This window comes from Eublepharis macularius, chromosome 8 (assembly GCF_028583425.1).
Source record: "Eublepharis macularius isolate TG4126 chromosome 8, MPM_Emac_v1.0, whole genome shotgun sequence".
Lineage (NCBI taxonomy): Eukaryota > Metazoa > Chordata > Lepidosauria > Squamata > Eublepharidae > Eublepharis > Eublepharis macularius.
Window position 1 is genome coordinate 141,658,614 of NC_072797.1, and position 143,857 is coordinate 141,802,470.

Genomic DNA, 143,857 nt, shown 5'->3' on the forward strand with positions numbered 1-143,857 from the left:
AGCAGAGGAGGAACGCAAGTTAAAGAAACCCAAGACTTTAAACCAAAAACCACAGAAGAGTGAGAAGTGGACTTAACGGGAACTGCAGAGACAATAAAACATTCCCTACGCCGGAGAAAGCTGCACAAAACTCTTCTGGAAAAGAGACGTGTCCCGCTTAAGGGCAAGGGGGGGGGGATTTGTAATGATTCCAAGTAAATGTGTGCCTGTGTCTTTAAATGCTTGGTTTGAGCTAGGTGAAGAGTGAGGGGGTGAGAGAGGGATGAGTGAGGGATATGATTGGCTCATGACTGAGAGGGTGGGCGGAGTGAAGGCAGTTTGAGATGGAGAGTGGAGAGAGAAAAGTGTCAGTCAGAGGAAGGCAGGCTGGCTGTGTGCTGCTGCCTGAGTATACTGAAGTGTTTATGAGAGAAATATGACCTGTGTGGAACCTGAACTGAGCCTGTTTGTGAAAGGACACTCAGTCAGGGAAAGGGAGGCCGGCTGTGTGCTGCCTATATTTGAAGTATTTGTGAGAGGACTATTGAGTCTAGTGAAGGAGGCTAGCTGTGTGTGAAGCCTTAGAAGAGATCTGTGTGAATGAGTTTATAGGAAGTAACTTTAAGAACTAAGAACTACTTTTATGAAACCAATACGCTTCTTGAAAAATAAACATTTGTTTTGTTTTGTTATATCCCAGTGTAGCTGTCATTGCTATATCCCATTCATATCCTCAGGGCCACATAGAACCACGAAGGAGCCTGACGCTTAAACACGTTCCGAAAGGGGAAATTTGAATAAAATATTTTGGAATAATATATTCCTGGTGGCAGCAAACTACCCAGAGGGTGTAAGGGGAAGATTTAAAAAAAAATCTACCCCAAAGAAAGTACCGGTCATAACAGATGGTCTTGGTGTTTGCCGGGCCGTGGGCAGAAGGTCAGGATGGGGTCCAGATTCACTACCATCCCAGTGCTTCCACCCACCCACCCCATCCCTCCTGGGTCCAAGCAAGGGGCAGCCCTCACGCATGAGGTGGGCGGGAGCCACTGCTGCCAATAGATGCCCAACTGCCCCAATCTCAAGTGGGGTGGCAGCAGGAGACTGCTCTTCTCGAACACACGAAGCCGCCTTGTGCTGAATCACAGCGCCCCTCAAAGCCCTCATTCTCTACTCCAACGGGGACGGGCTCTCCACAGCTTCAGGTGGAGGCAATTCACATCACCTCTTAACTGCGCCTGTTTAATTGAAGATGTCGGGGACTGATGTTGAGAACGTCCATCTCTCATCCAAGCCCTGAGGAGGATGCAGGGAACACCCGTCAGATACTTCTTCATGTTTCAGAAGCCACAGAGCAATTCTGAAAGCCCCTCTAGGCAATGAACATGGTTGATCCAGATAAGGTAAAAAAAACCCTTGAAGGTGCATCATACCGTTCTGCCTTATGACTTCAAGAGAAACGCATGAAGAAATGGGGGAAACTCGTTCCACACGCACACAGACACACCAAGACACACAACGATGAGGTGTATTTTTATTTGGAACATAATAATGACATTCGATTTATATACCACCCACTGAGAGCAGTTTACAAAGTATGCTGTTATTAGTATTAGCAGCGTTATTATTTGGAGAAGGCTGGGAATTGTTTGTCTCTTAAACACCAGGAAAAATTGCCTGAAGGTGGCTTCTCAGTGATGTTCGGCACCTTGAAAACCACCAAAAACGCATTCTTTTGGAATATAACTGAGGAATGTTGACCAAACCCTAAAAGGGAAGGTGTCGCCTCCCATCATGACAACCTGCAGCACCAGACAGATTCGTAGGGAAAGGTGAAGTATACTAATTAATATTACTAATATGCAGTCAATATTGGGAGTGGGTAAAAGGATTCAGGCACAGAGGACACTGGGCTGAGGTGCTGGTCTCTCTCTGCCCAGGCTGGAGATAATTCTCCCCACAGCAGCAGAATTTGAAGGAGGCAGGTGTGGGTCAAAGGCTCCAGGCACAGAGGATGCTGGGTTGAGATGCTGGTCTCTCTCTGCCCAGGCTGGAGATAATTCTCCTCATGGCAGCGCAGTTTGAAGGAGGCAGGTGTGGGTCAAGGGCTCCAGGCACCGAAGACGCTGGGCTGAGATGCTGGTCTCTCTCTGCCCAGGCTGGAGATAATTCTCCCCACAGCAGCAGAATTTGAAGGAGGCAGGTGTGGGTCAAAGGCTCCAGGCACAGAGGATGCTGGGTTGAGATGCTGGTCTCTCTCTGCCCAGGCTGGAGATAATTCTCCCCATGGCAGCGCAGTTTGAAGGAGGCAGGTGTGGGTCAAGGGCTCCAGGCACAGAGGACAATGGGCTGAGATGCTGGTCTCTCTCTGCCCAGGCTGGAGATAATTCTCCTCATGGCAGCGCAGTTTGAAGGAGGCAGGTGTGGGTCAAGGGCTCCAGGCACCGAAGACGCTGGGCTGAGATGCTGGTCTCTCTCTGCCCAGGCTGGAGATAATTCTCCCTATGGTAGCGCAGTTTGATGGAGACAGGTGTGGGTCAAGGACTCCAGGCACAGAGGACGCTGGGTTGAGATGCTGGTCTTTCTCTGCCCAGGCTGCAGCTAATTCGCTGAACGGCAACGCAGTTTGAAGGAGGCAGGTGTGGGTCAAGGGCTCCAGGCACAGAGGACGCTGAGTTGAGATGCTGATCTCTCTCTGCCCAGGCTGGAGATAATTCTCCCCACAGCAGCAGAATATGAAGGAGGCAGGTGTGGGTCAAGGGCTCCAGGCACAGAGGACGCTGAGTTGAGATGCTGGTCTCTCTCTGCCCAGGCTGGAGATAATTCTCCCCATGCTGCGCAGTTTGAAGGAGGCAGATGTTGGTAAACTGCCTTAAGCTCCGAGGAGGCTGGGCAGAGATGGAGGTTGCTGCCTGCCCAGGCTGGAAATGGTTCTCCTACGGCCACCTCTCTGATGGAGCCCGACGGAGGGTGCCGAGGAGGGAAGGCAGAGGTGAGTAGCTGGTATTTCTCAGGACAGGAGTGAGGAAGCTCTCCCGATGCCTCCCAGAGGAGCTCCCTTTCGAGTGCTTGTGGCACTTGAAATGGCTTCTCTGTGCATCCTGCGTGGCCTACGAAAAACAATCCAGAAAGGGAAGTTTTTAGTCCTCTGGTCCCACCTTCTGCATGCCACATTCCTTCAGGGAACCACGCTCCTGCGAAGATGCCTGCAGTCAGAGGAAATGGTGCCAGAGCAGGGGCCAGTCTAGGAATGAGTGAGGGACTCCCCCCCCCACACACAACTGGTCTGTCAGGCTCAGCCCCAGGCGGCCTTGGTTCATCCAGGTCAGCGTTGTCTGGAGTAACTGGCCGGCAGGGGTGGGGTCCTTGAGAAGACTGGCTTCCGGAGGTCTTTCAGGAGGAAATCTGGGCTGGAACCCGGGGCAGCCATCATGGCTCTTTCCTCCTCCTCTCACCCCATCACAGTAAGTCAGTGAGGCAGAACACAGGAGAGGTGGTGTGACGGGTTGGAGGGAGTCGTTTTTCTCCAGTCGTGTTGGCAACCCTCCTCTGCATCCTAGCCCCAGCTTTGCATGCAGAGGCCGGGATCACTCTCGGGATCTCCCCTCGAAAGGAGCAGGCGGTGTGAAGCCCTCCCTGCCTCCCCCCCTCGCCTGAGCCCCTGCAGAGCCCCTGCCAGGGAGGGCCCAGACCGAGAGGCCAGCTTCTTCCTTCCTTCCCGCCTCCCAGCGGGAGAAAACAAAGAGCCGCCGCTCAGGGCGCCAGGCAGCGCCAGGAGACCCCTTCCACACGGTCATGCTACCCTGAGGACCATTTTTCTGACAGTAAACAAAGCCGATCCATCTTTGGCCTGGGCAGGGCTGTGGTGTCAAGGGTCGGTTTCAGCCATCGGGCCGAAGTGAGGGAAGGGGGCTCCCGTGGACCAAGGAAAAGGTCCAGAGAGGGCCTTGCTGTGGAGCAGCACTCCTTTGGGCTCATTCCCTGCTTCTCAGGAGGGGGCCGTCTTCATAACCCCCACCCACCCATTCTGCTGGGAAATGGCCTCACCTGCTGGTTAGAGGAGGAGCCGGAGTTCAGGGGGGACGTCGGTGCCCTTGCGGTAATCGTAGGCAACGAGTGCAAGCCCCGCCCTGAGTTCTCTTTCCTGTCGATGTGAACCCAAAAGACCCCCAATCATCCCAATTCTTTTTTTCCCTCGCTTCGGGAGGGGTCTGCTTCCACCGACCCCCAAGGCCCCTCGCCAGGTTGACCCCCTTGCTCACCTCCTCCTCCTCGTTCAGAACTGCCTGGGCCTGGCCGAGGAGGGAGAGGACCACGAAAGCGGCTCCCTCCCTCACCCAGTCCGGGCCCAGGCAGACAATGAAGTCCCAGCAGGCCAGGAGGCATTGAGAGAGCTGCTCCTCACTCAGGCAGGCCTGGAAGTGCTGAAAAGAGAAGTCCCCCTCAGTGGCGGCTCTCTCCCGGACACGAGGGAAGCTGCCCTGATGCCTGACCCTGTGGAGCCCCCCACAACCCCGGGTTCTGCCCCCCACCTCTGTCCAGCCCCCTTTCAACAGAGAATCCAGAAGCTCCGCCTCTCATCCTGCTACGCTCTTAAGGGCAAGGTAAAAGGATGGCCACGTGCCCTTGAAATGTGAGTCAGTGTGCAGAGGGTGAGTCCTAACTACAAGCATGGAGAGGCCAGTGTCTCTTTGCACCTCTGGCAGCCCGTGGCTGCCCTGCTTTCTGAAAGGGAGGGGAATAAGGACACCCTCCGCCCGAGACCCTCCCTTCTCAAGAGAGCTTGCTGGGTGAAAGAGCCCTGCCAGCACTGCCAGAACCCCCTCCTTCCTTACCTTTCCCATGCAGATGGCATTCTGGTACTGGCACTTCCAGGCCTGCCCGTCCTCTGCCTTCCACCTCAGGCGGCAGCCCCTCCCTCCAAGTCCTGGCAGGAAGAAAGCACATGTTCAGGCTCGGCTGCCCTGACCGGCACAGCTTCCCCTCTTTCTCCTCCAGGGCTCTCTCTCTGTTTCCCCCCCCCCCAGCCCCTGTCCTCCCAGCCCCCCTTTCTCCCTGACCCCCTCCTGAATAGCTGCGGCAGTGCTCTGTGGCAAGAATCGAGAAACGAGGCACAGATGAGGGAAAGGCCAGGGCTCTGTGTGTGTGTGTGTGAGTGTGTGTGTGTGTGCACGAACGTCCCGCTTCTGTGTGTGCTCAAGGGGTGGGGTCTTGGGAAGAAGCACGTTGGAGAGGGGCTGGATTCGGCTTCAGTGGATGAAAAGAGTCACGTTTTCGGAAGATGCATTCTTTCAGAAGGGGCATGAAGTCCATGGTTACGAAGGGAAACTGCAAGCATAGTTGGTGGAGCGATCTCAAAGGCTGGCTGGCCTCCTTCATCCCTGTCGACTTACCCTTCTGGCCCAGCAAGGTGTTGTAGAGCTGGCCCACGGACTCCCTGGCTTGCTCCCGAATCCCTGGTTCGGGATCCACCAGGGAGAGAGCCAGTGGGGCCAGAAGGTGGCCGATGTTGGGCTCGAAAAAGTCCTAGAGGGAGGGGAAAGAAGAGGCGTCTTTTGCTAATCCACAAAGAACCCTGAGCTTGACTCTGAGGCCCCCCTGGTGGGCCTTTGAGGGTCTGAATGGGGCCCCCAATCTTAGCCCTGAGCACAGCCGTCCTGTCCTGTCAAGGCTGTCCAGGGACAAGGCAGCGGCCTCTGCTCTCTGTATTTGCTGCTCTGCAGCTGTTTTTGCTGCCTCTCATTTGGGACCCAGAATACGGGGGAGAGGGGGGAGACAGGAGCGCTCGTGCAGCTGGAGCAGCCCTGCTCGAGGCTACGGTGGGCGGACTGCCAGCTGCGTAGAGGTTGGCTGGTTTGTCCAATGTACAGAGCAAAAGAATAAATGGACACAAATCTGACATTAGAAATGGAAACGTCCAGAAACCAGTGGGAGAACACTTCAATCTACCAGGACATTCCATCAAAGACTTAAAGGTCGCTGTGGTTCAACAGAAACCTTTCAAAAACAAAATCCAACGGGAGGCTGCTGAACTGGAATTCATATGCAAATTTGACTCTGTCAAGCTGGGACTGAATAGGGACTATGAATGGTTATCACATTATCACAGGTAACAGATTTCCTTTACAGAGGTGGGGTCTGGGGGAGCCCAGTGTCACCTGGTGTGGGCTTTCGGGAACCACAGATCTCTTTGTCAGATGCATCTGGCAAGGAGAGCTGTGGTTATCGAAGGCTAATACTGCATTGGAATTGGATGGTCTAGCTGTTTGGCTGCTACAAACTAACAGGGCAAATTCCTTTGAAGCCAACTGATCCACGCACCAAAAGGAGATGTTTACATATACTAGCAAAGGAATGTTTTGATTGCACCCCCCTTCCCCCCCCTAATTGCCTCTTCTCTCTCCCCTTCTCTCCCTCCTCTTCTATATTTGACCAGTCTCTGTACCATGCATCTGACGAAGAGAACTTGATTCTCGAAAGCTTATGCTACAATAAAATTGGTTAGTCTTAAAGGTGCTACTGGACTCTTTTTGGTTTGACTGGGCAGTTTGTTTTGCCTACATATAAAAGGGAACGCTGTCACTGGATCAAATACACCACCTTTAAAGTGTTGCAATTAGAAAAGCTATTCAATGTTTGTGCTTTTAAGGATGTTGATCCCTGCATTTTCATGACTAGTGGGCAAACCTTACCTATACCGCAGGCATCATGTACCTCTGGCAAATGTCCAGTTTCTTATCGGAACACTGTTAAATTCAGATCTAATTAACATATCTTTGATGTTTTTAGTCCTACAATATGCAATTTCCGGAGGATTACTACAGCCAGGAGTAGCTTCCCCTAAGCTCCCGTATTTAAGAATAGTCCTTTGAATAGCAGGAGCAAGCGGTGTATAATCCAGCACGCACAAAATCCTTGACTCGGACGGCTTTTTGCTACTCCTTAAAAGCTGGTCCTTAGGGTATTGTTCTGCCCGCTGCCGTGCATCGCTCACCACATGGGTAGGACAGCCTCTCTGGTGGAAATCCTTCCCAAGTTGTCTACTCTTGTTTCCCAAAATCCATTAATTTAGTGGAGTTCCTTTACAGCCACAAAAATTGACCCAATGGTATATTATTTCTAATATGATTTGGATGGAAGGATCAGTAATGAAGGTAGGAATTGCAGTCCGTGCTTTTCTTAAAGGGGCGGACCGCCAATCGGTTATTCTGATCTCAGTATAAGGTCACATCCAAAAAATTAATTTCTTGAGTACTGAACTGCCAACTAAATCTTATGTTAGAGTCAACTTCATCCATCCAGCAGCACAGATACTCCGCATCATCGATATTATCACAAATAATCAGAAGATCATCAATATAGCGACAAAACGCTATAATGTGAGCAAAATCAGGGTTGGTAGCAGGGTTGAAAACCCTTATCAAACTTAAAATAGTTACCATGGATGTTTCATCACTTTATACCAGTATTCCTCATGAGGAGGCACAGTTAGTGGTGGAGGAAACTTTAAATTTACATTCCAGAAAAAAAAACCTACCCACTTTTTGGTGTCCCTGGTTGAACTCATTAGAAAAAAAACTACTTTTTGTTGTGGGGGGAATGAAATGGGAGGAAGGAGCATTTCTGTCCTCATGGCCTGACTAAATGTCCTATTTCAATGTATCAATGTATAGCACAGCATTCTCCTTTCAGTCCTTCAGCATTGCATAGCATTCTTTCAAAACTGACCCAACGTTGGACACACAGTCATAAATGACAGTGAGTGGGGAAAGCAGATGAAAACCAGCAAGATAAAAGATAAGAGACGATCGGGAATTAAAGGAGGGGAAGGAAAATGTATTTCAGACAGAGACCACAAAACCTGCAAGATCTTCAGAGGCTCACGGCGGCTAATGCCAGCGCTTCTGCTTCTCTTCGATATGCTTGCTCTGTTAATAGCTACCCTATCCAGGCACTTCTTCCTAAGGTTCCTCAGGGCCAAGCTAGAAGTGAGGAATTACATTTGAATGGCAAGTGAACAGACTCACATGTACTCCTCCCTGTTCACTTGCGCTCCACTTGCACTCCACTCGATCAGGTGCACTACACTCGATCATGTAATGCTGTCTTTTGGTTAAAAGGCAGCATTACCTGCCCAAGGAAGATTTCTTTGTTTAGTTAGAGTAAGATCTGACATGAAAGTAGAATGTGTGACCATAGCGATTAGATGGTTATAATAATGAATCCCCAGGATGTGAGAAATCTAGAACCATGGTTGTTTCTCCTTTTATGCCATATTGGGCCCCTGTCCTAACACTTTATCACATTAGCTCCCCAACATAAAATACAGAGGAGTTAGCCGTGTTAGTCTGTAGTAGCAAAATAGAAAAGACTCCAGTAGCACCTTTAAGACTAACCAACTTTACTGTAGCATAAGCTTTCGAGAACCACAATTCTCTTCATCAGATGTATCTAACATAAAACACAGTTTTTAAATTGTTAGGAAGTGTGTGAAATGACTGTGTCCCTCCATTATTATCCACAGGGAAAACCTGTTAATTTTCTTTCCTTTTCAAGCAAGAGAGAGAGAGAAGTGGTCTAATGCCATAGACTCTGCCCGCCAAAGCAGCCATTTTCTCCAGGGGAACTGATCTCTGTCGTGTGGAGATTCTGGGAGATCTCCAGGCCCTACCTGGAATATGGGAAGCCTGTGAGAGTGTGAGACTGGCCCAAGGTCACCCGGCAAGGTTTCACAGCAGAGTGAGGATTCGAACCGGGGTCTCCTGGATCCTGTTCACACACTTTAAGTACTACACTACTCTGGCTTCAAATAATATATTAAAGCTTAGATACTGAATTAGCAACATGCTTAATACTAGACGAGAAACGAAGCACACCAAACAGAAACAATAGAGCTGAGCATGATGGCTGACACACATGACGCATTTTCAGAGCCTAAACAAGGAGAAAGGGATAAAGAACCCAGCGTCAGATGTTCAACCGGACCAAACAAAGGAACTCCATCAATAAGGCTTTTGAATTTTTGTTTTAGCAGCTATGCTTATAATCCTTAAGATCCTCCAGAGGAGCAGGTGTTTCAGAAAGGCCCAGATAGTCTTTACCTTCTCTTGGATCCATTCCATCCACCCTCTACCCATTGGCCTCAATATAATCTGCTGTCACAGTATCCGTACACACAGTGAACTACCAAAGTCTCCTGTCACTCACCACCCCTGGCTCTTCCTCACTTGTATCGGCTCCTGTGCTTCTCTCTCCTTAAGTACATGGGTTTTCAATGCTTCCATTGTCACACACGAGGACTTGAGTTTCAGGGTTTTTCCTCTCTCACACTATTCTGTGCCAGAACTTAAGTGCTTTTTCATTATTTATCTCCATGAATATCTCTTAATCTCTCTTTGCTGTGACATGGATGTGTTCCTCTTTCAGAATCCATCTCAGATGCCACTAAAACACCAACATGGAGACATTAAGTCTTGCCCAAGAGCTCCTCTTTCCTGAAAAACCTGGATGGTTTTTATCTCTTCGCTGCCCGTAATCCTTACATATCCTTCCCTTCCAGCTCTGCCTCAAAAGAACCTCCAGATCAAATGTTTGCTTTCATTTGTAGGAGGGGTTTTCTGCACCTCATTACCGGCAAAAAAGGGTTGCATAAAATTCATTCAAATACAAAGAACCTTACAGATTCATCAGAACTGGGACGATTCTTATTCCTGTTGCTTTCACCTCTAATTTGTTTTTGCTTTTCTTTGGGGAGAATCAAACCTGTGATTGTCTTTACAACATTCTCTGTTACTTCACACCAAATTTCCCATTCAATGTATGTGATTTTTGTGTGACACGACATCCAAGAAATAAATTAATTGAGAACACCCTGGAAAGAAAATGGGTAGAACAACAAGGTTCACTGTGACATCATACCACAAAGGACACATTTATACTTCCCTGAGCTTTGGGCACATCCTACAGCTTCCTTCGTTTTTAATTCCGTGGTGGCTTTTCATATTACACAGCAACAAACCTGTGTTAGCCATGCTGTGGCCAATCCCAGCTTTTTTGTACACGTTTCTTTATGCTGTTGATTATTGCATCTACATTAAGTATTCATTTAGATGAAGTAACATGAGAACCTGCTCTCACAAACTGACGTTATCACCCCTTACCTGCTAAGATTTCTGGGTGGTGAACATGGTTCTCCCTCCTCCAGTTTGCCCTTACAACAGCCCTGCAAGGTAGGTAAGGCTAAGAATGACTTGATCAAGGTCATCCAGCAGACATCATGGCAATTTCAGCCTGGGTCTCCTCAGAGGTCCAGTCCAGCATTCTGCCACTACATCACACTTGCATGTCCTTGAGATGAAGGGATGCTGTGTGGACTGCAGTTTTTAGCTTTGGTTGTTTTTTTTTTTAAAATGTGGGTCTCTTTACTGTGTGTGTGTTTATGCCATCAAGTCACAAGTCAACTTATGCAAACTCCAGCAAGGGGCTTTCAAGGTGACTGAGAAGCAGAGGTGGTTTGCCAGGGCCTTCCTTGGCAGCCGCTGACCCTGCTTAGTTTCCAAGATCTGATGAGATCGGGGTCTGCCATGCTGCTCTCTCTCCCTTCCTTTACTTGGGGAGCAGGAAAAAACCTCCATGCAGGCATCATTCCCCCATTCAGTGAGATGCGTTCTTATTCCTACCTTTGCCTTCCAGACTTCTGGCCAAGTGCAAACCCTCAGGGTCTGTGGGCAGCCATTTGAGCTAGCTTTGCCAACTCTGGCTTGAGAGATTCCTGGAGATTTTGAAGTTGGTGTCCAAGGAGGGTACAATTTGGGCTGGGGAGGCAGCTCAGCAGGGATAAGATGTTATAATGTTCGCCCTCCAAAGCAACCATTTTCTCCAGGGGAGCTGACAGCTGCTATAGCACAGTGGTTAAGTGGTTTGGCTGTGAATCAGCACTCTACTGGTTCGAATCCCACTACTGCCATGGGCTCAGTAGGTGGCCTTGTGTCAGCCACTCCTCTCAGCCTCAGCTCTCCAGCTGCAATGTGGGGATAATAATAATACTAACTTGTTCACTGCTCTGTGTGAGGCACTGATCTGTCCAGAAGAGCGGTAAGCACAGCTGTTATAGTCTGGAGATCAGCAGTAATTCCAGGAGAACTCCAGACCCTACCTGGGTAACTGGATAATTTGAGCATCTGGCATTCCATGTTAAGTGTATTAAAATTTTGTTTTAATTATATATAAATTATTTGGTGAACTAAACAACTTAAAAACAGCAGGTGACATGTATTTATATTTTTACTGTTTCTCATAGAGTTACATTTTCTCCTCCACACCAGCGTGTATTCGAACCTCTCTCTGTCCCATAGTTTTTCTGGCCACAGGTCTGCCACAGCCACTTTGGAACTATCCTGAGCAAAAAACATGAACTGAACAAGAAACCTCCTAATCAGCAATATGACAAAAAGAGCGATGGCTCAAGGAGGTGAAACAAAAACGTAACATATATCAGTTTCAATATATTAATCAAATCAGGATATTCATACAATGCAACAAACAGTAGTCTGTGCACAATGAAAGTCCGTATATAAACTCAAATGCAATGAAAGTCCATATATAAACTCTAACACACAATATTTTTTTCTCGTTTGCAGATTTGCAGAATGCCTCGAAGTCGACGCCACCAAGTGCCCGGCATCTTCCAAGCAGAGCTGCTAGTAGGTTCTTGCTGTGCAATATTCCAGGCTGCACCCGGGGGGCTCACAAGAGTGGGCTACGAGCCTGCCGGCTATACATTTTTAGCTCGTTTCGATAAGTCTTCTTTCGGCCCCAATTTCTACAATTAATAATACTGATTTTAAACTCTATAATAAAGATCAAATTGCAACGGACTTACTGTCTCCTTCATTAATCATAGAATCATAGAATCATAGAGTTGGAGGGGCCCTACAGACCATCTAGTCCAACCCCCTGCCCAGTGCAGGGTCAGCCTAACGCATCTCTGACAAGTAGTCATCCAGCCTCTTCTTGAAAACTGCCAGTGAAGGGGAGCTCACCACCTCCCTAGGCAGCTGATTCCACTTTTGAACTACTCTGACCGTGAAAAAGTTTTTCCCAATATCCAGCCAGTACCTTTGTGCATGTAATTTAAGCCCATTGCTTCGGGTCCTACCCTCTGCTGCCAACTGGAACAGCTCTTTGCCCTCCTCCAAATGACAGCCTTTCAAATACTTAAAAGAGAGCAATCATGTCCCCCCTCAACCTCCTCTTCTCCAAACTAAACATTCCCAAGGCCCTCAGCCTTACCTCATAGGGCTCAGTCTCCAAACCCCTGATCATTCTCGTTGCTCTCCTCTGCATGCTCTCGATTTTGTCCACATCCTTTTTGAAGTGAGGCCTCCAGAACTGCACTCAATACGCCAGGTGTGGCCTGACCAAGGCAGTATAGAGAGGGGCTATGACCTCCTGTGATTTCGACACTATGGCCCCTTTGATACAACCCAAGATTGAATTGGCCTTTTTTGCCACCGCATCACACTGACTGCTCATATTTAGTTTACACTCTTACCCCAAGATCCCTTTCACATATACTACTGCCCAGAAGTGTATCCCCCATCCAGTATAGGTGCTTCCCATTTTTATGGCCCAGATGTAATACTGTGCACTTGTCTTTGTTGAATTGCATCCTATTCACAGCTGCCCACTTCTCCAGAGTATTCAGGTCTTGTTGAATTTTAATTCTATCTTCTTGGGTGTTTGCTACCGCTCCCAATTTGGTATCATCAGCAAATTTAATGAGCAGCCCTTCCACTCCTTCATCCAGATCATTGATAAAAATATTGAAAAGTACCGGGCCCAAAACCGAGCCCTGCAGCACCCCGCTGGACACCTCCCTCCAATCTGATGAAATGCCAACATTATTACAGCGTTCGTCCAGGTTGTGAGATTCCACCCAAAATAGGTTATAGTCAGTTCATTAGTCAGTTCAGACTTAAAGCTCCAATCAATAAAAAAGCACTTGCCACAGGGCCACTTTGCGGGTGGCCACTGTAATGTGTGATCATTAAGTACAGATCTGAAAACCTTTAAGCACCCTCAAACTGGTCGCCCCCTCTATTCTAAGAATTTTTTGACATGCTCTGCTTCCAATGTGGTGTATATTTTTGAATGCTCTTGCACTTTAATTTACATTGGAAGCGCTACATGTCCTTTCTGTACGCGGATACAGGAACACCTCTCTAAAATCCGTACTAAAAATAGAGAGGCTCCTTTAACACATCATTTTGAATCACATCATAGCCACAAACGGGAATTTAAGTTCTCTGTGTTAGAGGTTATTAATCAGTCTGACAACATTAACAAGATCCTATTACAAACAGAAGTCCTATGGATCTTTAGGATGAATAGTCTTACCCATAATGGATTTAATAATGAAACTGATTTTTCGGCATTTTTGTAATCACTGACTGTCTACTGTAATTTCTTATGAAGTTGGAAATTTCTTAGGTAGTTGGAGAATTAGTGACTGGACGGTATTCTTCTCTATGATATGTATTTTGATGAATGTATTTTCCATTATGTCATGTTATTGAGTGTATGGTTCTATAGTATTCTTTAACCTCCTCCTAAATGAGTGATATGGTCCCCTTAACTGGATGCATATGGTTAATGAGGTTGCTGTTAAATAATTTCTAGCCAAAGGATGCACACCCCTCTCCGATAATTGACTGAGGACGAATGCTGTAATAATGCAGGATTAATGAAGGAGACAGTAAGCCCATTGCAATTTGATCTTTATTATAGAGTCTAAAATCAGTATTATTAATTGCAGAAATTGGGGCCGGAAGAAGACTTATCGAAACGAGCTAAAAATGTATAGCCGGCAGGCTCGTAGCCCACTCTTGTGAGCCCTCCAGGTGCAGCCTGGAATATTGCACAGCAAGAACCTACTAGCAGCTCTGCTTGGAAGATGCCGGGCACTTGGCGGCGTTGACTTCGAGGCATTCTGCAAATCTGCAAACGAGAAAAAAATATTGTGTGTTAGAGTTTATAAACGGACTTTCATTGTGTTTGAGTTCATATACGGACTTTCATTGTGCACGGACTACTGTTTGTTGCATTGTATGAATTTCCTGATTTGATTAATATATTGAAACTGATATATGTTACGTTTTTGTTTCACCTCCTTGAGCCATCGCTCTTTTTGTCATATTACGAAAAACATGAACGATAAGGAAGGAAGGAGAGGGATGTTGGTTAAGCTTCCATTCCGAAACCAGAGCAGAGCGCCAAACTGGCACACACAATACAGCCTTGCAAGATGTTGCCATCTATGTAAATGACAATCTGAGATAGATGTGACAATCAGAGCCATCGAAAATCCTTTAGTAAAGACCCAGATTAAGTGCCCTTCTCTCATTCTTCTCCCTTTCCAGCTGATTACACGTGCAGGCTAGGATGCATCTTATTAGAGATGGAAAGCCGGAAGAAATAATGCTCCACTAAGTAGAGGCAGCAAGGGAACAGTTCAAGGTCAAATGAGACAATAAAACAAAAAGCGAGTGGCAGCTTATGTCAGATATGCATGCAAGCATATCTGCCGTGAAGGTGTTTTGCATCTGATGCTGATCCTCTGAGAATATGCTAAGTGTATGTTGAATTCTGTGCTGCTAGTGCTGATATATGAGTCTGTATCATGCCTTTCACAGCTAGACTTGTAGCTATTTTTCTTACCTCACAGGTGGCCGCTCTCACTTCCTGAGCAGACAGAGAATGGCCTTGGAGGCCAAGTGAAGCCTGAGAGCTAAAAATGACTTCATTCTCTCTTTTCTTTCCAGGCTCCTCACGCTTCCCCCTCCCTGGCTCCTTCTAACCATCCCTATCCTAAAAGGCGGGAACTTTCCCTATAACTAGCCTGACCCTTCATACCTACGTCACTTCTGCCCATGGTGTAGTCAAGTGTGCACAGAACTGATAGATCCTGAATAAAGCAACTTTAACTCAGACACTGGAGTGTTTGATGTGAAGTACTATTTGGGTCTAACTGCCAGAACCTGACAGCTTAAAGACTGTAATTTATTTCATTTATACCCCACCTTTTCCCCCAGTGGTGGCCCAAAGCAGCTGCCATTGCCCTCCTCACCTCCATTTCATCCTCAAAACAAACCTGTGAGGTAAGTATGGTTGCCCACTAATGGCAGGCAATTTGGAGTGGGGGAGATTGGGGGAGGAAAGCTGCATTGTCACTTTCAGCAAATACCCAGACGTGACATCACATCACCGGTGTGCCATTAATGCGACACTCTAGGATTTGGACAAAACTCTACGGTTATGGTTTTATTATACAGTTTTGACTAAATCCTAGAGCACAGCATCAGCAGCATGCTGGTGATATGACATCACTTCCAGTATTCACTGGAAGTGACATTGCACCGTAAGTGCAGTGATGTTTTTTTTTATTCAGAGTTTTATATTAAAAAAAAAAAGTCCAACTACAAAAGAAATCACATAAAATAGCAACTAACAACAAAAACAAGAAAAGGGAAAAAGGAATACAACAGAACAAACAAACAAAACAAGGAACAAATTAAACTCCATGAATTAAAAGGCTGGCTTCCAATTTTCTCCATGACAAAAACAAATACAAAATTAATTTTTTAAACTCTTATGTTACAAAAAAGGCTCTTTCCCCCCACAAATCATCAAATCACTATTATCTAATCAATACAAAAAGTCTATAAGGGGTTTTGATTCAACAATGAACAACCTTATTGTCTTTTTTCTAATCAACATAGCAAGTTTTGCCATCTTTGCAAATTCCAACACTTTTATCAACTATTCCTCTATTGTAGGCAGTGTTGGACTCTTCCAGTTTTGTAAGCTCAGTGGCGTTTTTAAAACCTTTTTCCTCCCGCCAGTCCTCAGCAGGCTGGAGGACAACAGAGAGGGAGGTCAAAAGTTTGTCTTGGTGTCCCTCAAGGTAGGTTAAGCGAGGAGAAAGTGACTCGCCTGAGGCCACCCAGCAAGTTCCCAGGGCAGGGCGGGGATTCCAACCTGCGTCCTCCTGATCGACCCTCTAACCACCACACTCCATTGGCTGTCACTAGAAAAAAACATTTATTTCAATATGCACTTGAACTCATCATACAGATTTGTGATGGGAAACTGTACTGGGCAATTGTCCTTGAGTGCTTTTGCTGTATGTGTATCAAACTCCCACAAGGACAGCAACAGGGAGAAGAAAGTTCTTAGCTCATTCCAGTGGGAACCAATATGGTGCGGGAGAGTATCCAGTTAGGATCTAGATCTTTTTTGTATACAATATGTATTAAATAGCTAATCACAAGCTCATAACCAAATCTATTTTACAATTTATTTACAAATTACAGGGTGTTTTTTTTAAAACGAATAATCAGGTATAGCATAGCAAAGAATACATACAGGTGGATTCCATCTTGGAATTTGGAGTTCCAATACATGAAAAAGATAAGAGCCAAATTTGTACAATAACAGCTTAAAAGCAGCATGCATCAGAAGTTAGAAATCAAAACATTGCAAGATGCTAAATATTAAAGTATACTGTAAAAAGTATAAAGTATATATAGCAAGTTTATTAAAAACCCTAAATCCAATTCCAACTTTAGATTGGATACACATAGAGCAGAGTTTTGTTTATCCAAAAACTTGCATGTAATATTTTGGAATAATCCAAAGGAAAGACCAAACTCTATTGCTGATAATGTTTTACTTTTAAATTCACGTCGAATAGTTGGTGTAACAAGAGGCTTTTTCACGTCGAATAGTTGGTGTAACAAGAGGCTTTTTGCAAGAAAGGGAAATTCCCCAACAGAATCACATCGAGTGGCTGTTCTTTGTACATTCCTCAGGGAACCTAGTGGGGGTCACCTGGCACATGCCCGGGTCTCTCTCTCTCTCTCTCTCTCTCTCTCTCTCTCTCTCTCTCTCTCTCTCTCTCTCACTCACACACACACACACACACACACACACACACACACACACACACACATCAGTTTTCTCTTGTTTGGCAGTTGCATTTGTGCAGCCGCATTGGGGGGTGGGATCCAGGGATCCATTCCACACAACAGAGCAGCACACATAGTGTGGTGCTTAGGATGTGTTCTGTAATGGGAGGGGGGGTGAGATGAAGGCAGGTGACAAAGCCAGCCAAGACATAAGCCAGTTCCATGGGCCCCAGCCTCACACCAACCCCCAGTGCCAGTCGTATTGCCAGACTGAGCCAGGCACCCAATGGGAGGGCTGGGGCCAGGGATACAGGGAGTGGGTGTGGCACCCCCAGCACCCCTGGCGTCAGTCCCAGGGAAGCCTGGCTGTTGACATCATTTCCACAAGTATGCTTCAAATGTTTGAGAGTCTAGGGACACTTGATGCGTTACAAAGTCCTTGTGTTAGTTGAGTGTCAACACTATGATTTTACATCAGCCATTGAATGGGAGTTTGTTCCTTCCCCACTTTCCCTTCTCCCCTCACAACCACCAGCAGATGCAGCGCCATTTCCCGTTTCCTCAACCCCACTCCCCCACCCCCAGTAGAGCGACCATTGGCTCCATTGCAAAAATTACATGCTGCCAGCCACGGATGGAATGTGATTTCCCAACTGAGCCAGCAGTATCACCATGGGGCGGTTTGAGGAGACAAAACCAGCGTGGGAGTGGAAGCTGAAGCCCCTTCTACCAGGCCACATGTTGCGCTCATGAGAAGAAAAGGGTACAAATGAGTCTGGGGTGTGCAAAACTCCCATGGAGTGCCTTGCAACAAACATGAGGGCTTTGTAGCATGTGCAACTGCTGCCTCACCTGAGACCTGGGCTTTAATGGGGCATTTCGCTCAATAATGTCAGAATGAGCCGCTCTATCCTCCATCAAAAAGAGTCCAGTAGCACCTTTAAGACTAACCAATTTTATTGTAGCATAAGCTTTCGAGAATCACGATTTTGATTTTGCTACTACAGACTAACTCCTCTGGATCTATCCTCCATGGCGCAGGAACAAGGAGGAAGTGCTCCCCCTGTTTGGGAAGGACGCCAGTTCATTATGTAAAAGAGTGCGCTTATCCCAGTCTTCTAATCTGATATGTAGAAGCAGCCAACATCCAGGCCCTCCTTCCTGGCACCCCTCCCAGCCTTGCCGGTCTTTCATATAAGCTGAATCTTCTCTTCGAGAGGAAACCTGCTTGACAGGGGAACCCTTCCGAGGGCAGAGTAAGGAGGAAAGGGAGTCCCCCCTGCAGTTAGGATGCTGAGCCACTCGTGTCTGAAAAGCCTTCTCTTCCTCATGTCCACCTGGGGCCTTTGTTCGAGCCATTCCTCACCTCGTCCGCTTCGTTTCTCCGCCTTTCTGGACCCCACACAGCAGATCCACCTGCGATGGGACCATGATTCAAAGGAACTGATGACCTTTGAGCTTGAAGTCCAGTCCACAGGATGGGTGGCGTTTGGCTTCACCACTCATGGACAGCTGCCCGGGGGAGACGTCGTGATTGGTGGAGTCCTTCCCGATGGCAACATGTATTTCTCAGTGAGTTGCAAACACACTTAGCTTTTCACATGCTGGGGCAGGAAGAAGGACTCTTGTAATTTCAAGTGAAGTTACAAATGACCTTAGGAGCAATTGTTTCCCCAGCCCACTTATAACAGGATTGGATCTTCCACTGTTAGTCCCTTCTCAGTTGTGTACAACTCCTACCACATGTGACATTGTGCATCCAATGATTTAATATCTGGGGCCATGCTCACATATTCACTACATTAAATGTTACATGTTGTTGAAGTTGCTCCAGTCAATATATTTATTCATCATTTAAGACATTTTTTAACCTAACTTTGTCCTGTGACGGTGAAAATCCCTTATGGATTTGGCAATGCTCCCTTTCTAAGCATGCTCAGATCACCTGTGTGTGCTCAGTGACAGCCTGTGGGGGCTGTGGCCCTTGCTGTGCTACCTCAACATGGGAAGAGAAGAAGCCCTGTTAGAGGGGGAAGTGAAAACAAAGGTGTCTGCCCAGGGGTGGATGCGCCGTTTACACCACCAGGGAGAATCCTGGTGGGCCACTTCCGTAAGACCCCCACCTTCGGTAAGACAGCCACAGAGGGGTAGTACAGTAGCACCTGCCTCTGCCCTAATGGCCTGGAACTGCCAGCAAGGCAGGCCCTTCCTTCACCTTGCCAAGCTAGGAGTGGGGTGTCTGGCCAGAAGGAGCATGGTAGGGCCCAGTTTTGTTCTGCTGGATCAAACATGCCTGAGCCACAAGGTAGAGAAGGGGCATGGCAGCGCCTGGCTTCACCCTGGGATGGTCAGGAACTGGTGCAGCTGGTGAGAAGGACCACATAAACGCCTCCCCCTTTCTCTTCAGCCGGCTCTTGGTTCCTCCATTAGTGAGGAGTGCGTGGGGGGCGGAAGGGGCTATTGCCCGGTCTCCCCCTCTGTTGTAGTCTCCCAAACACCCCTCCTTGTTCTGCATAACTTTTTAATATACCTTTTTAATATACCTTGTCAGCTTGTGGAAAAATTTAAGAGGCTGTGGTGACTATTGCAATGCAGGTTTGCAAAATGTTTCAGGGATGCCTTTCCTCATGTTGCATGGCACCTGAGGTGCACATTTCTCACTTGGTTTCTTCCCTTGCTCGGTCGTTTGGTGCCAGTGTGAATTAGCAAACTGCTGACCTAATTAAAAAGCAGGAGGTGGGATTGAAAAGACTGTGAGCCAAGTTCCACACACAGGATATGGCTCTTTCCCACATGATGCTTCCCACGGCAGCTCTGCAATGCTGCTCCTGAGGTGTGTAAGGGGGTGGGGGTGGGGCTGCACTGGGAGAGGAAATCATGAGAACCATTTGCACTCGAGCACTAACTGAAGGGCCCTTCCCCTTGCAAACAGAGTGTATGGATCCAACCCATTGTGCTGGCAGCGATGGGCAGACTGCCTCTGTGACGGCTCAGTGATATTGCAGCCAAGTGGTGTGCGTGCACAAACCAGCCTGTGGAGGCACATCTGCACAGCTCTGAATGGGAGAATGCCTTCATTGGGCTAGCCAAGCAAAATTCTCATTTTATAAGTAACAATAAAAGTGTAGATGGCTGGCGAAGGCAATGGCAAACCACCCCGTAAAAAGTCTGCCAAGAAAACATTGTGATGCGCCGTCTCCGCCATGGGTCAGTAATGACTCGGTGCTTGCACAGGGGACTACCTTTACTTTTACCTTTAAGTAACAATACAAGTTACTGCTTGGGAAAGGAAGGAGTTTATAATGTTTCTGTATAGATTTGGTGAGCATTTTCCTTGCTTCAGATCATCTGCTTTCACATATATATATATGCCAAATTTTGCTTCACGCTTCTCTGAGAAACCTGAGGGAGGAAAGCCAATGCTATTAATTCCTGCGATAATTATCAAGGGAGATCTCCAGGCCCCACTTGGAGGTAGGCAAAGCCTGGAGAGAAAGGAACTGTTGTCAGTAAAGCAAAGTCAGGCGTTTTTCTTTCTTTTTTATTGATAATAATTTTTATTTTATTAATAAGATTAAAAGCCCAGTAAAGGGGCAGAGAAAGGAAACATTTAAGAAAGAGGAACAGAAAGAGCAAAAAAGGAGAAAAAGAAAGAAATGAAAATTAAAGAAAAAAACAAAGAAAATGATACATATTTCATTTTTCGTTTTCCTCTACAACACCTATTATATCTTTACTTGTAGTTTTAATACCTCTAAAATTGATCTTCTCAATACTGCCCCCTTTCTATTTATTTTTCCCAGGTTTATCTTCTTAGAAATCAAATCCACAAACCATCAATTCATTTTTTTTCTCGTCTCATGCAGAAAGTCAATAAGGGGTTTCCAATTAACCATGCAAGTAGACAGTGTTTTATCTCTAAATCAGCTGTAAGTTTAGCCATCATTACATTACAGTTTAGCCAAACTTACAGCCATCAGCTGTAAGTTTAGCCATAACTCCATCATTTTCACAATCCAGTCATCCATTGAAGGCAATACTGTACTTTCCCATTTTTGCGCATATAAAAGCCTAGCCGCCCTTGTCATATATAGAAATAGAATACCATTTTGTTTTATTTATTTATTTTTGTCATTTATTTATGTCATTTGTATTTCGCAACTGTTTGTCTATTAGGCCCAACAAAAAGGCTTCTGATTTAAATTGTATATTGATCTTCAAAATTTTCTGTATTATCATATGAATTTGTGACCAAATTTTTTTTGCTTTAAGACAAGTCTACCAAAGATGATAAAATGTTCCTTCATGTTGCTCACATTTCCAACATACCTTTACTCATTTTTGCTAGTTTATCAGGAGACATATACCACCAATACATCATTTTGTAAAAAAAATTCTTTTAGTGTGGAGCTCAAAGTGAATTTAAGCCCCTTTGCTCACATGTTTTCCTACTGGCCCATGTGTATATTATACCCAAAATTTTGGCCCATTTCACCATACAGTATTTCACACATTCTTCTTCCATTTCAAATTTCAACAAAAGTTTGTACATTTTGGCAATAATGTGTTCATCATTTGTACAAATCTCTTTTTCAAACTCTGTTTTATCGTAATCAAAGCCCTATAATTTTTTATCTGATTTAAACCTTTCTAGCAATTGTGCATAGAAGAACCATTGACATTTATAGCCTTTAGCTATGAGATCTTCCCTTGTCTTCAATTTATAGTCTCCTTGTGAGAACTCAATTCTCCATACGTCAACCATCTCTGTTTGGTTATCATTTTCACTTCTATAGAAAGCTTCCTGTGTTGAGATCCCAAGCGGTGTCTTCTGTGATAGTTTATATTTGTTCCAAATTCTCAAGATGGCTCTCCTAATATAATGTTTTTTGAAGTCTACATTGACCTTTACTTTATCATACCACAAATAAGCATGCCATCCAAATCTCAGGTCATGACCTTCCAAAGTCAAGAGCCTATCGTTTCTCAGAAGCATCCATTCCTTCATTCACATTAGTCACGACGAGGCAGCAAAATACAACTTCAAGTCCGGTAGACCTAAACCACTTTTTTCCTTTGCATCTTGTAAAATTTTGTATTTAACTTCTTTTTCCCCCTTGCCATATAAATGTTGATATATCCTTTTGCCACTGTTTAAATGGTACTTCTGAAATTAAAACAGGTATTGTGTAGAACAAAAACAGTATCCTAGGTAAAACCTTCATCTTAATAACTGATATTATCCCCAACAAGGACAACTGTACTTTATCCCATCTTAACATATCCTTTTTAATTTCTTTCCATGTCTTAACAGTTATTTTGAAATAACATACAATTCATCCCCGTCAACGTGATACCTAAATATTTTACCTTTTTTTCAACCTTGTGACTTGTTATTCTCATGAGTTCTTCCTGGCTTTTAGTATCCATATTTTTCATTAACTTTTTTTTCTGTTCATTTATTTTGAAATCTGCCAGAGTACCAAATTCTGTCAACTTCTCCATCAAAGTTTCAATTCCCTCTAGTGGATCTTCAAAGATTAAAACTAAATCATCTGCAAATGCTCTTAATTTATACGACTCTTTTTAATTGTTTATGCCTCTTATTCTTTCCTCCTGTCTAATGTCTCTATTCAAAACCTCCAACACCAAAATAAAAAGAAGTGGTGAGTGGTAATGGACATCCTTGATGTGTTCCTTTTTTATATCTCACATGGTTTTGTTAATTCTCCATTAACAATAATTTTAGCGGTCTGTGAAGTGTAAACTGATTTCACCCATTTTATAAAATTCTCCCCAAAAATTCATCTTTTCCAACACTTGGAACAGAAAAATCCAGTTCAGATTGTCAAAGGCCTTCTCCGCATCCAAGAAAATTAGAGCTGTTTGTTTTTCGTTATGTTTATCCAAGTATTCCACTATATCCAGTACAGTTCTGACATTGTCTTTCAACTGTCTTTGGGGCAAAAAACCACTTTGATCTTCATGAATTTGCAGTCATTATTCAACAATGATATAAGTCTATAATGTGTCAAATCTTGCTCTTCTTTGCATATCAGTGTAATGTTAGCAACTTTCCAAGTCTCCGGCATCTTTCCTCCCAACAAAATCAAATTCATTGTATTTTGCAAAGGTACTAAAATCTCATCTTCAAAGCATTTCTAATACCGGCCTAATAGTCCATCAGGAGGACCTGGTGACTTCCCAGTTTTCATCTTTTTAATTGCTTCCGCCACTTCTTGAATTGTTATTGGGCTGTTCATCGTTGTTTTTCTGTAATTTTAAGTGGCTTCTGTTTTGTTAAATAATCATTCAGTTTCTTTGAAGAAATAGCCTGCCTTCTATATAAATTTGAATAATACATTTAAAAAGTCTTTTGAAAGGCCCCGTTTTCTGTTAACATACTATTCGCATCTTGCAATTTTAAAATCATTCTCTCTCTCTCTCTCTCCTTTCTCAGTTTATATGTCAACCACCTTCCCAGTTTATTAGCAAATTCAAAGTTTCTCTGCTTAGCAATGTTCAATTTTTTCTCAAAGTCCCTTATTGTTAATATTGAGAGCTGTTGCTGTTAGCATTTTATCTCTTGTTGCACCTTGACATTCCCAGGCACCTTTTAAAATTCTCCTTCCTTTAAAAAAAATTTCTTGCAGAATATCTTGCATTTTTTCCTGCTTTTGGGGGGGGGGGGTGAGGGTGACCTGGCTGCGACATCTGTCACCCCGTTGATCGCCAGGGTTGATTCAGCTGGCCCTGCTTTTCCCCCTTCAGTTCTGAATTATGATGTCTGAAATGGTCTCTTACAAATGCTTTACTTGCACCTCAAACCATTCTTAAATCTATACCCTTATTCAAATTTAATTCAAAAAATTTCAGCCTTTTAAAACAATCCTCTACAGTTGCTTCTTTCTGTATTAAAGAGTCACTTAATTGCCACCTAAATGTATTAAATTTGGTTCTATAACTTACACTTACAGGATTATGGTCAGGAAAAGACTTTGGCAATATCTCCACTTTACCAATTTTGGTCACCAGGTTTTCTATAGTTTTTCTTTCTTTCTTTCTGAGAACTAGAATTATTTTTTTAAAATAGCAGCGCACTTTGGGTGAAGACGACAGAGTTTGGCAACAGAGCTCACCCCTCCCAGGCCTGCCAAAGTCCACGGGCTCTCTTCCCCCACCCTGCCTCTAGCTCTGGAGTTGCTCTAGGCTCCTGCCCAGGCCTCATAGATTTCAAGTATTACGGTTCAGTGTTACAGAAACTTGCTTCCACTTCCACAGGGCCTGGTGAAGAGGGAACGCTTTGTGTGTGAAGTGCCATTAAGTTGCAGCTGACTTATGGCGACCCCTCATGGGGCTTTCAAGGCAAGAGATGGACAGCGATGGTTTGCCATCGCCTGCCTCTGCATAATGACCCTGGACTTCCTGGGTGGTCTCCCATCCAAGTACTAACCGGGACTGACCCTGATTAGCTTCTGAGATCTGACAGAATCAGGCTAGCTGGGCCATCTAGGATCATCCAAGTGAAAGCTTGAGGCCACAAATATAATCCAAAATCTTTGTGGCAGATCCTCCTGTATGGAGCTGGAAGGTTTTTCATTAAATTTTCAGCACAGCTGCACCTACACAAATCACAAACTTAGCTTTACACAGAACCCTAGCCACATTTCCTCGACAATGAAGTTAATGCCACTTCCTTCCATGAAAGTAAGCATTTTGTTTGCAGCCTTGCAGCCTGTTTTGTGCATGTTTATTCTAAATCACACTGAGTTCCAAATATGCTGTCAAGTACATATCCATAGGGCTGCAGCCCAAGCTTTGGAGCGCCATAGGAGGGAGTCCGTGAGGGTGTCCAACTGGCCAATTTCCCACTAGTATGACCAGCTTTGTCCCCTTCTAGCTGGTGGCCAGACAAGGCTTTTTTCTTATGATGGGAGAAGCCAGCTTTTAATTAATTGTATTGTCGACGGCTTTCACGGCCGGAGAACAATGGTTGTAGGAACTACAATGCCAAGACCACAGCAATACAGCCCAGAAAACCCACAACAACCATTTTAACTAATTCTTTGTTGTCCTGAAAACTGGAAGAACTCCTCTGTTCCTTCTCTGAAGCCCTGCTGTGGGCGCCTCGGCTTTCTGAGGCTAAGACAGGCGGCAACTCAAGAAAAAGCCTTCTGGGTTCTGGTGCCAATTATGGACTGCCCTTCCCAGGGATATTTATCTGTCCCCTTCTATCACTGTCATCTACCAGTGGGTGAAGACTTCTTTGTTTGGTTTGGGGTTCCCTCTGTTATCCTTCTTTCCGCCTTACTTTTTCATTTGTTGTCTTATGTTTTATGGATGCATTTTCACTCTATTTTTAATGGGGTTTAATGTGTTTTTATGATGCTGTTTTCATTGTTAGCCACTTTGTGGCTCTGATGGGGCAAAAAGTGGGATATAAATGTTGTAAATACACTTGGCTTGTTTCGGTCAAGATCAGAGAATCCCCTTCCATCACCCAAAGTCGTCCAGTTTGTTCTGATCACAAGGGACATGAGAGGGGGATTTCTGCAAAGCCTTCACCTCTGCTACTGGCTCAGGTGCCCCTCCCCTTCCCCTCCCTCCCCCCTCAGCCTTGCAGCACATGGACCCCAACTCTGGGTGGGTGGGTGGGCTTTGGGCAGGCCCCACCCCTTCCAAGAGCTGCCAGATCTAGAGTGGTTCCATTTTATTCTGCAAAGAAGGTGAGATCAAGAGAGAAGGACTGAGCCAAAACCATGCAGTGAGCTTCATTGCTGAGCAGAGATCTGAACTCAGATCTTCCCTTATCTAAATGCCTCATTTTATCCACACTGGCAATTTTTATCTTCTGGCTTTTCTGAGGAGCTTCTTGCTATTTCCCTTAGGACTGGCACATTGTGGACGAGCACACCATTGTGGAGGACGAAAGCCAGGACTACAAGTTGCTGTCAATGAACCAAGATGAGACTTCCACCACCATCACATTCCAGCGCTATTTTCAAACCTGTGATGCTCATGACCAGCCCATCACGGTAAGATCATGCTCAGGGCCAGGGCTCATTTCGAGGGGGAATGTGCAGGAACGCAGTTCCAGCAGTTCCCCCCAGAGAGGTCACGTCAGGTGGACCCGCCCACCTGACTCTCGGTCATTTTGTGACTGTTTCGGCCTGGATTCAGACCGAAACAGCCCATATCAGGCCTCTGACCGATGGTGCATCACTCTCCCGCTCATCAGCGGCCCGATCCTGACCATTTTAGGCCCCTTTTCAGCCATTTCCAGCCCCTTTTTGCCATTTTGGGCCCAATTTCAGCTCTGAATGGTCAGGATTAGGTCCAAAACAGATGTCAGGGGGTGTGGCATATGCAAATCAGTTATGCTAATGACACAATTCCTGTGATGTCGAGGGGTGTGTCATATGCTAATGAGTTATGCTAATGAGCTCTGTTAATGCGTTCCTCCAGCTCTTTTTCTACGAAAAGACCCCTGCTCAGGGCACAAACAAGGGGGCACCTCCAACTAAATTGAAGCATCACAGTTGAGTTGGAGCACAGCCCAAATAAGCGTCTTCAGTGTGCTTTGCTCCTCTGTTGGACTGTAGACAAATTTTTATTTTTTTTAAAAAAATTGGCCACAAAGGTCAAAATTGAAGCATGTGCTTAGCTCCTCCCACCAGAACCAATGAGACTGAAGTGCTGAAAAGGGCTCAATATTTATTGCTTGGGTACATTTTCATCCTGATCTTCAACCAAAGGGCTACCCAAAGTGGCTCATTCATAAAAAACAATGAAAATAAAAATACAATAGAAGATATAGAAAAATATATGCAAAAGGATATATACAAAAGGAAAGGGGCCAACCATAAATATCATTGCCATAAGCTTTTGACTGGATTGGGCTCCAGTGGGAGCATTACTGTTTCCCCCGCCTGGCTCCAAACCGATCCAGGCCATTTCGGCCCGGATCTGGGCCCAAAAGGCCCAAAATGGCCACTTTTGGCCATTTCGGGACATTTTCTGTGGGACTGGGGCAGAAACAGCCAAGTTTGGGTTGGTGCCACGTGGGAGAAGCCTCCCCCTCCTGGCACCAACCCAGTCCTGGCCATTTCAGCCCCGATCCAGGCCAAAATGGGCCCAAACTGGCCATTTTTGGCCATTTTGGCTTCATTCCTGCTGGGATCAGGGCCAGAATGGCTGGGATTGGGTCAGTGTCGGGTGGGGGAACCCTCCCTTGCCTGGCACTGACCTGGTCCTGGTTGTTTCAGCCCTGATCCGGGCCCAAACGGGGCCCAAATGGCCATTTGGGGCCATTTGGGGCCCATTTCGGCCGAGATCAGGACCAAAACTGCCAGGATTGGGTTGGTGCCCGGCGGGGGTTCCTGCCCCTTCCCAGCACTGACCCAGTCTGGGCTGTTTTGGGCCCGATCTAGGCAATGGGCCTGTTTCAGCCTGGATTGGGGGCCTGATCAGGCCACTGCCAGGTGGGGGAACACTCCCCTGTCCAGCAGCAGCCAAATCCCGGCCATTTCTGCACAGTCATGGGGTGTGGCGTATGCTAATGAGTTATGCCAATGAGTTCCTGCAGCTCTTTTTCTACGCAACGACCCCTGGAGAAATCCCTCGATCTGTGCCTGATTTAGGTATTTCCAGCCTTGCTCCCAGCAGCAGCCAAGAAGGGACACGATGCAGGGAAGAGGAGGGCGGACGTGCTTGGAGGGGCATGCTGTCCGCTTGAGCGTGCAAGGGCCTTGCCGGGCACCATTGATACGAGTGGGCTCCTGGCCTGTGAAGATGCTGGAAGCCCAAACTGGGGAGGTTGGGGGCAATGGCATGGTGAGAGGGACCCTGTTCTCACCGAAAAATTTCATTGGATTGGAAAAACTTGCCAAAATCTCCCACTCAGTAAGGTTTAATATGTAAGGGTTAATACTGAGGCAATAACTTGGCAGTGGCGGGCAAGGCGGGGCCCCCGGCCCTGAGTGGTTTGATGGGGAGGGTAATTCTCTTGGCTATAGAAAAATCTCACAGGTGACTTTCTCCAAGCAAGATAAGTGGCTGCAGATTCCTCTCCACAACATTTGTCCAGGGCAGATGAAAAAAGATCGAGTCGTCTCTGATCCCTCCCGATCAGTTGCTGGAGGAAGGTTTAATGCTTTGGATTTTGCTGGGGTGGTCAATGGTCACCTCCCCCCCCCCCACACCCCTTATTTGTACTACAGATACCCAAACTGTGTCTAGAAGGTTCGGTTTGTTGCCTCCCGGGGAATTGGTTGTGCAGGCGGTGGCAAGAGGGAGCTGGCAGCGGCAATGGGCTCCTCATCCCTCTCAACAGCGCCAGCGAGCTTGGCTCCCTCTGGCTGCTGAGTGCATTTAGGGGAGCAAGGGGAGCTGGTGGGGGTGAGAGGAAGCCGAGTAGACGAGATGCCTAGAGAAAGAACCTCTGCCAGGAAGAAGAGGGAATCTCTCCCTCTTCTCCCTGGCAGAGGTTCTTTCTCATTACACTTCCTGTGGAACCTTATGGGAAACCCAAGCGTGTCCTCCATGCATCAGGCGTCTCGTCTGTTTTGGCCCCAGTGTAGCAAACTACACATCAAAGGGATAGTTTCAGACAGAGCACAGCGTCTTCCTTTGTCTCTCTCTCTCTCTTTCTCTCTCTCTCTAGAAAGCCCCCTCATTACCTGAGACCGGGAACAAAGGGCAGCTTACAGACCCTTTACTTCTTACATGTATGCCTGTTTTTATGTAGTTTGAACCCCGGGCCCAGTGGTGCTTCAGTCAGAGCTCAGGAGCCTCTATCCCAAAGAAAGGAGAGCCTGTCATGTCTGAGCCCCATCCATGCCAATTTTGATTCTGTTCTGCTGAACATAGTGTATCTAGCTATAGCTCAATATCACTTTGCGAGTGTCATAACTATTCTTTCTCAGGCTTTCACAGGTGTTTATCCGTCAGGCTGGAACAGCTTCCAGGGTTTATGACTTTGTGCTCCTTCTCAGATGGTGCTGTGTCTTGCCTCCTAGTAACTCATTGTGATATCACAAATATGTGAAATGTTCTCACACAATGAAAGCACCAAAGTATTGTTTACAGTTGGGAGGGGGGGAGAAAGGAGCAAACCAGAAGGGTAAAAGAGAAGCATCTCTCCCGTGATGCCATTCCTGTCAACTTCTACTCATGCTGCTTAGATGCCTGCCTTGCTTCTATGCAGCCCTATGGACTTGCATATAGAAATGTGATTTCTGAATAAAATCCGTTTGACTAAGTACTGGTGTCTTACTGCCAATGGGCCAGAGATCTGTCTGCTGCATCCTGTCCCCCACAGCCTGACAGAGCCCAAGAAAGCCCCTCTGGCTTGTATCTTCCCACTCTCCTCAGCCACGTTTGGAGACTTTTTCCAATAGAAGAGACTCTCTCCATTCAGAGGAAGGGTCCTTGGGCTGGAGGAAGGCTTTGTGCTTGGCTCAGTGCTGTAGTCTCTTTGTAAAGAGATTCCAGGGAAGATAAGTGTCTCAGTGTCACTGGTAGCTTGCACATTGTCATGGTCTGAATCCAGAGTGGTGTCTTGTTCTCTACCTTGGGGTGCAACAGAAACACGGCATTGCTTGGAGATCCAGAGGTACCACTACATTTAAGCATGCAGGCTAATTAATGTACGTGCTTCCTCTGTATTTGACTATGACATGATTTGGATGTTGCGAGTTCCAAATGTGGAAGATATCTGTACTTGGCCTTCTTTTGAGTTGCCAGTCAGCCTGCCTATTCAAGTAAATGTGACAATATTTTAGCTCTGGGTAGATTTTCTTTTTACCATCTCTCTGTGCAGGGTGACACACTACGAGTGATTTCCGGGTTTGGCCCAGACGACACAATTGATTTCTTCAAAGGAAAGCTGATCCACAAATCTCTGTTCTTAATGTTATATTTAAATGAAAACCAACTAAATACACCTAAAGAATATTACGTATATGATCTCAAACTAGATGATGTAAGTACCAAACTGCTAACAATGTAACTGAGGGTATTCCCGTCAATAGGAGATGCTCTGAGAAATTTTATTCAGCTTTGAGTTTGGCTTATTCATTACAATTTGTGGTTTTGTTCTGTCACATTTTTTATTTCACTTCATTTAACCCCCACTTCTCTCCCCAGCGGGGACCCAAAGTGGCTTGACTCAGCCTCCCCTTCTCCATTTTATCCTCACAAGAACCCTGTGAGGTGGGTTAGGCCAAGAGCATGTGACTGGCCCAAGGCCACCCAGCAAAATGCCATGACACAGAGCTAAACTACATGAGACAACTTACACAAGTTTGTGAAAGTGTTTGGAAGTATGTGCTCTACAACAAGCCCACGTCAATTTTTCTCCAAGCTGAGCACGTCCTGTAGCTTCAGTCTATGCATGTGCGCGTGTCTTTGGTCATCATAATCAATGAGTCGTCAGTGCAGAGTGCCGATTTTGGTCAGCATGCGCCTTCTCTTTGCACATGCTCAAATCTTCCTTGGCAGTACAGAGGAAATTTAGTAAAATATGGCCATTGTTTCCAATGAGAAATGTGATTGGGGGCTTTCTGGAGGCCTGGGGAGGCATTTTTGCACTGAATTTTACAAAATTTTCTGAGGACCTACTCCTAACTGTCCTCTAATTACTGCCAAAGTTTCATGAAGATCGGACTTCAAGGGGCATTTTATGCCCCCCGGCCACCTCCAATCTCCTTTATTCCCTATGGACAAAAATATGCGGACTCTCCAGGGAGGTGGGGATGGCATTTTGCAAAAGAAACCTACAGAATGTACAGGGGACATACTCCTGACTGTCCTCTAAGGACCCTAAGTCCCATGGATATTGGACACCACGGGGCATTATATGGTCCCAAAGAAGGTGCCCCCAAGCCACCTCCAATCTCCATTATTCCCTATGGGGAAAACTAGGGGAGCTAGCTAGAGGAGCTCTCTAGGGAGGTGGGGTGGCATTTTGCAAGCAACATCCACCAAATTTTCAGGGGACCTACTCCTACCTGTCCTCTGAATAACCCCCATGTTTTGGGGAGATTGGACCCTGGAGGGGCGTTTTATGGCCCTGCAAAGACGGTGACCCCAGCCACACCATTGGTTTCTTTTGTGTGGGAGGTAAATGACTCCCACTGCAGAAACACATGAATCATGGCTGCCATGGCCAGAGGCACACTCCTAATTACAATCCACACACTGGACAGCCCAACAGAACCAAAAAGAAGCCCCACCAAAATTCCAAGCAACCCCCCCACCCACCCCCGAGCAGACTGACCAGCCATTCACCATTGCTCCCTATGAAGACCAACATCACACCAGAGAATCACTCAAACCAAAATGAAGTGATGGAGGGGGGACAGTCTTGCAACTAGAAATACAGTTAAGCAAGTCTAGGCAAAGTATTCAACAACCCCCGCTTCCTACAACTTAACAATTTTCAGTCCGATTTACTTCAACAGAAAAAATGCAACACAGGCTTAAATCTATCACTGAAACCAATGACTAAAAGAACTCAGCTTGGCTGGATAGAGCCTTGAGCTTTTAAAATAAACATGCTATTCCATGTGCTACAAAACAGAATAGCAATAGCTAGACTTGGGAAGGGAAAAAGAAGTTCTTAAAAATAAGCATTTGCTGACTTCAAAATAGATCTAGAAAGATAAGCTGAACTATTGTTTAGTAGCCTTAAAATTACTCTTCTAATTTTCTGTTATTTATTTGAAGTGCTTCCCTTGCATTAGTTAGATGTGTGTGGGGGGGGGGGGTCCATTCCCTTGCTTCAGTTTGCTTCTAGTTGCCACACTGTCCCTTGCTGTGGGTAACAGTGACAGCTCAAGCAAGGAGTAGCCTCAGCGGTAACCATAACATAAGCTGAGAGATCTCTGTCTTTTGGTGCTACACCTCTGAAGATGCCAGCCACAGCTGCTGGCGAAACGTCAGGAACTACAATGCCAAGACCACGGCAATACAGCCCGGAAAACCCACAACAGCCATCATAACATAAGCGTTTGGCTACCAGCATAATAGCAAGGTGTGGCTGGGTATGACAGGTGATGCCAGACACCCGGCAGTTTGTTAATCTCATCTTCCCTTTCATCTCTCTACACTACCTTCCCGTAGAGAGATGAAATTGACAGAGCCTTCGGGGAGGCAAAGATGGGGGAAAAATAATAAATGGTCTAATAAAATGCCCTGCGCTGCTTAGGAGTTCAGTTCCCAGCAGCTACCACCTGTCTGTGAGGGTATAAGGGTTGAGGAACCCAACTCATGGGTGTGTGTCACATATTGGTTGGCCCTCAGTTTAGTCTTCGAACATCGCTAGAGTGTAAATTCAAACTTCCTCCTGCAAAGCTGTAAACTTGTACACAGATGCCTAGGGTGAAACGTGATTTCACCAGAACAACCTAATAGCTGTATTCCCCCATCACACTATGCCTTCATTTAATAGCTATTCAGCACAGTGAGGGCTTGCAATTAATGCAGAGATCACGCCCCTGAAGGAAATGGCAGTTTTGGAGGGCGGGGCCTATGGCATCATCCCTTGCTGAGACTCCTCCCCCTCCAAACACCTCTTTCCCCACGCTGCACCCCCAAACTCCGGGAATTTCCCAACTCTCCTTGCAAAGGTGCTCTGCCCTTGATCCTAGCCGTGTTCCATGGATCCATGAAGGCGGTGCCAGCCCGTGCTCTTCCCATTTATGTTGGGGTTTCTCAATGTTTAGTGTGTGCTTTGCCTTTGTTTCCTAGTTCCCCATTCCAGAGGATGATACCACGTATGCCTGTACTTTCATCCCATTTCCCAGAGTTAAGACAAAACATCACATCTACAAGGTCAGTTGCTTGATTGTGAAAGGGAAATGGGGAGCCTTGTGTCAGGGAGTTACCCCTTTGTCGCTAAGTGTGAGTTCGCTCAGTATGACACAGTTTGTGGTGTTAGAGACAGTGAACCAAGACAGGCAAAATAAAAGGTTTTTTTTTTAATTTTAAGAAATTCAAGAGAGTTAACACGCAAACACACACAAAAGCTGGTGTTACCCAGTCAAGCTTTGCAAGCATATAGATAAAATAGCAAATCCTAACTAAGACTGAGTCGGGCTATCTCAACTGAAACACTTGAACTAGCTGACTAATGATCCCACTGCTGGGCCTCACCAATAGAGTCCATAGCAGGGTAAGCTGCCGAACTGGAAGAAGGAGACTAAGGCAGTGGACGGACCCGTCCAGGTAACAGCATTCAAATCCAAGTAGCGGGAAGGAAAGCCACCCTCTTAGCTGGAAACAGTCACAGCTTAAAACAAATCCAGCCAATCAGGGCAATACACACCTTAACAATCCCTACCCTGAGAAACTTGTGAGAGGAAACAAGGCATGCCACCACACAAGTCCTGCCACAATCACGCAGGTGCAGGCAGTTGGCCTGCTGAACCCCCTCTCAAGCCAGTAAAGCTGACTTCACTCACAAGACAGCTCTTCAAGCAAACTCAGGGCAATACATTGTCTCAGGCTTAGGTTCCTTTCTTGACACTTTGCCTTTCGCCTCTCAGGACACACAGGTCATATTTTTATGTTTGTTGTATGCCAACGCTTAGGGGAGGGCGGGATAGAAATCTAATAAATTAAAAATCTAATAGAATAAAATAAAAATGTAGCAAATAAATGTTTTAAATAAATAATAATAAAATAAATAGGCTGTCCTCAGCCTCTGGAGATTTAGGGTTAAGGTTGGGTGGAGGGTTACAGGGAGGGGAAGCATTGATCCGTACTGCGACATCACTTCTGGACGTCATAATATCTAGGCAATCCCTAGAGTGGGGTTTGGGGGATTTCTAGAGAGTTGGGATGTCACTTCCACTTAAAGTTGACAGCTGACAGCTAGCACGTAGTGGGAGATGGGGGTCCGGGACATGGGGGGGCACCAGTGTCATGTGCAATGTGACATCACTTCTGGGGGAAACCTCTCTGCAAATGGGCAAGTGTGATGTTACGTGACTCTCTTTAATTGGTGGAATCTCTGTGGTAAAACCCTAGAGCAATCTGATCCCTGGAGCAGCGTGACGTCCCTTCCAGTTTTCCCTGGAAGTGATGTCACATCATGCACGATGCTAGAATTGTTTTGCTTCTGCCACAAGAAGGAGCAGCGGCAGGAAGAGAAGGTTGCCTATGGGTGGCCTCCTGCCATAGTAAGAGACCCAGCCAAGGGAAATCCACCAACGTTCTTTTTCTCCCTCACCCCCCTTCCCCGCCAGTCACCCCAGCACCAAGGGAGAGGAGGCAGCATGGTGGGAATCTGCCCGGGAGATCCAGGCAGATGGTGGTCCTCGTACACCCAGACATATATTCTCTGCATAATTAAACAGGACTGGCTTCACTTTAACTTTGAATCCATAGCAGTATGCAGACACACACAAAAGTTATAAGTACAATTTCGCCACTGGAGGGGAGGTGGCCATCTCTCCAATGTCTTCATCAACACCCAAAGGGACTCCATCATTCTGCAATGTTTTGGCCACAAAAGTGGTTTCACAGAATGATCTCTGGAGACGAGCTAAGATGAGCCGAGTGGCCAGTATAAGCAACAGAGCCGTCAGCAAATAATAATATATTTCCCCATAGAAATTATTGTACATAGTCAAATCTGATCAGCAGTGTAGTAATGCTATATTGCCCCATCTAGTATGTGATCCCTGATTAGCTGGGATAACTCAGAGAGGAAACGCTCTGCCCATTCCTGCTGACTGCTCCTATCAACCCAGGAATCCAAGCAACCTTGCTCTTCGTTTGTCTCTAGTTTGAGGCCGTAATCACACCTCGAAATGAAACCATGGTGCACCACATTCTGGTTTATGCCTGTGGCAACGCGAGCGTGCTGCCCGCCGGGGTTAGCGACTGCTACGGAGCAGATCCTGACTTTGCCCTTTGCTCCCAAATCGTCGTGGGCTGGGCTGTAGGAGGAGGGGTGAGTATGGGGGTTTTTCTTACCCCAGCAAATCCTTTCCTGCCTGCCACCAAACTATTTCTCTAGAGCTGAAAGCTTATCCTGGGCAGAGCTTTGGGTTGGCCAAATTCCAGCCATTGATTTCATATAATCTTCCAGGGAAGTGGGATTTGTTTCTTTATTTTCCTAAGAGGAAACTGAAGAAGGCAGGTATATTTTTGTCCTAATTGCATGTAGTTCTTTAGTCTTTGTTTTCGTGCTCGGCCCTTTTCAGTCACCCAGGCTGCAGTGCATGCTCTGGGCCACCCCTCTGAAATGAACGGGGGGAGCTCAAAAGCCCCCTCACATGAGCACATGATGCTGCTGTACACCGCGTCAGACCATGAGTCTATCAAGGTTAGCCATGTCTATGCGGACTGGCTTTCCAGGATCTCACCCCCCCCCCAGCTACCCCATTCCCTTAATAGGAGGTGCCAGGAACTCAAAGGGGGGCCTTCTGCAGGCCCGGCAGATGCTCTGCTCGTAAGCCGTAGCCGTATTGCAGCTACAGTCCGGATCGCTCTCTGCACAGCCATCCAGCCAGCTCGGAAGCCAAAGAACCAGACGGAACAGCCGTGGTGACTTCTCTCTTTTTCTCTCCTTCTTCCTCTTCTCCTTCTGCCCCACTAGGTCTACATGTTCCCAAATGAAACTGGCATTTCCATAGGTACGCCGAGAGATGCCCAGTGGATCCGGTTAGAAGTCCACTACAGCAATTTCAATTACATTTCAGGTGAGCAACACGGCATGAAAGTCTGATGAGGAAAGGTAGGCAGGGGATAAAGATGGGGAGAGAGGCAAGACCCCTTTGGCTCTCCTATTTCTCACTGAGGAAGAAAGCCAAGGTCTGGCAAGTACCACCTCACACTCTGGCGGGGGCCTGGCTTTATACGATGGGCTCACATGCTCCTTCATACAAAAGGTTTCTCATGGAGAAACCCATCAAGCGGAAAGCCTCACCACACAGCCCTTCTCTCTCACATATTTTTTTACTACACGCATGGAATTTTTTGGACAGGGAGCATTCTGTCAAGAACCCACGTGGAGGCCTGGCGGCACCGGAGCAGCATCGCCCCCTCCTCGCCACCTGTGCCAAAGCCCCTCCCTCTGGCCCAGAGCAGGGCTTGGATGCAGCCGGCTTTTTCACTCCCTCCACCTACTTCCCTTCTCATTACAGCACCTGTCTGCCCCACGTGGCTTTTGTCTATGCAGAGCCCATGATCCCAAGCCTGGCCTTTGGGGAGTTCAGAATGGATATCTTCCTTCCCTTTCATGAGTGGAAAAGCTGGTTGGCTCCAGCTCCAGAGGGGACGGGGTCTGTGCCTACCCTTGTCTTCCTCTTCCCACTGGTTCCAGTTCTTCATAGCTGGGATTGAGCAACCAGACGCTGCTGACACAGGTTGGACACTTGTCAGCTTCCCTCAAGTTTTGATGGGAAATTTGGCATCCTGATCTTGCAGCTTGGCTCTCCGACTGCCAACCGGGAATGGGGAAGCTGTCGTCCCCAGAGGCCTGGAACACAGGGCATATCACCGTGACTCTGAATCCTTTCCCCCTACAATTATCCATACACAATGCAAGCAAAGCAATTGCATTCACACAGTGCTGCAATATTTTTTTGTTCCGGATGGGTCTTGTCAGGCCTGATTCAGACACAGGCCTGCTCCTGAAAAGCGTCTGATTAGCTTTCCTCTGTCAGATCTTTAATCTCCTAGCAAGAGGTTCCCTGGGCAATGCCTTGGGCTCATTGTGGAGACAGAACGCAAGGAAGGACGGCTAGGGAATCTTTGCCTCCATACTGTCTTGTTTTAAAGCATAACTATGAACCTCTTTAACACCGACTAGCTCAAATAATAGGATTATTCCACATAGGAGAACAATGACACAATGTTTTACACAACAGTAAGCAGGATCACACAGTAAGGAGCCTCCTTCAAGGAAAAGCTAAGGCCCAATCTGAACTCCTGCAGTCATGGGCTTTCAGAACCGCTTCTTACAATAGCTAATTTCCCTGCAGGATAAGGTTCACAATCCTGTCTACAAAGTTATCTCTATCTGTACTCATATTTCCTCTAAAATCAAGTAAATGCTGTTTTAGCACATTCTTGCTACCTTTAACCATAACAAAGAAAATCACAAATAAATCAGTCCCCCCAAATTATCGAGCAATTAGCCTACTGGACATAGCCTCCAAATTGTACAGCAAATTTTTACTGTGCAAATTGGGGTACTGGGAGCAAGCAGGATTAAAGAACAGGGTTGGTACTCTTGATCATGCTTCCCCAGCTGGCTCAAGAGAGGATTAAGGGCCCCGCCAAGGCCATGTTGGCAACGTTTGTGGCTCTGACGGCTGCCCTCAGCTCAGTGGATTGGAACCAACTGTGAGCAAAACCAGCACCCATATCGTTAAACACCTATTGTTCCTGATTCAGGAATTTCACTCCAAAATATCTGCAAGAGTTAAAGCAGCCCCCACAGGTTCTTCTACAAAGGAAATCCCGATTACTCAGGGGGTCAAACACAGATGTGTTTTGGCCCCTTTGCTCTTTAATCTGTATCTTTAATCTGTATCTAAATGACCTACTTCCAAGTTTGTCAGGCCCTGAGTTCTTCCCTCCATATTTCCCTCCATATTTCAAGGGTCTGAAAATATCAGTTCTCCTATATGCAAATAACATAGTGCTGGTACCCTTAACTGGCATTCGTTTAAAGAGGATGCTGAATAAACTGGGCAATTTCTGTATGGGCAAGGCCCTAAACTCCAGCTTTGCCAAGAACAAAGTAATGGTTGTTGTTGTGGGTTTTCCGGGCTGTATTGCCGTGGTCTTGGCATTGTAGTTCCTGACGTCAGGAACTACAATGCCAAGACCACGGCAATACAGCCCGGAAAACCCACAACAACCATCGTTCTCCGGCCGTGAAAGCCTTCGACAATACAAAGTAATGGTCTTTAGGACGAACGTAAGAATTTTGATTAGCAGAGCAGAGTATTGCTCATTAGAACATAATAAGGACACACTCCCATGTTTAGCTCTAGAAAAATACTTTTACATATTAGAGTAAAAAGGTTACATTGGTGATAAAATAAAGAAGACTCAAGAGACACACTCTGGCATGCTAAGACTGGAGACTGAACAAAGAGCAATAAAACCGTAGTATATGTTTCTAGCTAATTGCCCCCCAATAAACTGGTTGCCCAATAGTGAATCCCAGATCTTCTTCATTAAGCATAAAGACTCACTTTAAGTGGTTGGGCTGCGAATCAGCACCCTGCTGGTTTGACCCCCCACTACCGCCATGAGCCTTGGGTGAGCTCCCCAGCTGGATTGTGGGGATAATAATAACACTGACTTGTTCACCACTCTGGGTGGTGGTGGTGGTGGTGGTGATGAAATGATCCTGTGCAAATAAGTTCACTAACTAGTGTAACGCCATCGTGACTAAGTGCAGACCGCTTGCTAAATCCCAACAAAGAGACCTTGACGATTTCAATGGTCAATAGATAAGGCAAACTCATTGGACAATGAAGAACCTTTACGTACCGAGGTGACGTTTAGGGAGACCCTCTCATGGAATGCCTGCTTGGCGATAACAGAAGCCTCAGGTTTGGGGTTGGGGGGGGGGGGGTTCTCTCCTTCCATGCCTCTTTCGAGGTTTTTAAAAAAATATATATTAAAAGTTTATAAACATCAACATACATTAAACAATAAACATAATAATAGTTAAACAATTATCAGTTTTGTTCACATTTTTCTATACAAATAAGTATTACAAATGAGTGCTTTAATAAACACAAAGTATAGTTAAAATAAATTGTAGATCCACTTCTTACAAATCTTATATCGCAAGAATGTTTTGATACATATGATTTGGCGCATGTAATTCTGTCCTATCTATATAATCCAAAAAAGGCCACCATTTTTCATAAAAGTGCATTGAAGGTGTAGAAATAGAGTGGTGTAAAGTATCTGTTATAACAAAAGCCTCAGTTTTGAGAACTACTGGGGCCATCTTTAAAATTTATACCTCGAAATGAGGATTTTTAGTGGAGCTGGCCTTGAAACTGTTCCCGTGTAAAGCCATCCCTGGACTTTTATATGGTGCAGATATCTGGGGTTGGGATGAATGTCTGATGTTGTTGGCTCTGGAACCAATCCAAAATGTTTTTTAAAGAGAATTCTAGCTCCACCTCGCAGCACTCCAGTGGCTTTAGTGCAGGCTAAATTCGGGTTCGGAGTTCATTTGCATTTGGCCTTGTTTAGAATCTTGAGAAAACAAAGGAATCTTTCCCATAGTCTGGTCTTAAGTAAAGCAATGCATTGCTGCATTCAGGCGCCATTTGCCCAGCTGTCTTTAACAATATTCCCCATTGTCATTCTCTGGAGGATGATTTTTGGGGTATCCCCTTGCCCGGTCTCGATATACAAAATGGGATCTTTAAGACTGGGGCTGTGTTGGACAGGAATACCACAAATAATGTTTACAGGTTTCTCATATATCTGAAGAAGGAAGCTTTGACTCTTGATAGCTCATATCTTGGAGATCTTGTTAGTCTTGAAGGTGCCAGTGGACTCTGATCCTGCAGGCTTCTCTCATGCATGTTTTGACTTCCAACTAAAACACCTCCTCTTTAAACTACTGTCATACGTGCTCTCCCTTGGCTTGGCATTCTTGCTTCTTGTGCCTGGGGCCCATGAGCTAGAGTTTTTTATTTACTGTCCGAGACCCGGCTCGGGGGCCTCGGACTCCGCGGACCCCCACCCCCCCGCGACAGCCACCACCACGCCCGGCCACCTACCTGGGGGTCGAGGAAGGCACGGGGAGGGGGCAGCCGAGGGGGCTCCAGGGGGCGGCGGGTGGCGGGGTTCTCCCTCGCCCGAGGCGCCGGCCGCTGCCGCCGCCGCGCCGCAGGCGGGGGCTCCGGGCCGGGCGCCGCCGGCCTCGGGGGCCCGGCGGGGCGGCGAACGGAGCGGCCCTCACCCTCCCGGGTCGCCGGCCGCCGCCGCGCTGCTCGCGGGCCCCTCGGTCCGGCCGCCAACGGCCCCTGCGGCGCCGCGGCGACTCCGGCGGCGGCCTGTGAACCGGCGCAGGGAAAGGGCCGGAGGCGAGCCGCGCCCGGCTGGGCCGAGCGGGGCGAACGCTGGCGCAGGCGCCCTCGGCCGGCCCGAGCACGCTCCCACCCCAGTGGGGCGGGGAGGGGGAGCCGACGACGCCCAGCGGGACGCCGGGGCAGAGGCGGGCCCGGCCGCACCGGGCCGGGATAGGCCCCGCCAGCTGCCCATCAGGGAGGGAGAGGACAGCCGAAGAAAGGAGGCGGGAAACCTTCACGAAGCCCACCAACGGGCTGGGGCCGGGTGGGGCCGGCGGGCGTGGCCACACCTGGCCCAGGTGGTGGGAATGGCCCTGGGTGGGGGTGCTTGGGATAGGGGGTGGAGCTAGAGGGGGAAAAGGGTATTTAGGGAAGCTCCTCAGGATGGTCGAGGAGGAGAAGGAAGCCGGCTGCCCTGACGCTAAGGTGCAGTCGGCTGGGTGGAGCCACGTGCTGCCTGGACCCCCAGAGCAGACAAGGGCCACCCATTTCTGAGGCCACCTGGGGAGGACCCTCCGGCCCTGGGCCTAGCCACGGTGCCCCGACGCCTGCAGGACGGACCCGCCGAAGGAGCCCCCCCCGCGCCGCCGCCAATCCCGCCAGGGGGCGCCACAGGACCTGACATTTACTAGAGGTCATCTTGGGGAGGTGACATGGTCTAGCCCAATCTCAGTGGATCACCGAAGCCAAACAGGGTTGGCCCCGGTCAGTACTTGGATGGGAGACCACAAAGGCCTTGCTCTGCAGAGGAAGGCAATGGCAAACCACCGCTGCCCCTTGCTTGTCTTGAAACCTCCCTGACCAGCGTTGCTATAAGTGGGTTGCAACTTGAGGGCATTCACGTACATACATCGAGGCCATCTTATTCTGTGGATCCCTTTACGCTTTGTCCATCTTCATGACTGTTCTATTCTAGGTTTCTTACAAAGTAATCCGAAACAAGTCTACTCAGAGCCAAGCGAGAAGTGACGAATGACACTTGAATGGCAAGTGAACAGACTCACGTGGAGTCCTCCCTGTTCACTTGCACTCCACTTGCACTCCACTCGAGTGCAAGTGAACAGGGAGTGAAAGTGGAGGGCAAGTGAACAGGGAGGAATCCACGTGAGTCTGTTCACATGCCATTCGAGTGTCATTTGTCGCTTCTCGTTTGGCCCTCAGAAACTGGACCAGGTCTATTCAATAGGGCTTCATCCCAGGAAACTGCTTTTAGGGTTGCACGGTTGGTTCATTGTTTGGAAGTCCCCGTATTTTGTTAAGAAAGCAGGCTGGTCCTAGTTTGGGTCTGCAGAAGCCCCTTCCCCGATCTGATGAGTCAAGAACAGCAGCGATTCCCCGCAGGCGCCCTCGGCCGGCCCGAGCACGCTCCCACCCCAGTGGGGCGGGGAGGGGAAGGGAGCCGATGGCGCCCAGCGGGACGCCGGGGCAGAGGCGGGCCTGGCTGCGCCGGGCCGGGATAGGCCCCGCCAGCTGCCCATCAGGGAGGGAGAGGACAGCCGAAGAAAGGAGGCGGGAAACCTTCACGAAGCCCACCAACGGGCTGGGGCCGGGTGGGGCCGGCGGGCGTGGCCACACCTGGCCCAGGTGGTGGGAATGGCCCTGGGTGGGGGTGCTTGGGATAGGGGGTGGAGCTAGAGGGGGAAAAGGGTATTTAGGGAAGCTCCTCAGGATGGTCGAGGAGGAGAAGGAAGCCGGCTGCCCTGACGCTAAGGTGCAGTCGGCTGGGTGGAGCCACGTGCTGCCTGGACCCCCAGAGCAGACAAGGGCCGCCCATTTCTGAGGCCACCTGGGGAGGACCCTCCGGCCCTGGGCCTAGCCACGGTGCCCCGACGCCTGCAGGACGGACCCGCCGAAGGAGCCCCCCCGCGCCGCCGCCAATCCCGCCAGGGGGCGCCACAGGACCTGACATTTACTAGAGGTCATCTTGGGGAGGTGACATGGTCTAGCCCAATCTCAGTGGATCGCCGAAGCCAAACAGGGTTGGCCCCGGTCAGTACTTGGATGGGAGACCACAAAGGCCTTGCTCTGCAGAGGAAGGCAATGGCAAACCACCGCTGCCCCCTTGCTTGTCTTGAAACCTCCCTGACCAGCGTTGCTATAAGTGGGTTGCAACTTGAGGGCATTCACGTACATACATCGAGGCCATCTTATTCTGTGGATCCCTTTACGCTTTGTCCATCTTCATGACTGTTCTATTCTAGGTTTCTTACAAAGTAATCCGAAACAAGTCTACTCAGAGCCAAGCGAGAAGTGACGAATGACACTTGAATGGCAAGTGAACAGACTCACGTGGAGTCCTCCCTGTTCACTTGCCCTCCACTTGCACTCCACTCGAGTGCAAGTGAACAGGGAGTGAAAGTGGAGGGCAAGTGAACAGGGAGGAATCCACGTGAGTCTGTTCACTTGCCATTCAAGTGTCATTCGTCACTTCTCGTTTGGCCCTCAGAAACTGGACCAGGTCTATTCAATAGGGCTTCATCCCAGGAAACTGCTTTTAGGGTTGCACGGTTGGTTCATTGTTTGGAAGTCCCCGTATTTTGTTAAGAAAGCAGGCTGGTCCTAGTTTGGGTCTGCAGAAGCCCCTTCCCCGATCTGATGAGTCAAGAACAGCAGCGATTCCCCTGTATTTCTGGCCATATCCCTGGTAAGTGGGTGAAAAGACCCAGCCCAAGGGAGCTCAGGGGCCAGTTGCAGAGTTCCAGGCCGGCCCTTGGCACGTGCACATTGGTGCTGCTGGCTCTTCAGCACTTGAAGGGGAGTGTGCTTCATTAAGCAATTTTAAAATCCCTGAATGAAAATTCACATTAGTCTTCATGAACAGATCTTATTTCCATTTTCAGAATAAAGAGGTTATTTGGAACCATTTGAATTAATCTAGAATTTTAATCCTCTCATGGGTGGAATCCCCGTTGTATCTATCCGCAAGCAATCCATGGACAACTTCAATCCATTTATTCTTATGTCTGCCGTTGCTTTTAATTTCAGTGAGCTCTAAACAGCATGAAACCATGAAGTACAGCTCCTGTCCTGACGCTGAAGTGTCTCCCATGACATTAGAGTCACCAGGGCTTTTTTTCTGGGGAAAGAGGTGGTGGTACTCAGTGGTGGAACTCAAGACATCACTTTGGGTCAGCTGGAACAAGGGGGGGGGAGTTTTTTAAACTTTAAATTGCTCTCGGCAAAAATGGTCACATGGCTGGTGGCCACGTGAGTTTAGATTGCCCTCCGCACTGCTCGGCAGTGCAGAGGGCCATCTAAACTCCCCTCTGTATGGAGATCAGGGGGCGGGGCCACCAGCCATGTGACCATTTTCAAGAGGTTCCGGAACTCCATTCCACTGTGTTCCTGCTGAAAAAAAGCCCTGAGAGTAGCACTCTACATGTCCATACTCTTGGATTTTAAAAAGTAGGTAGCTATTTTGGTCCACAGCAAAATTCAAAACAAAAGTCATGTAATACCTTTTATTGGATACTCTTTTACAAGGATTCTTACAGCCCCCCCCCCATGGATTTAAAAAAAATCATGAAATGGTCCTCCCCCAAATATGATTGATTTCTGTAAACCTCAGGGAGCCATCATGTTTGCATAAATATCTCAATGGATAAAACACTCTAAAAATTAAAAGCTATATCTGCACATTTGCACACATTAAAAAAAATCCCTTACAGTTCATACAGCCCACTGGTCTGCCCGAACAACCCAAAATGGCACATGTAGGAGGAGGAGGAGGAGGGGCTGTGGCAGAGTATCTGCTGCTTGACATGCAGAAGGACCCAGGTTCAATCCCCGGCTCAGGTACTTAAAGGACCAGGTAGTAGGTGAGGTGAAAGAGACCCTGAGAGCCGTTCTCAGTCGAAGTAGACAGCACTGGCTTTGAGGGACCAAGGGTGTGACTCAGAATAAGGTTGTTTCAGTTGTTCATGGGTGAGGGTGGAGGGAAGTAGAGGGGGAGCCATGGAGGAGGGCAGGCAGAAGAGAGGGAAAGAGAGCACGTGCATGAGAAGCGATGGCCATCGTCTGTTGGCTGTGCCCAGTAACTGAGGGACAAACCAGATGAGGGGCAAGGAGGCCTGCAGACGCTCAGAACTATACAGCCTCTGAACATGGAGAATTAGGAGGATATTATATTACTGACCGGATGCTCTCTTGTCTTTTTCAAAAGCAGAGATAGCAGAGCTCACCTCAGGCATGCTGACTGTTGCCAAGGCAAACATCATCGGGGGGGAGGGGGGAAGTAACCTAATTTCCCCAACTCCGCGGGCCCCTGGAGTGCTCAAGGGCCTCGGAATTCCCCCCCCCTCTCACCACCACCACCAGCGCTGTCTGTCATGCGGGATTTTGTGCTGAAGGAGTTGTTCAGCTCACAGTTTTCTTTTCTTAGGCTTAATCGACAACTCGGGGATAAGACTCTACTATACCCCAGAGCTGCGGCCGTACGACATGGGGGTGCTGCAGACCGGGCTCTTCACCTTTCCCATCCATTTCCTCCCCCCTGGAGTAGAGGCTTTCAACTCCTACGGACTTTGCAACTCCAGTCGGTTTGAGGAGGTAAGCTCTGCAACGTGATGGCTTGGTGTCCGGGCACGCCTTCTCAGTCATCCATTAACTGGTCCTGCCCCAGGAGGATCCCGATCATACCCCTCCACTGAGCAGAGTTTGTTTATTTAAATATTTATATTCCACCTTTCCTTCTGGCTCAACGTTCCGCCAGTCTAAGAAGCCTTCCTCCAACTTTAGCTCTTCCATTGGAAGAAGATCCACTTGAGTTGAAGGGAGTCCGTTTCGGGAGGAGGGAGTGTTGTTTCAAGAGATCATTTGTGCCATTCCAAAATACAAGTAGATTAAAAATACAAGTAGATTGTGCCATTCAAAAATACAAGAGATGCTTTAGGCTGATCCTGCACTGGGCAGGGGGTTGGACTAGATGGTCTGTAGGGCCCCTTCCAACTCTATGATTCTAAGAAGTCATACCAAGGTTGTCGTAAGTCTGATAGCCATGCACAAAGTAAAATGAGTAGTCCAGGGCGGCTCCTCTTAAACCTCAGACTCTGATCAGACCCCTATTTCTCCTTCCTCTGCCAAAGATGCTCCACACAGACTTCACTGCAACTTTCTACAGAGTGTTGACCCATGTTTCAAAGAGGAAAGAAGTCACTCTAGAACTTGACAAATCTGAGGCAATTGCCAAGGTTATATGACTGGTGAATGTGCACGCAAGGGAAGCGCGCATGTGTGTTGTAGCAGCGCATTGTGTGTGCATGAAGGACAATCACTGACCTTTCTGTGGTTCCTAATTTCCCGTGACAAAAGCCCTGCTTTTCTCTCTCGATCTGTAGTTGAATGGGACCCCCGTGCCCGATCTGCACATCTTTGGTTACTTGCTGCACACTCACTTGGCTGGAAGAGGAGTGAGAGGAGTCCATTACCGGTAAGAAAGGCAAAAAATATACGCAGGAGAGCAGCAGGCTTCACTACAGAACTGCCCCAATCAATCACAAATAGAAAGACGGAGACGGGGGGAGGGGTCTGGTTATAAGACGGGGGTTGTGCTGCAGGCATTGCTCTTGGGCAGAAGGTGAGTGGCGTTTTAGTGTATTTTGTATGGCATGAACTTTTGGAATTGTAAGCCAATTTTTTAACCACAAGGGGAAGGCTAAATAGTTAACAAAGAAAAAAAGAAATGCAAAAGAGCACGTGGGGGCCAGGGGAGCAGACCCTCCCCTGCCCCTGCCGTCGTTCTTCCCAAGGCAGGGTCACTCCTGGCATCGGAGCGAAACATTCAGCGACACCAACCCAAGGCTCAGCCACACCCCGTAATGCGTTGCATGTCTCTTCTAAACCGTTGTTTGTGTTTCCTTGCCAAATTTCACTGCTTATTCAGCTCGACGTGGCTCATCCCAGAGGGGCAGCTGTGTGGATCTGTAGCAGGAAAACAGAACAGGAGCCCCCTGGCAGCTCAGCAGTGCGTTCCTGCATACGCATCCCTGAGTTAGACCCTCACGTGCTCGGTCAGATCCATGATGCTGCAGCCATTTTTGAACACAACAGCCCCCCCCCCCCACAAGCATCAACCTAACGGAGGCGCATGTCCTGCTTCCGAGGAAGTCAGCTCTGACTCCCAGGAGCTTCTGCTGGAATAAATTCTCAAAGGTGCCGCTGGACTTGATGGCACAGGACCAGTCCATGGCCATATTCTCCCAAGATTCTCCCACACGTGCATGCGCACAGGCTTAAAAAAAGGAACGGGCAGCCCAGTCCTGAGGCTTGTCACGATGCCAGCACCCAAGAACCAGCATAACTGTAGCGCCATGCCTCCACTCCCTAAGGACTTTGGAAGGAGAGCTACACCAGCGCCCAAGCCTAGGAATGCATGGCATGGCTGCTGCCAAAAGCGTCCACACTGCCATTCCCACGACAACCCCACCAGCACCCGCCAATGGCTGTGCCACCTCCATGACAGGTGCACGAGGAGCAAGGGACAGTTCAGCCAATGGGCAGGCTGTAATCTCTGCAGCTTGGCGACACCGTCTCCCCCTGTCAGAGAGTAGGCTTCCGGGGGCCACACCCCCCCAAGGCCATGGTACCCACACCAGGGTACTCATCCAGGGGGCAGCACTCTGTTGAACATCAGGGGGGCATGCCCCCCCAGGGACAGGGTGGGAGCTGCGGCCCACCAGGGGGCGTGGCCAGAAAGGTGCAGCCAGGAGAGAATGCTGCTCAGGTGCCCCAGCACTGCTGGCAGAATCCGCCAATGGGAGGGCAGCTGCAGTTGACAGTGCTGTGAGTGGCAGAGGAAGGCGTGGCCAGGCCTTGGGCAGCGCTACAGCTCCCTTCGCCAACTGCCAGGGCTAGTCTCCCACCCCGCAGATAGCGGGAGCACGGGGCAGAGGGAGCCCCGCGACTGGACTTGCCGCACTCTCAGGCAGGCGCCTGCCTGCCTGCCCGCCTGCCTCAAGGGAAGCCCTGCACAGGGTGTGTGTGTATGTGTGTGTGGCACTGAAGGTGTAGACAGGGTGCCTGCCCACCTGCTCACCCAACCCCCATTTCTGACAAGGGCCAGGCTGGTGGCTGAAGTGCCGCTCGCTTGCAAGCTCCCCCCCCCGCCACTGCCGCCACTCTGAGAAACATGCTCCCCCTCTGTGAAAAGTGAGGCCAGAAAGATGGTGGGGCCCGGCAGGGGCTGCACCTGCACTCAGGACCACCCCCAAGGCCTCAGACAGGCAGCTCCTTAGAGGCGAGTGGGGGGGGGGGTCTGCAACAACTGACGGGAATACCCACTGGGAGCTGCAGGAGTGGCTCGAAGGCTCGTCGGATGTGATGGAACCAGCAAATGCCCATTTGCTTGCAGTGCCTCCGTTGAAGCACATCACTGCGTCAAAAAGGGGCAAGAGCTCCTCTCGAGCTGTGCCTAGGGCTGCCAGATCCCCGGTGGGGGCAGGGGATCTCCCGCCCCCCTCCCACCCCCACCTACCTGGCCAGCGGAGGGGGACACACCTTCAATGTGTGCCCAGGCCTGTTTTGGCCTGGATCGGGGCCCCTGTGGAGCGCGGGCCCCTGTGTTCCACAGGGGCCCACAACGGGCCCAATCCACGCCCAAACGGGCTACGTGGTGACGTCACTAAGTGACGTCACGCTTGCAGGAGCGTGTGCGCGCACACACACACACACCTCAGGTAAGAGCCAGGCCCCAATCTCCCGCTGGGAGATCGAGGGGGCCTGGCAACCCTAGCTGTGCCCCAGTCCCAAGGTGATCACCCCCAAAGCGGAATGACGGCTCGCAGTGCCAGAGAACTGCTCTGGTGGGTGTCATCCCATTCCCAGCGCAAAATTCCCAAAGTCCATCCCTGCCTCTGCAAAGAGCACCTGGCCTCGCACGGGAGCAGCCCCAGAGATCCCAGGACAACACTCCACATCCCCCCTCAATGCGGGTCCCCACATGTGGAGGCCGTCTGCCTGGCTTATCAGACGCCGGCAGCAATGGCGGAAGTTGAGAGTCCTCTGCGCCCGCCCGCCCCCGCCAGACACACGCAGGCCACGCCCCAAGTCCCACCCACCCACCCACCGCTCTCTGCAGTGCATCTCAAGGGGGGAGGGGAGAGGGAAGCCCAGCGGGGCCAGAGCCTCCAAGAAGCCAGTGGACACCCGCTCCTTTTGGCAGCAGAGCCACACACAGGCATGGAGGCACCTGGAGCCTCTTTGGGGCCACCCTGCACACCCCGGTCCAGAGTCAGAGTCCATTTGCTGGGAAGGGTGAAGGGCAGCCCTTCAGGAAATTGGAGGGTGGGGGCTGCTGTCATGCACAAACAAGCAAACAGACAGGGAGGGAGGGAGCTGTTATTTGATCAGACTTTATACAACGGGCAACAAGTGACGAGGATGTCTGGACATGTGTTGCCAACTTGCCCCACTCAGGGCCGGTGCGCCCATGGAGGCCAGGTAGGCGGTGGCCTCGGGCGCGTGGGCATTGGAGGGGCGCCAGAGGGGGTGTTGGGGGTGGAGGCGCAGGCGCGCGCAGCGAAGCTGGCATGACTGGGCTGCAGCTACTGCTGCAGCCAGACAGCCAGCTCCGCGCTGCCATCACCGCCGCCGCCACACACCCCAGCTGGGCTCAGCCTCCAGGCGCCGCCCCAGCAGCGGCTCGTGGCTTGTGCGCCCAGCTGGGGTGCGTGGCGGCGGCGGCAGCACGGAGCTGGCTGGCTGGCTGCAGCAGCAGCTGCAGCCAGCCACAGCAGCTCCGCTGTGTGCTCCTCCACCCCAGCCGGTCGCAGAAGCCGTGAGCTGTTGCTGGGGTGGCGCACGGAGCAGCCTCTGTGCGCCGCCCCAGCAGTGGCTCGCAGCTTCTGTGCTCGGCTGGGGCATGTGGCAGCGGCGGCACGGGGCTGGCTGGCTGGCTGGCTGCAGCTGCTGCTGCAGCCAGCCACGCCAGCTCCGCTGCGCACTTCTCTGCCCCAGCCAGGCGCAGAAGCCATGAGCTGTTGCTGGAGTGGCGCACAGAGCAGCCTCCACGCACTGCCCCAGCAGCACCTTGAAGCTTCTGTGCTCGGGGCTCCGCGAGCTGCCCAGCCCCCCCCCCCGTGGCACGTGATGACATCTGCGATGATGTCATCACGCAGTCTACGGCATGCACGCGCGCACAGAGCGTGCGTGCACATGTGCCACCTCGGGCACCAGAACCTCTAGCACCGGCCCTGGCCCCACTCATGAGAGGAGTTGTGCCTGTTAGCGTGGCAGCCAGTGCCAGGAGACCCATGACTTGTGCGGCTTCCTCAGGAGCAGGGTTGGCTCATGGGCTGCTAGCGAAACAGGTCTGTGGGCCCCTGAAGTGGAATGCCACTAAACATGGTTCCATTATGCTATAGACTCATCCATTAATGTCTCTATTACCAAAAAAAGAAAGAAAGGTATTTTGTAGCCACAAGCAAGGCACTCTTTTCCCCTCTTGGGCTCACACCTCTTGAAGCTGTGGTGGCGCAAACCCAGAGAGTGATGCCACTCAGCTCCCCTGCCACAGATGGCCACAACCAAGCGGAGCCACTGCCGAGCCATAGGCAGCACCCTCTTCATTGTATTGCCTCACTCAGTCACGTGGGGGGGGGCTGGGCCAGAGAACAAGCCCTGTTAAAAGCTATCCAAGGGTAAATCTACATGCCACACCTGACACACGCCCGTGACCAGACTCACAGTCCGACGTAAATCGACGGAACTCGCCTGAAAAATTACTCATTTACTCTGTGCTGCAAGGAAGTGCTGCGAGGAGGGAGGGGGAGCGCCGGGTTTCTGTCCCGCTCTGCCTTTGTCCGTGGAAAGTGTGGTGCGGGGGGACTTCTGGTCCTATTTCTGTGGCTTCACATGCCCTAGGAAGGCATACATGGAGCCGGAGGAAAGGGGAGAAAAGGTCCTCCCGCTGCTCTTTTTGCTGGTGAAAGTGGGGTGAGAGGGAAACCGGAAGCTCCGTCTCCCCCCCCCCCCCACACACACACACAGAACTCCTGCACAATGCAAAATGAAAGAGTGCTTTCTAAAGGCACTTCCCCTGGCGTACATCTGACTGAATCCGGGTACACACCGATGACCCTGCCCATGTCGGGCATATCATAGAGTTACGTCCTAAGATAGCAGTATCACCACCTCTTGTAGCGCTGAGTGATGCATTGTGCAAAGAAGTGCTATTCCAGACCCCCTGCCAATCTGTTCCCTTGCCGGGCCCTTGAGTTTTATTGTTAGGAGGAAATAATAAGAAGGGGAGAAGGTTCCACCAAGGGCTGAGGTCTTCCCTCGGCTGGGCCCCACACACCCTCCACACCCCGGCTGCTCTTTTTATTTTATTGCTGCATTGTGATCTTGGATTGTTGTTGGTTTGTTTTTAGTTTTGTCGGCTGTTTTGAGTTCTGTTTTACACTGAGAGAAGCAGGATTAAAAACAGACAAACTAACTAACAAACAAATAAATAAATGACCGCATTTCTCCCAATTCAAATGATTGCTTGGAAATCATATCCCACAAGACAAGTCAGTGAAGGGGAAGCAACTCCAAGCCCAGTGGTGCTAAATCAAAACATAACTTGGAGCGTGTCCAATTTTTCCAGAGAAGGCAGGTCACTTGTGCCAGAAGGAGTGAAGAAGATGTGCTGAGGAGGGAGACCAGTGTATGCACGCCAAGCAACTGGGGAAGGGAGATGGCGGCCGGAGCAGACACGTAATCTGGAGCTCCTCGTTTATTTCTATTTCATTATTTCCTGGCCTTAACTGAGCTATTTCAGACGCATATTTTTGGCTGCATGGTATTGGGGGCAGCCCAGATAGCCGGTGGGACAGCTGTGTGTGGCTGGAAAGATTTTACTGGCAAATAGACCTTAGTCTGTGGCTGCTGCTTTCAGCACAGAGATGCGAAAGAGTTTTTAACCTATTTAATCCTTTTTAATCTTTTAGCCTCTATTTTAACTTGTTTTTGCTGTCAGAGAGTTTTGTCACAGGAGTCTTTTAAGGCTTGTTACCTTTTCTACTCCTAATCTGGAACAGTTTCTCAAGGTCGGTCTATTTTGTTTAAAGAAGCATAAATCTCCCCAGCTAATTGGGGTATCGGTCCTAACCTGGCAAGCAGCCGCCTGCTGAAAGGGAGACCTCCCGTTCAACTTGCTGTGCAGTGAAAGCAATTCTATTTTGGGAATCTTTTTTAAAAAAAATAATTTTAATAACATTAACAGCTATCATCAAACTAAACAACAATATACTCAAATTAAAACCAAAGATGGATACAAGTTTGTCAGTATCAATACAAGAAACCATTAATACTTATTTTAAATATGTAACAAACAGAACAATCTTAACAGTAGAGATATTAATAGTAATATAACAATCTGCACAAAAGGTCACCACGAACCCCACGTTTCCATATCAATAACTTCTTGGTAAGGTAGCTTTGTCAAAAGTAGATCATTTTTAGAAAGAAATTCGAGGAAAGGCTCCCACTTAACACAAAAATTCGAAGTACCCGTGGGGTTTTTCTGTAGGTATAGCTTTTCTGTTATTTTTTCCATTATTAGAAAATCCCATATCTTGTTGAACCAGGTGTTAGTTGTAGGAACTGATTGTGACTTCCAAAATGAAGCAAGTGAGGATTTAGCTGCATGAAATAGTATAGTTATTAAATCTCTTCTAACAGAAGGGATATTTAGGTCGTCCCAATTATCCAAAAAAGGAATTTCTCGTTTTAGAGGAATCTTATATGAAGTTATAAGTTCTACTTGATATAAAATCTTTTTCCAAAATTCTTTTACATACTTGCAGTTCCACCAACAATGTACATAATTACCTAGTTCCCCACATGTTTCCAACATAGGGGGGAACTTTTTGAATAGGTTTTTGACAACTTATAGGGTGTGAGGTACCAGTAATTAATAATTTTGTATGATTGTAAATAAAGATTGATCACATGTGTATTAAATGGATTAGAGACCCAAATTCGTTCCCAATCAGTATTTGAAATAGTGATTTCCCAATCTTTTTGCCATCTGGAATATAGATTAGTATTGGGTGTGCTTGATAAGGGTATTAGTAAATTGTAAATTTTGGAAGTTAAACCTTTTCTTACGAATTCTTGAGTGGCAATAAAATGTTCAAACTCAGTTTTTGGTTTGTTCATTATTTCTTTCAGCTTGATATCTTTTGAAAAATAGACTAATTGGAAGTAGGAGAACCAAGGAATTTTCTGTCCCATTTTTTTCTTCTAATTTATGCTTTTCTAACAAGCCAGTTTTCGTAGCAATATCAGTTAAACAAGGGTTACTGTACTGATCTTTGGTTTTTAAATTGATTATTTTATAATTATATTTTGGATCTTCTTGTGAAGCAATGGTAGCAAAGCAAGATACCTTGGGGATTAATTTGTTTTTATATCTATCCCATATTTTTAAAATAGCTATTAAAAATGGATTATGATTAATTTCTTTGGGTCTATGATTAGATTTTTTCTAAACTATATCTTGTAACGTAATATTGAGTTGTGGGATACTTATGGTTTTTATCCAATCAGCTTGACCTTTATCTTTATTTGCATTAAATTAATTAAACAAGTTGTAGCATAACAATTCCAAGTCTGGGTAATTAAATCCTCGTTGTATTTTTTTCTTTCTTAACCTTTTAAAGGCTATTCTTGGGTGCTTTCGTTGCCATAGAAATTGGTTAAGCATTGTTTGCCATCGTTTTAACAATTTGGTTGGAATTTGTAAAGGGAGTGATCTAAATAAAAATAAAAGCTTAGGCAATATAAATGCTTTAATCAAGTTATATCTTTCAAACCAGTTAAGATTTTGTTTTTCCCATTTGGAAATTTCTATTTTGATTTCTTTTATTTTGCTTATGTGATTATATTGTATTAGAAGTTTTAAATCTGATGGGATTTTTACACCTAGATACGTCAAATGGGGGTGGGCCCATTGATATTTATATTGTTTTTTAATTAAACTTTTTTGTTCTTCTGTCAAATTAACAGATAGCATATTGGATTTTGTTTGATTTACTACTAATCCTGATATTTGCTTAAAATTGAACAATTCATCTTCTAAATATTTTAATGAAATAAAGGGATTGGCAATATATAATATTATGTCATCTGCAAATAAACTAATCTTATGTGTCTCTTGGTTGATTTGAATCCCTTTAATACAGTTGTTCCTCCGAATTGCTTCTGCTAAGGGTTCCATTGCAATCACAAAAAGTAGCGGTGACAATGGGCAGCCCTGTCGGGTACCCCTATATAAAATGATTTTACCTGATGTTACTCCATTAGTCTGAATTCTAGCTATAGGATAACCTTAATAGTTTGAAGAAAATTGTGGCCAAAATTCATCTGTTCTCTAAGTTCAATGAGATATGAAGTTTCAAGCAAATCAAACGCCTTTTCAATGTCAAGTGACAAAATCAAAGACATTATATGATTTTGCTTGCAGTGGGATAGTATATTTAAAGTTTTATGTATATTTTCGGCTAAATCTCTTTTGGGTACAAATCCTGCTTGCTGATGACAAACGTACTCTCCAATAAAGCCATTAAGACGTTTAACAAGAATTCCTGTAAAAAATTTATAATCCAAATTTAACAGAGATATTGGCCGGTAGGAGCCAGGATTAGATTTATCTTTATTTTGTTTTGGTATTAGTGATATCGTGGCCTCGTACCAAGACGGGGGCATAGTACCCGAGGACCTAATGTTATTACAAGCATTTGTTAAAGGTAAAACCAGGATATTGGTAAACTTCTTATAAAATTCTGGTGGAAACCCGTCTGGACCAGATGCCTTGTTATTACTTAAATGCTTTATTGAATCAAGCACTTCTTGCTCTGTTATAGGGTTTTCCATTATTACTCCATGAGCCTCATTTAGTTTCTTAAGTCCTTTAAGATTTTGTAGGTAATTTTTAATTTTCTCTTTACTAGGGCAAGAGGTCGAATATAATTTGGAGTAAAAGTCCTTAAATATATTTGCAATGTCGGTTGATTTAGTACACAACAAACCTGTGTTGTCTCGGAGTGCTTTAATGTCCCTAGAAGTTTTCTTTACTTTTATTTTCCAAGATAGAGTTCTTAATGTCCTAGGTGAATTATTCCAGAATTTTTGTTTTAAAAATAAATTTTTTTAGTAATTTTATTTATCTCTAGTGATTCTAATAGTTTATGTTCATTAAGTAGTTGTCTATATGTTTTTTTACTCCCTGTCTCTTTGTGAAGCTGTTCTAATTGTTATATTTTGGTTAAGATTTTTTGTCTCTGTATATTCTTAATTTTATTTAAATGAGCTGATAGAGCTATTACTTGACCTCGCAAAACCGCTTTTAAAGCATCCCATAGCATGTTTGGGGATATTATATCATTTTGATTATCTTTAAGATATTGTGATATATTGCTACTAATTTGATTGGCTGCATTATAATTATGGATTAAGTTTTTGTCAAAAGTCCAATGTTTTGCCTTCCTTATTGATTTTTCAGTAGTGAGTAGACATTCCACCCATGCATGGTCTGAATAATTAATAGGCCCAATTTCTACAGCTACTGTTTTTTCTACTAAATCAGGTGATAATAAGACATAATCAATTCTAGTGTATACTTGGTGACGTACCGAGTAGTACGTATAGTCTCTTGCTGTTTCATGTGTAATCCTCCAAACGTCTATTAACTGAAATTGTTTTAGCAATTTTAATAAGGGTGTATCGTATCGTATTTAATTTTATTTTTCAATTTTTGTTGAAGTCAGATTTATCTAATTTATGATTATGTAATTCAGATCCCCTCCTATTATTACTGATCCCTCCTGAAAAAATTGCAATTGTTTCAAAGTATCTTCAATAAAGCATAATTGGTTATTGTTGGGAGCATAGATGGATACTAAAGTATAGATTTGCTCATCAATTTGCCCTTTTAAAAAGATGAATCTGCCTCTTGGATCCTTTAGAATGTCTTTATATATAAATGTAATATTCTTGGAAAGGATAATTTCCACTCCTCTGACTTTAGAGTTTCCTTTTGCATGGAATTGATATTTAATCCATGACGCTTTTAATTCTTCTTCCTTGTTTGCATGGAGATGAGTCTCCTGTAGTAAAAGTATATCAGGATTTACCTTCGCTAAGGATGTCAAAACTCTCTTCCTCTTAATTGGGTTATTAAAACCACGAATATTTTGTGAGATAAACTTTAATTTGGAGGTAGCCATTTATTCTAAATATATTTAGTAAATAAAAAGGAATACTTGATGTAGCTTCAATATTGAGCAAAAAGCAGTAATCAAATCCTATTGTTTTTTAACCTTATCTAGAGCTATTGCCCCCTAATCCTTCCCTTTTTCCTTTTTAAAAATGTTTTTATTGTTTTGTAGAATAATAAAACAGCTATAAATGTATTTTGCAGATCTTTAAATTAAAATTTAGATTTGTGTGTGTGTTATATATATACACACACACACACACAAATAACACTAAAGGTTGCCTAACCCTCACAATAAAATAGAACAATGTTAAATTTAGTATATATTTCTTTACCTAAGTATTAAACTAACAAGAGAAGAATAGCTAAAAAGTTGTTAACAATATCTTAATAAAATCCTGCAGAAGTTTTAATAAATTGTAAGAGTAAGCAATAATGGTAACCTTATTTCTATAAACTTTCCTTAATCTCTACGTAATATTTAACAAACCCTACAAAACCAACTGCTTTAATTAGAATGAAGGTTTCTAATAAGTACCAATAAATGTAAACAACAATTTCTTAATAGCAAACTATCAAATATTATATTTTAGTAAAAATGAATTTTCTTCTTGATTAAATAGTTAGTAGTAATAACAAGTAAATATAATTTAAATCAAGCTTATAAACACCCACACTAAGAACACTACAAACTTTCCAGTAATAAATTCCTATTCAATAAGAACATAAGAACATAAGCAAAGCCATGTTGGATCAGGCCAGTGGCCCATCCAGTCCAACATTCTGTCACACACAGTGGCTAGAAATCCAGTGCCATCTAAAGGACTGTCAGTGAGGCCACGACACCAGAAGCCCTCCCACTGCCTTCCTTCCAGCACCAAGACAACAGAGCACCACCTCCCCACAAAGAGAATACCATCTATCTCCTGTGGCTAATAGCCACTGATGGACCTCTGCTCCATATATTTGTCCAGTCCCCTCTTGAAGCTGGCAATGCTTGTAGCTGCCACCACCTCCTGTGGCAACGAATTCCATGTGTTTATCACCCTTTGTGTAAAGTAGTAAATATCTCTCATATCTCTCTATCTCTCATTAGAGATAGTTCAATCTCTAATGAACTATCTATATAACAATATACTATTCAGCTTTATCTAAATCTGAAAGTGAAATCAATTGTCCCTAAACAACCCACTATAACCCTGCTATTCCTGAACAGGGTTATTGTTGAACCAACAAAAAAAAGGTTGTCTCCTTCTGAAGGGTTAATTCGTCTGGCTAAACTTTCACTCCCCCCCACCCACGACCAAAATAAAGACATGTAAATAGAGCAAACAGAACTCCTGGACAGTCAAGCAATAATAAATCTTCAGGTATTTCGTATTGGGATCTTGCTGATCTTCTGAGGAGTTGAAGGCAAGCTTCTTTTCCTCTTCTGAGAACTAGATTCAGTGTCCATTACGTTTGTAATTCCGACTGAGTGCAGCAATAACATTCCAGATTCATGATCTACTGCTTGAAAGGTTTTGCCATTATGTCTGACCTGCAGATTATAAAGATTTATCCATCTGTAAGGAATTCTTGCCTGTCGCAGTTCATCTGTGACCTGTTTGAGTTGTTTTCGCTTTTCAAGGACTTCTCTGGGCAGATCAGTATAAACAGAGATTTGCAGATCATTATAGGTAAGGATTTTTTGACTCTGTGCCATTTCAATGACTTTTTTCTCATTTTCCAATCTGAAAAAACTGCAAGTATATCCATGGGATTTCTTCGTTTTTCAGAGTTAGGAGAACCCACTCTGAATGCTTTGTTTACAATCGGGGTTGCAACACTTTCCAGTTGCAGTACCAATGCAAGCCAGCCTGATATAAAGTCAGCAAGGTCTGATTTAGGGGTGCTAGATTCCATAAACCCCCTAAATTTTAACTGCAGACAGCGAGCTTGCATCTCAAGTGATAAGATTCTGTTTTGCATATTTATATTTTTGGATTGTAAAGCTCTGATGTCTTCTTGCATTGCATGACTTAGATCAATTGCTTTGTTTGTTTTTTGAGCCACTTCATTTAACACAGTTTTTATTTCTGAAACTTGCTCAGTCAGTGGGTTAAGTAAAACAGTAATTTGGCTTTTAAAGCTTCTCTCCAGTTTTAAAAACAAAGCGTTTAGAGCAGGGTCAGTGAGTTTTATATCTTGTGTGCTTACCGAACGTTCAGGCGTCGCCATCTTTGCTGCTTCTCTCATCCTTGCCTCTGAAAAAGCTGCATTTTCTGAGTGAGTGAAGTACTCCTTCAGTTTTTTTGCAACTTTTGTATTTTGTCTCTTAACTATAGAGTCACTTTTCTCTTTCATTACTAGCTTGCCAGAAGTCTCAAAAGATGATTTAGTCAGGCTTGGGGGTGGGTAGGAAAGGAGCCAGCTCTTCAGGCATCTGTTCCCTCCGATGCCACGCCCTCCTCCCCCTATTTTGGGAATCTTTAAGGAACCTCATCACCTTTAGCGTTTTATATTCTCGTCTATCAAGAGCAGGGTGAAATGAGACCCCATAAACGGGGGAGAGAGATGAAAGAATTTTCACCCCCTGAGCCTAAAACAACAAAGAGACTTCTTTCGGGCAATTGACCATGAGACTTCACAGGCTTTCAAGATCCCGACTTCAAATCAGTTTTCACCATCATCAGAACTTACTGACAATCCCTTGGGATTCTTCTTATGAATGGATTCTCATAGAATCTTCTATGAAGCGGCAAGTAGTAATTTAAATGATCAAACAGAAGCCGTGGCACGTGGTGCCCTCTCCGGAGTTACTGCTGCTAGTTGCTGACTCAATGAAATTCACCTGCAGAAGTCTCGAATCTAAACATTCCAAGGTAGAGAGCCTGATCAGAGCATTATTAATCCCAGACGGCGACAAGGTTAATTCTAGAGAAGCAAAATCGTCTAAGCCAGCTTCAGTTGGCAAGCCCCCAGTGGTGCAAGCGACTAACCCAAGGAATCCCATTCCAGACACCCAGCAAGTTTCAGCAACTCCAGGGCCGATTCCAGACGGCCCCCTGCCTCGCGAAACGTCACGCGTCATCGTGCAGAAAACGTGAAATATCGCGTTTTCTCGCGTGAGTTTTGTGCGACGTCGCGCATCGTCGCGCAGAAAACGCGAAATATCGCGTTTTCTCGCGCGAGTTTTGCACGACGTCGCACAAAACTCGCGCAAGAAAACGCGATATTTCACGTTTTCTGCGCGACGATGCGCGACGACGTGCAACGTTTCGTGAGGCGGGGGGCCGTCTGGAATCGGCCCAGGTTTAAATAACTAAGCCTTAGCAGCTGATTTGGCAAGCTCATCAGGTCAGCCAGTCCATTCATAAATTCAGTGGGGGTACTCCCTCCTGGAAAAACATCTTCTCAGTGAAAAGATATCTTCACGAACTATTTGGCTATCAAATTGGCTTCGTGGCTATAAAAGCCGTGGAAACTCTGAATAGCCTCTCACAAATTCAAAAGGCCCTATCGACATTTAATAGTCCAAAGTCCCAAAACTGCTATTAGGACGGAAAACCTTCCTGAGTACAAAAGGGATCTTCCCTGCCCGTGTATTTATTAGTGCAAAACTCGGACCACTCGAGTACCGAGGCCTCAAGAAGGGAACTAGAAGGCAGTCCAAGGCCGCACCGCAGAACCCCACGTCGTCTCTCACTGATTTCCCTACGGACATGGATGCTTTGGACAAAGAGGTCTTAGATTCCTTCAACACTTTACCTGTCCCTGAAAAGGCAGCAACTGTGGACAGACTGGATGCCCTAAGAGCTAGCTTTCGGGACCACATACCGGCAATGACTGACTCTGAAACCCTTTTATTATTGACTGAGCCAACTACACCTCTGAATCCGGAATTAAACCCTAAGAGAACCCAGATGTTAACACAAGATGTATTCCATGCACCCTCTCCTCCACCAAGTGAGAACTCCACAATGATCGGAAATGGTGACGAGCCTCACAGGGCCTTGGACAACGGCCACATAACAACCCACAGGAAGACTTTCCCACGACAAACTGATGTATTAATCCTCCTCCACTGACCGACATAAAAATCATCTCCTGGAATATCACTGGTTGGAGGAGTAAGGCTAAGGACAGGGACTTTTTGTGCTATATCAGAGGCTTCGATATTGTACTCCTTCAGGAAAACTGGTCCCAGGCCCAGATTTAGCTCAAAGGCTATAAATCTTATTCCCTTCCAGCTTTCAGAACAAGGTCAAGGGGTCGCTTACAAGTTGACCTATCCCTTTTTGTCTCTTCACATCTGAACTCAGAAACCATTACATTACAGAGAGGTAGCTTGCTGGAGCAAGCTGTTAAGATTGATTTTGACAATTTCTCCTTGATATTGATGGTTGTTGTGGATAGCATCCAGACAAGAATAAAAGAACATGAAAGACACTGCAGACTTGGCCATCCAGAAAAATCAGCAGTGGCTGAACATAGCCTAACTCAAACAGGGCACAGTATCTTATTCCAGGACACCAAAATACTGGACAACACTTTCAACTACTTTGTCAGATTGCACAGGGGAGCCATTGAAATTCATAAGCATAAGCACAATTTGAACAGGAAAGAAGAGACTTTAAGAATGAACAGAGCATGGTTTCCAGTCCTGAAAAACACCAGGCTAACAAAACACTCTATAACCCACAATAGCCCTGCAGAGAAGGGCACCAATCCATATGCAAAAGAACCTCCTCAGGATACAGTGAAGCCTCCCTACATTAGCATTCCACACCCTGAGAAACTCTTACAGGATGACTCAGCCCAACCCCACCCCTCCTGAATAGATATAAATGACCTGCCAACATCTTTTCCACACTGTGACACTGAGAGATCCCTGTCTTTTGGTGCTACACCTCTGAAGATGCCAGCCACAGCTGCTGGCGAAACGTCAGGAACTTCAATGCCGAGACCACGGCTATACAGCCCGGAAAATCCACAACAACCATCGTTCTCCGGCCATGAAAGCCTTCGACAATACATCTCCTTGATATTAGTGAACATCGATGTTCCTTCCTCTCAAGCCAGGGTGACTATTTCCCAATACTGGGCATGTCTAACCACCTTAATGGAAGACCTGGAGAAGAGAGTTCCTCTGGCTGAAGTAATCTTGGCAGGCAACTTTAACGCAAGAGTAAGCAATGATCATAGAATTTTCTTTAAGGCCCTAGAAGTCAACCAAGATGATACGCTCCCTCCTTTTCTCCCCCCCCCCCCAAGGCAGACTCAAGACTGGCACATGAATCTGGCAGGCACTTTTCTGGCCAAATTCTGTATCCAGTTCAATAGAATTTGGATGAATGGGCTTACCAGCTTTCCTAACTCAGGCAAATTCACGTTTACTTCAGTAAAAGGTCACAGCGTAATCGACTACTGTTTAGTCTCTGCTCTGCTGAAATCATGTCTTAAATCTCACTGTGGGAGATTTTATGATTAGTGGCCACTTCCCGCTTTTTCTAACTCTTTGAGCAAGATCTGGCCGCACTTTTTGTCATTCCTCTTCCCAGCCCACTGAGCTTGAATTATTGCCCAGAATCTTATGGAATGACTATTTTACTCAAAAAAACTCAACAACTACTCCAGTCAAGTTTTTTTTTTAGCTCAGATCCTCTGTAATTGGTGCAACTGACCCTGCATTAATGTTGGAAGCATATAGTGCTTTAATATCTCACCTGTCCAAGTCACTGTGTATAAAACCTGACAGCGTAAGTAAGAGGAATAGCAATCCTGCAGATTTTTGGTTTGATAGGGAATGCAGAGCTCTGAAAACTCGACTATGTAACGTATATTGTTTACATCATGATTCCTTCTCCCCTGAGAATATTTCCAGCTTAAGTCACAGTTGCAACCAGGGCTTTTTTTCAGCTGGAATGCGGTGGAATGGAGTTCCGGAACCTCTTGAAAATGGTCACATGGTTGGCGGCCCCGCCCCCTGATTTCCCTCCAGAGAGGAGTTTAGATTGTCCTCTGCCCCAGCGCCGTGGAGGGCAATCTAAACTCCCCTCTGTCTGGAGATCAGGGGGCAGGGCCACCGGCCATGTGACCATTTTCACTGAGGGGGATTTAAACTTTAAAAAACTCTCCCCTTCTTCCATCTAACCCAAAGTGATATCATTGTGCGGTCCTGGGAGTGTACATGCACTTTGCACATGTGCATGTAGTACCAGGGGCACCACCTCCCACCAGGAGTTGCCTCCTGTGCTGGCAACCCACTGAGTTCACCAGCCAGTGGGAGCAACTGTATCGGGCCACGGTTCTGAACGATTTGAAAAGGTTCTGGGCCATAGTTTTGGATGCATTTCATGCCAAGGATCCCTCTACGCCTGTCATTTTTTCTCACAGGCAGTTCCAATATTTTCTCTCCCTGTTTCATCAGGATCAGGTTGCCCTGCTAATTCCCTGGACTTTTCCTCGGAGGGCTTGCCTGAATGGCCCCCCGTGACTCTGATGAAATAAAGGATCTGATGGGTCAACTGAAATCAGGAAAGGCATCTGGGCCTGACACAGTTCGCTCTGAAATTCTAAAACTAGATTTGGATTGGTGGGCGGGGCCCCTCTTGCATACCTGTTCACATTAATAGACAGGTCTGGTATTACTCCCGATGTTTGGCGCAATGCAGTTGTGGTCCCAATCTACAAAAAAGGTGCTCAAACAACACCTTCTAACTACAGGCCAATAAGGCCTTCTCTCACTAATGGGCTAGTTATAGCCTGAGCATTTATTAGCCAAGCTCTTCCTGGATGTCACAGCAGAGAAATTTAGGCCCAGAGCAGCTGAACTTCTGCAAAGGGAAATCAACATTGGATCATTGGATCATTCTATCTCATTTGATCAATAAGTATGTTAAAGGAAATAATTTAAAATTATATGCTGCTTTTCTCAGTCTTAAGGGTGCATTCAATTCAATTGATAGAGAACTCCTATGGGTTAAATTACGTCAGTTAAACATAGATAGAAGATTACTTAATCATATTAAAAAGCTGTATACAGCGACTACTTGCCAAACCAAATGCTCATTGGCAGGAAAACTTATGCCTAAAATCCCAGCTAACAAAGGTGATAAGCAGGGCTGCTTATTAGCACCTTCTCTGTTTAACTTGTTCCTTAATGATCTCACCCCCTAGCTAGCAGAAGTTGATCATCACTACCCTAAACTGGGCACCATACACATTCCCTAGATACTTTATGCCGATGACACTGTGTTATTTTCCTGTTCCAAAGTAGGATTAAAACGACTGGCTACATATTTATCTGCCCTATGGGCACCACAGGAGCCCCGTGGCGCAGAGTGGTAAGCGGCAGTACTGCAGCCCAAGCTCTGCTCATGACCTGAGTTCGATCCTGGCGGAAGCTGGTTTCACACAACCGGCTCAAGGTTGATTCAGCCTTCCATCCTTCCAAGGTCGGTAAAATGAGTACCCAGTTTCCTGGGGGTAAAGTGTAGATCCCTGGGGGAGGCAATGGCAAACCACCCCATAAAGTCTGCCAAGGAAACATCATGATGCAACGTCCCCCCATGGGTCAGTAATGACTCGGTGCTTGCACAGGGGACTACCTTACCTTTACCTACGGGCACCACATCTCCACAGAGCTTTTTCTCTCGCAAGATTCAACACTATGCCATTGGCAATCTTATACGGTAGATATAATAAGATCCCAGACCCAGATAGAGTTTGCTCTTGCGATCATAAAAGTATCAAGATGGTTCACATGTCCTGATTTATTGCCATCTGTATGGAGATTTGCGCCTCAAATATTTAAACTCGGAATTAGTTAATATGAGGGACCTTCCAGATTCCCTAAAGGTCCATCGGCTTTTAAATGACTCCCTGCCTAAAATCACTGAGAGGGTAGCAATGTCTCTTTATATGGCTATAAAATTTCATCAGGAAAGTTTTCAGAAATAGTCTATGTTTTATGTTTCTGTACCTTGCTCTGTGTTTACTGTGCCAATAAAGACTGACTGACTGACTGACTGACTGACTGACTGACTGACTGACTGACTGACTGACTGACTGACTGACAAAAAGGGCTGATGTGCAAGTGGGAGGCAAAAAACTGCCACGGCACACCTGACCTAAAATCCTTGTGTCATCAACCAACAGCACCTAAGGACTTTGTAACACGTAACAGGGACTCTGACAAGCGTGCATGTCTTGCTGATTTGCTTTGTTTCTCGTCCCAGGGATGGAAAGCAGTTGCGGATCCTCTGTGAAGACAACAAGTACGATTTCAACCTTCAGGAGACAAGAGGCTTGAAGGAAGTTGTTACTTTCAAAGCTGTACGTGGTTTTGCAATCTCCTTTCATTGCCGTGGTCTTCTGTTCCGGCTGGTCTCACTGGCGGCTGCTTTGCTTTTCAGGGAGACGAGTTCCTGGTGGAATGTCGCTACCAAACACTGGATCGGACAAGCCTGACCTTCGTAAGTCTGAAAGTCGACTAAGTGTGTGAGAAAAAGTGGTGGGGGCAGATGAGAAAACTAAACATGGTGATTCCCATCGTGTCCTAATATTTTAAAAGCTTTCCCCAATGGGGACAAAAAGCAGCCCCACGTTGTCGTTTCACCACTGAGGGAACGGTGCAGGAGAGGCAACCCAGGCGGCCTGCTGTGGCACCCCCTCCCCAGCCCCTATCCCTGGACAGAGCCAGAGCTGGTTCTGGTGCCCACCCCAGGCATCTCCACACCTTACCATGTTTCAGAGACATAAACATGACCGTTAACAGCAAATGCTCCATTCTTACATCTTGGCTGACTTGGCCCTTTTCCCCTTCCTCTTCCTCAGGGTGGGCCAAGTACCCTGAATGAAATGTGCCTGGCGTTCCTCTTCTACTACCCTCGCAACAACATCTCCAGCTGCATGGGATACCCAAACATTCAGTTCGTTGCTCATGAACTTGGCCAGCCGGCAGCAGAGTGAGTGTTCCTGGACTGGGCCCCAAGGCCACGATTGGTGCCTTGGGGAGCCTCCGGCTGGGATCAGAACGGGAATAAACACAGACAGTCCTTCTAAAACGGGGTAGAAACGGTATGAGAGCAAAGGAGGAGCTGCAGCAACTTGCAGGGGGAGGGAAATCCCATTCTCCCCACACATACACACCAGCCCTTGCTTCCTCCCAATGACTGCAACCCCCGGGAACTTCGGGGAGCAGGTCGCGGAGAAAAGGATGTCATTGACACATCAACCTCTCTTCCATTAGAAACCGAAAGTGATGTCACCCATGTTCTAGGATTTCACTGATCAGGAAATTCCCAGCGCAGCACAAATCTTAGAGCATCCGTGACACCTCCAGGTTTTAGCCCCAGGTGACACTGACAGGTGGACAACATCTTCCCCGCGCCCAGTTTTCTCCCACCGCTCATTTGAACACCAGCAGCAAAGTGGGGGGGGGGTGCTTCTGCTGGGGTTTGCTCACCAAAGGTAGGCAAGTGGTACCCTTATCCCACTGTCTCCCTCCAGCGCCACGTACCTCCCTCCGTCAGCTCTGACTGAGCTTCCCCCCCCACACACACACACAAGCATGCACTCACTCTTTTATCCCCACCAACACTACCATCACAACCGTTTGACCCCCTGCGCAATCTCGCACCCTGCCTGTCTCCTTGTCCTGGAATCGCCAGCATTCAGGCTCCTCCTCCGCTGAGGAGGCCAAAGATTTGAGGCACGGGGGGCAGGGCACCCAACGCCACGGCAGGGAGCAGTCGGTGTGCCGCCAGGAGCCAGGGGGAGGACCCAAGTCAGCCTGCTCCCTCTGAGAAAGCCCCCTGCTATCAGACCCCACATTGGGTTCAGGAAGGGATTTTCCTGCAGGTCAGACTGCACAGGGATCCTGGAGGGTTTTGGCCTTCCTTTGAGCACAGAGCAGGGGTCATGGCAGGAGATTGGGGTGGGGCAGGGGAGCTGTGAATTTCCTGAATTGTGCAGGGAGGTGGACTAGATGACCCTTGGGGTGCCTTCTTTGTCCCTTTCTTTCTTTGGCTCTCCTGTTCTGGCCAGCTCCTGCCTTGACTCCTGCCTTGATGCCCAGACCTCCGTCTTCAGCAGGACATTCCTGCCCTTCCTTCCCCCCTGTTCCTCTTCCCCAATACGGCCCCTGTTCCCTTCCACCCCCTCTCGTGGTCCCAGCCACCTGCCATCCTGAAGCCACCCCTCACAAGAGTGGAGACCTCGGTTTGATCAATTCACCCGCTGTGGGGCACATGCGTTGGGTCTGGGGACCCCACTCTGAGCCAAACTTCAATGTCAGGCATGAGCTGCGAGTTCTCCTGCTTTCCCACACGGAGGGGCTGTGGCATTAATAGAGACGAGGTCTTTGGCCTTGCCTCCCCTTCCACGCCATTTTCCCAACCTGCAACAGTTTCGAGGGGCGCTATTTGGGCGCAGCCACGTCTTTCCCCGGAGAACACACGTTTCTCCAATAGGCCAAAGAGCCCACACCTGGGACTGTTGCTGGTGGGGGAAATGGCACGGGAGGGGGGGGGAGCACAGGTGAAAGCCCCTCTCCCCATGCATGCCCTGGCCCTCATCTGAACCAGGCAGTTCACATGGGGGAATTGAGAAGTCACACAACTCCAGTCTGACACGGGGTGGGGGGACTTCAGACCCAGTCTGTGTTCTCTGTATAACATGGGAGGGGGGGTTGCAGTGGCCTTGGCAGCCCCCAGACGGCTGCTCCCGTGAGGTGTTCTTGCCAAATGTCTGGTGCCAAAGAACTCTGGGTTCTGTTTTTGCAGCGTCTACGCACCGCAGGTTTCCACTCATCTCCCTTCAAATATTTTGCTTTTTTCTGCCTATTCTCGGCTTCCTGCTTTGATGGGTTCACTTCCTGGCTGGTGTGTTGTCATTCTGATTTTACTGCTGCTCTGTGGTTACTTTCCAAAAATTGCTAATAAATGCCTTTAGCTTTAGTGAAAAGGCAAGATAGAAGTATTTTAAATGAACAAATAAAATTGACCCTTAGAATAGACCTCCGTCTCCACCTGGGGTTAGCCTCGCTTTAAGACGCCTTCTTCTTCCAGGCTTTGCCCACTGCCTGTCTCCGCGTCCCTGGGAGTCCCTTCATCTCTGCCTTGATTTTTCCTCCACAGTGCAATGGAAGGGATGATGGCCATCAACTTGGTAGAGTGGGACAACAACACCGCCAAGAAAGCGGAGAAAGCCTGCAAGGAAGCGGATCAGATTGTCATCCTTAAAACCATCGACGTAAGTGCCATCTGTGCGCAGTCCAGGGACACGGAGGCTCCCGGGCCTCCCTGGCCTTTGCTTTGGCTGCTGCCTCTTTCAAGAGCCCCCCCCCCATGCTGCAACAGCTGAATGGCGGCAGCAGCTCAAGGGAGGCGGGGCTTGGCCTCAGGTGCTGACTAAACTGCTTCCTGCCTTCCCCCAGGAGAGGAATCCTGGGGGGGGCAGGTGCCGCTGGAAGGCCAGCACAGCCTGTCAGAAAGATCCGCTGAGTCCGGCAGGACAGACTATGACTACGGGGAAGGAGCCAGCAGGGCAAGGAAGGGCGGTGTGCTGGAAACCCCCTTCCTAATTCTGAGGCTTCTGGGAGTTGCCTGTGGACCAAGCTGAGGGACAGAACAATGGAGGAGCGGACCCCCAATGTGCCCCCCCATATCTGATGTACAATCACAAGTGGAGAAGGAAGTATATGCAGGCCATGACTAAAGGCCAGGATTGCATTTACAACACAGAGGTCAAGTCTTACATCAAAAATGGCACATACAGCGCTCAGAATAAATTAGGAAGGGGATACGTTCACGCACACACACCCTGAGCCTAAACCTCATAACCAAGCACGGCGGGCCTAGTGCGAGACCCCAAAGACGCAAAGGCCGCCTGTCATTGGCCCCCACAAGGAACAGAATCTTCTCCTGGCTCAAGCGGGGGCGGGGGCGCAAACCTGTCGCCAGAGCTTTCACGGGAGCATCGCCTACCCCACCATGGTTGTCCAGGGGCTTCCTGTCTTGACTGGCTGGTTTCCCTGCAAGTTCCCATAAGCCTGGCTTCCTCCTGACTTCACAGTTTGGCCAGAACTCGGTGGCGATGGTGCAGGTTCAATCCCTGCCTGCTTTAGGTGCTGATATGAGCCTGAACCCCAACTTCTTTCAGAACGGAAATGTCACCGTGCAGTCCATATATGTTATTACTGGTGGTTCCTCTTGCTTGGCTGCGTGGCCCTCGTTTTTCACGGCCTGCAGAGAACTTGCTCTTTCTGACAAGAGATGCAAATCTGCATCAGAGATAAACTATAGTATATCAGATGACAGTGTGGTGGTCAGAAACCACACGAGAACCAATCCAAGAATATAGTATTGTCCAGATGTGCCAGCAGCAGCCTGGAGAAAATGGCACGCGAGAGAAGAGGGCCTCGGCTGCTTCAACAGGGCCACCAAACTGCCTATGAGAGGCTACCAAGCACCCTGCTGGCAACACGAGCCAGTGTGCCCAGGTGGGGCACTCTTTGGGGGAACCTGCATGTTTTCTGGGGCACACGTGGGTTTCCCAAGCTGGCCCAATAGTATTCCCTAGGACAGGCAAAATAGTGTGTGCCAAGCAGAGCCTGAAGCCTATTTTCTATGCCAACCATGGCCTTCATCTGAACCAGGAATTGTGCCAGGAGACCTGGGGGAAAAAGGGGGGAGGACGACAAAATCCAACCCAAAGAAACAGATTAGGTAACCAAAAAAGGTTGAGTGCGCACGCCCCAACAGTATGTAAACAGAGAAACCAAAATAAAAGTAGATCTTAATAACTGTAAATAAAATATATTCATCAGTAGAAATAGCTTATGCAGTGTTAAATAGACAATAAACCAATATATGCAATAAATATATGGCACAATAATCTACTGTCTAGCTCAGTGGAGCAAAATGGGGAGACCAGCATGATGCTATTCCATGATGTCATCTCTGGTTGCGCATCCAGAAGTGACATCATGGCTTCACATGATGCTTTAGGAATTTCCCAGATCTTTATAGTAAAATCCATAGAGATTTGGGGCATTCCTAGAGCATCACATGATACTGATATCACATACACACACACCTGTACATGTATATATACTCCCTTTCTCCAATGCTATAATATAACTGCTGGTGTAGGGTCAAGAAGAGCTTCTTGTAAGATTTTGTGTCATGCAGGTATTTTCTGTTACTGAAGGCAACCAAAATAGCATACCTATCAAAATTTGATAGATTTTTACTGATCCTATCCATATAATTTTTTTCTCGTTTGGGTCTCTCAACTATCACATTGCACACTGTCAAAGCTGCTTTCCTCTCATTTAGACTTACTTCACCCAAATATCTATGTTATAGGTCAATCTGATAAAATTATGGGCAACAAAATGGAAAAGAGCTTTATTTCATAGAATCATAGAATCATAGAGTTGGAAAGGGCCATACAGACCATCTAGTCCAACCCCCTGCCCAGTGCAGGATCAGCCTAAAGCATCTCTGACAAGTATTCATCCAGCCTCTTCTTGAAAACTGCCAGTGAAGGGGAGCTCACCACCTCCCTAGGCAGCTGATTCCACTTTTGAACTACTCTGACCATGAAAAAGTTTTTCCTAATATCCAGTTGGTACCTTTGTGCATGTAGTTTTAGCCCATTGCTCCGCGTCCTACCCTCTGCTGCCAACTGGAACAGCTCTTTGCCCTCCTCCAAATGACAGCCTTTCAAATATTTAAAGAGAGCAATCATGTCCCCCCTCAACCTCCTCTTCTCCAAACTAAACATTCCCAAGGCCCTCAGCCTTTCCTCGTAGGGCTCAGTCTCCAGACCCCTGATCATCCTCGTCGCTCTCCTCTGCACCCTCTCGATTTTGTCCACATCCTTTTTGAAGTGAGGCCTCCAGAACTGCACACAATACTCCAGGTGTGGCCTGACCAAGGCAGTATAGAGAGGGGCTATGACCTCCTGCGATTTCGACGCTATGGCCCCTTTGATACAACCCAGGATTGAATTAGCCTTTTTTGCCACTGCATCACACTGACTGCTCATATTCAGTTTACAGTCCACTCTTACCCCAAGATCCCTTTCACATATACTACTGCCCAGAAGTGTATCCCCCATCCAGTATTTGTGCTTCCCATTTTTGTGGCCCAGATGGAATACTGTGCACTTGTCTTTGTTGAATTGCATCCTATTCACAGCTGTCCACTTCTCCAGAGTATTCAGGTCTTGTTGAATTTTAATTCTATCTTCTTGGGTGTTTGCTACTGCTCCCAATTTGGTATCATCAGCAAATTTAATGAGCAGCCCTTCCACTCCTTCATCCAGATCATTGATAAAAAATATTGAAAAGTACCAGGCCCAAAACTGAGCCCTGCAGCACCCCACTGGACACCTCCCTCCAATCTGATGAAACGCCGTTGACCACCACTCTTTGAGTGCGGTCCTCCAACCAGTTCCCTATCCATCGAGCTGTCCTACAGTCTACTCCACAGTCTTCCAGTTTGCCCATCAGAATGTCATGGGGGACCTTATCAAAAGCTTTACTGAAATCCAGATAAATCACGTCAACAGAGTTCCCCCAATCCAGTAAGCTGGTCACTCAATCAAAGAAGGAAACCAGGTTGGTCTGGCAGGATCTGTTAGGAACAAAACCATGCTGACTTCCCCGGATTACTGAGCGGTCCTTCAGATGCTTACAGACTGATCCCTTTAAAATCTGTTCTTTTTTTTTTTGATAAAATTTTATTGGTGAGTGGAAAAACAAAAGAAAATTTTCCAAATTTAACACATATAATCCCATTTTTCCCCTTACTCTGTCCCCCACCCTTTTCCTCCCCCCTCCCTATTGACTTCCAACAGCTTTCCAACCCTTAACCCTTCTTATTACTTAAATCTATTTCATTTATATTTTCCTGCCAACTTTGAATCATAATATCTCTTACTCTAAGCACATTCTTATTCTTTTACATAAACTCTATCAAACGTACTATCAATATAGTATATCTCATATCAATATAACATAACAATATAGTATAATATATAGCAGGGATCTCTTTCTTTAAACTTATTCTATTTCTTTTCTTTTAAGCATATACTCCATCAAATACACTATCAATATAGTATATATTATATATATATTGTATGCTATGCCACCAATGTAGCACAGCACACAACACCAAATAGCACAACCACATAATATGTTATAATATAGAGTCTGATCCACTAACCTGTTATTTTATGTTATATATCATATATAGTATACCTCATTGAGATATCTGTTTACCCCTTCTCATTATCCCATATATTCAATGTAAAATTCCCTTAAATATTATATTAGCTTAGATTATAATTACATTCTCCCTAAATGGTAAGATCCCTTCTCTCTTCTCATTGCAACATTGTTCTTTAAAAATTTTCAAACTGCCACAGTTCTCCTTTTACATCCCACTTTTTTTCCAAAAATTGTTTCAGTTTCCCCCAATCAACAATATATTGCCCTAGGTCAAGATCTTTGAGTTTCCTTGTCATTTTGTCCATCTCTGCCATGTACAGCAATTTATAAATCCAGTCTTCTACAGTTGGTATTTCTTGTGTCTTCCATTTCTGCGCATACAAAAGTCTTGCCGCTGCTGTCATGTAAAATAACAATGTTCTATGCTGCATTGGAACTGCCTCCATTCCCAAGTTCAGTAGCAACAGTTCTGGGTTCTTATTTATTTGTATTTGTAAAATCTCATTTATTGCTTCAATTATTTCTCCCCAGTACTTAGCTACTTCACATGTCAACCACATATGATAAAATGATCCTTCATGCTTTTTACATTTCCAGCATTTGTCTGACATATTAGTTTTGCCTAGCACAATTTTCTTTGGTGTTAAATACCATCTGTAAATCATTTTGTACACATTCTCTTTAATGTTCGTACAAGTTGAAATCTTCACTGTATTTTTCCATAGGTACTCCCATGCCTCCATTGTTATTTCTTTATGAAAGTTTATTGCCCACTTCACCATCTGGACTTTTACTGTTTCGTCCACCGTAAACCATTTTAAAAGTAATTTGTAAATCTTGGATATTTCCTTCTTGCCTTCTTGTAGTATCACTTCCTCTAACTCCGAATTTTCCAATCTTATTCCTCCTTTCTGGCAGTCCGCATTATAAAGGTCTCTAATCTGTCTGTACTGGAACCATCCATAACAAGGAGACAATTCTTCTTCTGTCTTTATTTTCAGCTTTGAGTGTTGTATTTGTGTTATCTCCTTGTAGGTTAGACATTGCTGTTCGTTATCGACAGTTCTCGGATCTATTACTTCATACAGAACCACCCATGAAGGAATTCCATCTTCCATATACAACTTGTATTTCTTCCAGACCATGAAGAGGCTTCTCCTAATATAGTGATGCAAAAACAAAGAGTCCGCTTTTACTTTGTCATACCACATGTATGCATGCCATCCAAATATTTTTTTATGTCCCTCCAGGGCCAGCAACTTACGGTTTTTTAAAGTTATCCAGTCTTTCAACCATACAAGACATACTGCCTCATGATACAGTCTTATGTTGGGCAGTTGCAAGCCACCTCTTTCCTTCGCATCTTGTAAAACCTTCATTTTCACTCGTGGTTTCTTGCCTGCCCACACAAAATCTGAGATTTTCCTTTGCCATTTATCAAATTGTTTCGAGTCTCGGATAATTGGTATAGTTTGCAACAAGAACATCACACGTGGTAAGACGTTCATTTTTACTGCTGCAATTCTTCCCAGCCATGATAAATTCAGTTTGTTCCATTTTATTAAGTCTCTCTCTATTTGTATCCACAGTTTCTCATAATTATTTTTGAACAAATCTATATTTTTCACAGTCAGTTCAATGCCAAGATATTTTACTTTATTAGTCACCTCACAGTCTGTTATCTCCGTTAGCCTTTAAAATCTGTTCTAATATCTTCCCAGCAACAGAAGTCAGACTGACCAGCCTGTAGTTTCCCAGGTCATCCTTCCTCCCTTTCTTAAAGATTGGGATAACATTCGCTCTTCTCCAATCTTGTGGCACATCCCCAGTCCTCCAGGAGGCCTTGAAGATGATGGACAGGGGTTCTGCAAGTTCTCTGGAAAGTTCTTTCAGCACTCTTGGGTGCACCCCATCCGGCCCAGGGGATTTGTATTCATCCAGTGCAGCCAGATGCCTCTCCACTACCTCTCTGTCAATGTCAATTAGCCACTCAGGTGTCCTGCCACATTTTCTACTATCTCTAGATGTGCCTGAGTTCTTCAGGGAGAAAACAGAGGCAAAAAAGTAATTAAGCCTGTCTGCTTTTTCTCTGTCCTGCATCAGAGTTTCTCCATCTACTCCCAACAGTGGTCCAATTGCCTCTTTTACCTTGCGTTTGCTTCTCGCATAACTGTAGAAGTTTTTCTTATTGTAGCGAGACCTCCTGGCCAGACCCAGCTCGTACTGAGCTTTGGCCTCTCTGATGGCTGATCTGCAGTACCTAGTAACCCTCATATACTCCTCTTTAGAGGTCTGTCCTTCTCTCCATTTCCTGAACATTTCCTTTTTCTCCCTTAGCTTATTCTGGAGCTCTCTGTGCATCCACATCGGTTTCTTGGAGCCCTTACCATGTTTCCGTCTTGCTGGGATAGTGAAGGCTTGAGCTTGCAAAAGCTCCTGTTTGAGAAGAGCCCACCCTTCACTCGCTCCTTTCCCTTCCAGCACACTCCCCCATGGAATGACTCTCATCAAGCCTCTGAGTTCATCGAAGTTGGCCCTACGAAAATCTAACCTACAAGTCTGGCTACGAATTTCCTTGGCTCCCCACAGCAACTGGAATTCAAGAAGGACATGGTCACTTCCCCCTAAGGTCCCCACCACCTTCATCTCATCTACCAATTCTTCCCTGTTGGTTAATATCAAGTCTAGTATGGCCGAGCCCCTTGTAGCTTCCTCCACCTTTTGAAAAAGGAAGTTATCGGCCAGGCAGGTCAGGAAATTGCATGATTCATGACGCTTTGCTGATCCTGTCTCCCAGCACACATCAGGGAAGTTGAAGTCACCCATAATTACAAGGTTCTGATGTCTGGATACTCTGCCAATTTGTTCAAAGTGGGCAGCATCCATTTCTTCTCGCTGGTCGGGTGGTCTGTAGCAGACTCCAACAACAATACCCTTTGTCCTTCCTCCCCTTATTTCTACCCATATACTTTCCACCGGGCTGTCCACCCCATTCTCCATAACTTCTTGACAATCAAGCCCTCTCCTCACGTACAACGCCACTCCACCTCCTCTTCTACACTTCCGGTTTTTCTTGAACAACTCATACCCATCCACTAGCACATTCCAGTCATGGGAATCATCCCACCAAGTCTCAGTAATTCCTACTATGTCATAGCCCTCTGTTTGCAATAGAAGCTCAAGCTCTTCTTTCTTATTGCCCATACTTTGGGCATTGGTATATAGACACTTGTAGCCTTGTACCTTTGTTTGACCTTTCCTACCCAGGTGGGTCCCCACTGCTTTCACTTTGTCATTGAAATCGCCATGTCGATCGTCCCCTTCCCCTTGCGGCATCAGTTTAAAGCTCTCCTGATGAAGTTCTCCAGGTTCGCTCCAAACGTTTTCTTCCCTGCCCTTGAGAGGTGAAGCCCATCAGGTGCTAGAAGGCCTTCTCTAAGAAAACCTATCCCATAGTTCCAGAACTCAAAGCGCTTCTGCCGGCACCACCAACTCAGCCAGCGATTCACCTCCAGTATGGTCCGCTCCCGGCGTGCTCCTCTTCCTGTGACTGGAAGGATAGAAGAGAATACCACCTGAGCCCCCAATGTCTTCAACTGCCTTCCAAGGGCTTCGTAATCCTCTTTAATTCTTGCAACGTCCTCTTTAATTTGCTGCCACAAAACATGTTCAGTGACGTTTAGAGACAAAATATGGCTATTTTTTCTGACACTGCACCAGAATTGACTGGGATGTAGGTCACACAACTGACTGACTGCCTGTTTATATCCTCTGGCTGAACAGGCTGCTCTGCTTGGATCCCATCCTGGAAGTGAGAACAGCATCTTTGCTAACCCCCCACCCCACCCCCACTCCCCACACACACATTTTGAAAAATGAGCAGCTCTCATTTCATTCCAAATGAACTCATTCTTTCAGCACATGGCAAATATCCATCCAGTTCATACACTGTCATGTCAAGCTAGTATACAGTCTCAGGGTGCACACCCTGGGCTACATGTTCAGCTATGGAATGTGCCTCATTCCTCCCTCCGTTCCTGAATGGAGAGTGATGAAGGAACCCTGGTTGCACAACCACGCAGTGAGGAGTCTCGGCTTCCTTTGCACCTCTGCAGCAAATACAGAGATGTTTGTCCTGGCAATGGGGTGCCTGCACATGAGGAGTTTTGGGCACACTTTCATGCAGCCGCCATTTTGCCTGGCATTTTCCCTACTGCATGACCAGAGAGCTTTGAGCGGGCTTTTCTTTAATCGACAATTGCTATTACTATGCAGATGTGAGAGAGAAACTGTATCTCCACGACGAAAAGGATAAAGACTTACTTTTAAAATAAAAATGAAAGCTGGGAATTGAGGAAAAGGACTACTAGATTGTGGCAGCAGATCCTTTTAAATGCTATAACAATTTAGGAATGACTGTTTTCTTTTAAAGCCCTCGGTGTCCTGGGTAGCCCTGCTTAGCTGAGCTCATCAGATCCTGGGAGCTAAGCAGGGTCAGCCACGGTCAGGACACGGATGGGAGATCCCCAAGGAAGTCCAGGGTTGCTACACAGAGGGAGGCAACGGCCAACCACATCTGCTCCTCCCTTGCCTTGAACTGCCCATGGTTAGGGTCATCATGGCATGAGTTGTTTGCATTGCGACTCAACCGCATCTTCTTCTTCTTCTTCTTCTTCTTCTTCTTCTTCTTCTTCTTCTTCTTCTTCCAAGCCCTCTAGTGGCAGAAGGAGAAACAGCAACCCCAGAAGGCTGAGGCAAAGGCAATGGTGCTGAGGCGGGCTGGACCATCCCAATGTGCATCTTCTCGTCCACAGGCCATGCGAACAAGCTTGGACTGTGATCATTCCAAAAATATCACATTAGACAGAGTTCAGGAATGTTCAGAGCAACGCAGAAGAATAGCCAGAAAGTGGATAATTCGGAGGCAACATCATTTGCTGTTCAAAAAAACCCCCTCCAAGTTGGAGGCCAAATTGAAGCAAAGCCATGTGGAAACAAACTAATTCCAGTTACTTGTGATGTACAATTGCAGGCATGAGTTAGCTCCCCTCACCACAAGCTAGGATTCTTAACCAGAGGTTTATGGAAACCTAACTCCAGTTCAGCCATGTGCCTGAAATCCGGCATCCCGTGTAGCAAGATTTTGTTTTAAGCCCGCACTCTTTGTCATAAAAGGGGAGCTGGGAGCAATCAGCTGGGTTCATTGACATCTGAATGCAGCCAGAGTGACACAGGACCATCCCCAAAGGCTCGGTTGCGCATTACCCAGTTGTGATCTCTATTCTCCGGAATCACACTGGATGGGTAGATCACACCACACTTCTCAGGAAAAGGCACGGTAAAATACGCTTTTTCTGTCTTTGCAGAAAGACTGTCTTCAAACAAAACCTCCTACTTTATTTGAATAACTTATTTACAGAGTTCTCCCAGCTCGTGCTTTCTCTTGCTCTGCTCAGGTCCAACAAAGGAAAAAGATAAAGTGGACCTCTTGCCTAATTCCGGGTTTCCCCAGGAATTACAACATGAGTCTTTTTTCTATGTTGCTGTAGTTACTTCCCATATGAGATGCTCACCCCGTGTTTTTCAGACATCTCCAGATAAGTATAAAATCCATCTAAAGAAATGCAAGGCTGTTGCCAGGCTGTTGATAGGCGATGCTGGAGGTCATTAATTCACGGGGTTGCCGTAAGTCAGAAGCACATAATAAAAATGACAGACGGAGATGCCCACATTGACAATATATGAATTAATGATGCTGTGCAGAGATAGCCTGAAATAAATCAGAAATCATTTTCACTTTTTTAAAAAGGCGAGTTAATTTCAAACCTTTCAAACCGTGTCCATTTTCCCCCCTGACTTCATCAAGAAATGCCCTTTTTCCTAATGGGACCAGGTAGCCCAAATGGTCCCCCAGTTATCCAAGTTGTCTGGTAATTGAATGTATCTTTATCATTTTTCTTTCCAGGAGGTGGTCGTAAATGAAACCGGCTTCATTCGAGACATCATTGAACATGAACCAGCCCCCTGCAAAGCTATTTTTGGAAACGGGCTTTCTGCTGAGCCAGAAGGGCAAGCCAGGTACCAGCCAGCCGTGACATCCCGCGCTCTCAACGCCAAGGCCATCCTACCTTCTCCTGCCCTGCTAGTCATATACTTGGGCTTTACTTCGCTCCTTACCTTCTCCCTGTGTCCTCTGAAAGTCAGGTACTGATGCCACAGGATAGTATCACTACTAGCCTACCAACAGGGCAATCCTATGCATGCTTAATCAGAATCATGTCCCAGGCCGTTTCCACACAGCTTACTTTTTGCTGGGATGCAACGTGTTCTCGCACGAAATAGCCCAATCACAGCGTCTTCCTGGCACAATTTCGCACGCAAAGGTGCTGTATCCCGACAAAAGGTAAGCCATGTGGAAACGGCCCCACTTTACTCCTGGGTAAGTGTGCACAGGATTGCTTTTCACAGCTCTTGTTACATTCTTTCTTTTCTTAGATTTAAGTGGCACAGCGGGTGGGAATCCAGAGCAGAGCTAGAGCAGGCCAGTAAGCACTGGAAAGAAGTCCAGCCCTTTGATTTAAAGGAGACCTGTCTTGCTTTTCTCTTTGGATACAATCCTGCTGAAGGAAACAAGCACACACATGTATGCATGCAAATACACCTCGTCTGCAGAGAGAGGGAAGCTACAACTCCCCAGATGAACTGTGGGGCGAGCAGTCTGGGGGGAGTGGGGGGCCGTCCCATGAATCCTGCAGCACTTTCTCTCCTGGCTCAGCCAAGCACAGACTCGCAACAGAAGGAAGCACCAGCAGCCAAGTGGCTGGACAGGCGGGCTGAGCCTGCCCAGCATGCAGCAGTGACCCAGCTGGGCAGTGAAGCGCTTCAGCAGCACCAAGGGGGCAGTTCACACTTAACAAAATCCTCGCATTCCCCATGCGGCTGCCACAGGCCCTGTTGATCACATGTGTGCGGAAGTCGGTTCCCAGGCACTCAAGGATCCAAAAAGGGCAGGATTGTGGTGCAGAGGGAGTGGAGGCTTAAGCCCCGCCCCGCCTGCACTGTTTTCCCTACCTAAAAGGCCCCGGGAAGGTTCCCTGCTGGGGAAATTTACATGTTCAGTTGGCTAAAGGTGAACAGGGCAAACAGCAGAGCCCCTGGGGTCATTTTAGGGCAGGGAAACAGTGCAGGGAGGAAGGGTGAAGCCCCTTCTTCCCTCCTACCACGGTCCCAATCCAAATGGAGCCTTCGTATGCCTAGGAATTAAGCTCTGAGCTGGGAACTTCCAGAGGCTTTCTGATTGGCAGGACCCGCGGACACCACGTGGGGGGCACCAGAGTGTCACTCCTGCCACTGTGCCAGTCCGGCCTCATTTCCTACATCCCCGCCTTCAGTTTCTCACCAATGTGCACAGAACTGAGCAACTGCTGGGGGGCTAGGGAGAAACGCAAGGAATTAAGGCCCAGTGCATGAACGTCAGAGTCCTTCCCCACTTGCTTGTTTCATGGCTTATCTGGGCCATCGGAGCCTCCTCTTTTCTGTTGCAAGGTGTGTGTGTATCTGTGTGTCTGTGTGTACCCAGTTACCCATGGCAGGATTCTTTGTACATGCTAGGTTGTCCTGGGTTTGCAATTTGCATTTGTGATCTGCCAAAGAATAACAGACCTATTGAAATCAAATCCATAACTGTAACCGTTCCCGCTACACTGCAATTCTCAACTTATTTCTTTGGAAGCACAGAGGGTTGGCTGCAACGAGCTTCTCTGCTAGTGAAAAAAGGAGGAAGGGTCCCTCTGATCACCTGAAATGGCTACACTGGGGGTCACGGGACTTGCATGAGCAAAAGCCACATAGGGTGGGGGCTGCAGTAAGGAAGAGAATCAGGGAAAGTTCAAGGGGAAAGATGGCTGGATCCGACCCACATTATGCAGGTGATGCAACAAATTTGAAAAAGTCCCATTGAAGTATATGGAATGGGGTTCAAGGCCTGTTTGGACATTTGTTATACATGTGTTGTGATTGTGTCTACCAGACTCTTACCTTCAATGTGCCTTAGGGCATAGTGAGAGGAAGAACATCCGCACAGAGGCCTGTATGTTCTATGCACACGGGTGCAAATCATGTGATGATCAACACCCCACAAGAAAAAAAAAACAATTAAGTATTGCTGAAGCTGCTTGAAAAGGGCAGGCTATAGATTAACCGTATGAACCATTTGAAATAATCTTCCAAATAAGATAGTTCTCCTGAGTATTAGGAACAAAGAGGACAGATAATGGCCATTCATAGCTAGGCATGAAAGGTAACAAAAATGGCTGTGCAGAATTACCCCCGTCTCCAAGAAATCAACAAACTGGAGTAACTCTGCGAAGGACTCTGTAGTTAATACTCCCACCGAGAGCCCTGAAATCCACCAGAGACATCTTCTTAATGATACAATTGGGTCGAATTAGACAACGAGACTTCTCAGTAGGTTCCCTTGCCCAATACTGGACTCCCTCCCGAGTCCCAAGCCGGGGTATTTTCAGAAGCATTATAAGGTCTACTTGTGTGGATGGATCTCTGGGATTCAGGAATCAACATGTTGTTGGTTTTGAGGCACTTAACTCTGCTGATTTTTGCAGGTTATAAATCTAAATAATATTTTTGATTCTGCATAGCAATGAACTAAATGCAAGGTGAAATAAGAGAATGTTTGTTGCAAAAAGATCAAAAGCAACATATTTCTTTTAAAACTGCCATTGGAGTCATTTTTGCTGCCAATCAATGTTTATATAAATTCCATTGCCTTTTGAAATGAAATGAAATGCTGTATTGATTTACGTTGTATGTGTTGGTATTTATTTTGGGGTGAAAAGTCATTTTTTTCAATAGAATCGACCTCTTTCTGTTATAGAAAAAGTTAGAGATGACCATTTGAAATTTCTGATAATTTATATTCTTAATAATGTCTGCCTAATTAATATCCTCTAATCATTCCCAACCTATTTTGTAAATGTTGCATAATCTAATTATCCTGCAAGAAAGGATTAATTTATGGCTGCTTCCGCATGGTGAGAAGTCTCTGTGTACTTCCAGCAGTGACAACGGAGCGTCCACCCAGCAATCTTTTCCTTCCCTTCTTTGTCTCATTCCACACCCACCACCTGAGGACTTCTTGATTTTAAAAAAATATGTACTTGGTACCGTGGACCCTTGCTAGTCACGATTCCATTGATCTGCAGCCTGTAATCCTGTTCCTGTCATGTGATGTGGTCTCCAGCCTATTTTTACTCCCAAGTGCCACTGTGCCATCATTATAAGCAGGGCTTTTTTCCTGGGAAAAGAGGGGGTGGAACTCAGTGGGTTGCCCTTGGAGAAAATGGTCACGTGGCTGGTGGCCCCGCCCCCTGATCTCCAGACAGAGGGGAGTTGAGATTGCCCTCTGCGCCGCCTAGTGGTGCGGAGGGCAATCTCAACTCCCCTCTGTCTGGAGATCAGGGGGCGGGGCCACCAGCCATGTGACCATTTTCAAGAGGTTCCGGAACTCCGTTCCCCGCGTTCCCCCTGAAAAGAAGCCCTGATTATAAGTGTTACACTGTTAAATTGTACAGGAAATTTGGTGGTTTTTTAATTAGTGGACTTCATCATTTGTGGTGATCCTAGAAACAGCCCCCACCAATGACAAGGGTCTTCTATATGTTGTTGTACTGTAACAACATAATAATGATCTACCTGCTAGTTCCTCTGAATTCCCAGCTTTCATTTTTAAAAAAAAGCAAGTCTCTAGGCGTTTTGTTCTAAAGATACAAGGATGAAAGTGAGACAGTTACAGTTCCACAAGAAAAAGGGCTAGAGACTTATTTTTAGAAGCCAGGAATTCAGAGTAGATAGCTTGTTATAAAGTTATTATGCTACAGTAATATATCAAGTACAGATTTTTGTTTAAGTCCAAAAACAACCTGTCTGGTGACATGGGAGAAAATGTGAGACATGGGAACGGAAGCAAGGAGGAAAGTGCTGGTGTGTGAAGGGCCATCAAAACCGTGCCCCTTCTCTTCCATATGTCTTGCAATGGTGCTTCGACTGTGATCTTTCCGAAAAGATCAGATAGAGCTTTTCCATGCTGGCTTTTTACCTGCATTGGTGTTTCCCTTCCCTTACACACAGTCATTACTTTCTTGATATTTCTTCGAGTGTTTCCCATGTTTTTTTCAGACCACTTTTGTGGTAGCCTGAAATAAACACAGGAAAAATTTGGAGGGGGGTTGGGGATAGGAGAGAAAGACCAGAAAACAATACTGTGTATAAGGGAGGAAAAACACCGATGCTAGTAAGAAGCCAAGCTGCACCAAAAACCCCATGAAAAAGCCCATCAAACCTGGTTTCGGAAACATTATAACAAATGGGGGAAACCCAGAGCATGGATGATTTGGAGGCAAACTTGTGTGGTTGCTCCCTACCCAAAAACCCCCACTCCAATTTGGATGCAAAGCTAAGGCAAAACCTCTCTGTGGAAGCAGCCTGTGTATTTGACTAAGAAAATGGTTTCAGAGACAGTAGAGTCTATCATTAGTAGTCATCCTTTCGGGCAGAGAACATGGAACTATTATCAGGGGTGAAAGTAAGTCAGTATGGGCCAGTATAGAGTAGCGGTAAGGAAGTAGCCCCAATGATAACCCACCCCAACCTTCAAGTCTCCCAAGGGAAAGACGGGCTCGGGAAGAAACGTGCTACATTTGTCCTTGTAATACTGCTTCAAAATATTAATCTAATGAAATCTCTATTGTAACAATGAATACTGAGGACACAAAGAAAGATTGCGACAATAAACATAGGAGATTATATTTTCAATCAAACTTTACAAGGCATTAACGGATCTGTCTTCTTTCATTATATATTGTTGCTATGTTCATGCAGTGTTCAAATCAAGCAAATAAATTTTCTTCTGGTTTCAGAAGGTTGCTCTCCATGACCACAATTTTCAGGGCTGGTGGATGGATTTTAAGATGGTAATTACCTACCAAGTTGCCTGAAGAGTCCTGACTAGAGATGGGCACGAACAGCATTACGAACTTCAAAAACCCACGAAATTGGCAATCGCGTGATCACGATCTGGTGGTTCATGATTGTCCACGGCAAACGAACCAGCGTTCGGAAGAGGCCTGGTTCATTGCGTTCAGCCATGGCTCGGGAAGCCAGACAGTTAGGTGCCAGCAATCAATTCCCCTGGCAACAGAGCCAGGGAAACGCCTGAACTCTGTCTGCGCTCCTTCTGTCGCCCTGGAAACCCGAATGGAAGCCCAGCTTACCTTGATTGGCAGGTCTTCCTTCCAACCACGGAGCTGCAAAGCGGTTACAAGTTGGGAGAAGACACCCAGGGGAGGGAGGGGGAAGGGGGTTTCTGTAGCCATGGGCACTCCAATCTCATCCCTGCAAACCCTGATAGGCAGCTTTGACAGCCAAACACAGACCTCCTGCATTGCTCAATGGGATCTGTGCCTATAAATAGCCATGCGCTCCCAGGCTGGGTTTCACTTTCAACGAGCAGTGGAGTGGGACAGAGCTCTTGCTTGCCACTTGCTAGCCTTTGGGGAGAGAGACTAATTCAGCTTGGATTTGGGGGATAGGGATCTATCTCCTCTGGTTCCAGGGCTGCTGCCTGGCTCTGGGGCCAAGCTCAGTGGGCACCTCAGCTGAGGGCTCACATTGATTATTGATCAGGCTCTAATAGTATTGAGTGGGAGTTTCCTGGGGGCCTTGGATTGGAGAGGGTATAACTCCAAGATCCCTTTTTCAATCTTGTCCAAACTTGGGTGATGGCTGTAGGAGAGCTTGCAAAAGACTCCCCGGGAATATGGGCTCTCTAAGAGCCACGGGGGCCATTCCACACCCAACAAACTGCAAACCGTGAACCAGTTCGGCAACGGAAAATGTTCGTTGCGGTTCGTGACTTCGGGATCGTTGTCGGCACCGAACCGCAAACCACTGGTTCATTAAAAATTTTTTGGTTCATTCCCATGTCTAGTCCTGACTAGCTTGATCTTGTCAGAGTTCAGAAGCTGAGAAAGGTCAGCCACAGTCAGTACTTCAATGAGAGAGAACCAGGGCAGGCCCATCTCCGCTCATCTCTTGTGATGAACACCCAGTAGAAATGGGTTACCACTTGCTAGCACACTATCATCATCATCACCACCACCACCACCACCACCACCACCACCACCACCACCACCTACCACTCCAGAATTCTAGTGATGTTTTCAAAGGAGGTCAGTATTTAATGTTGGCTGTGGTTTATCACACTCAGCACCACTCAGAGATGGTCCTTGCAAGCTAAAATGGTTAATTCCAGCAAGAAGTATGTTGAGGTTGGACCATTTTGCTCCCCCACCCATTCAGATGTAGCTCAACACATGGCATCCTTTCTGTACTTAAACAATTTTTTACAATAATGTCCCACACATCTGCAAGTCTACCTGTTGTCAGTCCACCGTTTCTCTATGAGCCATGAAAAGGTGAGAAAAGGCCTATTCGGTGGTTACAGTTCTGGCAATCCAATTGCATATAAGGGAAAATGGTGTATTCCATAATCGTCTCAATACGCCACCTCTGTTTTGTGTGAAACATAATTTTTCCTCCAACTCTTACTACTTCAACTATTTCTTCTGATTTTGGGAGTCCACAGCCCCAGTGGCTAGAAATCTGATTCAGCCATTCCTGAAAAAGAGAGTACCGAAAACGTTCACGGACATAAATGTGTCTCTACAGCCGTGAAGCCTAGAACATGTTTTTTTGAAAGCTGAAATTCTGAGGAAGCTGAATTCTGAACACACAATTCTGCACACAGTTCTACATTCTACTCCCTTTCTACACTCTTGAATAATTGTAGCCTTGCCCAGCTCTGGTCAAGAAACCTGAAGGTTTACACGCATATTTCTTTACAGAACAGCGAATAAACTTACAAGGGCGTCCTCGTGGCTCCCCCAGATGAGCCTCAGCCCTCATGACCAAGCCCACCAGTGAGTGTTTAACCGAAGTGTTTAAAAAGTGGCTTCCTGCTGGAATTACATTTTTATAGCCTTCTACGTAGCCAAAAAATGCAGAGCAAGGCTAGCTGCATCATGCCATCCTTGTGAATATCTCAGAGGGATCTGATATCGGTAACTGTTAGAAACTTCTGAAATGTTGGGTTGAGATTGCCTCCGCATGGACGTCAGATAATGCACCTTCAATTGAATTTAATGATGGTTTGTGAGTGCAAGTGCCTTGAAAGTGCATTGAAGGTCAGATCAAAACCAACGGGCTGAAATTAAATCAAAATTGCTTTTGGCATCCTTAGGAAGAACTTTCTGACAGTTTGAGCGGTCCCTCAGTGGAACAGGATTCCTCAGGAGGAGGTGGGCTCTCCTCTGGAGGTTTTTAAGCAGCAGCTAGATGGCCACCTGACAGCAATGCTGATTCTGTGAACCCGGGCAGATCATGAGGGGGAGGGCAGGAAGGTTTACGTCAGTGCTTAGTTCTCGTTGCCCTTCTTACATGCCCAGGGTAATGCTGATAGCCACCTTGAGGTCAGGTAGCAATTTTTCCCCAGGCCACTTTGGCTCGGGATCCTGATGGTGCTTTGCCATCTTCTGGGCATGGAGCGGGGTGGGGGTGGGGGTCACTGGCTGTATGTGGGGGGGGAGGTAGTTGTGAATTTCCTTCCTTGTGCAGGGGGTTGGACTCAATGACCATTGAGGTATCTTGCAGCCCTATGAGTCTGTGAAAATGCTTTCTCCAAAGGGTGGGAAAGCAGTCTCAGTGGAACCTTCATCTGATCCCATAAACATAGCAATCCTAAATCAATTGACTTTAATGGGATTTAGAAGGACGTTGTCCTATTTAAGATTGCTTTGCAAATGACCTAATTCACACACATTTCCTAGAGGAAACAGGGATACTGTGCAAGATGTTTATTGTCTCATATTTAACACATTGTCACATTCAGTATACCCCAACTTAATATTTTGACTCCCCACCGTCTGTTTTCCAAAGTTGAGAAGTGTATGGTTAATCCAAATTCACATTTTAAAAAGAGGAGATCAGATTATAGCAAATGGAAGTGAAACCCTCAAATTTTCAGGAGAATGTGGCATGTTAAAGTTCATCATGATCATTTTCACAGCACAGTTGATGACTGCATTTTTGTGATAGGTTTCACACAAGCGCATGATGACATCTGGGCATTTGCAAAACCCACCAGGCATCAGGTTTTGTTTATTGCCTTGATCTCAAAACAAAGCAGTTTGTTCCAGGGCCTTGATATCTGAGGACGGAAACTGCTCTTCTCTCGATTCCATGCATTCTTTCTAAGGATGAACCCTGATGTAATGCTTAAAAGAAGTAACAATCTACTTTCTTCTGCAGCGGAGGTGCTCAGTTTTCAGTCGGGAAATTCCTGGAGATTTGGGGGTGGAGCCTGGGGAGGGCAGGTTGGGGGAGGGTCCTCAGGGGGGTATAATGCCGTAGACTCCACCCTCCAAAGCAGCCATTTTCTCCAGGGGAGCTGACCTCTGTCATCCGGAGATCAGTCATAATTCCAGAAAATCTCCAGGTCTCACCTGGAGTTGGCACCTGCTTCATAAGCCCAGTTCCCTCCCATCTTCACAACTGGTATCACTGACATCTAGCCTGAAAGCTTAAAAACATTTTTCTGGGAGTATTCACCCCTGAATAAAATGGGACTTACTCTTGAGTAGGCCTGCTTAGGGCAGTTCTCACATTCCTTTAATCTGCATGCTGAGTCAGCTGCCAGTCTTGCTTCTATCTACCTTTTAATTTCTAAATGCTACTTATATGTCTATCCGTTCATGCTCCACCCTTCCATTTTTAAAAAGATTTTTAAAATAGCTGCAAAACTGCTCTGAGTATTGGGTTTGTTTGGGGGGCGCCGGGCTCCAGCCAGTCCATCCTATTTGCAACCGGCTTTTGTTGCAGATGAAGAAGAGCTTATTCCAAAAGTGCAACCCCAGAAAAGAAAAAGCAGAACTGAACTGAATGCAGCGCTGTTCCTTCTGTACAAGTCCCACTGTGGCAGAAACGTTACCTTGACCTTCATTTTATACCTCCTGTGAGTCCGTGCGTCTTCCGTTGTTCCCTTTTCTGTGATAGCCTGGCAGGCCGGAAAGGAGCTGTGCAGCGGCTTGCTTCAGTTTTGGATTACTTCGAATTAGGACGGTGCTTTGTGCCAATAAGGTGGCAAGCTGAATCGACAGACACAGGAAATACTGGTAAGTCCAGTTGCGAAAGATTTCCATCCTAATTAATGTCTGAGAAGTGACCAAGACAGCATAACACAGGAGGAGCGAGAGCACAGCCTTCGCAGCACTGAGGTGAGCTTCCAATTGGAAAGGAGATAAACTTTCTTCCGCCTTTTGGGTGTGCCTAACAAGGGAGTAGAGAACCGGCACAGAAGAGGAAACCACCACCATCAAGGGCACAGAGCATCCGAGGAGAATGATGAGGAGTCTGTAAAACGGGGACATGTGAAGCAGGATGGGTTTTTCATTCACATTGTTGCACGTACCGTTGAAGGTAGAAGGAAGACCGGCTGTTTGATTGCTCGTCTCTTTGGCTTCTTTTCCATGGGCTGTTATTCTAACAGCCCATTGAAACAGGAGGGCTGCTCCCAAAGAAACCACAGTAGAGCCAAGGAGGAGCCAGTGGATGAGGCCGGAAAATTTTAATTTCATCTTTAGCAAAAACGCCTGCTTGAAGTTGACAATCTTCATGCAGTAGAAGACACTAAGCCAGGCAGTAAACCAGAAGCTTGAAAAGCTTGTTGCAATATCAAGGGTAAATATGACTCTTTGCACTTTGTTAAATACGCTGTAGAAGTCTTCCCAAATGAGCGAACAAAAATAGTCCGCAATCGATGAAGAGGAGAAGCAAAGGTTAGACAGCGCGAGGCTCGCCAGGATCTCATCGTTCGGCATCAGACCGTTTCCTTTAGACCAATCAGAGAGATTCACCACAATGATAAGTCCGTGGGTCATGATGACCGAGAGATAGACGGTGCCTGCAGTCGCAAGGTAGAAGGCCAAAAGCGAAGAGGGCACAAATGCCTTCTCTATAGGGATAACAGATCCCATAGTGAGGAGATCTTTGTTCTGTCCCTGTGGATGGTACCATCTGGTTCAATGTCAAAATGCTGGCATTTAATTGATTAAAAATCAAAGGTTCATTAATGCAAATGTGCAGAATTCTCTGGTTACTGGTTTTCCTAAGTAGCACCTGGGGCAAACATGAAATTCAGGCAGATATAGAACACAATACCTCCATCTATTTTCAGAAACTTGACTATCTAATCTTTTGGGACAAGTCAAGTTGGACCTTTGATGATTTTGTGATCAATATTATAGATGCCACACAGGCCATTTTATTTCCAGATACAGGTTCTTAGAGGAAGTGGAGGAATTAAAGTTTTACAGTTTTGTGAATGTCAGTCCTGTATTCTCTTACTTTATGAACGTATTTTGTCCAGTGTGTCTCAGAAGGAATTTATCCCAACATCAAGCAACTTTAGCTTGACTAGACACTTCCACTCTCAAAAGCAAAAGTTCTTACCAGACCTGCACCAGAGGAAAGAATCCTTGCCTAATCATTGCGTGAGCATATGGAAAGCGGAAACTAGGCCTGCGCTGCACACGGAAGGGGCCTCCCCGGGGACACTCTGAATGCCTATGATTTGGGGCCACTTCCTTTACATTTGTGGAACATCTAAGGCCTGCTTCCGCCCCTGGGAAGTGGGGGTGAGGACATGCCTGCATCGCTTGTTCTGTCTCTGAATCCAGAGGTGCATAGATGGGATCAGCATTAGCTTTCTTTTTCAAAAAATATGCTGCCTTTCATGCTAACTTACTCAAATGTCTGCTGAATGGGTTCATATCAGGTTTTTCCAAAACTGAGTATGGGTGAGAATCCTGCCAATCAAACCGATTCGGATGTCTCCTGTTCTGGATGGAGTTGCATTTTCCCTAAAGGAGCGGGTTTGTAGCTGGGGGGTGGTGCGGGACCTGAGCCGCCCGTGTGATGAAGAGGTGGCCGGGGTGGCCAGGGGTGCCCCTCACCAGCTCTGGCTGCTCAGCCAGCTGCAGTCCTTCCAGAGCAAGAAAGGTTTTGCCACTGTGGTGTCTGCCCTGGTAACACCCAGATTAATTCCTGCAATGACCCTTGAAGGCTGTCTGGAAGCTCCAACAGGTACAGAGCGCTGCGGCCAGAATGCTGACAGGAGTGGGTTGTAGGAACCATATCGCTCCGGTGTCGTTCCATTCCTCTGAGTGCCAATTTGCTTTCACGTCCAAGGTGCTGGCGTTGACCTTGAAAGCCCTACACAGCTTGGGGCCAGCATACCTTAAGGAGCACCTTCTCCCATATGAACCTACCTGTCCACTCATCTTCAGAGGCCTTGCTTCAGGTGACCCCATCATTGAAAGCCAAACAGGTGGCGACAGGGAAAAGGGCCTTCTTGACCATGGCACGGAAACGTTGAAACTCCCTCCCCAAGGAGATTCATCTCCCTCTGTGGTTATCATCTGCTGTTTGGTTTGGTGCTCCCCCACTAACTGTTATGAGCCCTCCTCCCTGCTTGTGTTGTTATAAGTGTTTGTGTGTTCATATGTTTTACTGAATTTGTTTAAATATTTTAAAGATACTTTATTTAAATGCTATTTTAAAGTCTTAAATGTTGGATTTTTTTGATGTTTTACTGCCTCAGAGACCCTATTTCAATGGAAAGGCAGCACAGAAATGTTTTAAACAAATAAATAATATTGGCAGCCACTTAGATGACTACCAAACGGTGTGTTTTAGACACAGCATTTACGACTGATGTCACTGTCTATTCATTTCCTGACAACTGGAGCAGCAGCACCGCAGAATGGGGGGGTAGAACTCAGTTGTGCTGTGTGAGGACACACACAGGCAACCAGCCAGTGGCAGGGCAGGGCACTGTTTGGAAGGGAAACGGTGAAGCAACCTGCCAAGCAGCCGTCAACAGGGCGATGAACTAAGAAACAAGTCTGCCCAAAAAATGGTTCCGTGCTTGCAACTGGTGAACAGAACATGCGCCGATCCTGTGGGTGTTCAAACATCTTCCCATTGGATAGACCCTCACCGCTTTCATATGTCCTAGCCTATCGCCCTACCCCACTCTTTTGAAGAATCAAGATCTCAAACAAGTCCAAATGGCATGATGGACAGAGCGTTGGACTAGGATACCGGAGAGCCGTGCCTGAAGAATCCACCTGCTACGGAAGCTTGTGGGGTAACCTTAGGCCAGTCACACTCTCTCTGCCTGGCCTACCTCACAGGGCTATTGGCATGGGAATAAAATGGAAGAGGGGAGAACAGTGCTGTAGGCCATTCTAGGTCCCTGGGGGGGAGAAGAGTTCTAACCCTAAATAAATACAATGCTAATGACATGAAATCCATCCCTTACCTTAACTCCTTGGTTGCTATGAAAGGCCTTTTCCACAGAGGCGATTTTCGGCAGTTCTGGACCCATACTGCTTTGGGTCTTACAAATTCCACACACTTAACTTCCCCTTCAGATTTCGCTGTGACGTTTTCAAGGGTTTTCTTCTAATTTTCTGCATGCACTTATTCCCCAATGTTTTTCTCTATGCAGTTTTGAGTCAGCTTTTTCAGTCGTGCAGAATTTTCCTTTTTTTCTCCCTCCACCCTCTGTTCTGTCCTCCACCTCCAGGCCACTTCTCACTGATTGGTCTCTCTCTTTTTTTTCTTTTTTTGCAAATTTTATTTTTGATTCTAAGATTTACAACGTATTAACATTTCATATGAGTTACAATATAACTGAGAACGAATTACAGGCAACAGGCCATATTATCAGAGCCAATTAAACATATTAAGTTTAAGCTCACATGACAAGCTACAAATGAGAGAGAGATGAGCAGTCACATTCTATTAATGATGCTGGTATGTACTCCATGGCTGAACACTGCACACAACAGAGAATAACCTTAGATATTCCAGCCCCCACCCAGCCGGCAGCCAAAGGCTTGAGACCGGGGGCCGCATTTGCCACCACGGAGAATGAGCGGCAGCGTTTCCCCGGCCTCATAGGGTCACGTGGGAAGGGGGCGGGGCTTGGCACCTTAACAGGCAGCCCTGCCCCATTCCTGCACTTGCCGCCTAGTGCTCGGTGAAAGCAGAGTGTTTCTCCTGCTCCCTGAGCACTTTCAGGCCTTCAGAACCGTTTGCAGCAACAGCTGAGAGGCGGCGAGCATAGGAGCGGCGTGGCACGGACAGGGCAAGCCTCTGAGTGTTTGTGTTGTGCTCGGAGAGCGGCGGGGAGGTGGCGAGCCAGCCGAAGACCAGCTGGACGTCAGGAAGGCTGAGCGGCACGGAGCAAAGCGGTGAAAGGCTTCTGTGACTCAACAAGAAGTGGCTGCTTTCTCAGCATCAAATTTATGCTAAGCTTTGCATTCTTGTATCACATTCCCTTCAGAGCTGTGCCTCAGCAGGGTTATTGAGGGAGGGGTTTTGGTGGGGCCTGCTTAGCAGGCTTGCCTGCTTTGGGGCAACTCTCCCTCCTCCCACTAGGTAGCATATATTGGGAGTCAGTTATTTGGCTTTCTTTTCTGTGGCCTACATACTGTTGATTGAACTTAGTGCACAGTTTGCCCTATGGGGATGTAGGTTTGACTGCAAAAGGGGCCTTGAAGGGGCAGATACTTCTAGCTCTGTTGCCTCATTATAAGTATAAGGGGAGGCCATTTTAGTGGGACTCTGTGTCCAGGCATAGGTTGGCAGCCATTTTAAATTCATTTAGGGAGCTTTGTGGGCAGTTTTACGGCTACCTTGACAGTTTGTACAGCCTACAAGCCTGCGGGGGCACATATTGCTACTAGGAAGCATTAATAATAATAATAATAATAATAATAATAATAGTTATTAATTATTAATAAGTGCTTTTATACAGTCATGCCTCCAAAAAAGGGGTCTGGCCCTTCCAAAGGGAAACAACTGCCAAGAAGCCCCCACCTAAGGGGCCTCCACTCACTTTGTCCTCTTCAGATGAGGAGGAAAGTTCCAGTCGCCAGGCCATCTTGAGCCGCATAGCTGCGCTGGAGCAGGCACGGGGTGGGGGAAAGACCGGTGGGACAAAGCGCAGTAGGCCTGCCAGGCTGACGTCTGCAGCTGCTTTTCAGGCAGAGGTTCTTAGCAGACTTTCTGCCCTTGAGGGGCCTTCTACTTCAGCAGGTGCGGAGAAGGCTGATAATCGAAACACGGAAGGCGCAGCGGGTGGTACTGAGCCCTCAGGAGTTGATCCAGGTGGGATGGCTGATGCTGAACCTGTGGCGCTGGCTGTGGACCTGGTGTGGGATCTCTTATGCAGCATGGCGATGGATGGCCATGGGGACCCCGGAGTCAGGACTCTGTCCAAGCATCCTCAACTCCGGCACCCTCATCAGGCATGCAGCAAAGCATTGCGCACAGTCAAAGCACTTATGAGGCTGCGCCAGCTTGGAATAATCAGGTATGAGGTGCTCAGTATGCTGCTGCTGCTGGTCCAGGTGCAGTGGGGCAAAGGGGCTGGGCTAGTTGGCAGGGGTTTGATGGCCAGGCACTGCCTGGCCCATCCTCTGCCTGGTCCAGTTATGCTCCCCTGTTGGGCTCCACTTTTACAATGACGCCCTATGGCTTGGTTCCTTACTGGGCTCTTCCATTTGGGGACACTGCCCTACCCTTGGGGGACCACCTTACCCAAGCTACTAGGGGCAAGATTTTAAGAGGCGAGTTGTCCTCAGCTCGCCTCTTAAAATTTATGGTCAGATATTGAACTTGAGATTGGGCAATGTTTTTCCAACTCTTGTAATCGCATTGCGCACTTTTCTTCATTACCAGCAACTGTGGCCTCTAATGAGATGACCTTTACTGTTCTAAAATGAATCAAGTCATACTTTTGGTCTGCAATGGTGCAAGAACAGTTGAATGGTTTCACTATTTTGAACATCAACAGTGACAAGGCAAAGTTGCTTGATTTTTCTGATGTTATTCATGCATTTTCCAAGGAAAAGCATGTAACGCATGTAAATGTGAAGAAGTGATGCCCATTTCTGATCTGAAATTCCCAGTACAGAATATATTTGGTACTTCTCATTACAGTACTGTACTTTAAGTATCGTCTTAGTATTTCATACATCTTGAATAAAATTGCTTGCCATTACTTTTTTTTATAAATCATTCTGTAGAAATCATTCATTTTGTCCTTAATGTGATGTAGTTAAGGAGTGTTTTATTGTATTGTTCTAAGAATAAATCGTTTAATTTCTTATAAGTGGCCATGATGTCGTGCCAAACGAGCGGCTCCTTAGCCATTACAGTTCTATTTCTTTAATTTTGTTCTGTTATTTGTACATATATCATACATCACATGTACCCATACATAAATCATATGTATATAGCATTGAATACAAAAGTAATTGAAAAGTACAGTTTGAAATGGGGCCTATATTCCCATCTGGCCCTGGCCTATATCCAGCTCTACATGGCCCTGGTAATGTGCTCAAGAAAGGGGAGCCATTTCTCAATGAACCCGGTTGTTTTAGGGTAAATTACAAATTGGAGAAGATCACCTGAAATCTTTTCCATTATCAGACGATCCCGTGTTTTCAAATACCAAGTGGTGATTGAAACTTTTTGCAAAAGAACCTCATTCCAGAATGCTTTGATACGATAGGTACAGCTCCACCAACAGTGAACGTAGGAACCTTCCTCCCCACAATTCTTCCAATAAAGAGGCGACTGCGAAGAAGTAATGCCCAGAAGTAATGATTGCTTGTTTCTTGGTCAGATCACTTTGTTCTGAAGGCTCGTCTGAGCATGCCGCTCCTTTCCCGGGTGGGCGGTGAGCGGATTTACGCTCGCCCGCGGAGGCTTATGGATCCAATTGGTTTCCAGGCGGCTCTGCGGGATCCGATGCCCCCTGGCAGTACGTTAGATGAGCTGGTGGATGATTGGCATGGCCGTCTTTCCGAAGCCATCGACGCTATTGCCCCCTGCCGTCCTCTCCGAGCCCGCAAACGGGTAGCTCCTTGGTTTACCGAGGAGCTTCGCCAGATGAAGCGGTCTCTGAGACGACTAGAGCGAGTGTGGAGGCGGGGGGCGCGACGAAGAGGCAAGAACATCTTATAGGACGTTTATGAAAGCCTATGAGGTGGCAGTGAAAGCAGCAAAGAGGGATTTCTTTGCTGCTTCCATTGCATCCGCTAGCTCACGCCCGGCTCAATTATTTCAAACAGTTCGGTCCTTGGTCTCCCTCTCTCAGGGAGACCACCAAATTCTTAATTCAACTATTGGCTGCGAGGCTTTTGCGAGCTATTTTGCGGGTAAAATCTTGTCCCTTCGCCGTGGCCTGCCACCCACTGTTGATACAGTAAGGGAACTGGAGACCCCTTGGCCGTCTTCTGGGTCCGTATTAGACCATTTCAGCCTGCTGTCTCAGGACGATGTGGACAGGATCCTGCAGGGGATGAGGCCAACCACCTGTCCTCTGGACCCCTGCCCATCCTGGCTGGTGAAGGCCAGCTCGGAGGGGCTACGGGACCATCTGGAGGCCATTGTTAACATCTCCCTGAGCTCTGGGGTTTTTCCAGGAGTGTTAAAGGAGGCGGTAGTGCGGCCCCTCCTGAAAAAACCATCTTTGGACCCCACTGACCCGTCCAGTTACCGCCCAGTGTCGAACCTCCCGTTCCTGGGCAAGGTGATTGAGCGGGCGGTGGCGGTACAACTGCAGGAATTCCTGAATGATGCTCTAGTCCTGGACCCATTCCAGTCTGGCTTCCGTCCTGGCCATGGGACGGAGACAGCCTTGGTTGCCCTCACAGACGACCTTCGCAGGCATCTGGACCGAGGCGGGTCAGCGCTGCTTGTGTTACTTGATCTCACAGCAGCGTTTGACACGGTTGACTATGATTTGTTGGCCAGCCGCCTTGCCGACGTGGGGATTAGGGGGACAGTCTTACAGTGGCTGGTCTCCTTTCTCCAGGGTCGGGGACAGAGGGTGGCGCTCGGGGGAGATCTATCGGCCTGTCACCCTTTGGTGTGCGGGGTTCCCCAAGGGGCGATACTCTCCCCAATGTTATTTAACATCTATATGCGCCCCCTCGCCCAGTTGGTGCGGAGGTTTGGGCTGGGTTGTCATCAATACGCGGATGACACCCAACTTTTTCTGTTGATGGACGGCCGGCCAGACACGGCCCCAGACAATCTGGCCAGAGCTTTGGAGGCTGTGACGGCATGGTTGAAACAGAGCAGGCTGAAATTGAACCCAGTGAAGACGGAGGTCCTGCAGCTGGGACGGGGGCTGCCAGATGTTGGGATCCAGCTCCCTGCCCTCGATGGGACACCACTGGCAACTTTGCCAGTGGTAAAGAGTCTGGGTGTGCTCCTGGATGCCTCCCTATCGATGGAGGCCCAGGTCACGGCGGTTGCCAAGTCTGCATTTTTCCATCTTCGTCAGATCAGGCAACTTGCCCCCTACCTGACGCCCCAGGACCTGGCTACAGTGATCCATGCAACGGTCACCTCCAGGCTAGATTACTGTAACTCACTCTACGCTGGGCTACCCCTGGGCCTGATCCGGAAACTACAACTGGTCCAGAATGCGGCGGCACGGGTCCTGACTGGTATACCTTACCAGTTACACATCACACCTGTCCTGCGCCAGCTGCACTGGCTTCCAGTTGAATTCCGAATCAGGTTCAAAGTGTTGGTTCTTACCTTTAAAGCCCTGAGTGGGTTGGGACCGGCATATCTTCGGGACCGCCTCTCCCTGTACGTTCCCCGGAGATCGCTCCGATCAGCGAATAAATATTTACTTGTGGTCCCCGGCCCTAAGGAAGCCCGCCTCGCTTCAACCAGGGCCAGGGCTTTTTCAGTCCTGGCCCCAGCCTGGTGGAACGCTCTGTCAATGGAAACCCGGGCCCAGCGGGACATATTATCGTTCCGCCGGGCCTGTAAGACAGAGCTGTTCCGCCAGGCGTTTGGTGATTGAAGGGGGCGGTGCCATGTCGGCCTCCCACCTTTGGGGTGGGGAAGGTTCTCCCCACCACTGCACCTTGTTAATTTGTTTTATTATTTGTATATTGATTTTAGTTTTGTTTTTATCAATTTTAACTGTTCACCGCCCAGAGCCCCTGGGATGGGCGGTATATAAATTGAATAAATAAATAAATAAATAATAAGGTACCACCTTGTCAGTATTTTATAAGCTTGTAGTTTGGAGCTAATGACAGAAGAACTGAACAAGGTGGAGGACCGAATTGTTGTCCTCTGGTCTTCCGTTAGGGTGATATTGCAGTCATGTTGCCACTTCAGTTGATAACTGAAAGGTTTTGTTTTTTCTGAATGGAGAAATATATTGTGTATTTTCATGATTCATCCTTTGCGCCTAGATTGCTGCTTGGCCTCTTCATCCGCTTCTCAGCTCCTTCCTCTCCCTTTCCCCTCTTCCTTCCCCTCGTCCCCCTCCTTTCCCAGGATGCACCTTTTTAAAAAAGAAAACGTAACGAGCTTGTACATTGTAAAGTTTGTGTTATTGCCTTGTATAGGTCCCCCCCCCCCCCCGAGTGACAGCCTTTGCCTCCCAGCTCTGGGCCAGGCCAGGCTGGGCTCTCCAGTTTGGACCGTGGTGGGAAGAGTCATAAATCATAAAGGGAAATGGATGTTGTGTATCAGAGAAATTTTTTTTAGAACCAAGCATAATAATGTTATAATGTCATAACATAATGACAGGGCTATTTTGTGTTGGGGTTACATGGATTTCTTTTAGGTTTTCAAAGATTAGCTATCTATGCTTTTGGGGTAGAAAGTTCTGTGTTCAGGATTATTTTGCACCAGTACTGCAAATAGGGCTGCCAGCCCCCCGGTGGGGGCAGGGGATCCCCCCCTTCCAGCCTCCACACACACCCCACTCAACTAGTTGATGGGGAGAAAAGGTGCAGGGAATGAGCCCAGGAACAAAAGACCTCCCAGGCAGCCCACCTGCCCACCTGCTGTGGGCTCCTGGCAGGGCACAACAACAACATCACTTCCGGGAGTAACATCATTTAGCTGGCCACAGGAACGCTCCGTTTGGGCCCCAAACTGGTCTATTCTTTAAAAATCGGTCCAGTGCAAAGCACGGGAGCATTCCCACAGTCTGCACAATGACCTCGCTCTGAGAAGTGGCATCATCGTGCAAAGATTTACAAACCAGTAAATACCAGGTCCCTCCCTTGCCCGCCAGGAGGGTAAAGGGACCTGGTAGTGACCCTAGCAGCACGCATGCCATGTTGAGTTTCCTTCAGTTTCGATTCTTATTTTTCCCCACTGCTAATGCTTTAGTGATGGGCACCTCCAGTCGTCATAATGGCATAACATAATGTGATTGGGCTTGCATGAAAACTTTAGAAAAGGTGTGATGGTGATGTGAGGGCACCAGGGCTGCCGATAGCGATGCCAACGAAGCCTAATTATATTGCGACACGGAAGGGAACCAAAGGGGGACAACCTCGTCCAGGGAAGGCCTCTTAGAACTTACGTTATTCTAAAACAGGTAATTTTAAAAATTAAAACTGTCTCCAGACATTAATAGTTCATATTGTGTTTTTTCTCTCAGCCTGCCACCTTCTCTGAGAATTTGATCCTTTAATCTTGATACTATTTGGAGATAAGTCAGCCAAGGAACGTTTTTGCCATAAGCCTGGATATCTTGACACGTTTTTAATGTTTCCTTCTTTATCTATCAGTAATTCGTAGCTAGGTTGATGAATTTTGTTCCTAACTGCTACATCATAGCAGGCGTTACTTGGCAACATCAATGGAGAAATTGGTGGACTCAGTCTATCTCTACGTTGAAACCATATTTTAAGCAGACTGTCCTTTACAATGTGAGTCCCATCTTGTTGAAGAATAGGTTTCCATTATTTCTTTATCTATAAATAATTATGGATACCTGCCTTAGCATCCGCTGTTTCCAATTTAATATGTCTGTTGCTTGAATTCATAATCCAATCTGTTATCCAAACCCACGCCGCTGCTTGATGATACAATTTGATATTCGGTACAGCCAGCCCTCCCCTATTTTTATCATCTTGTAATACTTTAAATCTTATCCTTGGTTTCTTCCCTTTCTATATAGAGTTATTTATAGCTTTCTGCCATCTATTAAGAATCTTTTGTTCAATGTAAATTGGAATCATTTGAAAAAGGAAATTTAATTCAGGTAAAATATTCATTTTGATAGCTGCAATTCTTCCTAACCATGAAATATTTAAATTTATTGTGAGATAATTTGGGGCATTTCCTCAGGAATATCAGTGCAATGTATCAGCAAGGCAAACAGAAAGTTGGTTAATAGTCCCCTTTCAATCTTTGCTATGTGAAATACTGAGTGAAATAAAGATGGAAAGGGGACTATTAACCAACTTTCTGTTTGCCTTGCTGATGCATTGCACTGATATTCCTGAGGAAATGCCCCAAATTATTTCACAGTCTCATGTTGATTGGTAAATAGCAAATATAAGAACCAAAGGAGTGTATAAAGCTTGCTGTTTACTAGGGTTGCCAGCCTCCAGGTGGTGGCTGGAGATCTCCCAGAATTACAACTGATCTCCAGGTGACAGAGATCAGTTCCTCTGGAGAAAATGGCTGCTTTAGAGGGTGGGATCTATGGTATTATACCCCATTGAGACCCCTCCCCTCCCCCAAACCTTCCCCCTCCAGATTCCCAACCTGGATCTGGCAACTCACACACACATACACAAAATGTACAGCATTTTGCACTTATCAACATCAAAGTTAATTGGTCCTTTGACCACCTCATAATCTGCTCTGAACTGACTTAGATACCTTTCAATCAACTTTACTCTGCAAATTGCCTAAGAAGGGGTTCGGCCACACAGGCTTCCCCTGTCTATATTTTTAATGCAATTGCAGGGATTGCCTGTTCATAGAGGGAAGCATTTGCCATTTCTTCCTCTGCAAATTCTCTCCCTGGAAAATCCATGCAAAAGCCGCTTTCATTCCCATCAGGGAATTTCCTTTAGCTCAAGTAAAAGTGGCTGGGGGGGGGGGTTGTTCCTCCCTTGTTGCAGTGAGAAAATGACAGGAGAGGAAAGTAACGAAGTTTCCTCCCTTTCCTGTCCACCTACTCCTCCTTCCTTCTTGAGGCTCCCACAGAAGCAAGGGAACGACACCTCTGCTGTTCCGCAAACTGGGTAAAAGAGGCTTGTCCAAAGGGGCATTTTCATAAGGAAAACGGGGCTGTCTTATAACAAAATGGCCCAGGAAGGCGCTTTTATCAAGGGAATGGGACTGTGGACAATACCGCATGTTCATTCTATTGTTTGCATTAACTTACACTGTTTAAATCTGTCATGGATCTCAATGAGAAAGGCAGGCTATAAATAAAGTAAATAATAAACAAAAAATAATACGGCAATCCCTACAGATGCATTCCAAAAAAAATGTATATATATATATATATATATATATATATATATATATATATATATATATATATATATATATATATAGTTTTTAAAATACACAGAAGGAGCTGTTAATAGGCACTCAAAGGTCCAGCTGTGTGATGAAGATGCAAACCAATGTAGGATTGTGTTTCCTGTTTTTTTCATAATAGATACGTGTTTGCATCTATTCAAAAAATGTTTACTTAAACCAATGACAGCTGAAAAAACTCAAAAATGAATTATAACAAAATGTAAAGGGATGGAAAACTCCTTGAAGAGAATGGTACTTTTCCATTCCCTGGCACGGTTTTCTCTGGCACCCTGATTTTTTGCAGGGTTCTTTTTTTTTTTACACAGTTCCTGATCGTGTCATATGGCTTGTGCGGGAAACCTTCCCTGTGAATTGTGGTGAAGCTGGTCTCCTCCTCGGTCGTGAAACTCATATCAGTTCTAAGCAATTTGTGATCCATCGCCATGAGTTTCATCAACCAGTCATAGCCCAGCACCTTCCCCCTGGTGGTGATGAGGACTTCTCAGGCCTTTTCCAGCAGCGCTGCCACCTACCTTACCACCCCCCAAGACACCCAAGCTTGGGGGTCCCTTTGGAGCAGCCTCCTATGAGGCTCAAGAAGCAGCAAGGCCTTCTCCCTCACATGCAAATAGAGGCCTGAACTACTCGGGCACAGAGGGAGGGGTTGGAGTGCCACCAGACGGTGGGCTGCCAGAACACCTAGAAACTCCTATTTTGTGATCCCAGGCAGGCAATGAAAATTGGACTTATCAAGACTCTGGTGAGCAGCCATTAAGAACTGGTGGGCTGTATTTGGTTCAAAGGGTTACAATTTCTGCCGGCTGCATGAATTTCAATAAAATATTGTTGAATGTCAGGCGCTGAATGTAAACAATTTGACAAATATTTGCCCATCCAGTCAATATTGTGCCATCAAATTGTGCTGAGACAAATCTTGACGAGATTGGTAGGGGGAGGTGGGAATTCATCTCCACATTAATACACTCTGATGAGAATGGCTGATGGTTGCTATTAAAATATTGGGCCTGCAGCTCAAGATGCAGGGTGGTAAAATGGCCATTTAGTATCATCTGCAAATGTGATAAGCATTCCCTCTATTCCTTCATCCAAATCATTTATAAAAATGTTGAATATGGCCCTTTTCACACTACATACCTGCTTCCAGAGCATTGCGAAACGCAGCGCAAAAAACGCGGAAGATAGCGTTTTCTCGCGAGAGTTTTGCGCAATGTCGCACTTCCGTGATGTCATCATGCAGGGGCACCCCCCAGAAGCATGCAGCTCACGCTGCCGCCAGAGGGCAGGGAACGCGCGGCAAGCCGGCACTCACACGGCTCACTGCAGAGCTAGTGGCAGCAGCGCGAGCAGCTGAGCAGAGGACTGGGAGGCCGCCCACGCCATGCGCCTGCCCCACTCCCTGTTCTTCTGCCCAGCTACCCCACGCTGCCAGCGCCTGTGTGTGCTCCCGGCCAGGTGCAGAAGCTGTGGGCCGGGTGCAGCAGGCAGCCGGGGCGGTGCGTGGGCAGCTTCCCAAGCTCCCGCTCAGCCACCAGCACTACCATGCTGGCGCATGCTCCCGCCCAGCAGCCGCACCCAGCGCCCCCTCTTTGGCAGTGCTGGGGGCAGGTGACACTCCCCCCCGCCCACCCCTAGATCTGGCCCTGAGGACTTAGTTCTATTTAAGTAAACTAGGTGTTTACGTACTGCCTCTATGCTGATCCTAGGCTGTAACTCCCTTTCCCCATCATGTGTTCTGTTATTGCCCTATTGAGCGCCATTTCTGTCGCAGGAGAAGACTGAGGAAAAGCAGGAATTGAGCAGTTCTGCCCTCTCTTCATCACCTGTTACAATTTCACTTCTCTATCCTGTGGGCAGAATTCTAGAATTGGGACGGACCCCAGCCCAGGCCTGTAACACAGAACCAGCATCGGCTTGGCTAGAAATCTTCCAAAGGCCCTCTCACAAAGTTATGTTTCGTTTCTTGAGGGCTGGCGGAAGAATCCACCCTTTGTGACAGAAACCAGATAAAGCCATAGAAGAGCTACTAACTGGCAAGAGGCCCCTGTGGCCTCTTGTAACAGGACAGGACAGATCAGCTCCAGAGTTGTTGCTACCTCCGGGAGGAACAGGGTGACCCAAGCTGGGGGCTGGCAAAGTGTGAAAATTCCTTTTTCGTAACATAAAACTTTAGCTAGAATGTATATCAAGTTAGCTGTCCATCTCAAAGAAGGGTATGTCCTGATTGATGGCCTTCCAATATCTCCACATCAGAACCACGTTTCAAGAGCAAAGTTTGACGCAATTGATGAGGTTGTCAAACTATGCATTCCTTTGAGATTTGCCTATAAAAGAGAGAGGCACAGGGCATTGGGTACCTTCCTCTTGCCAGGACGCATAGACCTGTTAGGTCCTGTGGCTTGCAATGGCCGGGGGGGGGGGGCTGATCACAACAGCTCTTGATTGATTTGGGGAAAGGACATTGTAGTATCTCTGTCTTGTAGTTTATCGTATCTTGCATGCTTACATGTGTCTCTGTATCTCTCTCTTAAGTGTCTGGTGGGGGCCGGCCCAGGACTGGTGCCTTGCCCCACCACCACCTGGCCGTTCTCTTTTGCCTTTCAATAAAGCTTCCAGTTTTGGTTAAGAACTTTGCTGTGCTGAGTACATCACTCCTAGAAATTACTTCAGATCAGTGCTAGGGACAGAACAGCCAGTTTGCACTCATTACATGCCTTTGGTACGGGGCTGACCCCGAGCAAGGACCAGTTCTGCCTGTGGGATAGGGTCCAGGCAGAAATTCTCGCCACATGTCCCTGCAATGGGCCTACCACGTCCTTGCTCTTTTTTTTACTTTGAACATAAGCAAAGAACCCTTTTTGGTTGTTTTTAGCATTTCTTGCTAGCCTATGCTCATTCTTTAGCTTTAGCTTTAGCTTTGGTTATTTGTTTATATTCATCCCTGGTTATAAGGCCCTCCTTCCATTTCCTAAATGAGTCTTTTTTATTTCTCAAGTCATTAGAAAGCTGTTTATGGAGCCAACGTGGCTTCTTTAAGGTCCTCTCGTTTTTCCTTCTCATAGGAATTGTTTGTGATTGTGCCTTCAATATTTCACCTTTAAGAAGCTCCCACCCCTTTTGAACTCCCTTCTCTTTAAGTATTTCTGACCATGGGATTCTACCCAGCATAACTTTCAGTTTGTTAAAATTTGCTTTCCTGAAGTTCAGCCTATGTGTCTGACTTCATATAGCTTTTCCCTTCCCCAAGACTATAAATTCCAGAATTACATGGTCACTGCTACCCAAGGTGCCCACTACTTTCATCGCGCCAACCAGTTCTTCCCTATTGGTAGGCATCAGGTCCAAGATAGTAGAACCCTTTGTTTCCTTCTCCACTTTCTGAAAAATGAAGTTGTCAGGACCTTTCATTTTTAGCAGAGTTAGTCTTCCAACAGATATCTGGGTAATTGAAATCTCCCATAACTACTGTGTACCGCCTCTTCGTGAACTGTGTAATTTGTTCTAGGAGTTTATCAGTCCTCTGTCTGGCTTGGTGATCTATAGCAGAACACCTACCATAATATCTCTATTATATCTTACTCATGTTATTTTTACCCAGAGACACTCAACTGAACTTTCATGCTCAGATACATGTATTTCTTCACAAGTATATTCCTCCTTTACGTATAATGCTGCTCCTCCCCCCTTTCTTATTTGTCTATCTTTTTTGAACAAGTTGTATCCCTCAATCTTAGAATTCCAATTGTGAGTGTCATTCTGCCATGTTTCAGTAATTATGTCATAGTCCCTTCCCTCTATTAAGACTTCAAGTTCCTCCTGCCTGTGCAGGGAGGGCAGAATAAAAATCGAAAACAAATAAAATAAATTCATAAATTATTATTATTATTTAGATGGAGCCTGGAATTACAGTGGGTCTCTGGACTATATAGAGATCATTTCCTCTGGAGAAAATGGCTGCTTTGAAGGGTGGACTTCCCATACTCATTAGTGTAGAGACATCGGAAGCCATGAGTTATATGCCCGGAGGTTTTTGCTTCTGTGCTTACCTGTGAGTTAATGTTTCCCAGCATGTGTTCCACTCCTCTAAAAACGTCAGTGTTCTCATCTCCAGTTATAGGCTTTGAATTTTTGTCTCTCCCCACTTCCCAATAGGATTTAGTTTAAAGCCCTCCTTACCAGGTTTGCAGGTCTCTTACCAAACACATTTTTTCCTACCCTCATGAGGTGCAAACCATCTCTCAATGGAAGCGCTTCGTCTCGAAAGAGTAAGCCATGGCCCAAAAAGCCAAACCTTTCCTGATGACACCATCTACGTAGCCAGTCATTTATTTGCAGTATCCTTCTTTCCCTTCCTAAACCACGGTCTTTGATAGGAAGAACTGATGAAAACACAGCCTGTGCTCCCAGGTCCTTTACCTTTCTACCCAGAGCTGCATGGTCTCTTTTAATGCGTTCTGGATGGTGCCAGGCAATATTATTTCCATTGGAAATTCTGAAAACTCTGCATTTGCCATCCTTCCTTGTTTTAATTTGTTGCTTGTTTCCTTTCAGAAAGTGAGGAAGGCTCCCCCCCCCCCCCCCGCCCATAGTGTTAGCAGTCAAACCCTACCCTCACACTAACAGGGAAGTTTATGAATATAGCAATATCATAAACCCTCTCTCCTCATGTGCCCTGAGCATAAAGACATACTGCCTTGCTAGGCAGAACAGTTCCCAACCTGGCTGGAGTTGTAAAATTCCTGGAACCTGAGCCATAGGAAAGGCTGACTGGCTGCCCCACAGCCCGGAAATGTGCAGAGATGTAAGACAAAAGAGGTCTTCCAGGAGTTCCTGAGATAATCTTTTCCCTTCCTGAGTTAATCTCTTCCTTTCCACTGATCTTAGGTCATCAATCACCATTTTTTAACCTATACTTCCACCCAGATATGCTCAATCAAGCCTTTCCCAAGTTATTGTCTCCCCTCCGGAGACAGTCATTAAGTTATTGTTCTTGAGTCAGAAGACACAATCTTGTCCCAGGGTACGTTCTACAGAATAATTGGGCTGCCGTCAGCCATAGCAGTGTGTGTGTGTCCTGGGATCCTATGCACACCCTCAGATGTGTGTCTGAGCTTTCTTCTTGCCGCAAAGCGCTGGTCGCTCAAGCTACTACTCTACAGAAGTCCTCTAACTCCTACACTGGTAAATATCACTTGACCCTGAATCTCTCTCCGTCTTCCTCCCTGGTTTTCTGTATGTGTGTGTTCTGTGTCTTCTGTGCAATTGTTATTTTACTGTCCCTTTAATAAAACCATTCCTGTTGAACACCCACCTGGTTCTCTAAGGGAATGATCCTGGTATACATTCATGGAGAGATCCCTAGTTATCCGGCTCACAAGGAGAACCCCACCCCTCCCACTTAGGGTAACAATAGCAGGAGACCTGCAACCCTCACAGGTGCTGAAACTGCGCAGACGTGCTCCTCCTGTTGTAGACTGGAATCTCACACACACACGCGGGCACACCCTACTTCATCCACATCTCATTTATTTTAACTGTGCGTGACGCCTGGGCTTTTCAAGGGAAAAACAGCTGGCGGTGGGGGGAATCTGCCATAAATGGCGCCATCGACTGCAGGCCTTTCTCTTTAAAAATGCGATTTCCTGAACCATTTTATTATAGTATTGCCCTCTGGCCTTTAAGAAATGCTTTCCTGAACAATTCTGTTTTGCATAGTTTATGGGATGACAGAGGTATGGGAGCCTTCCTGACGTCTCCAAGCAGTCCGTTCCACAAGGTGGGAGTCACAACAGAACACACACGAACAGGCAGCTGTGGGTCTTTCCCACCTGCAGAGTGGCGCCTGCAGAAGGCCCTTTCAGATAAGGTACTATACAAGCCAGTCAAAACACGTCCTCTAATGCCTACTTCTGCCTCCAAACATTTTAACAAGATGGCATGGCCTACCATATCAAAGGTTGCTGATAGATCCAGTAGGCATAGTATTCGTCTACATTCAGACTATCTACTAAAGTAATGACATGGCACTGCCTCCATGCAATAAACCGGGTTGAAAAGGGACCAGGAAGAGTTATCTAGGAAGGTCTGAATCATCTTGCCCAGAAATTGCAGATTAGACACCAGCAATAATTTGCCACAACATTTTCCATAATAATAGTTTTTCAAGTAGTGGATGGATAACTACCTCTTTGAGGGGCCTAGGTAAGGTGCCCTGAGTTAGCAATTGATTTATGATAGATATTAAAGGTTCTTTGATGTGGTCCTTACATGATTTCAGCAGCCAGAAGGGCAAAAATCCAGAACTCATGCGATGGTCTTCACAGATCTCAGAATCCTGTCAACATCCATTACAGTAACTGGGTCAAAATGATCCATAAATGGACCAGGCAATATATTAGACTTTTTTTTCTGTCTGATCTCAAGAAGGAGGCCAGGAGGGCCTGGTAGGCCTACTCTCAGTGGAGCCAAAATAGGCCCCAAACTTAGCATTTTTACTTTGTTTGGGGCTGACCTGGCCCCAATGAGATACCATAGCTTCCAGTTTTCAACCAAAAGTGCTTTCCACGTGCTTCAGCGGCTCTTGGCCTGTCTCCCTCTCCGTTCCCCCCTGCCAGCCAAGTGAGAGAGGGGCAAAGTGACGGTGGGAATCCCCACATTCACTGAGGGAGGCTGGCATCTCGACATAGTCATCATTTTACTCTCTTCTCTGGGTGCTGTAATGAGAGCGCAGAGGCAGGGGAGAAGTGGGTGGAGGGTGTTGGAGGGGATGTATCCTTTACTTCCATCCAGGGCATAAGGGGATCAGGGGGCTCACAGATTACCCATTCTCCAGTTCCTCCAGTATTTCAAGGTCAGCATCACCTGCAGACCACAAGTTGTACTTGGCTTGCTCACTTTCCTGGAACATGAAGCAAAGATGCTTGGAAGAGACATACGTGGCATGTCAAAGAGCCTCGTGTCGCTCCTGAGTAGACATGGGCACGAACAGCATTACGAACGCAAAAAAACCACAAACAGCCCGTTCATCTGTTCGCGAACAAGCCATTCATGCGACCTCATTGCAAACAGACAAGCGGTCATCGCAAGCCTTGTTCATAGTGTTTGTCCGGTGTTCATGAAGCCAGACAGTCAGGCACCTTCAATCAGTTCCCTTGGCAATGGGGGCAGGGACTGCCTGAACTCTGTCTGCACTCTTTCTGTCGCCCTGGAAACCCCAACCTAAGCCCAATTTAGCTTGATGGGCAGGTCTTCCTTCCAAGTGTGGAGCTCCAAATTGGTTACAATTGGTTACATGGGACCAGAGAGCAGGTGGGGAGGGGTGGTGTTCTGTAGCCATGGGCACTCCAATCTCATCCCTGCAAACCCTGTTAGGCAGTTCTGACTGCCAACCACAGACCTCCTGCTTTTCTCTATGAGACCTCGGCTTATCAAAAGCACTGCACTCCCAGTTCTGGCTTTCAGTTTCTGCAGGCAGTGGACTGGGACAGAGCTGTTGCTAGCCTTTTGGGAGAGAGACAGGGAGAGAAAATTAGAGCTGGGATTTTTTCTGTGCGTGAGGTGGGTGGGATAGGGATCTATCCCCTCTGGTTCCAGGGCTGCTGCCAGGCCCTGGGGCCAAGCTCAGTGGACAGTGGGCTCCAACCCTCCCCAGTTCTCGGGTCTGGTAACCCGTTGGCCTCCTCTCCCAGACAAGTTCCCGGACGCTCCCTCTTTCAACCTTTCCCTCTCTGGATGGCACCAATACGACCCTTCCCCATGACTTGTCCTGCCCATCGCATCCTTTCCCTGACAAGTTTCTGGATAGTCCATCTTTCATCCTCGCCCTCTGTGGATGGAACTGGACCATCCCTTCCCAATGACCTCTCCTGTCCTGACCACTCCATGAAGGCCAGTGTGGTGTAATAACAACACCAACAGTGTGCTTAGATATCACCCTTCTGAACTGATTAGTGCCACACTTAGAGCGGTGAACAAAGCCAGTGTCATTATTAACCCCCCATAACCCCCACAATACAGCTGGGGCTGAGAAGAACGTCTTACTGCAGAGTTCATGGTAGTAGTGATTTGCAGCCCAGCCACTTAACCACTATGATGCAGCAGCTCTCAGTTGTGGTTAGGGTTTAAGGCTAGTATTGGGGAAAACTAGGTTTGAATCAACAATCTGCAATGGAAGCTCATTGGCTGACCTTGGGCCAGCCATCCTCTCTCCGGCTCATGTATCCCAAACAGTGGTAGGTGTGAGGATAAAATGGAGGAGAAGAGAATGATGTAAGCCGCTTTGGGTCCCCATTGTGGAAAAAAATACGGTATAAATGAAGCAAATAAATAAATATAGCTAAAGATGGGGGGGGTAGATAAAAAATAGGATTTTTGGTGGGTAAGAAGGAGAAAAGGAAGGAGGGAAAGGGGACAGGATCTGAGGGCTGTCAGGAGGAGGGGGAAAGGAAAGACTGCATGGAAGGGGATAAGGGGAAGTGAAGTGCCCCCCCACACACAAATACTTGCAGATTTCCCACCATCCAACTGGGTCATAGTTTTCCTCACCGAGTCCCATTCTCCCCATAGGGAGGGTGCTGCCACCACTTAAAGCAGCAATGGGAGAAAAAAAATTAAAACCACAGTGTCAAATGTAGTACACATCACTTCCAGTAAAAAACAAAAAACAAAAGTGACATAGAATAGCTCTAAGAATTGCTGGAAACACTGTGGTAACAATCGATTCCTAGAGCTACCTATGTCACTTCCAGTTTTTATAAAGGAAGTGACATGTCATTGCAGCCTGCATGGCGCACAGACCTATCACATGCCCCACCCACAGCCCTCCTGATGGTTTGCAGGTTTTCTAAGGCAATACAAGGGACGGTCTCCACTTAAAGTAACACTACCAGAGCAATCACTTCCAATTGCAAGGAGACCCAAAACTCTGCTTGGTGTCAAACTATATACAATAACAATATCCTGAGCAGTTAATCACAATTTTCCAACAATAAATCATACATCTGTCGTTCCAGTGAAATTTAACAAGGAAAGTCCATAGTCATAACCCAAAGTTCATAGAAAGGATAATTGCTTGTATCTTTGCTTTTGTTTCAAGTGGATGCTGATATGATGCTGGTGCTCAGCTCCTCGAGGTAGCCTGGTGCTCCCGTCGGTTGGCAACGAACCCGCCAGCTTGCGTTATTGCTTGTTTCCAGAAGTCTTTATCACAGCCAGTTTTTTTCTATAAACAAAATTCCATACATCAAGCACTTCCACAACCTAAATAAAAAACTTTCTTGCAATACATTTTGTCTGACTTACAATACTCCTGCAAATGGAATTGATGACTTCTCAAAATGAGCACCAGGCTACCTCGGGGAGCTGAGCACCAGCGTCATATCAGCATCCACCTGAAACAAAAGCAAAGATACAAGCAATTATACTTTCTGTGAACTTTGGTTTATGGACTTTCCTTGTTAAATTTCACTGGGACAACAGATGTATGATTTATTGTTGGAAAATTGTGATTAACTGCTCAGGATATTATTATTGTATATAAATTGTATATAGTCTGATACCAAGTAGTGTTTTGGGTCTTCTTGCAATTGGAAGGGTTTGTAGGTATTGCCTGGCAGATTTCCCATATAGAGGCTGCCAGGGGGAGGGGAGACGGGTGGCAGATAAGAATAGGTTGGCTGGTGGGGGCGGGGGAGGGAAGGAGAGACGGAAGTGGGAAAGGGGGAGAAAGTTATGGGGGCTTTCAGGGAGAGGAAAGGAAAACATGGTGGAGGCGGAAAATGAGATCCACTGTCACACACACATAAACATACTTATAGCTATCTATTTTGAAACATTCAAAGCATTCTTCTGGGATTCTAAAACAGGAGCAAAGGGCAAAGCAGGATAAATCCCCCTTGCACCTGACAACTTAGACATTTGTCCGTACAATAAAATGAGGAAGTCAGTCCCACACGTTTCCCAAGACACCTTGTGCAGAGTAACCCCCCCCCCCGCCACACACACACACAAGACACCAACGGTACGCAGAAGGAGTGGACAACCACCAGTTCCCCATTCATGCAACGAAAAAGAGAGAAAAGGCCTCAGCAAAGCTGCATAACTAAGGCCCACGAGACACTGCCAGATCTTCAAGAACGAGGAAGGGGAGAAAACAGGAAGGAAACGACAACAACACAGTGACCCTTGGGTAAGCCTTCTTTCCTTCCCTTTCCTGTACAGGGTGAATTCATACGTCATATTATTCATATCCATGTTTGGACCCAGTAAATGGTTGCCGCTGCGTTCCTGAGAATGCAACTGGACTCCACGAACAAACGTGAACCTGCCTTCAGCGGAGTCCAACCTCTTGTCTATCCAGGTCAGCTATACTTTATTTCTTACTATTTTTACAACCTAAGTCATAAACATCAACCCTCAACTCATGAAAAAAAACTCTAGAAGTGAATTATCATATAGCTTAACAACTGCTGCTATGAATTTCACCGCACACAAAGTAGTTTATTTGTCTTTGTCTCCAAGTAGCCAGGATGGTTTTGCTTCTGGAGAAAGAGCGTTCTTATTAAATAATGGGGAGATCAAATCAGTTCTTAGTTCTGAAAATTTAGGATCGACGCCTTTGCTCCCAAACCTCTTGAGGGAGACGGGGTTTAATCTCCCATCCAGCCACTTGCCCTCTTAACAGGGAATTGTGGCAACTCATTTCTAGCTGCTTCCACACACAGGATTTGTCCTGCCCTAGATTGCTCTCAAACTACAGAGATGTTTTCAGGAACATCTATGCAAGGTCATGCTCTAATGATTCTTTTTCCTCCCAAATTTTGTGGTTTCCCCTTCTTTGCTACAATATTTCTGGAAAGATTGAAATTAAAGCGGGTTTCCATGTAGGGTATATTGGAAGGTAAGGATTTTGACCCTCCCTGCCCACATCTGGGGCCATTTTCTCTCCTGATCTCATTGCACCAAACACCCGCCCATCCCCAGCCACTGGCTGAGGAGGTTTGCCATTATTTTTAAAAGTCGGCATAATGCTACAGCATCATAACACTATATCAGTAGACCTATTACCAGTTTTTGAAATGCTTGTCAGTGGACAAGCACGAAGGCGCTTCCTGGTGTGGAATACTTGGGTCTGCTGCCATCTCACTCAAGGCTAAGCTTGGCACGACAGCTGCCGGGGGTTTATAACTGTGTCCACTGATGCCATTTTTATCTGCTATGTAGTTTTTTAATTGCAGAGCCATGAGGCCCCATCCAGAAAACGCATGCAGCTAGGCAGCTCTAGACCAGATCACCAGAGGCATGGCGAAGCCAGGTGAGAGCAGAAAGAAAACAGTCACGTCTGGGTCGCCATATCCCTCCTTTGAAAGGAGGCAAGAGCAGCGGTGTACGACTGCCTGCACCCCCAGAGGCATGGCCACCACTGTGTGACCACCTGGAACGCAGAGGGGGGGAGGAGTCAGGCAAACAGCCAGCAGAGGCAGTGGTGGCCAGGTGGAGGGCTGGGAAGCAATCCCTCTTCTCTCCCCACCTGGCTATGACTCCAGGGGTGCTGGTCACGCTCCCTTCTTCCTGCTCTCGCTGTCTTCACCACACTTTTGGGCAACCTGGCCTGCCAGCAAGCCCACATGCCAAGCGCCACCTTGCTGTATGCCTGTTCTGGATGGGGCCTCGTGGTGCTATGCTAAAAAACTACAAATCAGTTTAAAATGGGTCAGCAGACACTGGGATAAACCCGTGGCAGCTGTCATGTCTAGTTTGGCCCTTAATTTCCGGTGCTCAGTGATCACACAAGCCTGTCTCTTATGGGGGATTGGCAAGGATTCAGCAGTGGGGATACAAGGTGGGAAGAGGAAAAGCTCTTATGAGCTTGTTGTATGGTCTTTACTATCCCCTGCTCTTGTACCTTAAGAAACACCTTCGTGTTGTCACTTCAACATATTATGATGATTCTTATTTCTGGAGCACCGTGCATAATTTTATTTTACCTTGTTTAAAACCCTCCTTTGTCCCAATGGAGACTCAAAGCCATTTACTTAATTCTCCTCTATTTTAGCCTCACAGCAACCCTGTGAGGTGGGTTAGGCTGAGAAAGAGTGACAGGCCCAAAGTCACCCAGCCAGCTACTGGGGCAGAGTGGGGATTCAAACCTGGGTCTACCAGATCAACACTCTAGCCACTATGCACACTTTCATCTGCTCACTTCTGCAAATCTACCTGTTGTTAAAGATCAAAGAATACACTCAGATGGCTTTTCCCCTCTAGAAAGCTGAGATTTTAGCTCTGTGTTTGGATGAAATTTTTAAGCCAAAGGGAAGGCAGATCTCCGTTTGTATTTACTGCATTACGCTGCCTTCTTGACATGTTTGGGAAGAAGCTGTTCAAAGCTGGGGAAGCATTAAGCACATGAGCTGTGAGTTGAGAAAGTGTTGGCAACCACAGCTGAGCTACGAGCCCAGGGAGCAACACTGGGCAAGCCATTCTCTCATAATAAGCTCGGTTCCTTCATTGGTAGTTTGAGGGTAAACAACGGTGGCTCATCTTTAAAAAATTGCCGGGGTGATGGATGATGTGTGGAAAGTTTTGCAGGCATTCAGGGAAAATGCTGCATGAAGGCTAAATGGTATTACCCGGTTGCTGACAGAACGGCAGGTGTCAAGAAGACTCCTCAGCAAGCGCAGTCTAGCCTAAGTAGTACCTTTCATAACAACCTTTCAGCTACGGATACGGACAGTCTATGGACAGGACTGTTGGACATGTGAGGCCTACCACCTGCTTGTATGATCCTTGCCCCTCCTGCGTAAACCTGCTGGCGTGGGGGTTGGTAGGCTGAGCCTGGGAGCCAATAAATGCCTCCCCTGAGAGAGGGGGCTGGCTTCCCTACAGGGATTCCTGAATGAAGTGGATTCCAGTCTGGCTTCAGGCCTAGTTATGGGACTGAAACAGCCTTGGTTGCCCTTCTGGATGACCTGTGCCAGGTAGGCCTGCTTATGGAAGGCAATCTCTCAGCAATTTAGTTTGATGAGAAATTGGGGAGGGAGAAAAGGGAGGGAAGGCCTGGTGTATCCATGGCATACCAGCATCGCTTCCAGTTTAAACAGCAACCCTGTCAATTCCCCTGGACCTCTTGGTGGCTTTTGACACTACCAGTCACGGTACCCTTCTGGACTGCCTTTTTGGGTGGGGGCTGGGAGGCCCTGTTCCTTGGTGGGTTCAATCCTACAAAAAGAACCCAGAGAGCATTACTCAAGGAGGCAATAGAAAATGCAACTATCAGTAGCAATTATATTATTAAAACACAAATATTACTTAATATAGTATGCACAATAATCAAATATCTTAAACGAAAGCCCGTTTACAGTCTCTAATGTGTGGATTACCTCAAAGGTGAGTATCAGAGCGTGGTGCCGGATGAGTGCTGCTTCGCCTCCTGACCTCTGGCCTCTTGTCCCTTCTGCTACTTTATAAGAAGCTCATGGGAGAGCTCATCCCGAGATTTGAGCTGGGTTGCCATCAATATGCAGATGTCTGTCTTGCACTTCTGACAGATCCCAGGGAGGCTGTGGAAACCATGAACAGGTGCCTGGAGACAGTTTGGGGATGGAGGAGGACCAACGAACTGAAACTTTACCCTGGCAAAATGGTGGTGGTGGTGGTGGTGGTGGGAGTTCTGACTTGGAAATGGGAATGGCTCCTGTTCTAGATGGGGTTGCACTCCCCCTACAACTCATGGTTCATCACTTGGGGGTGATTCTGGACCCAGGAGCCAAGCATCCTGTTGGATAAACAAGTGGCAGCTGCGGCTAGAGGTGCCTTTCACCACCATTGGCTGGTGAGCCAGCTGCAGCTGTTCCTGGGCAGGAAAGATCTTGCTGGTAATGTCTAGATCAGATTGTTTCAAATATTTTATATATATTTGTTTTTTAAAAGCTTTTTAATGTCTGAAAAGCTTTAATGCTTTATGTTTTGTTTTAATCTTAACCTCTTTGGGGATACTGAATTTGTTTGAATGGCGACACAGAACTGTTTTAAATAAAGCAAATGAATATAAACTCAAAATATAATAAAGCAGATCCCTAAATAATAAGTAAATAATAAAAACAGAATTATTTGTAACCCATTTGGTCCACCAGTGAAGGCAGTTCTATTTCAGAGTGAACACATGACATCAGAGAATGACATTCTTGTGGTTCTTCTCTCTGAACTGCTCAGTTCCTTCCTCTTTTACGTTTGGGCTCATCTTTGGAGATCCTGGCGGCCCAATTCTTTCTGTGTTTTGAAGAAGTATCTTAAGAACACTCTATTTTGCTTACTTAACCCATGATCATTTTATTTACTCGACTGCTGGTCTCTTCCTCCTGTTTCCTTTTTTGTGCTTGTATCTTTTTATGACTACAACTTTTCATATATTTGGTATATTTATTTTGGTTGAACCTGTTTATCTTAGCTGAGAGCCAGTGTGGGGTAACGGCCGTGGCTCACTGGGAGAGCTCCTGCTTTGCATGTAGAAGCTGCCAGGTTCGATCCTGGGCCTGTTCAGAGAAAAAGATCAGGTGGGAGGTGATGGGGAAGGCCGATCTCTGCCTGAGACCCTGGAGAGACGCTGCCAGTCAGACCAGGAGGGACTGAGGGTCCAATGAAACAGAAGGCAGCCATGTGTGGCAAAGCTTCCTGACGACACTCAAACCCTGTACTGAAATTTCTCTCTCTGTTCTCTTTCGGCCTAATTTACTTCACAGGGATATTATGAGGACCAATTGGGTAATAGAAAAACCACGCCTGAGGCTCTGAGCATGTGATGTTCGTTTGGCTTACAGATCAGGAAGTGGGTACGTACTCTGTGGTCCCGGCTCTTAGGTTCAACACAACATCCATTTATTAGCAAGGAGATACATGGACGGGAGCAACTGGTTGCAGGACAAGGGATCTCTTGCAGTTGACAGTTCTAACCAACGACCAGGATGAACTGAGCAGGAGCTTCATCCCGTGAGACTAAACCAATACACACAGACGTCAGAGGAGAGAACAGACTGTTCCATTTTCCTAAGAGAAAATACGGGATAAACATGTTCTCCTATAGATTTGGTGCTTTATAAATGTATGAAGGGTTCTTGAGATTGTTACTATTTCCGTCACAGGCACAAACTCACTCAACAGTTGAAGGCCAGTTAATAGTTGCAATCTGCATTACATACTCATCAGGCTTAATAGTAATCTCCGTTGCAGGCTACGCATTGGATCAAGCCCACTTTTTCACTCGATCTCACCGGCTCCGCTGCTTTCAGCCTCCATCCCACCTGGGTTTTGTCCGTGCTGGTCTCATAATCTCCCATATAGCCTTTCTGGTCCAAGGGGACCCGTCTTCCCTTTTCACTTTGGCTGGATCCTACCACTTCCTCCATTGCTTCATTTAATTGCAGGTCTTTACAAGCTGTACTGGAGACGAGTTTAAGCATTTCATCATCCAGGCAGCTGCCTGAGAAACCTGCAGGGGAACATGAACGGGAGCCTCGTGATTCAGGTTGTGACCGTCGTGATTTTGAAGCTGATCGCGTCTTCTCTGTTTCTGGTGTACTGTGAGTATCGCCCTGAATGTTTTTTCTCAGTACCATCTTCTGATTTTTGGAAATGTATAACATTGTCCTTCCCATTGCACATCGATCACGCTCATGGCAATTCTTCTTGCACAACCCTAGCATTGGGAGTGTTTGCACACACCACAAGCAGCAAGCCTTCTTTCCGACTCTCATACGCTCTCTCTAGAAACCTTAAATGCTTGCAGCCGGTAGGTGGTCTTTGTACAGATGACCCATTCAAACATTAACAGACCACACAGGGAGGGGGAGCAGACAAGAGGTGCTGGCCCCTCCCCCACCCCCTGGGGAGGGAGCATACCTGGAGACGCTTCCTCCATGCAGTCACCCCATGCAGATAACCCAGTAATCATGTGGAGTTTAGGGGGCGCAGCCAGTGTACTTGTGCCTCTTCTAACTCCCTGAGTGGACAGGTCGCCTGCACAGGGCTCGTGGGGTAGGAAACTGCGAGAGGACGAGGGAGGTTGACCTGCTACCTGGTTTCCACTTCCTTTAACATTCTTTACAGAGGAACAGTTTCTCAGTCATTGTAAGAAAAACTGCTTTCTCAGTGGGTGGGGAGTGAATGGGGAGGAGCTATTGCATCTTTGTGGTCCAAACTGCCTCAATAAGGCTGTGATTGCAATTTTCTCTTTCTCTGAAAAGTGAGGTTTTCAAGAGTGACACACTGCCACTGGGGGCAGAACTCTGTGCACTTCCGTGATTATTTTTCCCAGTGAGTTTAAAAAAAACCACAGAATTTTATTAAACCACTGTTACATCATCATTAGATCACTTAATAGGATCGAATGTTAGGGGGTCACTTGAACTGTCCACCCAGTCTTGACGGTTCTCTCACAGCCCTCCTTGGCTCCTTGAATATGGGCAAAGAGGATAAAAAGCAGAACTCCAGCGTGACTCCATTTCAAGGAAGTGACATCAGTGTGTGTGCGTGCCTATGTCAGTATCTTGCCAAGTCTGATTCGCTGCCCTGGTACTGGCTTGTCAAGTTGGTTTGGCTTCGATTCTCTGGTCTGACATTGGTTTTGTCAGGCTTGCCACACTGGCCCTGGGTTCTGCTTGGCTTCTGTAGTTTGACATTGGTTCTATTGGGCTTGCAACAGTGTCCCTTCCGTAAGTGGGTTTGGCTCTGGTTTGACATGGAGCGTGCTTGGCTTGATACATTGGCATGTGGTTTCACTGGGATTCTCAGGTTAGATATTGGTTCTGTTGGACTTCTTGGTTCTGTTTGCATTGGGAGGCTTTGGGTCAGTGCTGGCTGTTGAGCATTGGGCTACTGGATTCTTTGCCCTGGAGAAAGAATGGAATTTTTTCCCCATAGGAAACAATGGAGACAACTAGGATGGCTGGGGGGGGGCGGGATGGGGGGAAGCAACTTGTTCATGTGGCCATAGCATTGGACCCCTTCATTCAATTCACTTGAAACTTGTCATTAATGGACAGCCAGGACTAAATTCCCTGCAACGTGGCGTCATTTGCCTGGAAAACAGCCACTCCCGTCTTCCAGAAAATAGTCCCCCATTGGGAATAATGGACCCAAAAACATTTTGAATTCCAAAAGAAGAAAAATGAGGCAAATTCTGAAATGGTCCGGGGGACCTGTCTAATCCAGAATACTGGCATGGACAGCCTTTCCAAAAACCAAAACTGAAAAAATATCCATTTTCCCCCCAAGTGCACAGCTCTACTCCTGCCAAGAAAGCCCAGGCAACCAAGAGTGCAAGTGCGGGGCAGCTTGGAGCGGAGAGGTTGGCAGCACCGTGGATGTCACCTTTCCCAAGGGGGTGGGGTGGGGATATGAGCACCTGTAAACTACTCTCTCCCACCTGCACGTGTCTCCCCTTCTAAACTGCAGTTTTTGAAGGTGCAGTCTGTTTTTTAAAATGTAGGAGAAAATGGCTTTGTGCTGAAGCTGTCTCCAGCTTCACCAACCCAAGAGCCCCCATTTTGACTGTACAGTGTTAGTGGACTGCCAGTACCTCTCTTTCCTCACTGCTGCTCACCTTGCACTGGACCACACACCTTTTTTGAAATGCACGTGGTGTGCAAGGAGGTCCTCTTCCTCTCACGGCCTCAAAACCACGCAGTGAGGCCTTTCCCAGCTGCCCTTTAACAGCAAACTTAGCTTGACTGTGCTGCATTGTCTGTGCACGGCAGAGAAGAGGGCGGCTGATTCTAGGAGACCACAATTTAAAAGGGCCCATCCCAAGTCCTGACCAGACTCACCCCTTGATTGGCATGGCTTTGGCGCCCGGGACAGCAAGAAACTTCCTCCCTGTTCCTCACTGCTTAACAACTTCTACCAGATGCTGGCTGAGAAATGATGAGAAAGTAACTGGAACATTTTTCAAAGGTGCTTATAAAAGTAGAAATAGATGACACAAGCCCCCATCCCACTCAATCTTTTTTCATTGGAAATATTATTGCCAACATACAGGTGGGGCCTAGACTTCTCTTGGAATACAACGGAGCTCCAGGTAGTTTTTGAGGGTGAGCTGAGCTCCCCCCCTCCCTCCCTCCCCCAATTCCACTGTCCCCCCAATAAGGTTGCCAGGCTGAGAGAGAGTGACGGGCCCAATGTCAGTCCATTGCAGTGAGGCAGGTTGAGCCTGGATCTCTCGGACAGGGTGGGGGAAGTAAGCTCCCAGCACGTTCTAGGGTTGCCAGCTCCAGATTGGGAAATTCCTGGAGATTTGGGAGGTGGAGTCTGGAGAGGGTGGGGTTTGCAGAGAGGAGGGGAGGGGCCTCAGCAGGATATAATGCCCTAGAGTCCACCCTCCAAAGCAGCCATTTTCTTCAGGGCAATTGATCTCTGTTGCCTGGAGATCAGTTGGAATTCCAGGAGATCTCCAGCCCCCATCTGGAGGCTGGCAACCCAAACTGGCCTTCCCCTATTTATGGTACTATTCCAGGAAGGGAGTGTTGATCCAGATTTTTGATCACCCTACTGGATAACTGGGTAGTTTTAACAGGAAACACTGCTGATCTCTAGTCCTAGACATAAGATTTTCTCTTTCAAAATGTATACAAATATTACATATTATTACACTGATAGTGAATTGTCCAGGGAATTTAAGAGTGTTTACTTGAGACTTCATGATGGGATTTGTGAATTAATAATTGATTAAAACTAATTGATTTACTTATTTAAAGGTGTTGTTGAATGAATAGTTTACAAAGGTCATTTTTGCTTTTATGTTGATTAATCCAAGTTTCATACTATTATTCGATTGATTGGGATGTGATGAATTGAGGAGCTAGTAATGCACCTGGGAGTAATTTCAGGGTATTGAGACACTAAGAGTGCAATCCTAAAGAGAGTTACTCCAGTCTAAGCCCATTGAACTCAATGGGCTTAGACTGGCGTAACTCTCTTTAGGATGCAGAGGAGTTAGCCGTGTTAGTCTGTAGTAGCAAAATCAAAAAGAGTCCAGTAGCACCTTTAAGACTAACCAACTTTATTGTAGCATAAGCTTTCGAGAATCACAGTTCTCTTCGTCAGATGCATCTGACCAAGAGAACTGTGATTCTTGAAAGCTTATGCTACAATAAAGTTGGTTAGTCTTAAAGGTGCTACTGGACTCTTTTTGATCTCTTTAGGATTGCACTGTAAGTTTTCTTTTGTCCCATTTGTTGGTGGAAGCTTAATTTGTTTTATTAATAATAACCATGGTCCTAAAGAGAAACTAGTTTACTTTTAATCTTCAGAAAGAAACAGTAGGCAGACAACAAAAGTCCAAGCCCACTGAATGAGGCATATTCAGGCTGCAAGTCAGCCCTCTGCTGGTTCGAATCCCTCTGCTGCCCTGAGCTCGGCAGGTGGCCTTGGGTCAGCCAACTTCTCTCAGCCCAGCTCCCCAGCTGCATTGTGGGCTTTGTTCCCTCTTAGCGGGGCACTAAACTGACTAGAAGAGAGTTATCCTTATTAGCACAGTGATTATTACACTCAAGGCCCCCCACCCCCCCCACCCCCACCCCCCCACCATGGGCTTCTCCTCTCTTCCCTTTCTCTCAGGGAACAGGACTTGAAGTAGCTACAGGTTTATCTCTACCTGATCATTTAAACATACTTAAATTATATCATACATTATTATGTTAACCATTTAATATTACTGATATATTTTTAATAGATTAAAAAAGACTTCTATTTTCAGTTTCACAGGTTTTCTATACTTCGGTTCTGCAAGAGGACCCGACTGGCATCAGTAAAGAAAACAAAGGTTGGTTTACGACAAAACCTACCCACAAAAATTCTGGTCCCTCTGCCCAGAATATTGAACGTGTGTGTCTCCTATCTCTCCCCATAACTGCAGCCTGCTCCATCGGGTGGAAATTATTCAAGGGGAAATGTTACGACTTTTTTTCCCAAGATGATACATGGGATGGAAGCCAGAAGACTTGCGCTCAATCACATTCTCATCTTGCAGTTGTCAACAGCAAAGAAGAGTTGGTGAGAGAAGTAATTTGTTAAAAAATAAAAGGTCTTCTGTGGAGAGCAAACCCAAGGAGTCCATTTTCAGACTGCTTTCAGCAGGGCACAGGTGCTAACATTTCAGAAACACGAAGGCAATTGTCAGTCCTTGGCAGGTAGATCCCTAGTTCCCTCACAGCAAGCACACGGGCACATTGGTTGAAGTTTTATTAGAGATCCGTTCAGTCCAAGTTAACTATACAAATCCATTGGCAGAAGTGACTATTCAAAAAGGGGTAGTGCTAATTATAGGGAGGATTCCCGCCTTTAGTGGCCGTTAGCATTCTGGCGCGAAACCCCAAAGAGTTACATGGGAACATGATTAGTTTAGACTAGACACAGAACAGGATGAACTCATTTCAGTCTCTGAGAAAGGATACATTTCACTCTAGCCGCAGCTTGTAGTCAAGGACACTTGCTGTAGAAGTGAAAGTAAATACCTTCAACAGATAAAGGGGGCCCCACCCACACCCACCCCAGCAAAGTACATTTCAGTTCAGCACCGAACACATTCTCAAGTGATCAGTACAGAATATCCAGTACACATAATGGCAGACATAGACTCACACACTGGCAGATATGCAGTTAGGCATATATGACAATAATCTAAGAACGTAGGAACAGATTCAAAGTATTGTTTCCATTATCCATTATTCTCCATGATCTTGGGTTTATTTTTATGTGCAAATCCTTGCATTTTTTCCCTTTTTAAAATAATTGTTTTACACAACTCTAGAGGGTTTACTAGGTTGGCCCACCGCCACAAAAACAAACATTTAAAGACTAACCAATACATTCTGGCATAGATTTCTGTAAATGCATGAAGAATATCCTCAGTTGCTAGGTATATACAGTGGCCTTTGGTTTCCTTTTAACTTAAACCTGCACGAAGGATTTCCCACCCACCAGGCTTCTGAACTGCATTTCCATAGCAGTGGACTCCACTTTCATGACGTTGTCAACCATGTGTCCTTTCCCATTCACCTTCTCCAGATGTTCCTCAAGAGCAGATCAGAAATAAATAATGATAAATATTTTATTGGCTTGACTCGGAGAGATGGAAAGTGGACATGGGTTGATGGCACACCGTTTGACCCTAACAGGTATGTTCATTACCGTTCCATTTATTATATTTATGAGGTGATAAGGGGAGTGGGCCAAGCTACTACATCTCAGACTCCACCCCCCACCTCTGTCGGAAATGTCAGGCTAATAACAATAACTCTCACCGTTGCAGTAAGGATTTCTGGGAAGCATGACGCTGCCTCACTTCATCAGGAATGGCGACACCTGGGGCAGCTTCCCCAGCACAACGAGAGCACAGGATGTCTATGAGATCACTTCCATATGCACAGAGCAGCGCTCCCGTAGGAAAGGAAGAACTGTGCATGTTAATAACAGCATCATTAGTAACTGTATCGTGTCTGCAAGGACAGGAAGGAGAGACATCAGCTGGGGCCATGCAAAATGTTCAGCTGCAGGGGGAGCAACGGCCACCCGCATGTCAGATGGTATCAGTTATTGAGGCTACAGTGCCCTGTTAGGATTGCAAGCATTTTGCTGCAAAAATACTAGTACTCAGGTGGAATAAGGGGATAACGAGACACAAGGAAATAGGGGTGCCAACCTCCAGGTGGGGCCTGGAGAGATCTCAGAATTACAACCAGTCTCCAGACTACAGAAATCAGCTCCTCCGGCAAGATGGCAGCTTTGGAGGGTGGACTCTATGGCGTAATACCCCAATGAGGTCCCTCCCCACAAACTCCATTCTTCCCGGGCTGCGCCCCTAAATCTCCAGGAATGTCCCAACCCAGAGCTGTAGAGTCCAGTAGCACCTTTAAGACGAATCAATTTTACTGTAGCATAAGTTTTCGAGAAACACAGTTTTCTTCATCAGATGCATGGAGGGTATGAAGAAACTGGCCAGATATATATATAGGTGGTGAGGGGAGGGGGCTGTAGATACATTGAGTTTGCTTCTGATAATGGGATCAGTTTGCTTCTAATAATGAGATAACCATTGTAATGTAATCGTATCTGCACCAATGCTCTTGATTGGGACTCCCACTTAAAAGATTTACAACAAGCATTTTTGGGGCTACAGTACCCACCAAATGAAGTGAGGAAACAAATCAACAGGGCCAGACTAGTACCCAGAAACAGCCTGCTCCAGGACAAACCTAAAGGAACTAACAACAGAACACCACTGGTTGTCCCCTATAGTTCCCAGCTCAAACCCATCCAACGTATCATCAGTGATCTACAACGCATCCTGGAAAATGATACCTCTCTCTCAGAAGCCCTGGGTGGAAGACCTCTCCTTGCCTACAGACAGCCCCCCAACCTTAAACGACTTCTCACTCACAACCATGAATCGGCCAGCAGAGTCACCAGCACAGGTACCAGGCCCTGCAACAGACCCAGATGCCAGCTCTGCCCCTATATCTACCCAGGGAATACAATTACAGGACCCAATGGCATCAACTACACTGTCTCTGGCTCTTACAGCTGCTCATCCTCCAATCTGATATATGCCCTCATGTGCCAACAATGTCCTTCTGCTCTGTACATTGGACAAACCAGCCAACCTCTACGCAAAAGAATAAATGGACACAAATCTGACATTAGAAATGGAAACGTCCAAAAACCAGTGGGAGAACACTTCAATCTACCAGGACATTCCACCAAAGACTTAAAGGTTTGAATAGAGACTATGAATGGTTATTTCATTATCAGAAGGAAACTGATAGTATCTTCTCCCCCCTTCCCTCACCACCTATATATATCTGGTCAGTTTCTTCATACCCTCCATGCATCTGATGAAGAGAACTGTGTTTCTCGAAAGCTTATGCTACAGTAAAGTTGGTTAGTCTTAAAGGTGCTACTGGACTATTTTGCTACTACAGACTAACATGGCTAACTCCTCTGGATCTATGACCCAGAGTTGGCAGTCCTATGTGGGAGTGATCGATCACCACTAGCCAAACAAAATGTAACAATTGAACTTTTGGCCACTACAAGTTTGCTGCTCCCAGTTTAAAGTGGTTTGAGCCCAATCCTGATAGAGCATGCGGTGTGGTGTTCTTTCCCCCCAACATGTGCCTTTCAAAGTGCTGGGACAATTGCAGGGTACGTGCACGCGTGGCCTGCTCCACAGCTGCTTGGGCACTTTAAAAGGTGGGGGGCAGGGAGAGCTCTGCACTGTGACTAAATCAGGACTGGGCCCATTTTAAAAACACTTTAACAGGGAGGGGGTAAGCCTGGGGCAGCCATGGGGTCACCATGACGTTTTGTTTGGCTTTAAGCGAAAACGATGGTCTCTTCTTAAAAAATCTGCTGACTGGGTGGAGATCAAAACCAGAGTGGTTAAGGGTTTTTTTCCCTTTCTAGCCACTTGTCAGTGCGACGTGCTCTCAGGCCTGGAAAAGGTGTGCTCCCCAAGCTCTTCATCTAGGGAGTGAATGCGCACTGGAGACCTGATCAGCCTCCTGACTTGGCTGCCTGCAGGAGAATTTTTTTAAAAAAAGGAGTGGGTTGCGACGACAAACCACAAAGCACAGCTGGTCGCATGTGTTGTTCAGCTGGGGAAATCACTAATCACGCAAGACTGTGCCTGTGCAGTGCAGTATTTTCTTGAACCACAGTCCATCCTCTATTCCCAACAGTGAGGCAAAGTACAGATTTACGGTTATGGGAGAGTCCTCATTGCCCGAGGTTTGGGTGAGGTTGTCCTGCCGTGGATCAGACAAGCTCTGCAGCACTTCGAAGAAAGACCAGGTTATGAGTTATGATGAATAATGGTGGGTTTGGAGGGTTTTTAAAGGAAATATAATGCCTTGATTCAGAAAGAACACAAAACCGTGGTTTATTTTACCTACAACTAGTTTGTGAAAATAGGGTTCAACTTAAGCACTTTTCACACGAATCCCCTTTTGAATGTCTGACTGTGAGTCAAGTTAGGCGTCTCATGTAAAGGAGGCCCAGGCTTAAGAAAACGACTTCAGAACTTGGTTTGACATAATGACTAACCGTAAATAGTGGAATGACCTATATTCAGTAAATCATACTAACTTTGGTTAGTTTAATGAAACCATGGTTTTGCACAATGTCAGAATTGAGCCAACGTATAAAAAGGTACACTTTAGTTAACTGATATGTCATTGTCTAAAATGCATAAATAAGAATAGACATGAGAGATTTTTAAAATACATACACTAGCCCTAAGAGTGGATTTCAGGAGCAACATTTCAAATTGCTTGAACTCCTAAACAACAGCTATTCAGACATATGCAAAACTTTGCAGGTAAGAAACAATAAAGATGATGAGAGGTCTGGAGACCAAGTCCTATGAGGGAAGGTTGAAGGAGCTCAATATGTTTAGCCTGGAGAGGAAGCGACTGAGAGGAGATACGATAGCCCTCTTCAAGTTTTTGAAGGGCTGTCATATAGAGGATGGCGCAGAGTTGTTTTCTGCTGCCCCAGAAGGTGGGACGAGAACCAACAGGTTGAAATGAAATCAAAAGAGCTTTCAGCTAAACATTAGGAAGAACTTCCTGACAGAGCGGTCCCTCAGTGGAACAGGCTTCCTCAGGAGGTGGTGGGCTCTACTTCTTTGGAGGTTTTCAAGCAGAGGCTAGATGGCGATCTGACAGCAATGCTGATTTTGTGAACCTGGGCAGGTCGTGTGGGGGAGGGCAGAATGGATTACATCAGTGCTTGGTTCTCGTTGCCCTTCTTACATGCCCAGGATAAAGCTGATCTCTACCTTGAAGTCGGGTAGCAATTTTCCACAGGCCAGTTTGGCTAGGGATCCTGGAGGTTGTTTTGCCATCTTCTGGGCATGGAGCAGAGGTCACTGGGGGTGTGGCAGGGGGAGGGGAGGTAGTTGTGAATTTCCTGCCTTGTGCAGGGGGTTGGACTAGATGACCCTGGAGCTCCCTTCCAACTCTAGGATTCTGTGATTCTAAGTGATCTCCACTCAGCAGCATGTGGTTACTTTCTGTTTATGTGCATATTTTTAATATTTATTTACTTCATTATTGTCTCCTTTTCTTGCTGAGACTGAAGACCCATTTATTTGGTCTATTGTCAAAGGGATGATTTTCACTTCCCTTCCTTCACAGATTTAGTATCAACTATAGAATTGATGGTGACTGTGCTGTGATTGGATTTGGTTCCCTTGAAAGTTTTGAAACAGTGCATTGCTATGGACCATATCGCTGCATTTGTGAGAAGAATGCATAGGAGCTTTCCTACACATTGGAGCTTCTACAAAATTGGCAACATCTTTGGCCACCCTCCAGCTTCAGTGGCCTGGGCAGGAAGGACTATTTCCTCCCCCAAGAAAAGATGTCGCCTGTCATTTCCTTTGGGCCCAAAAGAACACCACAACACAGAAGCAAAATGTGCCTCCACTTGCTCGTTTCATTTCAGCGGTATGTGTGTAAGCCCACTGGACACAGGCAGCTGCCTTATTGTAGCCCTGTTCACATATGACAGTAAACAAACTGTACAGCCTGCATGTGTGCACCTTCAGAAGACAGAGCCAACACGGATTCATGGTACAAATGAAACTGAGGACCAGCACCTGGATAAATGTGGATTTTAAATCACACATTGAACTGTACATGCTCTGAATGTAACGTGAGAATTAGCCAATGCACATATAAACATATCAACACACTTTATACATGCTATAGGGATGCAAACGTCCAGGTGTGTTGGGTAAGTATTGTTGCAGACTAGAAATTACTTGCCCAGCAAATAATAAATTGTTCTGACACCCAACAGAAACGCCTTCCAAATTGTATTCCACTTTTCACACATCAGAAATGGCATCTCAAACTGACCTTTTCTTTTTCACACCTGCCAACCATTGACAGGAGAAGAGAAGGCAAGCACTCAGGGTGCTTAAGTAACCAAAGAAAGCCCCCGCTTTCCTAAATGATATGCCTGGGTCTGTGTGAGACAAAAGAAGCAATTTTGCAGATTGAATAGAAAGGTTTGTTTATTTGTTTACATTGGTTACTGTCCACCTTTCTTGATGAGACCCAGGGCACACTCCACGGTGTAAATCAAGACAGCCAACAGGCTAGGGCATCCTAGAAACAGTGCAAAAGGGTTTGCATAGTTTGCGAATCTTCTTCCACATCCAAGCCTTTTTTTTAAGCACCGTCATGGGTTTGAACCGGCCTGGAGTTAGGTGGATAATTGCTGTGACTGTGTGTATGGTTCAGGAGCACACCTGAAGTAAAAATGGCCCTGGGAAGCATCAAACGAGGAAGCCCTGGAGGTGCTATGAGACAGTCCTGCAGGTCCACTCGGCTCATTGGGGCCAGCAATGGGCTGCCCACCAGGGCTTGTTCCTGCAATCCCATAGAATGGAGCCCTTTTCAGCAGAAAATACTTTGCCAGAGAGGGGGGGGGGGTTGTTGTTACACAAACGTGGCTGCCACCCAAAGCACTAGCCCATCTGAGGATTCCTAGTTCCAAAAATCCTCCTATCACTGCTTTTTCATCACCAAGTCAGATTATATCATTTGTGCCAATCGTGCCATCATTTGCCCACACCACTTCATGAAACGCAGGGCAGAGGGACTGGAGCAGGTGCAGTTTAACATAGAGCTTGGCAGCAGACAATGGATTGTTTGGGAGGGTGACTGGCGGCACATAGATATAGTTGCCGATGGGTAGGTGTCCGGTATAAAGTGGTTCTTAAGGAGTCATCATGTATGTGTACAGTGGGATCTATAAAATGTACTTCCTGTGTGGATTGATTCATGGTCAAGTTGAAGGCCTGGTGAAATTCCTCCAACGCTTCTTTCTCATATGTCCAAATGGTGAAAATGTCATCAATAAATCTCAGGTAAGGGAGGGGTGTTCACAGGTGGAAGCTGAGAAAGTGCTCATCCAAGTCAGCCATGAAGATGTTGGCATATTGCGTTGCCATGCAATGGCAGTGCCGTTGAGTTGAACAAATAAATCTTCACAAAGTCTAAAGTAGTTGCAGGCAAGGATGAACTGGCAGAGCTTTGACAACAAGGTCAGCTGCGGTGTTATCAGAGATGATGTCCCTAAGGCTTCTAGTCCATCTCTGTGGGGTATGTTGGTGTATAGAGACTCAACAGCCATGGTTGCCAAAATAACATTACCCAGCAGATTGTCAACTGATTGTACTTTTCTCAGGAAGTGTGTGGTGCCTCGCACATAACTGGGGCATTGATGGCATAGGGTCTGAGAAGGGAGTCCATGTACCCAGACACCCCAACTGGGATGGTCCCTGTGCCCAAGCGAATAGGATGCGACATCCTGACTTGCCAGGCTTACGTATTTTGGGCAGGCGAAAGGCATGGGCAACCTCCCAGTCCTCCACTCAGCCGCCCACGCTGCTGCCACCAGTTCCGCGGTGCACCATGCACCGGGGCATCCAGCTTGCCACTTGGGCAGCATGCCTCTGGGCCCTGCATGATGACATCACGGAAGTGACGTTACAGAAGTGACATCATCATGCGGCCCCAGGAGTGCGCTCGAACAGGGGGGAGGGGGGATGCTGAACTTGGGTTGCCCTGGGCGCCAGCAGCCCTAGATCCAGCCCTGTTATTTCACTTTGGTATTCCTGAGTGGGGTCTGAGGTGAGTCGTTTGAAGAATGTGGGATTGGAGAATCGTCTTTTAGCCTTCTCGGTGTAGTCAGATTTGTCCATGACGACAACTGCTCCTCCTTTGTCCACTTTAAACATGGTGTCTGGATTGTTTCCGAGGCTGTTTATAGCATTTCTTTCAGCGTGGGTGAGGTTGTGTTGTGGGAAATGGTGTTTCTTGATCACATCAGTTTGGGCTCAGCCATGAAAGCATTCTATGCAGAGATCTAATGTGCCATTGCAACCATCGGGGCGGGGGTGTGTGTGTCCATGTGGAGTTTTTCTTCTTGTAGCATTGGGTAGGTGGCAATGGGAGGCTGGGGAGATGAGAGTTAGTCACAATAGATTGTGAGTTGTTGTGTTACTGCCTGTCCATCCATGTTCTGTTGTGAGACTTGATGGAAATACTCCTTCAAACAGATGGTGAAAAAGGGCCTCCAAATCACCACAGAGCTGTATCATCTGTGAGGACAGTCCTCATGAAAGAACAGATTCCTCCGCTGGGCTGAGATTAAAATGGGAAATCCTGAAATTAAACAATTTGCAACTTGGATTTCAGAATTCAGAAACAATGAATATAAGTATTCTCATTAAGAAAACTTTTTAGGCTTTTTCTGCTTTTGTTCCTTTCCCAGGCCTAACTATGGGGACAGCATCTGACTGAAGAAAGGGATTATGGGTGAGAAAGGAGCTGTCACAGGTCCCTGGTGGTGGTTGAAAAAATTAATTTTGTGCTGCTTCTGAGTTTAATGGATAAAACTAAGAGGTTTTTGATGAATAAATTGTATGTTGGCACCAGAAACCTAAAGGATTCCAGGTTTGGGCCGTTAGCAGAGTTTATTGTTTACAGTGAAAATGTGATTATAGGTGGTTATGAGCTAATTCTGCTGGCTGGTGTGTGTGCAGGAGAGAAAATAACAAAGCATACACTGCTTATACGTAGAAAAGAAGTAAACGTTCTTTATTGTAGGAACTCCATACTCTGATAGGAAAGGAGGAGAGACAGATCCTATCTACCTATCTAGTCTAAGATTGCGCATAGATGCTAGGACAAGCCCTGCATCCATGGTTCCAAGATAGAGGGAGGAAAAGGAGACATGGTGCCTAGAACAAAGCCAGGAAGAGAAGAGTGAGAAGATGTCCTAAAGGGTGGTATATATATATATCAAATATATATACCACAAGGAGGAAGTCCTGCAATATCAAAGGGATAGTCAGAGCAATAAACAGTAAACAGAGTGCTCTGACCTCTCTATCTTTCTAACTTTTTGGTTTGTCTTTTTCTGAAACCTGAGGAAAGGGACAGTGCTGCGATCTCTTGTTCCAACATTTTTCCCGTCAGAAATTTCTGGAAACACATACATAACAATGAATTCATAAAAAACCCTTGATCTCCCCCTCCTCTTTCTCTCTCCCTCCACACACACACACACACACACACACACACACACACACACACACACACACACACACACACACATTTTCTCGCTCTCTATACCACCCCTACACTCTCTCTCTGCCCCTCCCACTCTTTCCTCTCTCTCTCGTTCTCCCTCTCTCTACCACATGCTGGTGCCACGTCTCCTTCTAAGACTGCAGCCGGGACGAGTGGCGATCACTAAGAGGAAGCTGCACCGGTGTCCGCTTGCCAGGGCTGGTGCTACGCCATGCCTCCTTCTAAGGCTGCAGCTACCCGCCCTGAGCTGAGACGAGCAGCGGGCACGAGAAGGAAGCTGTGCCAGTGTCTGCTTGCCAGGGCTGGCACCGTGCCTCCTTCTAAGGCTGCAGCCGCCCACCCTGAGCTGGGACGAGCAGTGGGCATGGGGAAGAAGGTGTGCAGGCAGGCATGGAGGAAGGGAGACGGAGGCGGCAGTGGCAGAGGGAGCAATGGATGGCCAGGCGGGCTGAGGAAGGGAGGCCAGGAGCGAGGCTTTTCAGTGGCAGCGGCAGCGGCGGCCACCCCCATCCCCCGCTCCTGGCGCAGAGGCCTCTCATGGGGAGCAGAGGAGAGGTCACTCAGCCCGCTGCCCTGTCTTCTATCAGGGAGGCTTCTCGGTGGTGGTGGTGGCGGCGGCGGCAGCAGCAACCACCTCTGCCCACCCTCTTGGCATGGAGGTCTCTCTCTGGGAGTGGAGGAGACACCGCTCAGCCCACCACTGCTCGGCCTGCCACCATTTAAATAATTTATTTTAATTTTATTAACGTTTACTTAATAAAAATTCCATGGGCGGGCACTCATTTAAAAGAGAATGAGGGGGCGGGGCTACAGTCACGTGATCTATTTGTAGCTCTACCAGAATGCCGTTCCAGTGCGTTCCAGGAGGAAATGACCCCTGCATAACATGTGTGAGAATCTATAGAATTCCTTGGGTATTTTGCCCAAACAGGAACCTGCATAAGGAAGGCCATATTGTGTAGTGATTTGAGTGACAGGGTCTGAGAGTGTGAGGACAGGGGGCACTGAGCAGAGTCTCCAATGAGCTACAAGCCCACAGAACAACACTGGATAAGCCATTTTTTCATAACCTTGGTTCCTCCATCGTAACGGGATGCTAAATAATTAGGGCCACCAGTTCTCCCCGTGAAGGTGGGGGATCCCCTGCTCCCAGCCCCTGCAACCGCTCACCTGGCCGGGGTGGGGGGGTGGGGGGAGGCAGAGGCACAGGCCTCCCCGGTGCGCTCCCAGCCCAGCGGGATGGTGTCACTCCCAGAAGTGACATCATTGTAAAGGACTCCATTCTTTAAGATTCTTTAAGAATAGGCCCTGTTTGCAGCACAAATCAGCCCAGTGTGAAGTGCAGGAGCACTCCTGGGGCCTGTGTGATGGCGTCACTCTTGGAAATGATGTCATTACACCTTGCCAGGAGCACACACACTTTGCGCATGCATAAGGAGAAGAAGCAAGGTGAGTGCCAGGTTCCCCTCCCTCACCGGGGGGGGTAAAAAGACCTGGAAACCCTATAATGATGGTGGCTCTTACAAGAACTGCCAAGTTGAAGATGCACGTGAAGTTTTGGAGGCACTCAGGAAAAATGCCACAAGAATGCTAAGCGGTATTCCTCAGCTGCTGATAGAATGCCTGGTGCCCGGGCCCCTTGGAAAGCACACACCACATTATGTAATAGGTTTTTTAATATAATAAATGCTAGATTCAGTTGATTGCACAACAATGTATATTCAGGACTTGGAAGCGAAGAATATTGCTGTTTGTGCAGCATTTAGGCCTTTGCTGGAGTTCTGACTTCATTTGTCTTCTCCATGTTAGATGAAGAGCCAGTCCAGAAACTTCAAACAGGTTCAGAGAATATTGCTGTAAAGTGACAGAATTTGGTTAGATCAACTGATTAATCATCTTTCATTCAACTGAAAGGGTGGGTTGCCAACCTCCAGGTGGGGCCTGGAGATCTCCCCAACTTTACAGCTGATCTCCAAACAACAAAGATCAGGTCCCCTGGAGAAAATGGTTGCTTTGGAGGGTGGACTCTGTGGGCCAAATGACAAGTGACGAATGACACAGGTTGGAAACTTGCCAGCTTCCCTCAAGTTGTGATGGGAAATGTAGGCAACTTGGCGGAATGTTGGACAAGTGACAGTTGAAAAGTCCATTGGACAGCAGTCGGAGAGCCAAGCTGCAAGACCAGGACGCCTACATTTCCCATCAAAACTTGAGGGAAGCTGACGAGTGTCCAACCTGTGTCATTCGTCACTTGTAGCTTGGCCCTGAGACAACTCCTGAACTCTGCTCTCCCTGGGCTTCACCCCCAAATTTCCAGGAATATTCCAACTTGGAGTTTGCAACCCTACTCATTTATCAAGGAGAGAGTTTTTCATTAAAATTGTTGTTTATGTTCAATGCAATTACATACAAAACCAAGTGATGCCACCATAAAAGAGGCACTCCTGCTTCTAAACCCACAGGAGGAGGCATGCCTCATCTCACACCTTGCTGTATCATCTCACCAAAAAGAGGCAATATTCATTTCATCAGAATTATTATGTTATTCAGATGCAAAATGTAATTTTTTGCTTATTTGTCTCGATTGTCACTCCACTCAGTGCCAAGTAATATAATTTAAAAGCTAATGTGGAGTAAAACAAATATTAACCACTTCCTTTTTATTTATCCCATGCATATTGTTGTGACTTTCCCGAAAAAAAATTATTGGAGCAATCTCTAGGTTGCAACTCAAAAAATAATTGAGCAGATAATAAATGATAAAAACAGACAATAGTTGGTGAATTATCTGTTACCCATTTGGTCCATCAGTGGAGGCAGTTCTATTTCAGAATGAACACATGACATCAGAGAATGACATTCTTGCGGTTCTTCTCTCTGAACTTCTCAGTTCCTTCCTATTTTATGTTTGAGTTCTGCTTTGGAGATCTTGGCTGCCCAATTCTTTTTGTGTTTTGAAGAAGTATCTTAAGAACACTCTATTTTGCTTACTTAACCCATGATCATTTTATTTACTCAACTGCTGGTCTCTTCCTCCTGTTTCCTTTTTTGTGCTCGTATCTTTTTATGACTACAACTTTTCATATATTTGGTATATTTATTTTGGCAGAAGCTGTTTATCTTAGCCGAGAGCCAGTGTGGGGTAACGGCCGTGGCTCAGTGGGAGAGCTCCTGCTTTGCATGTAGAAGCTCCCAGGCTCAATCCTGGGCCTCTTCAGAGAAAAAGATCAGGTGGGAGGTGATGGGAAAGGCCGATCTCTGCCTGAGACCCTGGAGAGACGCTGCCAGTCAGAGTGGACAACACTGACCAGGAGGGACCGAGGGTCCAATGAAACAGAAGGCAGCTGTGTGTGGCGAGGCTCAGTCCTGAAATGTGCTTGGTCACTGTAGACCAGTCACTCTCTCTCCACCTAATTTAGCTGACAGGGGTGCTGGGAGGATAAAATGGGGACGGAAAGAACCATACTTGACACCCTGAGCTCCTTGGAGGTGTGGCGGTGGAGAGTGCCCTCAAGTCAGAGCTGACTTATGGTGGGGTTTTCATGGCAAGAGACTAACAGAGGTAACATGGGGTAAAATATGTATTAGGTTTTTTTTATAAGTGATTGATTGCTGTTGCTGAGATTATTTCCCATCACAGGCACAAATCTACTGAAGTTTCAGAGGAGTTAGCCGTGTTAGTCTGTAGCAGCAAAATCAAAAAGAGTCCAGTAGCACCTTTAAGACTAACCAACTTTCCTGTAGCATAAGCTTTCGAGAACCACAGTTCCCTGCATCTGACGAAGAGAACTATGATTCTCAAAAGCTTATGCTACAGTAAAGTTGGTTAGTCTTAAGGGTGCTACTGGACTCTTTTTGATTTTACTGAACAGTTTGAGGCCAGCCAGTAGATGCAATCTGCATCACATACTCAGCAGGCTGCTTGCCTAGAGAAATGTGGGTAATAGTGATCTCAGTTGCACACTACGGATTGGATCCAGCCAACATCTTCCCTCAGGCTTATGAAATTATGGTTCTTACTACAGCTAGGGTTACCAGCCTTAAGGTGGAGCTGGCGTTCTCCCAGGATTACAACTGATCCCCAGACTACAGAAGTGAGTTCCCCGGATGGGGGACTCCACCCATGTACCCACCGAGCTCCTTTCCTCCCCCAAATCCTTTTCTTTCCAGGCACCGTCTCCTAATCAGCGGGAATCCCCCAAGCCCGAGTTGGCAACCCTAACTACAGCCTCCTTCTCACGGAGCTTCTGTCCCTGCGGGTCCCGTGATCTCCAACACAGCCTTCTTGGAAGGAAGTCAAAAAGGGGCCCCTCGTGCTTTTATTTATTATCTTAGATAACGGCAGGTTTTTAGAAGCCATGCTGGAGATGCCTCTGAGCATTTTACCAGGCATCGAGCTTTCATTTTGAAACTTTTGTAAGTGACCTGCAGAGGAACATGAACGGGAACCGTGTGGTTCAAGGTGTGACAACTGTCATTTTGAAGCTGACAGCATCTCCTCTGTTGCTGGTGTACTGTGAGTATCAACCTGAATTTTTCCCCTTGATACGATCTTCTGGTTGCCTTTTTCCTGCTACACTTCGATTTTTGCTGCTGCTCACCTGCGCAAGTCTAGCATTGGGACTGGTGGCAGGAACAGTTTGCAGTAAGCCCCCCTTCCCACTCCCTTGCCCCCACTCTCTAGAAAACTAAAATGCTTGCAGCCAACAGGCTGTGTTACGAAATTGTGATGGGATTGTGGCACTAAGCTGACCTTTGCATTTAATTTCCATGCCCTTTAACATTCTTTACAGAGGGACAGTTCTTCAGAAGAAAAAACGACTTTCTCAGTACATGGGGGCTGATTGCGTAGGAAGTAGGAGGGAGTCAGGAGGAGGAGCTGTTGTGTGTTTTTGATCCAAATTGCTCAGCAGGGCCATAATCGCAATTTTCCGTCTCCCTGAAAGAGGAGGTTTTTCAAGAGTGACATGCCAGTGTCCACCAGTTTCTACCACTGAGGACAGAATTACACAATCTATGAGGTTCTGAGATTATTTTTCCCAGTGATTTTTTGAAAACAATCTACACTTCAAAGGGACACCTTCAGCACATTAGAAAGGAAAGGACGGACAGACCCTTGGCGTCTCTATCTTGCTGACTCTCTCGTAGTCCCCCTCTGAAACCTGAGACTAGAGACAGTGTAAAAGTCCTTCTCTTCTTACACCAACAACCTTCTTACACCTTCTCTTCTTACACCAAAGTCCATCCCAAATCCAGGCGCAACACAGCATGTCCATCCATCTGCTGCTGTTTCCATAGTATTTCAATTAATTATTATGAATTCACATACGCTGCCATGAAGTCTCAAGAGGGCCAGACTGACTTCCCATCTGCATTTGGGGTGGAAGTGATGTCGCATGTCACCTGACATCATTTCCAGCCCCAGGCCTCTCTCCTGCTGCTCCAAGGAGCAAGGGCAAGGGGGGGCAACCAGGTGAATGATGGTTTGAGGGGGGGTTCCTTCAGATCCCCTCAGTCTTTATGCGCTAATGTGATAGATGGCAAGGGGGACAGGGGAGGAGGAGGGCAAGGAGAGCTGCCAAATGGCATGGGGACGCCCTGCGTGCCGGTCCTCCCTGGGCACTTTCACTCTTGCTGCTGCTTCCACAGTGGGGGTGGCTTTCCCCATCCTTGTATGGACCAACCTGATATGACATGGGTTGATTTTTATAAGATGGAGTTCACGGGGTGGAGACAACACACTCAACCTGTGGAATTCATCTGACCCTTGCAGGCTCAAGGGGATTATACTGGATCCAGCACCAGTGCTAGAAAAAGCAAGTTAAGGTAGCAGCAAAAAATGTTTTCTACAAACAGTCTAGCCTGGAAGATGGTCCCCTACTTCGACACAGCCGATCTGGCCACTTGGATCCATGCCATGGTAACATTGAGACTTGACTAATGTCATGCGCTACACATAGGTCTCCCCTGTAAGTTAACTCACAACGCCAGTTGGAGCAGATTGCTGCAGCTTGGTTATTATTGGGAGCTAGGAGGAGCATCGTAATAGTAGTAGTAGTAGTAGTAGTAGTAGTAGTAGTAGTAGTAGTAGTAGTAGTAGTAGCAGCAGATGACATAATAATAACATTTGATATATATACCACCCTTCAGGACAACTTAACACCCACTCAGAGCGGTTTACAAAATATGTCATTATTATCCCCACAACAATAATCACCCTGTGAGGTGGGTGGGGCCGAGAGTGCTCTGAGAGAGCTGTGACTGACCCACGGTCACCCAGCTGGCTTCAAGCGGAGGAAGGGGGAATCAAACCCACTTCTCCAGATTAGAGTCCTGTGGCTCTTAACCACTACATCAAGCTGGCATGTATATTCCTCCCCTTCTGCAATCACTCCATTGCTGCCTGTCAGTTACTGGGCTCAATTCAATGTATTGGCTACCGCATAGAAAGCTCTTCATGGCCTTGGTCCATCATATCTACGGGACCACCTCTCTCCCTATGTTCCACCAGGGCAGCTTTGCTCATCTGCACCCGGTCTTCTGCAGGTGCCGCCCTGCACATGGGCAAAATCAGCAGCTGCCCATACGCGGACTTTCTCTGTGGTGGCCCCCACTTTATGGAAGGGCCTACCGGAAGAGGTCAGGAACGCTTCCGCTCCCCTGGCTTGCCACAAACGATGCTAAACTGAATTAATTGTTCCAGAGGGCTTTTTACTCAGGTAGGAGGGCTGTACTGTCAGGAAATGAGTTCAAAGAGAAACATCCATAAAGGGATAGTGACTATAGACTTTACTACTGTGTGCTATCTGTTGCTGTAAATAAAGTAAAGGGTACTTTCTATGTTGTTTACTATGTCAGTCTTAGAATTGCTCTTTTTCAGCATTTCTTCAACTCTGTATTGGATGTCTCCTGATGTTAAATCTTTGCAAATTTGCATTTATATAAACTATTACATTATTTTCTGAAATATCTTGAAATTGAGTGTAACAACAACAACAACAACAACAACAACAACAACATTCGATTTATATACCGCCCTTCAGGATGACTTAACACTAGGGTTGCCAGCTCCAAGTTGGGATATTCCTGGAGATCTGGGGAGAGAAACCTGGAGAAAGTGGGGTTTGGGGAGGGAAAGGACCTTGGCATGGCATAATTCCATACAGTCTACCCCCCCCCCCAAAGTAGCCATTTTAACCAGGTGATCTGATCTCTGTGGCCTGGAGACCAGTTGTAATTCCGGGAGATCTCCAGCCACTACCTGGAGGCTGGCAACTCTACTTAACACCCATTCAGAGCGGTTTACAAAGTATGCTATTATTATCCCCACAACAGTCACCCTGTGAGGTGGGTGTACTTGCTCACACTGTGTAGTCTGCCTTGGGTCACAGTGAGAAAGGCAGACTATAAATGACATAAATAAAAATAAAAATAGTAAAAAAAAGTTTCCCTACCTGTGAAGGAAGGAAGCTGAAGATTCAGTCCTCCTTTCTGTGTGCTTTGACAACACTGCAAAGAAATGCCGGCAATCAACCGATGCCCGTGCAGGCGCGCTCAAGGGATTGAGGGGAGAGGAGCCTCCTCCAGCCCCCGAGTTCCTCACTGCCGTAAACGTTTCAGTTATGCAGATTAGGGTGACAATTGGAAATAATAAAGAATTATTAAAAGACAGTCACACTGAGGAAGACCCAGCTATGTTTGGGCCGGGTGGCCCATTCATTCGCTGTCCTTCACTTAGGTGCCACTGCAATTAGCCAACTGTGACTGGAGGAGTAAAACTAAGATAATGGGTCAAGAAGCACCAGGAGATGACTTGTTCATATTTTCTGGGCCTTGATTAGAACTGTTGACCCAGTGTTGAATGAAGGGAGATAGCAGGACTGTGTATTCACTAGTACACAGTCCCATGCAGGCACCCAAATATTTCCAGAACACTATTCCACACAGACCAGCCTGGTTAAAGATTGGGCTCCTCCATTTTCTTTATCGAGACTGTGACTTTGGCTTCAGTTTAACTTCTTGTCCATCATTCAGTTCTGGGTTAATGGTTTTAAACAGGAAAGGGAAACTGGGCAACCTGCCAGGTCTCCCACTTTTATAGGTAACACTAGAGAAATGAAAGAGAGTCATCCCTCATTCCCTCAACATCCCATTAACAAAAACCAAAGGGACACACCCACCCCGCCTCCCAACCTCACTGTGGTGGGCCCTTTTTGGGAGGAGAGGAATCGCTGCTTTAGCAGGGTATGAGTGAAACATAACAACATGGCAGCACACCCCCCCACCCCAGTATTTCTCTGCCAGTGCTCTAACATGTTTTGGGTATGGTGTGAAACCTAATTATAGCCCAGTGTCAAGTTTAGACAGATCAAGGGCCAAATGCAAAGGGTCGTGGTAATGTGGTATGCCTGATGTGCCTTGGTCAAAAACACAGTAACTCTGGAAGAACAAAAGGTGCTCTGAAGCAGAGGGCATCAAGCGGAGTGCCAGTCGTCGTTGCAGCAGGTCTCTCCACCATGACAGCAGGTCCTCTATAGGAAATTTGATGCTCAGATTAAGACCTTTATGGGAATGCTTTGCTCTTGGTTTTGAAGCTTGGGAAGTATTAGCAGTCAGACCCTCCTCCCACTGAGGGGAAGTTTATAGATATGAAATCATAAACACCCTCCTTCATATGTCAGAAGCAGAAGGCACTGCCAGGCAGGTAAGAGCCTGAGAAAAGTTTTTAAAAGGAAAGTCAGAGTGGCTGGCTGACTAAAGACCCCCCTCCATGCCCCAGAGAGTCACATAACTTAGGACAATGAGGCTCCCGGGAAACTTTTGACTCATCTTGTCAACGCCCAGCCTCTCTTCCCATCACTCATTTATTCTAATCAAACAACGCGCAAGCTATTCAGCAAACCTGGTAGCTTTTCCCAACCAGTACTTACAGGGTCATCAAGCACCATTTAGACCTATAGTCCACCTCAGGTAGACCCATTAAGCCTCTCCCCATTGCCCACCTCCAGAGAAAGCCATCAAATCATTGTTTTGGGGGCAAATATATCTCTTGTAGTGTCAACCTATCTCTCCCCCCCCCCTTTCCAAGTCATGATAGGCAGAAATATTGTTGGACTACTCTGGGGAACTTTTAAAGTTTATTAAGTCAGTATTTTCCCATGGTCAAATTAATAATAGTGTGTGTGTGGGGGGGGGGGGTTAATGCAGATATTGTTACCTGGAATAGGGTTTCTTGCAAGTAAGTGGGGGGAATTAGCGGCAAGGAGCAAGGCTATGCAAGAGGGGTAACAGCGCTTGGATCCAGTAAGCATGCACAGTTTGCCCTGGTTCTTATAGACAAAAGGCCAGCCTATCGGCGGGAGCTAACAATACAATCTACACAAGTTATTACTAGCATACATATAAAGTGCCAGCGTGCTCGAAGTGCAAATCTCTATAAACAAATTCAATAGTATACAGCAATTATTGTAAACAATGTATAGGAGAGATCAAAACTAGTGTACACCACTGGTCAAATACAGGTAAGTATATAGTCCTTACGAAATTTATAGTCGAATGACTTTTCTTCTTTTCTTTTTCAGATGTTGGAAGACAATTTCCTTGTAAGATCTCCACAGCAAGTCCAATGTATTCCTCTTCTAGTCAATATGAAAACAGTTCAATAAAGCTTTTGACTCAAGCTGAATGTGGGATATGTGATCTTTCAAAACTGGGCAGAGCCTGACGGGTGTGTGCCAGCATTATAACCCCATTTTGTGCTAGTCACTTTTTCAAAGGATTAATATTTCAACAATCATCACTAGAAAAAATAAAATTCATATCAGACAATGCATTAATCCAGGGGTCCTGTGACTCTTATATCACAGGCAGCTATCAAAAAGCTATTAAATATGGCAGAGGCTGGGGCCAACTACTTACAATATTGCCACCCAAGATGAGGATCGCTTACTAAAAGAAGAGAGAGCAAATCTAGACTCATTGGAGATAGACTACCTTTTTTTAAGAAGTTGTAAGGACTGTAAAATCAACCAGTTGGGACTGAGGGTGTTGAATTTAATGTTGAAACAGGATTTGGTGGAGCTCAGTGGTAGAAGCGGAGTGGATATTTGGGGCGAATACATCAGCTTGCCCCAGGGAGCATTTTGCCCTATATCTGGACTCTAGCCAGTAGCCACTAGTATGGCTGGGTGTGTGCGCTCTCTGGATCTGTCCATACACCCCCAAATCCATTTGGGCCTTCTCTCAGTGAAATTCTGGTCATTTCACAGCTACCTCCATGGACCTCTGCCTTAGAGACTGATAATAACTATAGCCCTCCCTGAAACTGCTTTCTCCCCTCTCCTTCCTGATTTCCTCAGAGAGCCTTGCTACAAGTGACATTTTACACATGAAGGATAAAGGATCATTTTCGCAAGTCTTTCTGGGAACTGAAGTTCCTCTCCCCCACCCCTTTTCCTTCTGTCCCTTCCCCTCGCTGCCTGAAGAGACAGAGAGAGCCTACGGCAACATCGGCTTTTGCAAATCGTCTTGCTGTGGCGGGGAGGGGGAATGCTCCGGAGAAAGCTGAGAAAGTTGCAGCTGCCTGCCCCAAAGATGACTGAGAGCAGGCTTGTGACCGGAGGAACGATTTGCAAAAGTTGCTGTTGCCACAGGCTTTCTCCGTCTCTTCAGGCAGCGAGGGGAAGGAACAAAAGGAAAAGGGGTGGGGGAGAGGAACTTCCCAGAAAGACTTGCGAAAATGATCCTTTATCCTTCACGTGTAAAATGTCACTTGTAGCAAGGCTCTTAGTTAGCCTCATATATGTACTGTGTGTAGTTTTCTGTACATTTGCCCTTTTGCTTTTTTTAATAAAAAAACCCTTTCTGATTGAACATCTGACTGGTTTATTTGAGAGTTCTCGAAGGGAATAATCCCCGTAGACACTTTTTATCTTCAAATAACATCTGTTTTGCACTATTCTTAAGGAACAGCTAGATTAGTCGGCTGCCACAAACATTTAAAGACTAACCAATATATCTGTTATGTATTGGGCTAGCTTGAAGGAAAATAGAGCTCCTCAGGTAGCCAATCCTATGGGGAATTAGGGTTATCAGCAACCAATCGTTTCCCCTGGATATGAGCCGATTGTGGTCAGGAAAACATGTTACCTTTTGTTTAGTGTATGCAAATGAAGGATCCTAGTGCCTATGTTCTTATTGGGGAGTTACTGAAATGGGGTGGAGTTGGAGGTGTATATACCTGGCTCCCTTGGGAGACACGTTGTTCTTTTTTCTTTGCAATAAAGTACTACCATGAGCTGAAGTCACTGCCTGGCTGACATCACTTGAGCACTAGGCTCAATATTTAATAATATCGTGACATAATTTCTGCAAATTCATAAAGTGCATCCTCAATTGCCAGGTATACACTGTGTCTTCACGTTCCTTTTAACTTAAAGCCAGGGCTTTTTTTCAGCTGGAACGCAGTGGAACGGAGTTCCGGCACCTCTTGAAAATGGTCACATGTCCAGTGGCCACGCCCCCTGATCTCAGAAAAAAAAGCCCTGCTTAAAGCTACTTGAAAGATTTCCCACCCGCTAATCTTCTGAACTGAATATCCATAACAGTGGACTCCACTTTCATAGTGTGGTCAACAATGTGCTCTTTCCCTTCATCTTCTCCAGATGTTCTTCAAGAACAGAACTGGAAAAGTATTTTACAATAAGCATTTCATTGGCTTGGCTTGGAAGAAGGGTTGACACAATTGAGTTTGACCCTAACAGATATGTTCATTATCGTTCCATTTATGATATTTATGGGGTGATAAGGGGAGTGGGGCAAGCCACTACATCTCAGACTCATCTCCCCCACCCACCCTACCCCACTCTTTCAGCAGCAGGGGGCTAATAACGTTTGCTGTAAGGATTTCTGAGCAGCATGACAAGGCCTCACCATAGGCAGTGAAGGGCTTTCATTCAGACAATCACACTGACGTGATTAGTTTAATGAAACCATGGTCCTGCACAATGTCCGAACAGCCAATGCGTAAAATGGTTGGCTCTAGTCAACTGATACTTTATTGGCTTACTTAAATATATAAGTAAGAATGAACTTAAGATTCTTTTAAGTAGTCCTCAGAGTTGAATTTCAGCAGCAACATTTCAAAATGTCTGAAATCCGAAACATAAAAAAAAAATGTATTTCAGATCTATGAAACGTTTGCATGCAAGAAGCAGGTCTCGACTCTGCAGCAAGCGAAATTGCTTTGTGATTTCTTACATGTAATTATTTACATCCTGTTAGTATTTATTTCAGTTCATTTATCATTCACATTTCTCACTGAGACTCAAAACATACACGCTCCGTCTGTTGTAAAAGGAATGAGTTTTTTCTTCACAGATTTCATATTGATCAGGAAAGTTTTGCCTGTGTTGAGGTTGGATTATGCTCTGCTGGTATGTTGGTAAAATATAAAAACGCAGTAAGTATCTAGTGCTTTCTTATCTAGTGCTGTGATGTCACTGGGACTTCTCACTCCTCAGAGGGGTAAGAAACTGAAAACAGCCGAACGCTCTGGAGTGCTTGCTGAGACAATAAAAGCCACAAATATCCCCTTTTCCCTAGCCACCCAGGATGTAACTGTGTCTTTTCGAGCACAAAAGATTTTGTTCCACAGAAAAAAATTAACTCTACAAATGTTCATGTTTTGTAATACTTACTGCCAACTTGTAGTTTGTTCTTTTAGCAAAACACACTTAGCGCTGAATCAAGATGCCTTTATTTTTATACTCTTAATGTGGCATCTGCTCACAAAAAAAACTTTGACTAATCACTGAATGGGAAAAAAAGAAATGATTGTTGTATTCATTCTAATATTTATGCCACAGTTAGGAGGACTCGGGGCACAGGACAGGATTTCTGTCTCTTCAGAGCTGAAGTCAGTATTGGTGTGTGTGTGTGGGGGGGAGTTCATTGCCAAATTCTCAAGCCAAAAATATACACAAACATTGCTGGTTGAGTGGCCAACATGATTTTCTGGAATGGTAACACAAATCCAGGATTCTTGGGAATTGTTAATCCCCTCCCCCCCGTCTTTTTTCCGTGTTCAGGTGCTCACCAGGACTGCAGCGGATGCTTGCGGTTTTCTCAGATTCAACTGATCTCCTGGGCAGTGGTCCGGTTAAGGTGGCGCTTCGCCTGCACAAGCCAGATGCGGGGCCTGGCACAGCGGTGGTCTTGGCTCGCTCCTTCTTCTTCCCTCCCTCATTTGTGGGGGCTGAAGCCCTTTTTTATGGCACTCAGGGGCCCGTAGTACCGGATCCCTTGGTCCAATTCATTTGAGTCTTTAGTGGGCAGGCGACACTGGCTCCCCTGCAATTTTGGTGCCATTTTGTCGAAAAACAGCCGCTCCAACACCCCCTTTAAAAGTCCCCCCTGGAGAATAACGGAAGACCTGCAGGATGGATCCGGGAGGAGGAAATCTGCAAAGGACGACTTCCTCACATTGTGAAAGGAAACAAAAAACATGCCACATCAAGGGAGGATGGCAGACTCAGTTTTCAGCAGAAACGTTAAAAAAGTTGTCAGTCACAGTTAAGAGTAGGGAAATGAATGAATGCAGACAGGTTTTTTTATTGTGGTGGCTGATGCCATTCCCCACCCCCACCCCCGCCCCCCCCATCAGTGGCGAAAAGGTGCCTCTGGGCAGAGCAGCTCCTCCTTCAGCAGTCCGTAAAACCGAACCTCTTGGTCCACCTCGCTTGAAATCAGGAGGCCCTTAGATGAGAGGGAGGACTACGTGGCGCACGCGTTCAGTGCCATTATCTTTATGAACCGCTGCCCCAGACCCTCCAATGCTCCCCCCCTTGAAAATAACGGTCCTAACCTCCAGAACAGGAAAAACTGCATGGATTTGAATCCCAAACCAGTAATGTCCTACCACCACCACCCCAAGCTTGGATCCAGAATTATAACCATTTTCATCTCGGCACAGCCCCTAACCAGTATAGGGTAGTGACTAGAGAAGTGACAACCAATTGGCAGCGTCTAGGATAGTCCAAAGGTGTTCCCTGTGAAATACTACTAAATTGTATAAAAATCGAGAGTCAGTGTGGTATAGACTATTTGGCTAGGGCCGTTCTCACACTGCTTACCGGCCACCGAACATCGCGTCGAACTCCCAGAACAACGGCGTCTTCCTGGGGCAATTTCGCGCGAGAAAGGCAGTTGTTGTGCGAAATTGTGCCAGGAAGACGCTGTTGTTCCGGGAGCTCGGCGCGATGTTCCAGAGTCGGTAAGCAGTGTGAGAATGGCCTAGATCTAAGAGATTTGAGTTCAAATTATTTGGCATATTAGTTAATGCAGGTTTACAGAGTCAAGGAAGTGTGAAATCATGTGTGGGTTAAACACTCTTCAAGCCGGTATAGCAACAGATAAAACTTACTTCTTACTGAAGCTGACTTGCATCTTTGTAAAAGCAGAAGAAAAATAGAAACCTAAACTCAATGACACAATTTCCTATTGCAAGTGGCCAGCTAATCCAGCTGTATGTGAGTGAGAGTACGGGTGTGCTTCTCGCAAGCTTGCACACAAGAGATCTGCAGAAAGGGTCTTGTTTCTTGCAAGACCAGCAACAGAGAGAGATCAAAGGCACAGAAAGAGAAGAAATAGTCAGAAGTTTCCAGATCAGACAAAGAGAGGCATCACACAAATGCATGGTCTACTTGTAATGTAATGGGGAAAACAGCACACTCCTCCCAGTTGCCTCTATTCCAACACAAATTCCCACTCTGTCATAAAACTCACTTGGTTACCTTGGACCAGTCATTTTCTCTCTGCCTAACATAACTCACAGAGTAGTTCTGAGAATAAAACTAGGAAGGGAGAACCTTATATACCACTTTGAACTCGTTAGAGGAAGGATGGGATAAAATGTTCTAGGCAGATAGAACTTGGAGCAGGGATCTTTCTTGTATTATATCTTATGATATAATACAATGTGTTTATTGATGACATATAAATAACAACAGCAGCAGCAACAACAATAATAATATGGACAATATCACAAGAAGATGTCCTCTTTTTAATATTCAAGAACAAATGGCCATGCCGCTTCTGCTGTTCCGTTGGTGCTTTGGACTTCTGCTAGATTACCCATTCCTCTTTTCACAGATCCAGTGGCTTCTCTGGTGACATGATGTTGGACTCACTTCTCCTCCTCTGAGTGTTGCACAGTCTATGTCCACCTTGTTTGGCTTCATAGTAAATCTACATGAAAGGTGACAACAGAACCATTAAGAAGGTCACGCTTGGCTGCTGTGAATGACCTAAGCTAAGTCAACAGCTAGTTTTGCTAGAGAGAAACTTCAATGAAGGATGCCTTGCCCTCCAAAATGGCATCCTACCAAGACCCTTTGCCTGTCACCCACCCCTCTGTTTTGCCTTTCACGGTGGTGACTGGGAGGACCAGATAGCACTACTTATTGGGTTGGACTTGGCCTCCAGTTACTGACCTCTAAGTTAAGATCTCCATGGAATATTTATGAGGCACTTCTGGTTACACTGGGATGGTGTCATGTGGAATTTTGGCTCATCTTGGCCCTTTTCAGTCACTACAGTTTTGGCAATCCCACTGTGTGCGAGGGGTCAGCATTTTGTGTACATAGAGCAACATGAATATTTTTGAGCTGTGGTGTACATAACTGGAAAATTAGATCTTTGAGGGTATGTTTTTGCATGTGCTGATACTGGAAAATATGAGCCATGCCCTATTCACACAAAATGGCAATGGGGGCTTCTCTACATTTATAATTGGGCAGGAGAGGGAATTTCAGCAGGTCTTCTGCTATAGCATACCATATAGTTTGGAGGGATAATAATAGTAATTGCACTTATATATATATATATATATCTTCTACAAAGTTTAGTGCCCCACTCAGAGCAGGTAACAAAGGCAGTGTTGTTATTATCCGCACCATACAGTTGGGGAGCTGGGCTGAAAGAAACGGCTGACCCAAGTCCACCTACTGAGCTCATGGGATTCGAACCAGCTGAGTGCTGATTCACTTAACCACTATGCTACAGCGGCTCTCTTTCCAGAGCATCACAGCAACACAGGACATCACATTTTCAAACCCCCATTTTCTCCTGCTGCTGCGCCAGGCAGCCACAGGGGTCCAGAGGCAGGAGGTGGGGGGGGGGGTCTTCTGCCCTAGAGGGAAATCTGGTCCCCCTTTTTCTGCTTTCATCTTTGAAATGTTGAAGGGTATGCTATATCTTTAAGAGGCATGTGGAAATGGAATTTGGGCAGGGGCAGCTTGTCCGGCACCAGTAAGACGCGGCACCCCCTGACATTTTCTCTCCTGGCCCCTCTTCCTTGACATCTGGCTAGGCAACACAGCAGGAGATATTCCAGCACTATGCCCTGCAGAAGAGCTCTGTTGTGCCCATCTGGACAGAGACTAAATGCTGTATGCAGTTGAGCAGTGCTAAGAAGGATGAAAGAGAGATGAAACGTACAGGTTCCCCTTGGTTTCGGTGCCATCGAGCCAAAGCCATTTATTGCCTTCTACTGAATATTCTAATCCAATGAAATAATCAGCAGCCCTTGTTTTATTACGAAGAAATTCCTAGCAAGAAAAAGAAGAAAAAGTAGACAATTAGGCATAGAGGAATTAATACTAAAACTCAAGGTCATCCTTGGAAACTGGTCATAGATGCACAGGAGTTAGCCGTGTTAGTCT

General features: G+C 46.5%; 4 protein-coding genes across 8 annotated transcripts in view; 2 read left to right on the forward strand and 2 right to left on the reverse strand.

Moving 5' to 3' along the window:
- The first annotated feature begins 18,236 nt into the window (after nucleotides 1–18,236).
- LOC129335192 (putative DBH-like monooxygenase protein 2) lies at nucleotides 18,237–77,297 on the forward strand. The gene is made up of 14 exons (XM_054987630.1): nucleotides 18,237–18,518; nucleotides 25,835–25,981; nucleotides 29,767–29,928; nucleotides 32,697–32,780; nucleotides 34,738–34,905; nucleotides 35,554–35,656; nucleotides 44,394–44,560; nucleotides 45,349–45,440; nucleotides 63,434–63,530; nucleotides 63,611–63,670; nucleotides 64,032–64,162; nucleotides 66,335–66,449; nucleotides 76,403–76,641; nucleotides 77,213–77,297. The coding sequence occupies exons 1-14, from the start codon at nucleotides 18,237–18,239 to the stop codon at nucleotides 77,295–77,297; spliced, it is 1,932 nt and encodes a 643-aa protein (XP_054843605.1).
- An 8,214-nt stretch (nucleotides 77,298–85,511) lies between these two features.
- Nucleotides 85,512–86,543, reverse strand: LOC129335193 (taste receptor type 2 member 40-like). Its single transcript, XM_054987631.1, has one exon. The coding sequence runs from the start codon at nucleotides 86,541–86,543 to the stop codon at nucleotides 85,512–85,514; it is 1,032 nt and encodes a 343-aa protein (XP_054843606.1).
- Nucleotides 86,544–108,228: 21,685 nt separating this feature from the next.
- LOC129334990 (C-type lectin domain family 5 member A-like) lies at nucleotides 108,229–123,759 on the forward strand. Of its 2 annotated transcripts, XM_054987404.1 has the most exons (7): nucleotides 108,229–108,337; nucleotides 112,716–112,805; nucleotides 113,397–113,552; nucleotides 117,725–117,790; nucleotides 117,884–118,020; nucleotides 119,035–119,144; nucleotides 123,165–123,759. In XM_054987404.1, exons 3-7 carry the CDS (start codon nucleotides 113,474–113,476, stop codon nucleotides 123,283–123,285), a joined length of 513 nt encoding a protein of 170 aa, XP_054843379.1. In that variant the 5' UTR covers nucleotides 108,229–108,337; nucleotides 112,716–112,805; nucleotides 113,397–113,473; the 3' UTR covers nucleotides 123,286–123,759. The 2 variants fall into 2 exon arrangements, with proteins under 2 accessions (XP_054843379.1, XP_054843380.1); XM_054987405.1 differs by lacking the exon at nucleotides 112,716–112,805 and having other exon boundaries at nucleotides 108,284–108,337.
- Nucleotides 123,760–142,112: 18,353 nt separating this feature from the next.
- The window catches only part of LOC129334689 (C-type lectin domain family 5 member A-like), a 19,088-nt gene continuing 17,343 nt past the window's right edge, over nucleotides 142,113–143,857 (reverse strand). For all 4 annotated transcript variants that reach the window (XM_054986944.1, XM_054986942.1, XM_054986943.1 and 1 more), the window contains 2 exons: nucleotides 143,634–143,743; nucleotides 142,113–142,382 (listed from right to left, as the gene is read on the reverse strand). In XM_054986944.1, coding sequence (XP_054842919.1) covers nucleotides 142,265–142,382; nucleotides 143,634–143,743 — 228 coding nt within the window. In that variant the 3' untranslated portion in view covers nucleotides 142,113–142,264. The remainder of the gene's footprint in view (nucleotides 142,383–143,633; nucleotides 143,744–143,857) is intronic.

Bases quoted from the DNA above. Each gene is read 5' to 3' on its own strand.
- LOC129335193 (XM_054987631.1), bottom strand. From the start codon at position 86,543: ATGGGATCTGTTATCCCTATAGAGAAGGCATTTGTGCCCTCTTCGCTT.
- LOC129334990 (XM_054987404.1), top strand. From the start codon at position 113,474: ATGAACGGGAGCCTCGTGATTCAGGTTGTGACCGTCGTGATTTTGAAG. The intron at 117,791-117,883 runs GTTGGTTTACGA...CCATAACTGCAG, and splicing joins CATCAGTAAAGAAAACAAAG to CCTGCTCCATCGGGTGGAAA. The intron at 119,145-123,164 runs GTATGTTCATTA...CTTCCTTCACAG, and splicing joins ACACCGTTTGACCCTAACAG to ATTTAGTATCAACTATAGAA.
- LOC129335192 (XM_054987630.1), top strand. From the start codon at position 18,237: ATGCTGAGCCACTCGTGTCTGAAAAGCCTTCTCTTCCTCATGTCCACC. The intron at 34,906-35,553 runs GTGAGTATGGGG...CTGCCCCACTAG, and splicing joins GCTGGGCTGTAGGAGGAGGG to GTCTACATGTTCCCAAATGA. The intron at 63,531-63,610 runs GTACGTGGTTTT...TTTGCTTTTCAG, and splicing joins AAGTTGTTACTTTCAAAGCT to GGAGACGAGTTCCTGGTGGA.